The 101,483-nt window shown below is 39.1% G+C and overlaps 2 protein-coding genes and 1 long non-coding RNA gene across 3 annotated transcripts in view; all 3 read left to right on the top strand.

The window, feature by feature from the left end:
* LRIT3 (leucine rich repeat, Ig-like and transmembrane domains 3) overlaps positions 1-8,359 on the top strand; it is a 24,133-nt gene extending 15,774 nt beyond the window's left edge. The window contains exon 5 of the transcript XR_003255699.1: positions 8,334-8,359. The gene's annotated coding sequence lies outside the window, so the exon portion shown is untranslated. The remainder of the gene's footprint in view (positions 1-8,333) is intronic.
* Positions 8,360-8,509: 150 nt separating this feature from the next.
* LOC112972476 lies at positions 8,510-10,280 on the top strand. The gene is made up of 3 exons (XR_003255703.1): positions 8,510-8,567; positions 9,175-9,258; positions 9,976-10,280. It is a non-coding gene; the product is annotated as an uncharacterized LOC112972476 (long non-coding RNA).
* Positions 10,281-13,959: 3,679 nt separating this feature from the next.
* Positions 13,960-76,602, top strand: EGF (epidermal growth factor). Its single transcript, XM_026079058.1, has 25 exons — positions 13,960-14,149; positions 23,532-23,663; positions 26,422-26,621; positions 27,588-27,769; positions 30,728-30,958; positions 32,393-32,595; positions 38,390-38,515; positions 39,576-39,698; positions 42,585-42,707; positions 43,873-43,998; positions 45,602-45,738; positions 47,681-47,829; positions 49,456-49,560; positions 51,268-51,491; positions 54,985-55,152; positions 55,999-56,148; positions 57,199-57,348; positions 57,966-58,082; positions 59,104-59,229; positions 61,678-61,797; positions 63,962-64,112; positions 67,904-68,068; positions 71,551-71,653; positions 73,985-74,087; positions 76,379-76,602. Exons 1-25 carry the CDS (start codon positions 14,029-14,031, stop codon positions 76,600-76,602), a joined length of 3,759 nt encoding a protein of 1,252 aa, XP_025934843.1. The 5' UTR covers positions 13,960-14,028.
* Positions 76,603-101,483: the final 24,881 nt, after the last annotated feature.

Raw genomic sequence — 101,483 nt, 5'->3', positions numbered from 1 at the left:
GCACTCCCAGGTCCTTCTCTTCAGAGCTGCTTTCCAGCAGGTCAACCCCCAACCTGTACTGGTGCATGGGGTTATTCCTCCCCAGGTGCAGGACCTTGCACTTGCCTTTGTTGAATTTCATGAGGTTCCTCTCCACCCACCTCTGCAGCCTGTCCAGATCTCTCTGAATGGCAGCACAGCCCTTTGGTGTATTGATTACATACCTAGAAGAACTGTTTTGATGGGAAACTGGGAATCTTCCCTTTCCTTTAGGAGAACTATTACTTCAAAATTACAGATCAAAGCTTATTTAATTAAAATTGTGGAATTTGTTGGTATCACTAGCGTAGGATTAAATTTTGCCTGCTGGAATGTTGGAGAGCTTGATGAGAAGAAAAACATTTTGTCAAAAAAAAAAACCCCTTAAAAATAAAACCATAGCAAAAAATAAACAAACTCAATTCACCATAGCATCTACATGACAGTGCTCAATGATTGGGGATGGTAGAATGAATATTTGAGACCAGGGAGTTGTGGTAAGGAAGCAGGTGAGAAGTTCAAAAGTATGAAATCCACTTATCTGCCTGTGCTTTTAGTATTAATCGTAGTGTTCCTTTCTGTGTTACTAGTATTTGTGGTCAAAAGGTGATCTTTTTTTCTTCATATTCTTTTTCCATGGGTAATTTTGACTGCAATGAAAATGTTTTTATTCTTCTAAGTGGAATATATTGACCTTGACAATTCTGGGGTTTTTTGGTTTTTTGTTTTTTGTTTTTTCAAATATTGGATTCTTTAGGGAAAAAAGATTGTTCTTGCTTCAAAAAAGTAGTTCATCTGAAAAGTCATCCATGGTAAACTAAGCTTTTAACAGGAGACCTGTAGTGTTGCACTATTTGCCTTCCATTCTCCTTATAGATAGTGTAGCCGGTAGGCATTGCTGAAGGTGTTCCCAATTAAAAACACCACAATTGTCACTGAGAGATTATTTTAACATTTACTTTTAATCCCTAGGGAATGTGTGTCATTTAAAGTTTAAAAGCTTTGCAAGAAACTTAAATGTAATTCTAGAGTTCTCTTCTTCAGAAGTGCTATCACCAGGCTTTTAGGTGGTGCATCAGTATATCAGACTGCGGTGGTATGAAGCTCATTTGTAGAGAGCTCATTTGCTAACCTGAAACCTTTAGGTTTGTCTAATCCTTGTGGAATTAGCACATCCTAAAGTTAGGAATGAATTTCTGTGAACACATATATATTATCAGTATATCAAAAATGGAATGTATCATAAAGGACATGTTCCTTAAAGAAAATGCCACATACATTGTTTTTTCCACAGTTCTTGAGATAACAGAGTTATTTAATCTGGACATGCTTCAGTACATCATGTCAAAACAGCACATTTGCTGTAAAATTTCAATAGGAATTGAATACACACAGGCCAAATCACAAACTAAACCCAGGCACCCTTTACCTTCTCACCCAGGACTGATATAATGGAAGAGCTGAAGAAATACTTGTGGTAACAGAAGCAGTTTTTTAATACTACAAATTGCTAAGATTCATGATAGAATTGTTGAGATATATTTTGTCATCTTTAGTCAATTTGAGTAACATCTTCTGAAATGCAGTACTGAATCAGTCATCATTATGAACAGTGGATGCCTATAATCTGTGCTTGGCTTGTAGGAAGCTTTGGAGAGAATTTTACCAATGGTTATGTGCTGCCTTTCATATATTTTTGCACTTTGTTAGCTCAATTCATCCTGTGCTTCACTGAAAAGATTAGACTTCTTATATACATTACCTGCAAAGGGTGTGTAAAATCTGAATAGTTAATGTAACTGTTAAGTAATGTGAACTGAATTACAAATAGACCCTGTGTTTACTCGAAGTTTTAGTGGGCCTCAGCACTTGTTGTAGTTGACCGTAATCTTGTCCTCAAGGGGCACTTACTAAGCCAAACTTCAGGCATCTGTTTTAGTCGTGGCCTTTGCTCACAGTAAGCATTGTATTCCTTGCACTACTGTAAGATTCTCTTGCTTTTTTCTGAGGGGCAGTAGGGGGATTAGGTTAAGAAACAAAATCCTTTAATATTTATGAGKAAAATGTCTGTAATAGTAAGAAAAAAATTAAAATTGTGCTATATTTAAGAAACTAGACTAAAGACATTTGAAATTCATTACCTTTTTTAAAGAAGTAATTCAACTAGTATAGTGCTTCTAAGTTGTTTTGATGTGAAAATAAAACATGAGCATGTGCTTGCCTGACCCTTTCTTCTTCATTTAGCTTTAGACTATATGCAATAAATGTGATTTTGGGGACAAGAGGAAATCTGAGGAGAAACGAGAAAAAATGCAAAAAGAAGGCTGAGACGTGTTGGGGAGTAATATCATAGGGAATGCTGAGAGTATGTGCCACAAAGTCTTCCTTGCGATTCTGTCACGTACATGGCAAAGATACTGGGGTATCTGCAGATGGGTAGTCGTAAGAGGATGGATGAAGGTACTGCCTGCATATTACAGTGAGTGGAGCTCTGTATGCATCCAATTTGGACAGGGTATGAGGAGCTAAAAAATTGGAGCATAGAACAGGGGCACTGAGGGAATATGAAGAACGTACCTGAAGCTGGTCTTAAAGCCGGCCTGTGTCCCAATGGAAGTTTGTGAGAGCTCTTTGAAGACAATACTTATAAACTGAAAAGGGGAGGGTTCCTAATTTATGCATCTTTTGCAGTGAGAGGAATATGCTTCAATCACAATTCTGGCTAGGGTGTAGATAGACATATAGACTATGATGGACTGTTGGGGTGTACAATTTTCTTTTAAAAACAGCACTTCTGTTAGATGTGTGCCTAGAAGAGGAGCCATCTTGAATTTTCTGCAGGGGCACCAAAGGAAGTTTCAAGGTGAACTTTTTTCTTTTAGTGATTTAACTGGTTGTAGACTGGAAACATGCTCACCTGGATGTCTTCCCTAACAGAATTCATTATATAGTTTGAGGTGTTACAGTCAGCTTCAGAAACTCCAGGCTAGCTTTCCATTGTTGAAAAGGAGAAGTTTTGAACAGATGTGTTCTGTTTTCTTTTAAATCATTGACAAAATTTCCCTCTGAATCCTGGAAGACCAGAATTCACATCAGAATGGAGGTGTGATTAATCTGTCAGTTCTATAAACTATGGTGATCCATAAATCTCAGAGACTCCCTTGCCAAACAGTGGCAAAAGTCAAGCTGAAATGTGAATCTGAAACAGTGTATAGCAAGGAGAGAATTCTCTTTACAGTGGTGCATGCAACACATTATTCATCAGTGTTCGTGCTGGGAATTTTGCCAATCATTATTGCAGAAAGCAACTTTGAACAAAAGGATATTATCTTTCTCAAGACCTAAATAGTAATTATAAAGATGCGCTTTCTCCAAGTTTCCTAAGTCCTAATTTTAGTTATGAAATAACATCCTAACTTTGTGTTTAGAAAAGAATGTGAAATTGCTCCAATTATTGCAGCCAGTTCAGTAGCACCTGTCAGGTATGTGTTTGAAATATATTTGGTCTAATTTAGCATCTGTTGTTTTTGCAAAATAGTTGAATGGCTTAAGAGTGGTATGATTGCAGTTGACAGAACAAATCACTAACTTGAACCTCTCGTAATAGTAGAATACCAATTTCCCCACAATATGTAAAATACCACAYTTTGGAGAAGATGCTCTGACAAGAAAGTAACAAGAAAATACTTTTTTCTAGAAGGYGATGAGTAATAAAAGATTTGGAAAATCTTTTTAAGAGGGATTCAAAGGAATTGGGTGGAGTTTTTTGTGAAGGTGTCTTAAGAGGATTCAGTAAAATACTCCAGGTCAGGAAAAGGCTAAAATGGAATGTATTTTTCTCCTATCTCTTACTATAGGAAGAAGGAACTTTATGTGTGTGTGGATGTAGGGCAGGAATATAGAGTATTACAGTGTTGCCTAATATGGAATTCAGGCACTTTCTTCTGAGGCCTATAGTACTGGCCATTACAAAAAAAATAAATAAAAAACAAAAAACAGAATAAAGTAAATTTATAAACAGATCTCCAAATCATGTTCTTGCTTGACTCCTTCTCACTTAATCCTCCGACTTTAATATTGTTTTGGAAAGCAGGAATAAAGCAATACATACAGTTTGCCTTGTAATAATTCCCAGTCTCTAAACAATTACACCTTTGTTGAAGAAAAAAGAAATTAAGTCCAATACCCGTAAATATTTTTTGTAAGAATCTGATTTAATTAATGATGCTGAAGTCTAATGCCATGGGATGATCGGATCGAATTCTGAGTCATGTGTCTTGAATTTTTATGCTGCTATGATTTAGCCAAACATTTGAGCCTCCAAAAATAACCTGTACCAATTATATTTTTTGTTTCATAGCCCAGTCCCTTGTGTTTAAGATCACGTGGAAGTGTAAATTACAGAGGGAGAAAGAGGACAATATAAGAGTATGGTAAGCAGCCAGCTACACAGCATGGCAAATTAAATTCAGAATAACTACTTCCTACTGAAATTCTTTTAAATTTTATCTTTACTTGACTTTTGATAGAGCCCTTTTCTATGTTAGAGTAATCCTGCAGTGTGCTGCTAGCTTCAGTTTACACATGAATGACATTGTTTATGGGTATTTTTCCAGAGCACCCTCTAAGGTCTTGAGAAACCTGTTCTGGTTTCTTGCTGATTGGTTAAAAAATATTTAAATCAGTATTTCTTGTTTTCTGGCATAAAAGTGACATGGTGGAGTGATTTGCTATCTGCTGAAACATGAATGCAAAAACAGAGGTCATTAACACTCCTGTTCGTTGTGGAACTCGAACTTAATGACTGAAGGTCACTAACACGTCGCTATTGTAGTGGTTGCTGTCTGCATTGCATCAATAGCCACAAAACACTCTGTTCTTAAAGTTAYGTGCTGGTCATTCTAAGTTCATTCTAAGATCTGAGGCTTACTTATTTATTTTTGGAGAAGATTCCTAATATTGAGAAATAGTTTGGGGCAAAGRATCTCCCTAGAATGGTACAGGCATATTTTAGTGCACAAAAGTGCTGTTATGTGTTCCTTAGTTCTTCTTTTGAATATATCTGCACTTAATAGGTTTTTTTTCATCTTTTGGCAAAAGCATTAGTAATAGTTAAATATTTGATCCAATTCAAGAACCTGTGACTTGAAGAGAGTTTTTAATAACTGATCTCTTCTGAAGGTATAATTGCTTTGTTGCATAAGAGTGAACAGGAGGTGGTTTTTGGTAGCAGAGGACAAGAAATTTTGATCTGAATTGCTTGTTAACATGYGCTGCTCAAACCTCTCAGAGACATAAAAGTGAAAAAAGAAATGTCCGTTTGATATGCTCACGCAGTGGCAGCATATGTGTTYGGGGCAGGTGTAAAATTACAGTGAAAATCATATCCCGAAGCCTTAATCAGATTTTACTCTTATTTTGCCTTTACTTTCACTAATATTTTGTAAAAATTTAGTAACATTTACTAATATTTCTCTTATGTTAGAGTATCAGGCTTGAGGTAAATTATAGGCTTTAAAAATACTTAAGTAACCCTTGGAGAACATAAGACTGAAATATTCTCTTACCCAAGAACCTAGTCGCTTTCAGGTTTCTATGGGAGAAAAAGGAAACATGCTTATTTAGAGCTGTGTGGATGATTTAGGTCAAGAATCTGTCCCTTCTATAAGACAGGCCTAGTCCAGAGTTTTTAGTGCACTCAGCAGGAGTTTGATACTGACTTCAGTGGGTGCAGGATCATTTTCTCTTAGTGTCTGGAAGCAAAGAGCTGTCACTCTGGGTATTTAATCCTGGAACGTGATGATGAGCTTGTGATCCGACAGCACTTGTGGAGAGTCCTCGCCCTTGGTCCGCGTGTTTTACAGCAACGAGCGGCTGCGCACATTGAGAATTTATGCACGAATCAGTGTCTTTGACTTCTGTGCCAACATACATGAGGTAGGTCCTCCTGTAAATCTGTCTGGAGATATATAGATATTATTAGTGTTTCACTCTTTGGTCCAGATATTTTAGGTATTTGGGTTTTTTTCTTGTGATGCATTCTGCCTTGCCTGTGAGCCCAGTTCCAAATAAGGCAGTCAAGCTCATTCGCACAAATAGAGAGGTTTCTTTAGCATTGGGAAACACATGCAAACTCTCAGAATAGATTTCCCCTGCCCCTCTCCCCTTACTAGAGTCTTGTTTCATTTTGGAAAACTGGGCACCTATGGCTAATTTTTAAAGCACTGCCCAAGAGGTATGTCTAACTCTCTCCCATGGGCATTACTGAGAAGGATTTGGGTGGGTACTCCCTTCTATAATTTTATGCTAATGCCCAGCTGACCTTATCTGCAGTAGTATTACAGTATTACACAGAATGGCCCCTAAGTACTTCTACTTTTCAGTAAAGGTGTTATAATAGGTTGGGGTAAGTCTTATAAACGGTGATTTTGGTCCAACTACTATGCTCATTATTCTTGTGTTTTTAGTTTGGTAATTTGTGAAATGACTTGAGAGCATTAAGAAATTTTTTATATGGTGTACAAGGCACTGAATCCCATAAATGCTTTCCTAGTACTTTAAGCTAGCTGGCATATTCCTACTGATGTGTTGTGCCAGTTCTAGTAAAATCACAGAGGGCTTCTGTGTTTTTTATTTCATAGCACTAATAGGAATTTTATGTAACAAACTTAGTTTGCTCTTTGAGAAATAAAAGTTTCTATGATACAGTGTGATGATTTCTGGTAGACACAAAGTATAAACATTTACATATCTCATGTGAAGAAAGGTATCTTACTGTGCTTTTCTGTATATAAGTAAACTTACATTGCATGCTGAGAGTGACAATAAAAATGATATCTAAAAGTTTTCAGTGATTTGCAACACCACTTGGGAAGAAGCCTGGTTTTTAGTTCCAGTGCAAATAATGTATAAACCCAAATTAATTTTCTCTTTTTCGTTTTATTTGGTGGCCTAATTTGTTCTCTTTGTGATCTTAGCAGCAGTAATAAATTAATAATTACTTTGCGATTTTGAATAGTATCTTCCATAAAAGTATCTCAAATGCACTTTGTAACCACTAGTAAATTAAACATCCCTCCTTCATGCAAAAGGAAAGCATCAGTTCTTTTTACAATAAAAAAAGAAGCTAGTGAAGTGCAGATATCTTAAGTAGTCTTGCCAAGATCACACAAGGTAGCCTGTGGCAGGGATGTAGATGGAATGAATGAATCTTTTAGTAGCATGCGTATATGGTTGTAGCAGTCACAGAATTGCCTGTGCACCCTGTATATATTTTAGTTTGCAAAGTCTAACTGTGCCGGATTCCACCTTTGCTTTCTCTGGATTGTCAGTTGTCAGCCTAGTCTAAGTCAAAGGCTACTCCAATTGACAGATACTGGTAACTGTAAGGGAGGTAAATATATCTTTCAGGATCTGTTCATTCACATTTCAGTGAGGCAGAAAATGTACATTGGCATGCAGCTGAGGAGACATTTTGTAAGAATGTATGTGACTGTTCATGGGCACTTTGCTTCAGTCTTGTCTGCCAGTTATGCAATCGCTTGTGGGCTGATCTGTTACAGACTGAGATTCCTCAGTCTTTAACGCTTAACCCAGTGCTCATTGCTTGCTTGATCAGTCCCTGAGACTAAGCCTTTGTTAGGTTGATACATTTTCTTTAAGAATGCTATGGGAATATTACTGTTTCTGACTTCTACAGGTAATCTAATGGGATTTCTGTAGGGCAGTAGTGTTTTACAGGACACAGAGGCAAAGGCTATTGCTTAGAATTGCTTCCTCCTTTCCTGAAATCACCACTGTTACTGGCGTCCGAACTGAAGCCTTCATATTCACACTCTCACCAGCAATACAGAATCTGTCTGAAGCTTTCAAGTACACGGAATGAGTATTTGGGAGTTAAATGTATGGTGGACTACTGCTTGTGCTTAGTATCCCTGCCTTCTTTCCCACTGCTCTCCTTGTCTCTATTCAGGAGCAGAATTGACAGCTGTGGCCTTGAGCAGGGTGTGTTTGGTAGCTGCAGGACTTAGATGCCAAGTTCTGGGATATCATTCTCGCAGTGGCATTTGGGTCTGYGATAGACTCTTTGGCATTGCTCTCTCTGCAGCTGTGAGGCTGTTTGTGGGGTGGTGTTGGGTCAGGCTGCCTCTTCTATGGCTGGGCCCCTTGCAGGTCTCTTGCTACTTTCTCTACCAACTTCTTCCTGATATGTTATAGGAAAACCACATGCAGGACTCTTATGGCTGTTGCGGATAGGATCTAACAACCCTTCTTTTTTTTCTTTTTTTTTTTTTCTTTAAAATTATTTCACATAGTAAACACCACCAGATCAAGAACTTGGACTTCCATTGCAAAACTGATTTTCAGCAGGCTGTGGGCAACTTTGTCAGGACATCTGCTGGTCAAATATTTATTAATTAGGAAATATTTGCTTCTGAAGATCTCCTGAATATTTATTAGATGAAGAGAATTCCAGAGGCTGGCAGCCTCCGAGAGCATCTTGCAGTCTATTCACAGGAGTTGAGTACTGGGCACTGACATCATCTCTGGTAATCCCAGTGTCTTGAGTTCATGTGCTTTTGTTGTGGAAAGCTGGCTATAATAATGCCTGTGTCTATTTATTTATAATCCATCTTGTTTGATTCTGTCTTTATTTGTGTCAGTGATATACACATGTAAGCTTATGCATGTGTGTGTTCATGGAAGTATGCCAAACTAGTGTAATAGAAGCACCAACTGACATGAAGTAATCTAACAACGAAAGTGAATTAGATTGGTAAATGCACGGATTCTATTCCACACAGCCAGTGAAGCAGCTGTAAAACAAAACCTTAAAGTAGTCCACGGTGTTCATTTTTCTAAGGAGCAGCATGGTCACAAAGAGAATGAACCATCTGAAAAGGTCTGTAATGTGGAAGACAGAATATGACTGAAATAGGTGTTTTAATTATTCATCCTTCCAGCCAGAACTCATGGGGGGAAAGAGGAGGTCCATAGGAAATAGCAATACCTCTGATAAATGGACTTCACAATAAGAACCCATGGACAGATTTTTAAAATCCTGATCTCTTACTGATATCAATGGAAGTCTTGAATGCTTATCAACTCTGAAAATCAGTGCCAGATTTCAGTCAGTGCCTTTGTTCTGACTTTTAGAGTGTCTGGTTCCAGTACATGTACTAGGAATGATGTCGCTGTCAGTGAAACACAGCTATCTCTGGGATGGAAAGCAACTGTGAGGTAAAACACTATGGGGAGGATATGTTTTTTGACCTTCAATAGTGAAGGAATGTCATACCTGTTACTAAGATCTTTTCTTAAATACTCTTGCATAATAAACTGCACAGACCTTAGTCACGGTAACTAAAGACCTGTTAAAGTTTTAGCTTCACTTCAGAGAGCCAAATACTGTTTCATCATGCTATTTAACTACTCCTTATATCTCCTAACATAGAGGCTTAATGTAGTCATCTAACAATGATAAATGTCACGAGTCAGTAACATGTGGCTTCCCCAGAATGTTTCATTGTTGTTCTGACTGTCTGGATATGAAGCATATTTAACTTTCTGGATCCTTCTGTGGATTGCAGTGTGGTCTGTCTGATGAAATAAATATTCACAATACAGAAACTGGTGAAAGGTACATGTCAAAATGTTAAAAAGCTTAAAGAAGATAATATTGGTTATAATTAGCATTATGATTTCAATTAGGTTTTTTTTTGTGTCTTTTTCTTTTCCTTACAATCAGATTATAATAGGAGAAATTGTAACACTATCAGAAAAAATATGAAATTCAAACTGCCAAGACCAGTTTGGGGGATATTTGTCATCATTATTGCTATGAAATAAACTGAGACAACTGGAAAGAGATTACCTACAAGAGCACTTAGTTTTCATAAAACTTTCATGATTAAAGCCATGCTCTTTAATTAATTTTACTAATAAATTRACTTACAGCATCCTGTCAGCTGAAGATCATCTCCAAATTGTTGAAGAGAACAATAAGTGACATGCCTGAGGCCAAAAAGGAATGACCATCATACTTCAGGAGGAGATTTCAAGCATTCCTGGCTTTTAGATATCACAAGAATATGCTATTCTCTCTCATGCTGTGCCTCTCCCCCCGCCTCTCTGACAAACGCTTTAATATTGAATTATCCGCAAAGTGGATTCAACCTGCTGAAAGGACATTAGCGGTGCTGAATCAAGCACTGTTAGATCAGAAGAAGTATGTTCATCAGAGTTGGCAATCCTGAGATCAGGCCTAGGTGAGTCAGTGTAAGGTATAGTTTACAAAAATGTTGCTTTATTTCTTGTCTGAAATCCCTAGTGTCATTAAACAGTTGTCTGTATCTGTCAGCTACTGCTCTGATCGCAGTACCCTTTCTGACAGAATTACATTTCTGTAAGCACTTTGACCCAAGGCCTAGTAGAATCTCTTGGGCTATTGGGAAGGAACTCAAAGCTGTTTGGTGGAGATTGCGTAGCTCTGAGTATTTCTCGCTGCTCTAGGCTATTCATACTAAAAATAATCAGTATACATTTCCTATGCTATTTCAGGGAACTAAGCTTCTTCATTTCATCATTAACCTGTATTGGCATCAGTTAGGATTGTGGTGCTTATAAAATATAATTTTAACCAGATTAGAATATGCATAAGACTAGGATCAAAATTCCAGAGGCTGACAGAAAAAGAAATTGAAGTGATGACAAGTTAGCATAATGTGTAGTAAGCAAGAATAAAAGCCAATATATGATTTAAACAATGTGCTAATTAATACAATATAGATACTGAAAGCCATGGGAAAGTGAGGGAGAACTCAATTTCCTTCATAGCTTAGAAACAGCCAGAACATTGTGTCCTTGAACTCAGTAATTGCAGCTCTGTGCCAAGGTAGGGGAAAAGACCTTTTCAGTTGGATCACCAGCTGGTCTTTACCAATCAAGGCAAAGAAAGCCCTCCAAAACTAGATGAGAGAGTGGGAAGTCCAAAAGAAGGGAAAAGAAGGATAGATATTTACTGTTAGTTCATCAGTCTCTTGAGACACCAGGTCAAATTAAACTAGATCAGTTTTTAGCATTCAGTGTATCAGGAGAGATAATTTTAAGATCATTTGGATCAATTTGGATTGATTCAGAGGTAAGTCTAGTCTAATTTATTGTATGAATGCTAGCCTAAAGTAAATTACTGGGCTTACTAGCTGTGGGTGTGAACGGTAGCTTGCTTTGTAGAAACATATTTGAAACAGCTCCTTAAATGCTAAATGATTTTAGGTGGGAAAGAATTATTGTATTGGTCTTCTGAACCAATTGGTGAAAAATGCCACATTTGGAAAGTTTAGCTGTGGTACAGCCTGATGAATTTTGTACTTTGCTGAGAACTTTCTGGTTTGGTCTAGGAGAGGATAATTGGTTCTATCTGCTTTCAAGTAATTTATTTACATCCTCAGGCCCAGATCATATCATAGTGGATCTGGCCACTAGTTCTGGTCTGAGGCATAACTGGTTTTTGAGGGGAAAAAAAATCCCACTATTAAAAGAGATTTCTCCTGTTTTTTAAACCCTTTCTATACTTCTGGGACAGTGAAATTAATCACTTTACTAACGAGTCTCTATCTGACTGCAGTGAAGGGATATCTTCTTCCAGAAAAGTTCATTGTGGTATTGACATGCCAAACTTTCTCTCTCCATTTTTATCTTAGAGAGAAAAAAGAAGTTCTGAGACATGCCTTTGACTTGTGTTTTGAGTAAAAGCAAAAAGAGGAAATAGATGGGGGGGAAAAGACTGAAGGACATCTTTGGGAAAGACAGTATGTGTGAAGGAGAGACTAAAAGAATGTGAAGGCCTGTGGAGTAACAAAAATTGCTTCTGGGTTTTAGCAGAGAGCCTAATCATTTTGTCTCTTTCTGCGAGTTTGTCAGCGTTTCCCTGGAAGAGGTCAGAGCTGTACTCAGATGGCCACCCTCACAGTCTAGCAAGCTCTCTGCTGGTGGTTACTCACAGAGAAGTGACACATTCCTTTTGAGCTTTTTAGGTTGTGTGCTCCCAGCTTGAACACAGAGGAAAACTGTGTGAGGAGGAATCGACAGCTACAGAATTAGTAAAACAGATTCATGTGGAACATACCACAGTTCCTGGGCAGGATCCTGTAATCCTAGATGGTATGGCGTTACTACACTTTCACATTGGTTCCCCTTTTGTTTTCCAGGGGACTATTTGGAGGAGCAAGTGCTGTTTGTCATGAGTCTGGCCCTGCATAATTTACGTTACTATTATTGTATTTTATAGCATGCAGAATAAGCACTCAGTTCTGAACAGTATACATAAAAACGTGGCTTCCRTTTGTCAGTCTGGATTTAATTAGTTGCATTAGTTGGAGCAGTGAGGATTGAGCARGCAGAATGTGGCTACATATAGGCACAGAAACATCAAGAAACAGTTGCTTTTGGTGGAGACTGGCCCAGTTTATAATCAGGTTTCATGCTTCTTATTTTCTTTTAGTGCAAATCCGGACTCTTATCAATTCAGACAAATAGAGGGGCGAAGAATTCCCAGGGATGGAACTCACACAGCTGTAAGTTACTGTCTGCTGCTGCTGCTGGTGTTTCCAGCTGTTGTATTAGTATTTATTCTAGCACAATACTGCAGAAATTAAAAAAAAAAAGAAAAAGAAAAAGAAAAAAGCAGCAGAACTAAAATGYGTCACAACAGTTAGAGCAGCAAACCCTGGTGCAGTCAACCACTTAAACAACTGCTTAAATCTCAGCACGTTAAAAATTCAGCAAATCACTTAGGCTTGTGCTCTAGAGCTTTGCTGGTTTGGGCCAAAGGATTAGGGAAAAGGAGATTTTTTCAATACTGGAAGAACAGTGAGCTTGACTCACGTGGAATTTCTCTAGTGTACATGCCTTCATAAAATAAGTGTAAAAGAGCACTGTATCAGAACAGTAGTGTTTTACAGCACCTATTGTGCACATATAAATGACTAGAACATGTGTGAGATACTGCAGACTCAGAACATGTTGCCTTGGATTCTGAGAGTAGGCATTTTCCTAGAACTGTCAGACCTGAGAGAAGGTTGTGACTTCTGTGAAATCAGAATTGCAAACACATACCCTAGGTCTGAATCTGACCCTAAGCCAGTGTGTATTGCCAGCTGAAATAGATTGGAGAAACTGGAGGGAATTTTTTTCCTTCCTTTTTGCATGAACAAAGTTGGACAAAGTTTGTTTCTGGTAGTAAAAAACATGACATGAAAATGAACATGACTAATCATGACTGAACATGCATGGTATAAATCAGGCTACAATCTCTGAGAAATAAAACTTAGCTGGTATGCAGCAGGTACTTCTCAAACATGAGTGGCTGGGTATCTGCATTCTGGCTCAGTTCCCTGTAGTAAGGAACTGACCACATTACTATTTGCAAACACAGGGTTCACTCAAGTGGTACTAAAAAGAGAAGAGGTGGGGCAAGTAGAGCTTTAAAAAGAAAGAGAAGTCTCTCCAAGTTTGTATGTATAGAGCAACTACGTTTTGGAGAAGGACGGTACCTGAAGATCTTGCTCCCTATATTCCACTGAGGGCTGTGGTGAACAGTTTTTCAATTTCTCCGCATTTAAGATTTGAACAGCAGCTTTGCTTGTCGCGAGGAAATCTGCAATGATCCTTGTGAACTTTGCTTTTACGCTGTGTTAAATTTGTGGCAAGAGTGTCAGGCWTTTCATACTTGGCTTCCAAAAAAGAAAGAAAAAAAAAAAGAGAGAGAGAAAACGACATGTGTGGGGAAGAAATCCCCCAGGAATTTCTTCAAGGTTGTAGTCAGACACAGTAAGGACTAAAGTGACAAGAAAAACAAGACAAAGATAAAACTTGGTATTGTGATAAGATGTCTGAGTATAAAGCAGGAGATTGCAGAAACCTTTTGGGATTACACGTGTTCATCTTATCCTGGATATGACTGAATACAAGCTTACTCTTCTCTAGCAACAGTCCAGAAAACTCAAGATTATGTTTCTCTTCCTTGTTGCTTTATTGTCAGTGGTTTTTAAAATTGGTTTTGTCTCAGCTCTGCAGCACTGGAACTGTCCTAATGGATACAGACTACAGACTGAAAACTCCATTTGTGTAGGTAAGTAAGTGACCATTCACAATTATGAAAACAGCATTTGTATTCTCTTAATTGAGCTTTATAGTTTTTAAAGAATTTTTTTTACAGAGTGTTTGTGTGCTGTACTGGCAGAGACAGTAAATCAACTTTTTGATATCACTTGCTTCTCAGAACCAACAGAACTCATTTTGTTTAGTAGTTTGTTATTCAGAAATCAGTCTCTTGTCAGTTTAATTATCAGAAAGTAGGATTAGGGTATATATGATTTTTAAAGAGATCCGAACTGTTCCCTGGTTACCAAAATTCCTTTCCTTTGCTTTAGTGTCTCTGTATCTTCAACACATGTGCATGCACATATTTGTGCTATTATATATGTGTAATTTGTGTATGGATGTATTTTTATATCTCTATATGCATATAGAAAGAGTACTTTTATAGAGAGTTAATACATCTCATACAATACATGAATAACGTGTTGGATACTGTAGTACTAAAATGCGGGTGAAGTGTATGACACTAATATTACTGTAATAATCTCTAGTGATTTGGAACATTTAAAATGCAGATTCTTATTCTTTAAAAAGTGTAAGACAAAGAGTGACAGAACCCTTCTTCCCACCCTGATACCTTGAAGTTCAATTTTTTTAGAAAGGCAGAGCCAGTGAAGTACTGGATTTTGTGTTAAGGAGAAGAGGAAATGCTCTGTAAGGCTTCAAGCAAACAGACCTAATACTTGGAGTTAAGCTTTTGCCATAGTTTGCTTGGGCTTCAGGAGCTCTGACTCAGTTCTTGACATGATTCAGTGACTTAATAACAGGTGCCTCTGTGCATTCTGCCAAGAAATACCAGCTTGTAAGCAGAAAAGAGAAGTATGCATGTTAAATATTCTGGTATTGAGGGAGGAGGAGCTAGGCATTTTTGTGTACAAACGATAAACTTGATTGAAGGTTTATCAGAGATGCAAAGACACCTAGGATATTCCTATGCTGATGCTTGAATTTGAATGAGGAACTCACTTCTGAAGTGAATCTCTGTACTCTCCCCTCTTACTATGCTTCTGTTCACATTGCGGAGCAGTCTCAAGGTGCACAAATGGGATTCCCGATGGGTGAACCTAAACCAGTAGGTGCACCCTAGGAGAGCACCCGTCCTCCCTACTGTTAATGGGCATTCAGTCTGCAGGACCAGACTAGAACTGGTTCTGTGTAACCCCACCCTGAGATGTATGTAGGTCAGATCCTCAGCAGCTGTTGCACTTYACAGATCCTCTCCTGCAGGTCCATGCTATTTGCTAATGTTAACCTAGTTTCTATGGGCTAATTAGGAAGTACATTAGTTACGACTTATACATTACTGTATTGCCCAGATGAGACCTCACTTTTAACAGGACAGTCATGCTGAAATGAAGGCAATTGCTTGGCTATTTTTTGGTGGGTCAAAGTCCGCTCTAAATATCATTGAAGGTTAAAATGCCACGAAAATGCATTCATTCTTCTGTTTCAGTCGACTCAGTTTGCACACTGACATGTGTTGCTCTCCCATTAACGGAGACAGGAGTTGCCCTACATTGTGTCTTTTCTGTTGAAAGCTAGATTTATTCTCTTGTTGTGCCAGTCTTGGGGATACTAGGTAAAGCACCAAAACAGGATTGCTGGTAGCTCAGCAGACTGTGCAAGAAATAGTAATAGAAATAGTGTTTTCTGTAACAGCTAAATTTACTATGATGTACTCTGAGCAAAGATCTTATTTTACCTTGTCTAGCATAGAATAAGCAAAAAATAAAAAGATACCCTTGCACATTTTAATTAAAGACCACTGAATTACAGAGGAGCAAGCACAGGCAGAATTTTGAGATGAAATACAGGACTAAAGGATGCTTTGATGGAATGGATTTCCTCTGTTCTTTTTTGTGTGTGCTGGATATACAAGCTCTGTCATGACCAGAAGCCCGGATGTATGAAATTCTAGTTCATTAATTATGTGAGATAGAGAGTGCAGTGGAAGCAAGTGATAGGAAGCTGGAGGCAGACTTTGAAGGTAATAATGGGCATAAAAGTGGTGAGTGGGAGACATGACTCATACCAGTGAACTGTGAACAATGACAGCAAGCTGAATTGTGCCTTGGCGACCATCCTTGGTGAGCCGTAATAAATATACCAATTGTAAAATGTTCTTTATCGTCTGTGACTGTGGTGGCGTCCTGCCAGCCGTAAGGCCTATCCTGAATTGAGGAGGTGTCGGCTCCTTATTAGAGAGCTGCCACAAAGGACACATACTGGAAAGTGCATAGGCTTTTCTGGATTCGTTTTCCATCCTGCTACTACAGATGAAGATCTAGGTTGTGCTCTTCTTACATGGCTTAATATCTTATTTCTTAATTAGTTCCTTTTATTTCTAGGGATATTCAGTGATCAAAGGCCACCTTGTCATGAGGAAGCGTAATGTAATCTAGCCCTAAATGTTTCACATAATTTTATGCGGTTATTTTAAGAGAGATTATTTGAATCCTGACTTGGTATGCCAAGAGGGGAAAGGTCTTTGAGGCAACTATGTATTCCAGAACAGCACAATGTATAAGAGACAGTATGGGAGAACAGGTCATGAGGTAAAAACAAAGTACTAGTTTGGTGCCTGAACACATCTATTTATTTGCAAGTAATGATACAATTGGAAGCGTTTCTGCACTTCTTGACATTGCCGTCTTGATTTAATCTTTTTTTTAAAGCTGGTGTCAAGACTGGGGACTAAGTTAGCCTTAAAAATTCATCTTTCTTAGGCCCCAGTGAACACACAGAACCCTCTACCTCTAAAGGAAAAATGGTCTTGGCCATGCAGCGCTTGTTGTTGTTCTTCCTAAAAGATAAAAACATGTGAGCAGTGTGTCTTGGGAGAGCTTTGATTTCTAACGTGTTTGACCTCTGTAAGCATACAAGGGACACCAGGGAATGGGCTTTGGCCTTATGGCTATTAGGATCAGTTGGCTGTGCCCTCCCCAAGTACCCCTATAACACCACCATTTTTCATGCTTCTTTGGGGTTTAGATGCTTTTCCCACTAGAAGCCAAGACACTTTCTGTTGTGATACTGTTTATCTCGAGAAGCCTCTACTGTAGTCCCTTGCATAATCAAATTTAAGACTGGACATTAGTGCCTGTTAGTCTTGGACTACCCTAGAGAAATATATTGATGTTCTAGATACTGCATGAATGGAAATGTACCTTGGCTTCAGGGCTGACTTTGAGTATTCACTTTGTAAGTTTTAAAGGTSAAGGAAGATGGTTGTTTAAAAACAGATTCACAGTGTTGAAGAAAAGTTTTTAAGGAAGGCAAAGCAAAACTCCACATTATTAAAGTTATAGTAAATCATAGGGATTCTTAAATTCTGCCACATCACTGCTAATTCTGGCATTGACTAGTCACCCTTTTTCGCTTCTTTAGTACTAGCAAGCTACATGTTCCTCCAAAGCTACAGCTTTCTTGCTCTTGTAATTGAAGATGACAATGGCAATTAGATCAGCTGTTTTGGTCAGATTCTTCTTTTTGTGTCTCAAGCTTTTCCTCTTTCTTTCTTGCTCTTCACCACTCTCCTGTCATGGAACACTGGTGATGTGGAATATTCAAGTTATTCCTGATTGAATTACAATTTTTARAATTCCCCTTAGTTAGCTAAATCCTGGCTCCAGTTTGCTCCATACAGCCTTCTGAAGACACACTGTTGAAATTTTTTATGTTGTATTCTGAGAATTATTAAATACCAATTCACAACTAATTCACAGCTATCCTCTGCAAACATCGTATGAGGTGATGTAAGAGCCAATGAAATGGGGAACTTTGTTGGCTACCCCCATCATAGTGCAATTTTAGGGATAAATCTGTTGGGATCCCACTGTATCCCAGTTTTTTGGAAGAGTGCAGCTGAAGCATATTTGTTTGCTTATTTTCAGTAGCTGTCTTCCAGCTAGCTCACTTCATATTATACTGCCTTGGGACAGATGCTTGAAAATATTGTTGCCGAACAATAGAAGGGAATTCTTCAACATGGGTCTGAGCCACAGGCCAATTCACTGAAAGATTCCCATTGAACTCTCTGGAAATTGGATCCAGCTGGATGTGGACAAATACTGTATTTAACTGTAAAAACTTGGATCAAGATAGGAAGGAGGAGAATCTATCACAAGAMGTGAAAGAAATGGCAGCAGAGATCACATGAAGCTTAACCCTGAAGGAGGCTGAGAAGCAGAGCTGTAGGGCCAGTTAATGATACTATAACACCTTTCCTCATCAATATTTTGCTCAATGGAAATGAGCAGATATTAATCTAATGTTCTGTTTTAAACAAATAGATTGCTAGATACGTTCTATTATCTAACTTGAAACCTGATTTTAAAGGGAGCTGGATGTCAGTAATTACTGCTGCCTTTCAAAAAGTGCCAGAAGATAACATCAAGGACTTCATCTTTGAAAGGCAATCCAGTAACAGTATGTTGAAAATTAGACTGTATTTTCAGGGAAGTAAAGACCAGTTAGAACTGCACCTTTTCTCAGTAGCTTTCATGTGGAATTTGTGGTTACTAATTTATTCTCAGCATTTATTTCTCAAACAAAAACTGAAAGTGATTTTTTTTTCATTCTAGTGACCAAACTCTTGACATCTGAATCCAGAACAGTAGAAGATTAAAGAAGATATCATAGTCCCTTGAGATCTTTTTGCCATTTTTCTTCAAGATGTCTAGAAGTGGTTTCTGAACTTGATTTCAGATCTAAATTTGGTTCTACTTTATGTAGAACATTTTTTTTTGGTTCTACTAAATCATATGGTTGCTTGTGCTGTCACAGCTGTGGTTCTGGACTGGAAAAGTGCAGGAATTGATAACCACCTTATTTACATTGTATTTTTTACCATATTATCTGAGCACTTCACAGCCTCTGTACTCTCAAAAATTCAAAAGATCAGGTTGTACTTTAATGCCCGTTTAAAAACTAGGGAGCTGAGGTAATGATAAACTTGCACTTCTTCACTCCTTCAGTCCCTCAGAGATTTGCCTCAGCTATTTTGTGACTTGTTGATAAATGGGACATTTTTTCCATTTGTGACTATCTTCTGTTCTTTGAGCTGTATGTTTTTAACAAAATAGATAAAATGTATGAGCTATTTTCTTTGTAATCCAGATTAAATTTATTGTTTAACGTCATTGATAAGATTMTGAGGTGACTGGATACAGAAGACTGAATTCATCTGTAGTCCAACTCCACAAGAACCAAATTTGAGTTAGGTTGTATGAGTGTGTATCTGTGTGGATATATTTTATATATAAAATCTATATATTTGGGGCCATAATGAAAGGCACATTCTGGGTTACTGTGGTTTCTCTGTATCCCTGCCAGGCATACTAATGCTCCACCTTCTGCAATCAGAGCATTTCTTAGGACTCTCAATAAAGTGGCATATTTGTATGCAAAGTCATTGAGAGCTGCCAACATCATGATGACATGATTCATCGTTTTTGCTGATTCTCAAGGCATTTTTTGCATAAAGAAGCCATTGTGAACTGAGCAGAATCTCATTCTTCCATTCAGGACTGGCTGTCAGGGCACTGCAGACAGCTTTTGTGTTCACTAAGCCGATCTCTTTCACAGGGTAAAGTTCCCACTGGGGAAAGTGGTTGCCAGGATACATAAAACAGCTACAGCAGGATGCAACTGTGCCTTGCTTAGGCATAAAGAGTGCAGGTGAAGGCACTCTTAGTTACACCTGATGGATCATTTTATGATCAAGTTCTCCTAAGCCTTAAGAAACAGCTTTTGGCGCCTTTTTTTTTTTTTTTTTTTTTTTGACCTTTACAAAAAGGAGGGCTCATGTTAAGCCTAGGACCGTCTTCCATTGTTAGTGCCCTGAACACTGAATGTTCACAGAGCTCCAGCGTATTTAACAATAGCTCAGTGTCTGTTGGCACTTCCTGTTTACAGCTGGAATGGACGGTCTCTGATGGCCAAGCAGCTTGTCATTGTGCCTCTGATTTTGCATTGGGCAATTATTCTTGAACTATATCCTTTCATCAGTTAGGGTGATTGTTCGCTTTTCAGTGGGTGGGGAATTTTCTTTATTATGTGAACTTTAGTAGTGCTGAAGACTGGCACACTGATTACCCCCAAATCCCCTCTYTAAGTTACTAGGGAGGCAGCGTAAAAAGCCTGATCAGTCAGTGTGCTCTCTCCTGGAGAGTCAGGTTTTTGTTGTTGCTTCTTTTTTTAAATATGGTTTAAAGCTGGGAAGGACCATCCTGTAAATCACAGATCATTGTCCAGTTACTGTGGTACATAGCAGTAACCTGTGTTTGGTTAAAGCATGTCTTCCCATTCTCATCTTGATTTGAGAATATCCACTGATGTTTTTCACAACTTCACAGTTTTTTCTTGGTAGCTTGTTCCCTTAGTGAATTGCACTCGCTGTTAAAACATGAGTTTAATTTCTAAATTTGATTTTCTTGGCTTCAGTTCTCAGCCATCAGTCCTTGTTAAATCTTTTCTGAAAGAGATTAAAGTGCCCTTTGGAAAATGGGTACTTTTTCTTTCTGAGGGTTTGTATGTACTGTGATCAAGCCTACTCCCAATCTTTTTGATAAGCTAAACAGACTGAGCTCTTTGGGTGTCTCACTGAAAGGTGCTTATTCTTACCCTCAATTCTTTCTTTTTTTTTTTTTTTTTAATCCTTGTTATATACACTTTCTAATTTTTCAGTACCCTTTAACAGCCTGTATCCGAGAAATACAAAAAATATTCCAATATTGTCTGATCACTGCCATATATGGAAGTAAAATTATCTCCCCACTGTCATTTATTTCTCCTGTATTTTATATGTATTGTGATTTAACTTGTCCAGTAACATGCTGAGAGGTCAGCTGCTTGTCCAGTATGAACTTAAATCCTCTTCAGAGTAAGCACTCTTCCAGATACTGTCTAGGGATCAGGACTGCCTTTCTTCTTTAACATGCACTTTATTGAGATTGAATAATTGTCAGAATGATTTCTGTCTTTTTAAGTTTTACATCTACACAGCTACCTTTATCACCCATACTTACAATTTTGTCAAAGCAATAACGTCGTATTTATTTAACAAGCCACTATTGTCATAAAAATATATTGACTAACATTAATTACATTATAGTCTGTATCAACTGAGCCTGGCATCATCTGCTTTTATACTGGTGACTAAATCAGATTAGCTGTCCAGCTTAGTCAGCCTGCTAGTCCTTTTGAAAACTAGCACATCATGGTGAGATACTAAGGCAATGTTCACGCCAATAGACTTCTTCACATCTCTGTTAACATTGACGGTAGTTGTGAAAATGGACTGAGGTCACCAAAGTCCTCACCAAAGATACAGGCTATCAGAAGCCCTTTAATTTTAAGGATACCCAGGCACTGTTGGCTAGCCTGTCATACCTAGATTTAAACTTGCAACCCAGAGCTCAGGGTTTCTGTAGCCCATTAGCAAACTTCTAAGCCATTCAAACCTTTCTGAAAGGAATTTGCAGGAGTTACTCCTTTAATTCTATGGAGAATGGCATGTACATCTCTCGCATGTCTGTGGGAAAATATGCTTTGGAAAGCTGATTGTTTGAAGAAGAATGCAGTTTAGCATTAAAATGCTTTATGGAATTAAGTTGCTGATAATGCATCTGTTTTACCTTTCTAATCTGTTAAAACAAAAATTAGTTGCACATGCTCTGATTATGTTTCATACATTATCAAAATTAGTTTATTGGCCACRTGGAAAATATTGTGAAACAACTCTGAAAAGAATATGGAAGCATTCCCTAATCTGTATGGTCACATTAAATGGCTGTAAAACATCAACTTTCTTTTTGAATAACTGCTATTTAACACAGAAAAAAACCCCTAAACTCTTCTGCTATATGGAGATTTTAAAGGCATTTAAGGGAGACAGTTCCCTGGACCACATGGGACACCAGAGATCTGCTTGCTTTCACTAACCTGAGATTGCAAACAGGAAAAGTTCCTTTCAAAGTGCTGGAGTGAGTTGATCGAATTACCAGTTTGTTATAGTGAGATGCCATTTCTGGCCTTCTCTGAACTAGGTGGATGTTCACCTAACACTCACAGACCTCCTAAAGCCCTGTGGTAATTTGCACATGATTCAAATGCTGTGTTACCCAAGAAGCTCTTCCTTAGTTCCTCTGAAGTCTTGGTCAGGAATATAAGTATATATAAATATACATACACATAAATATATTAATACATATATATATAGATTTGGTTGTGATTCAGTCTCCTGTACTGGCTTAGTCAAATGTGTCCCTTAAAAAGAACTCATGTTGCTTCTTTTTTTCTTGTATGTGTGAATTCAAACCTACTGTAATGTTAAAACCCAGAAGAAAAGCTGCTGTGTTTTACTAAGGCACGGACATCAAACAGCTTGGGCAGGGTGAATGCTGRTTCTTAGAGCAACCTTCCCTGTTATTATACCAAGAAATATACAAGGACACGATACTGCCAGATGTCATGAACCTCTAGAAGTTACCATTTGATTTCAGTAGGAATTGAAGTGTCTCTGAACTTTCTGGGACAATCCTCCATGGTGATGAATACTGACAAAGAGCTTAATATCTTCCCCCTCAGTGTAAAATATGCTCCTCAGTGGTGACTTTTTTTTTTTTTTTTTGAAGTCCTTTGCTTTCAGAGCTACTACCTCAAGCCCTAATAATGCACCATAAATACCACAATTATCTTTTTAATTAATAAAAGCTCTGGGCTAATCCATCAGTTAAAAGTCAAGTTTCTAATTAATTTGCTTGTTGTCTTGGATGGGTGTTTGGCTTGGGATTGTTGCTCTCAGAATATAGTGTTCTTTAATGTATCATGTATGTTTTTGACACATGACTGAATTGAAAATGTCAGGTTGGGAGTGCTTTGGCAGTCATATGTTTTGCAAAGTCTGGTGATTTATTTGCCAAATTGTTACTGTGGAAAGAGGGATAGTAATAGAAGGAAGCAGCCGCAGGCAGAGGTTGTGAGAGTATCGTAATTGCGTAGCAAAGGATAATGCAAATCACAGAAAAGAGTAGTAGACAAGTCCTTTCCCTGTTTTTGGGCAATCAGGGACCATTTGTGTAGAGTGCCCAGTCACTAGGGGAAGAGGTAATTTTCCTGGTCAGTCTCCTTTAAAAATAAAAATAAATCCCTGAACATGTGGAAAAAAAAACAAATCAACGATTCTGAAACCAATAAGTGAAGCAATATAGCCATCCTCCTCTTTTAATGGTGGGAAACTAAACTTTGTAACTAACCGATTATCAGCTTTCTATGTCCAGGGTCATCTTTCTGTTTGTTCTCTCCTGCTTTTGCTAGCTGAATTACCCTGATCTGTTCAAAACATTTTTCAGATATTGATGAATGCCTCGAAGGTGGTTTGGGAACCTGTGGCCAAAGCTGTATCAATGTTCCAGGGTCCTATATCTGCTCCTGTTTGCCTGGCTACGCCTTGGATATAGACAAATGGTCTTGCTATGTGAATGGTAAGGTCATTTTCTTTTCTAGTGACTGAAAAAGAGCTTTAGAGTTTTAATTAGCAGTTAGCATACTTTTCAAAGTGGATCGTGCCTGTCTGTTCCTTATTCACAATACTGACTTAATTCAGCTACTGGAAAGCAGACCAATGCTTTGGTTTGCTCACTGAAAAACTGCCTCTTCTAGTGTGCAGGTAACTGGCAAGGGGGAAAGCAGATGTCACAGAAGAGTGACAGTGGAAAAAAGGAAAGTATGGTGGTAAGAAGATGAGTGAATATGTGGAAAAAAAACAAAACATAGCTTCCTGTTTAGCAGATCTATTCCCTCTCAGAGGCGTAAACTGTACTGTAACTCTAAACTCTCTCTCTTATCCTGTCCTTACTATTTCCAGGAAAAAATGGCACTACATAAGATTTTGCTCCCTTTGCCCCTTTCAGTCTGTTGGCATTGATACCTGTCCAGTGTATTTAGGTTCTGGGGACAGTGCTGTGAAATGCTGGACAGGAAGTCCTTATTTTTGGTTTGGTCCGTAGATAGTGTTAGTAAACATGAATGCTACTGTGAGTTCTTTCTCTCCCCCTCTGTCCTAAATTGTCAAACTGATTTTTGAACACGTAATTTGTATTTAAGTTTTAAAAGCTTTTAGCCCCTCTGAGAGGAAAATATACACAGTTATGGCCTTGAATAACCTTAATTTTGTCCTCTACTGATACCACTGGGGAAATAAACATATTGCTGTCTAGAATATGAGGTRGATGTGCTCACCTCTCCATCTTGATTTCCTGCATGCCTGGTTTGAGTTCCTGTCTGGGACACACTACAACTCCCTTCTGGTCCAGGAGTTCAAGTTTTCTTTTTGTGACCAGTGTGTACTTGGGGCTCTCCTTAATGTGGAGATGTGATGTGGCAGGGTATGTTTGTGAACCAAGAAGTAGGGGATGTACTCGAGTCCCTCTGGATGTAGCCTTTGGGACCATGAACATAACCAAAAGTATTCTGTGTGGCTCCCAAATCAGCATCAGCAAAATTACCTCAGGTAACTCCTAGAATCATTGACAGCAAAGTGTCACTCACAAAGAGCCAAGCTGGATTTTTGTAGCCCTGCCTATACAGGGCTAGCCCTTTAAAAAAGAAGTGTTATCTTTTTATCAAATGTTTTGTAAACTATTTACTTTTGAACTGAAGAGAAATGAAAATAAACATGTTAACTCACAATGACATTTCTGCTCAGATCTTTCAAAGAACAATCCTACCTTAATACATTATTGGTGGACTTCACACTTTTTCTAAGGATATTACTAACATTTATACCACTAGTAGAAAGTGAGTGACAATTCAGGAGCTACTGTCATGGATTAAGAACGCTATCCTTACGCTAGGTGCAAATCCTTCTGTAACAGGTATACCAAGTGAAATACCCTCATGTTTTAAAGACAGTAAGCTCTTTGAGGCAGCTGTTATTTATCTGTTCATCAAACACCTGATAATATTAAGTCCCAAATCCGACTGGTGCCTCTGCAGTCGAATTCAAAGAAAATCCAAACAAAATGAAATTCTTCAGTCCACATTCCATCTACAACCCTCACTCACAGGACCCTGATGGGAAATTCAGAGCCTGAAAAGGGCAAAACCAAAGTATATATACACTGTTGGTCAAGTAATTGGCAAAATGCAAGCAGTACCACTGCCAAATTCCTCAGATAAATCAACCTTGCTACACTTCAGTGTTCATTTACCATTTACGTAAAACAAGTCTTCATAGTTTAAATATTCTCACATGGTGATGCTCAGTACAAATAATGGCAGAAAAAGGTGTCACTAACATCCTAGAAGCAGCTGTTATAACTTGGTAATACCTTGAAAAGTCCAGATACAAAGCAGTCTATCATTACAGAAATCAGAGTTCTGGTCATCTTTCTTGTGAATAACAGTAAAATACATTTTGGGTGCTTGTCAGAATTTGCTGCCTAACCTGCTGTTCACTGGAGAAATCAAACTTGGTCTCTTTCCTCTAATATAAAGGTCGTTGAATCAAACAGCCTTGCAACCATGATGAACGTGCAGCATCTGACTAAATTTTGTAGGAGTCATGTCTGCTGTTCAAAACCTCAGGTTTCATGTTAATTGTAAAGATAATTAATTAAAATGTGGCAAAGCTTGTCAATAGAACTAGTTTAATTTTTCAAAAGTATATGAGCAAAAACTGATGACAGTGCATCCTTGCTGACATCTATCCCTGATGAATGGAGTGTCTCTTTTGCTTTGCTGGAAGATAAATTCAGCAAGTGATTAGACAGATTTTAAAACCATTATTCAGTTGGCACTTTATTAATAATTGTATTTCAAAATTATTTGATTAGTGCATTTTTTGTATGCTGTGATCTGTTTTTGTCAGGTAACCAAGTTCTAAGTCTTTCTAACCGTGTTTTAAATGTCTTCAGTGCAAGGTATGCATAAAATAGTTCTTTTGACCTCCAACTAGATCATAGGATTTGAGATTAGTGGTAACAATTTTTTCTGCAATTTCTGTTTCATGAGTCAGTTTTCTGATCTAACACATTTTTAGCAGTAAATGTGAAGGGACATCAAGTTTATGTCGTATTAGTTCTCTGGGATATACCTGGGAAGTTATCATTGAAATGTACAAGTATGAGAAAGATAGTTAGATCCTGAATGTTTGCTATGGCTAGTATAATACTGATGAGAATTTAATGTGGCAAAAGTACCATATGTATCTAATTGGTGTCTTTTTTGTCTCCACACCAGACCCTGTACCTTTCTTACTTTTCAGCCGTGGAAATGCTATCTTCAGAATTGATGCTGAAGGGACAAATCATGAAAGACTGGTGGCTGATACTGGTCAGTCAACACTTACAGACTTTCATTATGCAGAAGAGAAAGTGTATTGGGTTGACTCTGAAAGACAGCTTCTGCAAAGAATTCACCTGAATGGCACAAAACGAGAGGTAAGGTTCAGTTCTCKGGAAATTCCCCAGGTTACTGAACATTATACCCTCTACTGAAACAACCCGGTTCATTGGTTGGCACTTTAGAATTTAAATAGTATTTGCTGTCGTAATAGTTCTGGTAAGTACCAGGGAGGCCTGCGTCTACGCTGTTTTACTGACTTTCACAGTACRTTTAGTATTTTCTGGGGATTAAGTGAATGGAGTTAAAGATGAAGGGGAGGAAATTTAGACAAACCAAAGCTTTGAAGACAATAATGTGTCTATCAGTTTTAAATTAATCACTGACATTATGGAAATTTGTCTTCCAGATTACTGTAACTCAAACTGACACAAATGGTATGAGGAGAATGTATTTGAATTCCTRCTCTCTTCTCTCAAACCTTTTATTGGTTTCTGTGGTTGCATAAATGCTTCTTTCAGCACTGCATCTTTGTTCAGAAAAAGCTGTACAGTTCATTGCATCTGGCTGATTAAGAGGGGAAGACAGGCTGTTGTGGCTGAACTTTAATGTTCTGAGAGCCTTCTTTTGTTTGAGAGATATTGCCAGGGTTCCTGTTCCCATGTAGAGATGATGTATTTCACACTGATTTTTAAGGATCAGGGTCCAGCAGCAGTGTGCCAGGTAGTCTTCCATCTGTAACAGTACAGGTCTGGGTACTTCATAGTGTGCCAAATACAGGAAATGTTTCTAGATAAAAGTTCAGTCCAGCATATTTCCTTATTTCCTCTGGAGAACAGTTTCCCCCTCTGAGGTGGTCAGACAGTTCAGAGGGGGTATATGCAAGTACAGAGAAGACCAAATGTAGTGCTTAAAAAATAAGAAAGTGAAGTTCCTGTGGGTCTGAAAGAAAAGGAAGTAAAATGAAATGGGAAGCCACAGTCTGGAACTGTAGTTCATGTAATGCAAGTCAAGTTTGGGGTGTTAAGTGGGATGCTTCTTGTTGTCCATTTTTTTGTTTACAGAGACTATGTTACATAGATAAAGGCATTTCAGGATTTGCTATTGACTGGATACATCAAGATATTCTTTGGGCCAATAAACAGAAAGCAACCATTGAAGCGACAGACATGAATGGGAAAAAACGCCGAGTTCTTCTAAGAGATGCTGGTCATCCCACAAGGATTACCATTGATGCTGAGCAAAGGTAATTTTGACTAGGTTAGTAATTTAATCGAAATGGACTCAGAATATTCTAAGTGTTGTGACTGTGAGTTATAGGCTATAGGGATRATGTATACATATTGTATTATCTATAGTCCAATAATTCCTTGAACTTTGACTGGGTAGGATAAGGGTTAATAACCATATAAGAAATAAATAGAGAAATGCGTGGCTAAAGTCCACAGAAGTCTAATGCAGAAACTTTATCTTTTGGTCATAAGGGAAGATTTTTGCAGATGAGGAGATCTGAGGAGAAAGAGGCATTGCTGGTTCTTTCTCAAAGATGGTGAAGTTTCAGGGCAGCAGGAAAGAGGACTTGAAACAGCAAAGGAGAATGTCCCTGCAAATGGTGTGTCCCTTGTGCTCCAGACCTGGCATGCTTGGAAAATAAATTGGTATATATTCTGAAAAAAGTCTAAACTTAACGTTTTGTTCCTGTTTCCTTTGTCCCTCAGTTGCTCTGCTTATTGGTTCTGAACCTGTTGTTGCTACTCTGTATCACTAGTAATTTGGCCATCATAAAGATGCTTTTTTCAGTTCCAAGCCATTCACACTGAGAACCATGCTCACATCAGAGATTTGGCCTCCTCAAGAGTTATCGATATGGATTGTCACAGTGATCTCCTAATGCTGATTTATCTTGATATGTAAAGCTCTTCCATTCAAGGTTTCAAAAAGTAAAAGCTGAGGAGACTTTGAGATGCTTCTGTTTGGTACAGCAATAACATATTTTTGTTGCCACTTTCAATTTGCAAAAAAGTCGCTCAGAATAGTGTGGAAGTATTTTAATACTAAGGCTTATGTGCCCTCTCCTTGTGTATTTATATATAAACCAACTTCCTGTTGCATTACTAGTGTTCCTTAGAGAGTTGTCATTTGGATAGGTTTTAAAGGCCTGAACAACAGCCTATGGTTTTTTTTTCTCTGATCTGCTTTTGAAAGTCCTATTTACCAATTTTGTAAATTCCCACAAGTCCTCAAGTCTGCTGACCTAATGCAACAGGGAAATATGTTACAAATGACATTATAGGAATATATTTGGTGAACTTGCACTAAACTTTGTGGACAAACTCAAATGCATATATTCACCTAGGTGTGATTCACCAAGCATTAAAGCTGTACACATGTGCTTACAGAAAGGCAAGTTAGCTAGTAATAAACTGTAAAGAATGTAGCCTCCAGGGAGTCTAACGTCATTTTTACATCTTGGTGTCTTTTGTTTGTATGAAAGTTCTGAGAGCTGTATACGCGGAGTGAATTGAGACAAACGTAACACAGCAAACATAAATATACACCAAGTCTGATGCTAACAGTGTCTTCTCTCCAGYGTGTGCAACTCGCACAAGTAACAGAGGTCAATGTGATATCTTAGAAACTGTTTTTCTCAAAAGATGTGTCTGGTTAGTAGTGATAAGATTATTTTAGTAATAGTAACGTAACTATTGCTGTTAGATTGATTTTTCTGAATGGAGTTTAGATATGCTGAAAAATAAGGTTTAAAAATTAAGAGGAGAGCAAATACAGTAAAGGCTATATTCATGTTTGCTCGTATTGTATCCTGCCATCCACTGACTTGCATAACGCTTGCACTGAGACTGTGAATTACCTTTGTTTCTTAGTTTCCCTGTCTGTAAAATGTGAATCCTATATCTATCCAAGCTTCCAGAGCTCTAAAGATTCTTAAATAACAGGCGCTATAGAAATGCAAGCAATTATTAATGAAGTGTTTAAACATGTCAACAGAAAATCTGATGGACCTGCTTGAAACATATTTTCACCTATACATTAAAAACTATGTAACGGACTATGTAGACTATGTAATAGAGTGGAAAAGCCATAAGGCAGGGACTGATTCTTCCTCTGCTAGTACAGCCCTTTGCTAGTGAGATCTAATCTGTTTGGGGGCCTTTAACGTATGATTAACATAAACGTAGTATAGCTGATTTTATGCTACATTGTTTTGTACATTTAGATCTTAAAATTTTGTGAAAACAAGGCAAAATGGTAATGCTTTTTGGAATTTGTGTAAGTGTAAAAAAAGAAAACAAAAAACCCCTCTAAACCCAAACTTTAAAAAAAATAAAACACACATGAATCAGGTATTACTTGCCCTTTTGGAATAACTGTTGCTAATCTTAGTCACATCAGTAAATCTAGGTTCTGATCCATGAATAACTTCACATATAAGGAGTTTGAATGCATTATTGTTTTTGGTATTGGAGCTTTATTTTGACTGTGCCTTAATTTAATGGCAGCATAGTCTGACTTTTATAACCAGTAGGAAGGTAAAAAGGAATGAGAATTATAATAGAAATGGTATTTTAAAGTCAAGTATCACTGAGTGATGTGTGAATTTTTGGAGATAGATTCCTCCCCATAAGTGTAACATAGGCAGAGGGTAATGCAGATCTGCCTCACAAACATGCCATTTCCCAAGTTTGCTGGAGTCCCTGTAGGTTTGAGAGGTTATTCCAGTTTCCTTCTCTGACTGCATGGCCGAACAAAGCAGATACAGAGACAACAGAGCTTCGCAGTTAAGCTGGACTGATTTCTTCTTGGCTTACTTGAGAGAAGTTTCTAGTATCTCACTGCTTCCTGCACTGAGTTGTACTGTCCATAATAGAAACATGTTTTTTAAAATAAGAAACAACTCTAGTAAAATTTTAGCAGTAACATTGCTTCCATTAAACAGACAAAACTTTGTTGTCAGAAATGATTTCTAATCTTAAGAGTTCTGTTAAGGGGAGATATATATGGGGTTTTCCTTAAATAGGTTAGCATGTATTAAGAAAGCCCCTGGCTTTATTATTAGTTTTTATTCTGGAATCACTGTGATAAGAGAGAAAAATTCTGTATACAGGAGCAGCTAAACAAGGAATGTGCAGCAATGACATAATCTTGCAAATATTTGTTTTTCAAAATATGCTTTTCTTGTCTGCAGGTTATTATTTTGGTCTTCAGATGGTACTGTTTCCAACATATACCGAGTATCCCTTGATGGAAGCGATACGAGAAATGTTTTAAGAACCACAGGAAAAATAAATGCCATCTCACTGGATTTGATTGACCTAAGGCTCTACTGGATCCAACATGACCATGAGAAAGAAATTTCCCGTATTGGATCATGTGATTATGATGGTGGGGCTGTTCACTTGTTCAAAAATTCTGTTCGGTGAGTTTTTCTGAGCAAGTCAGAAATAAAACAGTCCTTTTCAGGGGAGAGAATTAAGGTCACCTCCTTCTCCTGTTTATTTTGTCTGTTCATGGCACAGTAATGAGTATAAAGTGTAGCAGAAATGGCCTGTAACAGTATATTTAAAATTACTGATACAAAAATGAAAAGTCAGAACTTCTTTTCTGTGCTGTAGGGATCATACTGCTGTTCAGTACTCTTCATCTTCCAAGCTTTTAGCAAATGGTAACTACTTAATCCTCAGGAATCCCCTGAGTTTTTGTTAGCAGCCTTTTTCTGCCGATAGAGAAGCCAAAAGCAAAGAGATTAAATGATTTGTCAAAGGTCACAGTGGGTGAGCTCAAGAGTCTGAGCTAGATCAGGTCTTTCCTGTCCTCCTCTAAACTTGCTGTCGTCCTTAGCTGCTGGGCGTGGAGGCTTGGATAACCCCCAGGGCTCAGTCTCTCCAGCAAACCTCAGCAGATCTGGTGAAATCTGTCCTACGGAGCAGCCTCATTCCACCCTGCTCCCCAGTGTCTGGTCTAAGCAAGGCTGAGGGCCTGTTAGATCCATGTCCATTGGCCTTCATGCTTTGCAGTGGTACAGATGTTCCAYGCCAGGCACGTTTTCAGAAGAAGGTTACTGTGTGTTACTGCAGCTTCTATCAGATTAATGCAAAGTTGAGGTTTCTCCCTATATTGCCAGTTGCTTCATTGGATTTTTTCCTCTCCTTTCTTCTTTGAGTTGACTGGTGTTTCCTGAGCATCAACACTTTTCCTTTGAGCCTGGATGATATGGATCCTCTTTTTTCCACCTGCAATATGCTTTGGAATATGGAAGCTAAAAACCTTGCTTTTAATACTTTTTCTGCCTCCTCTCTTATCAAAACTGGACCCTTTTATGGTTCTTGCTGGCTGCTATAATTGACCAGAAAATAGGAAATAACTTCATGTGGCAGGAAAAGCTGCAAGGTGGTTTTTAGGTACACTCCCCCTGCCCCCCCAATTTCTTGGTACAGTCAGAAGTTTCAGAAAAGGCACTGGAAATTGGGAAATGAGGGGACGTAACTGGCCTAGATCCTTCAACAAAGCAAGCATCCGTTTTAGTTGCTGGGTTCAACAGAAGCAGGACCATACCTAGGCTTTCTCTGTGAGTTGAGGCAGTCCTGAAAACAGGTCATGTAACCTGTGAGAAATGTTCATAGTTTTGCGGCTGGTTCTTGCAAATCTGCAGGATTCTGGATGCTGTATTGTTTGGGAATACCTATGGCATCTCACCTGACTTGCTCATATATAAGATTATGTAGAATGCAATTTAAAAAAAGGCTATTTACTGTGTGTTTGGTTAAACTAGATGCTTAAAAAAATGCATGAGTGAGTAAATGTATCAGGATCCAGTAGTGTGCCACTTCGTGTTATTTTCTGTTTGTTACAGACATCAATTGCTTGGTATGTCTGTCTTTGCTGAGCACTTGTACTATTCAGAGTCGAAATCTGGTATGATATGGAGAGCCAACAAGTATACTGGAAAGGTTGTAGTCACAATTAGCCTGAAGCCATCATTTTTTCCACCAGTGGAGATAAAAGTGGTACATCCATACAAACAGCCAGGTGCAAGAGAAGATTCTCAGGATTTTGGTAAGTAAACTGTAATGGTATAGTTACATGTGTGAGAATAATAATGTAATATACTCTGATCTTTTTGGATACTATTTTTTTCAGCAAAAATCCAAGATTCAGTGAAGTCAATGACAAAATTTGCTTTTAACTTCAGTGATTCAGGATTCTACTTGGTGTGTGTAACTCCAACTGGAATATCAGGCAGGAAGCATGCTGAGCATGAACTCACTCTGTTAATCTAAAAACACATACACATAAATGTGGTTTTCTCTCTCTCTTCTCTTTTATTTACATATAGATATTTTTATACTTTCCTGTTAAATGCACAAAACTGACAGCTTTTTAATTCTTCATGTAGATTATCTTCATCAAATGACTGTTCCCTTCTGGGTGTTTCACTCTAATACGTATATGAAAACCACTGATTATTTACTGTGGCAGTAAAGGATTTTAAGAAGTGTGTCGTCTGTCCCACAAGTGATAATGTGTATGTCTCAGCTTCATTGTGGAATGACTGGATTAAGAGTTACCCTGTTTAAGACAGACCTGAGTTTGCAATAGGAACTATCAAATGAGAGTCTGTGTTTGTCTAATTAGATCGGTTGTAACCTACAGTATGAAGTGGCCGTGTCACCACATTTCACTGTGGGATCAGAAAATGAAGGTAGGTCACTATGGATAGTTCACTCTGCTGAGGATTCCTGCTGTGACAATAGGAAGTGTAATGCAGAATATACCTGTCCAGGGGAAATAATGCCTTGTTCTCTGCTCTCTGGAAAGCAAAGTATTATTGCTTTAACTCAGTAGCTTTGGGCATCAGTTTTGCTCAGATGTGAACAACTGAGCAAACAGCAGGACAAGTAGTGACTCAGGCACTTGTGAGTCTCTAGCAAGAACTGTGGAACTCCCAATGGAAGATGGTCCGAGGTCTGCAGAGGTCTGGGCGGTGTAAAGACATGCAGAGGAAGCAGTGTTTGTATGAGCAAAAATGAAACTGTAGATATCTCTCTTGAACCCTTCCTAAATATCTACTGTCAAATAGGCTTTCACTCTCTTTGTGCCAGCCAACACCTTTGTACAGTATCATGCTCCCCCTTCCCGAAGCCTGGGCTGAGCAGGGAAATCACAATCTTCAAAGAGACTTTCCCCTTTAAATGCTTCATTTGCAGTGCAAAGAGCTGTTGAGATGCAGAAGAGAAAGTGCTCTTGGAGATAAAGCTTATACTTTTGAACACAGGGAGCCTTCGTTCAGAGACATTCCCTGTTTTGTGCTTCCTTCAAGGAAAACAATCACCTTGGCAAATGAAAGCATTCTCTTTTCAGCTCACACATCTCTTGTACTCACACAGAGGACCTAGGGAAGGATGCATTTGTGATGCAGATGGTGACACGTCCACACGTGGCTCAACGTTGTTGCAATGAGATTTCAAAGACCCTGAGTAATGTCTCATGAAGGCTGCTTAGATATTGTCAGTCACCATGTCTGCATATGCATGAGGATGGAGAAGAAGAAACAGTGACCAAGAAAGATAGTGATGGTGGACTTCTGAACCTCAGGGGCTATGAGTTGTGTTATATGTGTTCACTCCACAGAAGGATTTAGCATAATGCTCATTGACTATGGGTGCTTAGGTTTTATTCTTCTCTCAGAAGATTAACTCCCCTTCTTCCCCCAGAACATGCTACTTTCCAGTGCTTCTCTTTCCACTAGAAACAGTTTTTTCCCCCCCTTTTCCTTGGTAAATAAACTACTAGTGTTTTAAAATGCCTTATAATACTTATTGCTCTATTTCTAACATGCCTTTTAAAAGTATAACAATAAGTGGTTTCAGCAGTAGTGCTTTTTTTATTCCAAATGCTTCTTGTAAAAAGTCTGGAAAGTGATGGAATAGAAAGAAGCTTAACAGGCTGAATCCAGATGAACCTTTTGGACTTTGCATGTACGTTGCTTGGCTTATCCAGTGCAAGAACTGGGATGAAAGGAGGGCTTATGAGCCTGGTGTACAAATGAGATTTATATCAAATCTTACAACAGAGAAACCTGGAGATGAAAGCATACCTAGACTAATTGGATGCTCTGTACAACCTAAGCAAGTGTATGTTGCAATGCAGTGTTAACTGTGAATTATCAGGCCTTATGTAAAGCAGATATCAAGTGAGTTCTTTCAGAAGAAAAAGGGACTAACAAGAAGTGCTCAACTGACGTGATTTGATTTCTTGAACTGAAATTTGCATTATTTGCTTTAGACTTCTTCACGACTACTTAAATTCCTCATATCCCCTAATTCGCGTCCCTTTCAAAAGACTTTCCTGGATTGGTCAGGGTCAGTAAGTGCAGAGAAGAGCATTAATTCAGTTCTGGACTTGCTATAACCCCACACAACAAGTTTGGTAGGRCAAAATCTGAAAGAAGGCCTTGAGTCTTGGATGACTAACCCTAGATTTGATGACACCATATATGTTTATAAATGGCCTGATGGAATGCTATTTTCAGTTTTATTAATGGCTCATAAAATGTCCAAATTACCTTAAAACCTCAAAGACTGCCTCTGAAGTTTTTTTTAAGCATCTTCTCTGATAGGTTAAAAAATTAAGAGGAAATCATGTTCAGAGTACCCAGGATTTTTTGGAAGAGGACTTACCTTGTTATTCCTTTCCTGTGTGAGATACTGGCATCAGACTATTATCTGAGAACACTCATTTTCATTTAAAAGAGGTGACTGGAGGAAAAAAAGGAGAAAAGATGGTTCCTGATGACTGTTCTTCCAGAAAATGTTTAAATTTCCCTTCCAGAAAGATTRTCTTAAAAACTGCAGGATTCATAAGTCAGTAACTATCTGCTCGAAATTTTGAGCCTTTTTTTGACACTGGGCTTTGGCAATATTGAGTTCTAAAAATTATTCAGTTAAAAAAGAGCATTTTCTTGAGGTTGCTCAAATTGCAAAATTTTTGCTTCTATTATTTCTTTTTAATGCCCAACTGTCTTCAGTCTCATTTTGTCACTAATGGTACGAGCACGGGACAAGAGAATAGCACCAGTAGTAATCATAAGATGCAGCCTCGAATATGATCTCTTCTCTGGTTTGTATTGTTTTGAGATTGCATGTATTTGCACAATTTATCATTTTGGACAGTGAGGTGGATTGAGAACTGGCTGAATGGCAGAGCTCAGAGGGTTGTGATCAGTGGTGCAAAGTCTAGTTGGAGACCTGCAGCTAGCGGTGTCCCCCAGGGGTCAGTACTGGGGCCAGTCTTGTTCAGCTTCTTCATCAATGACCTGGATGAAGGSACAGAGTGCACCCTCAGCAAGTTTTGGGCGGAGAAGTAGCGGATACACCAGAGGGCTGTGCTGCCGTTCAGAGGGACCTCAACAGGCTGGAGAGTTGGGCGGAGAGGAACCTCACGAAGTTCAACAAAGGCAAGTGCAGAGTCCTGCACCTGGGAGGAAATAACCCCTGGCATGAGCACAGGCTGGGGGCTGACCTGCTGGAAAGCAGCTCTGCGGAGAAGAACCTGGGAATCCTGGTGGACAACAAGTTGACCTCATGGTCAGCCATGTACCCTTGTGGCCAAGAAGGCCAATGGTATCCTGGGCTGCATTAGGAAGAGCACGGCCAGCTCTTCAAGGGAGTGAGGTGATCCTCCCCCTCTACTCAGCCCTGGTGAAGCCACGCCTGGAGTGCTGCGTCCAGTTCTGGGCTCCCCAATACAAGAGAGACATGGAGCCACTGGAGCGAGTCCAGCAAAGAGCTGCTAAGATGTTTAAGGAACTGGAGTAGCTCTCATATGAGGAAAGACTGAGAGAGCTGGGCCTTTTTAGCCTGGAGAAGAGAAGACTGAGAGGGGATCTTATCAATCTGAAGGGAGGGTGTCAAGAGGATGGGGCCAGACTCTTTTTTAGTGGTGCCCTGCGACAGGTCGCGAGGCAAYGGGCACAAACTGAAACACAGACAGTTCCATCTGAATATGAGGAAATACTTTTTCACTGTGAGGGTGACAGAGCACTGGAACAGGTTGCCCAGGGAGGTTGTGGAGTCTCCATCCTTGGAGATATTCAAAACTCGACTGGAGAGGGTCCTGTGCAACATGCTCTAGGTGACCGTGCTTGAGCAAGGGGTTGGACTAGATGRTCTCCAGAGGTCCCTTCCGACCTCAACCATTCTGTGATTCTGTAATGAGTTGTGTATTTGAAGAGAGACGCTCCACTACTGTATGTGTCTGATTTAGTTGCGTTAGGGACAAAGAATAAGGGTCCAGTGTTCTACAAAACATTCTACAAAAACAGAGGCTGAGCTGAAGCCATGTAAAAATCAAGCCTTTGATAAGCTAACATTTTTAGTAACATAGATAATATCCATCCATTCATCATTCTTCATTTAACAATATGACTTTAGTTAGAGAAGAATTAATCAGTGTGATGCAAATAAGTGCAATCGTGATGCTTTCAGCCAAACTGAAATCTCTGTCCAGGAAATTAATTCGTTTGCTTATACATGTGATGTGTCATTCCCTTAACTGGCCAGCATTTTCATTGTTGTGGGTAGTAGAAGATTGAATGTTGAACTTAAATATTATGCTGCTCTCCATCTCTTGGAACTCCAGAGGGTGAATTGAAAATAGCACAATAATTTGTTCACATACAAATATATTYTCTGTCTGTATGAGCCCATGATTTCTTTTATGTTACACAGGCAGCACAGGACAAAGACAGAGTTGTGTGTGGGTGGCTGCATACCCGCATTCACTAGCAGCAGTTCAGCTATCTTAGCTTGTAAAAGGGGCAAGCAACCCCAGAAAAAGATTAGGAAGATTAAAACCAAAATAATAGTTTGGGAGACCAAAATAAGACTGAGAGTATTGCATATCTACGAAAGCACCAGTTGTAAAAGATAGCTGGGCACAGATATGAAGCTCTGCAAATCTTTCCCATAAAAAAGGTACTTAAATACCTGCTTGCCTTTTTCTGAGAGAAGTCGGAGGACTCATGGAGATACGTTGGGTACTCTTTTCTGCTTCCTTTGAAGAAACTTTGAACATATCTTTTGGGTCATAAGGAATGTTCTGACTTTTTGGGACACAGTGTTATGAACAAAAATTTATAATGCATGCATTTCTAAGTGTCAGAAACCCAGGATCCACTTCAGTAGAAACTCTAGACTGCTAATACTTTTTGTCCAAATGAAATATATTGTAGGGATCTTATGATCTATCTAGTTGTATTGTACTGCTTTGTCTTAGTATTTCCTGTCCTCATACTTTGACTTTTTCTTTTTTTCTCTCTCTTTTTCTTCTTTTCTTTCTCTCTCTCTCTCTCTCTCTCCTTTTCTCTCTTGCGCTCTCCAAGCATTTTACGGAGCCTGGTAACATAGAATGGTGTGCTGGATTGGCTGCATGGTAAGCCTGCTATACAGGAGCTTCCATGTGAACAGATATGTAGAGCAGAGGGTCAGGAAGGCAGGAGAATCCCTGTTAGTTCTAGTCATCCTTTTTCTTGTTTGATGAATCTCCTGAAGATCCTTTCATGGTCACTATAGGTATCCACCTGCCAAAACCAAGGCATCCCCTACTCCAGGTTCTCTCTAGATCTGCCTTGTACTAACAGGGAGCCAGAAATGATCGTTCACACAGACCTTTGCCTACTCCTCTAAGTACCTTCCTTTTTTTATAATGACTTTTGGGCCTGATTTTACCAATAGAAAATGATAGGAGATGTTATTTCTTCAGGTTGAGCAAATACCTGTTGAGAAGGAGAAGACGTGTCACTGAGCATAAAGAACTGTTCAGAATAGTTACATTATATTTGTTCTTCCAGAAAAAGGATCCTGTGATCTGAACAAAGAAAAGTGCAGAAGGAGAATCTGCAGGCCAGACTCAAGGACTCATCGGTGTAAATGTTCTAGTGGCTTTATTTTGAGTCGAAATAGACAGTTTTGTGAAGGTAATGTATGACTCTTCTGTGAGCTTTATTCCATTACATGACAAAGCTTCTTCTATTCTTCTATTACACTCATATTTCGAGTATTGCAGAAAACTCTGAGATCTTAAAAATTCCAGTTGTGCCATTTCATTTTTGTGTCCTTCCAGGTTCTGATATAGTCTAAAAGGAGACCTATCAAAGTGTCACAAGAAGTGCTATTCTTGTGAGAAATTTTGATCTTAGCCTGAGTAGAGGAGCTTTGGTTAAGTAGGCACGCTTATTGGYCCTGAAAAATTAAATAACACTACCAAAGGTGAAATGTTGAAAGATCCTGGAACAAGATGACTGTCTGAAGTCCCACTTTCAAAAGTGACTTGAATTCCTAACTTGCTTCTGAATGTTTCAATCTGGATTTTTTTAATAAAAACAAATTATTATTATTTATAGTTAACATAACACTTTAGAAGCATCTTTTTTTCCACTACAGGACCAGATTTGCAAATTCATAAAGGCATTGAAAGAAGAAAAGCTTATAGTTTTTACAGAATTGCATAAACAGAGCAGCAACACAGTTCTCAGAAAATTACCTGTGATCACTTTCCAAAATGGAAATTCTAAGGCACTTCTTTGTTTTAAGAATTTTACTTGAGTCATGTTGGAGCCAGTTTTTTTTTTTTTAGTAAGAGTTTTTTGTCTGAAGAAAGTATTTAATGTGATTTTTTGGGGGGGAGCATCCACAGGATTTAACTGCCATTGGGATCTGTATGGAAAGGCATACTTTTGAAAGTCCATTAGGTGCTTATGCTGGACACATACAGCCTGAATAGTGAAAATTTCTGAGGCTAAGTTGTATCACTATAATTATAAGCAATTGCCTTTGCTAGAAGTTTTTTAACGTTTTTTTGAATATGCTCTGCAAACTTGCTTTTTATCATTTATTATAATATGACAAAACCAATATGTTTTGCAAAATGAATGGTGGAACAAGAGGTATTTCTTGAAGACTGTTAGCTTGTGTCATTAATCTGATTCCCTGACGCTGGCTGATGACCTTATTCTGACACAGTGCTTCTCTTGGCAGATATCAACGAATGTGGCTTTTGGAATCATGGCTGTACTTTGGGCTGTGTGAACATCCCTGGTTCCTATTACTGCACCTGCCCAAGAGGTTTTGTTCTGCTCCCTGATAGGAAAACATGTCATGGTAAGTAGCAGTAACACATAAACACTTCCAGTATGATATTGGAGAGAGTCCTCACTTAACACTTCAATCACTGGAAGTTTTGTGTGTTGCCTTGCTCTCTTCCAATCTCTTATTATGTAAGTAAGATCAGCTTAAACTGAGTGAACCAAATTCAGAGGTCATGTTTAAGGAAGTGTAAGTTACACGTGAGTAATCAGATGTGAGTCTCCTGGGGAGTAGAACCGAGTCAGGTCTAATGCTTCTGTGTATCTGGTACAAGGTGCCTAGATGCAGCCCTTATGGGTGTAAATTTTATGGAATTTAGTGAGTCACTTGCAAACTGTCAACTTCACCTTGGGGGAACTCCAATTCTGTAAAGGTTTGTCTGTACAGTTACCTGGCTTGTACACTGACCTTTTCTGGCAGCGAAAGCTAGCAACACAGCTTATGCCGATGAAATATTGAAATACAGTAAATGGAGCAAAGAATGCAGACTTCCTCGTTTTGCTTCGTCCTCAGGAGACACTTAGGAATAACTGGACATTGGGCCATTTGGAAATACTGATAATGGATGATAATTCAATTAGTCACAGAGAAGTAATAAAAAAATCTGACTGCAGTATGCATGCATTTGTAAGTAGGTATCTTCTTGATCTTGGACCCCAAACTAGGGAGACCCCTGCACTCAGTTTAGGTTCTGTGGCACATGAAAGGTGGATAAGCCAGTGTATCTTTTTAAACGTGGTCTCTGAATTTGATACACTCTAACTTGCATAACAGTTTGCCTAGTCTCTGGACAAGCAGTTTACAGCATCATCACTTTTCTCTTCAGATCAGAGTTGATGGCATTGCTAATGGGCGTGAAATTAATGAAATTAAATGCATGAGCATCTGTTTGCAATAAATAAGTCACACAAAAGTATCGGTAAAGTTATTTGTTCTGGGTGGCTACTGCAGTTTCGGAGGGTTTTCCTTTTTTTTATCAATTAAGTTGTGTATAAAAAGTATGCCTGAGAAAACATATACATATAACATAGGTACTTAAACAAGGAAACTGTCTGAAGCTGGCCAAATTTGAATAAACTTAATGCACATAGCAGACAACTGGAGGGGAAAAAACAAAGATCTCTGTTTCAGTAAGCTTGGGGAACCATATTTTATAGTAAGAGTCAGAGCTGAAGGTTTTTGCTCTTCCTTTGTGCAGCATTGTGTGTATTCAACCTACAGCTGAATTAAGCCTTTCTAAACTAAGTCTAGAACATTAAATGTGGAATGCATCCAAGTTTTGAGGTCTTGGAGTATTCCCAGTCACTTTGCCGCTTCATAATGAAGTGAAACTTGGGCATACACAAGAATCCCTCGACCTTGTTTCCACAGAAGGAAAACATTAGTATATGCCCCAGACAGAAGTGCCAGTGCACACCACTTGGTTCAGTCCGTGTGATGGCAGGATCAGGACCTAGGGTATATTAAATATCAGTACTAACATGTATATGCAGCCATAGAGTCTCATAGACTCTGCAAGCTGATCTGACTGTCTATTTTAGGCCTCCAAGAGACACTTCCTCCTCTCTATTAAGCGTGAGCTGGAAGCAAGATTCAGTGGCCTAACCATGGGGGTCTAGGGTATGTAAGACAGCTGCACAAGGCAGTCAGATGTGATAGAAGACCTATGGGAGTTCTGGAGCCAGAGGCTGTTGGGAGGTAGGATATCCTTAAAAATCCAGAATGACCCTAGACACTGTGTAGCTCAGTCCCACTCTTGATGATTAGCTTAAACTATATGCCTGCATTTTGGGTGGCTCAAATTAGGTAGAAAATAATGTTTTTTCAACACAGGCTAGGGATGCAGCATGGACATTATAACTCCATAACTACAGCAGCACAGGGCTATATGTCACTATCTATGAAACTTGAGAGACAGGTGCAAGGTGAGAAGCCCACATGCTGACCAGACGTTTTGATGCTCTGTCTTCCAAGTCCTGTATGAAGCTCTTCAGTCTAAAGCCACAAGCTCTGGTCAGAAGTAGATATGAGATCAATTTCTTGACCCTGTTTGTTGTGCTTAAGGGGTTAGAACAATCTAGTCCAGAGTGCAGTTGCCTTGGAGAAGGAATATTTGCAACGGCTATGCGCCATTTAAGCCAGCGTATGCTGCTGATTCAAAGAAGCAGCTGTGGGAAACCTGCATTAGTTCCAGTCTTCCAACAGATGTTGCCATATGGCACTACGGGAGGCATAAAGAGTTGTAGCACTGCAATACAGAAGCTGGAAGGAGGGATATCCTGTGAAATTGCATAAAAGAGAAACAAAATTAAAGAAATATTCGAAGAAGTGTTAGCACTGCAGCAATTATAATAGAAAATAGAGGAAAGATATTGCCAGGTCCTCAGATGGTGTTGCCTTTATAGTTTCAAGATTTACCACTAAAGAATTTAATTTTGTTTCTGGAAGGTTCATCTCCTGTTTCCATTGCTTCCAGCTTGGTTACCCTGGGAGTAGTAGGAAAGTAGTTCTTCCTCATTCTCTCTACATTTTGTACTTATTCGTTAAGTATAACTTCCGTGTAGTTTTTGAAGCCTGATACCTTTTTGGTGAAATGTAAGAAAGAGGGTTTTCTAAATTTCTAAATTATTCCTATTTTGCTAACATTCCTTCATAAAATTTTGGAAAATATAAAACTGATCAGTGTAATGGTTTCAGGACCCTGCAGCAATTTTGGCTTTCTCCTTTGCTACCGTTAGGAGAGAATGATTTGGCAGGAAAGGTTGGGAAACAGAATTATTGTTCTCTCTGCCATCACACTTTTTTTGTTATTTAAGGAAGTGTCAACACATCTTGGGGGGGGTGGTTAATGAAAGATTTTCTTATCATTTAAGAATGTTTTTCCTCTTTAAATTACTGTAGAGCTAATTCCCTGTGTAAATAACATCACTGAATGTAGCCATGGTTGCCTTCAGACATCTAAAGGGCCTGTTTGCTTTTGTCCTGAAGGATCCGTACTCAAAGTGGATGGCAAAACATGCACAGGCAAGTGTTTAACATTTTTCTAGTTTTAGTGACTGTCAGAGTCTGTCTGTTCTTGGCACTGAGAGCCAGAAGTGAAGGATGGCATTTTACACTCATTTTGCACAGCTGTAAATGATTGTACAAGTGAGTGCTGAGATGAACAATATTCATCTTCATATTTAGTAGGTGTTTCTTAGCAGTAACATCCTATATCTGCAAGTGAAATTCTTCTGTTGTCAGTACCGATTGAAGCATCTCCCAGGTGTTTGTTGCAGGAGAGACATCTATAATTTATATTTGACAGGAATCGTAGGACAGATGGTACAAAATTAGGAACTGGAGGAAACCTGGCAATGATTTTATCAACCTCATGCTACCCAGGTTCTGGGTCACTCTAACTTAAGACATTTTCATCTGATTGCCCAGTGATGAAACTTTTGCAGTCAGAATATTTGGAGATATTTGGAGTTGCTATGCCCACTAATCTACCTTTCCCCATGTAAAGAAGCTTTCCAAATTCAGGGGATTTTAGGTCTTCAACTGTATATTTTCAGTCTCAGGGATCAAGATAGCTCCATTAATGACAACCTTGTGCCTTGACAAATACCCTTCCCCTTTTACAACCCTTATGTGCTTTGGACAGCATTATATGTAACATAAATTCAGTGTTACTGTTTTTCTAGTTACACTCCACTGATTAAGCTCAGATTGGCATTGTGGATGTAACCACTGTACAGCCCTAAGAGGAAAGAATGGTTTCTTTCCATAAGAATCAGTGGATTTCATCGGTTCTCTATCCTAGGGAAAGAATGGCAGTTTGCTGTTTCTTTGCATGAAGTGCAATGTCTGATAGAATTTGTTACTCTGTAGTAGGTTGGATGAGATTTCCGTGGGAGAAAGAGTTCTATGAAATAATCAGCACATGGAAGCTCTGTTCATATATCCCACTCCCCCCCCGCCCATCTTGTGTTGTGAATTTTCAGGAAAAGCTCTAGAAGAAGTTGCTGCTAGTTTGCTTTAGTTTGCCAGGCTTTTCTCAACAGGAGTCCTTTCATGATATCTATCGGTAATTAGGATACTTTTCACTGCAGAAATCCTGATAACAGAATGGATTGTTCATGCTTATATTTTTGTTGTATTTTTCCTTAGAATGGCAAAATTAAAATTTTCAAATGCTCTATTTGAGGTTGTACATCTCCAGATAACGGTGGCTGTAGTCAGATATGTTCTTCTTTAAGCCCATCCTCCTGGGAGTGTGCTTGTTTTCCTGGATATAAGCTTCAGCAGGACAGAAAGCACTGCACTGCCACAGGTGAGTATCTTGATATCCACATATTGCTGCCAATAAATATTTTTTGCCAATAAACAAGCAAAAACATTTTAGAGTCTTTTTAAGTGGTTAGCATAACTGGGCTCTGTTTTTGCACTGGTTTTAAGATACTGTTGTGCAGTTTGGGAAGTATTAGTTGTTTGGAAATATATCAGAACCACTGCTATATGATACAGTCTCCATCACAGAAGATTCATTCTGTTATTTAACTTCTGCATTTCACTTTGGGATCCTTTACTCCACTCGTCTGTCAGCAAAATTTGGGTTGCTGTGTCTTCATATAAATGTGGGTGTAGTTTCTGCCCAGCGTTACAGAACTGGGGTTGAGGTGTCTGTATTTGGAGCACAGGGTAGGGAAKAGTCTATTGAAGCACCTTACCTACTAGGATATTTCTCCCCTGCTGACCCCAGAGCCTAGGTATTTGATGTGCATGTCTGGATTTCAGATCCATCTGTTTCTTTTGAGGAAGGGGCAGACTCCAGTGTGAGCAACAAGATATACAGGGGTGCATGAGAGAGAGGATGAAACAGAAGTTTGTGAGATTATTTTAGGCATAAAGGAAAACCTTTATTCATTATAGGACAACATTTTTCTTGCTTTTACTGTGAAAGGCTTTCTATGGGCAATGTGAAAGTCATTCAATGTGAAATGCAGCTGGGCTAGTTACTGCCTTTATCATGAATTTTAACAATGATCTTGGGCAAGTTGTTGATCCTTAAAACCTGCTTGCACATTTATCTTTGATTTCAGATTCAAGACGGATTTAGGACAAGGGCCTGCATTTCTTCTTCTGTTCCCCATATTGTCTGCTACTGTTACCTACTTATAATGTTAGCTCTTTGAGTCAGTTTGGGTCTTATGCTACATTGATAATGGATCTAGCACATTGGGTCCTAAACTAGCTTTTATCTCAGTAGTAAGAGCAGCAAAAGTTTTCTCTTGGGGAATAGTTTTAGACTGCCAAAATAACTTAAATTATATATGAGATTACCTCAGACCTATGTGAGATTTAAGTCCGGGATCTGGAGGTGAAAGGCTGATGCAGTAAAATAAAATACTACCAAATTCCTTCTTTCCTTCTCTGTTATGTCTTTAAAACATTTGTCTAGCATTGGAGGTGGGAAGATGGCTTTCAGTCTAGATTTCATATTCTGTTTTTAGCTCTTCTTTTATTTCGCTTTTTGTTTCTTTGTTTCATAAAAGATATCTTGGTTTGTGTGTCTGTTTGTGGATTCATACTTTCAGTCCTTTCTGAGACAAATCTTCCACTGTTCACTTGGGGTTTGCCTGAGATAATGACTATAATTAAGTGAGAATGAGATAATTTGACCTGAAAAATATACAGGGCTATACAGAATAGAAAAATATGTGCCGAAAAGAAACAGAGAAGAAGCTTTCAGAGTTTTCCTTTTTCACTAACTAAATGTTGCTGATTATATTATTAAAATGGTGAAAAGAACACAGAGAAGCAAAGAAGATATACAGTAGCTGTCATTCTCACGCTGAGCATCTTAGATAGTGATGCAATATAGAGATCACTTTGGACCTAATGGAATTAACGTACGTGCAAATTTTCATCAACAGGACCTAAGCCTTTTTTGTTATTTGCAAATGGCCAAGACATCCGCCGAATCAGTTTTGATGGAACAGATTATGCAAGTTTACTTGACTGGCAGATGGGAATAGTCTTAGCACTGGACTCTGACCCGGTTGAAAATAAGGTAAGGCATTAAAAATGAGAGGATTTTGAAGTATTGCAAGGACAAATGGATTGGGCTTTCCTGCGTCTTAACCTTTCTGATGTCAGCGATCCAGATTACACGTTGTGCTGCTGCTTGTTGCCTGCCCAGGAGCACAGCTGGTACAGGATGCCAAACACTAGTTGAAGAGTTTCATCCTTTGCTTACTGATTTAATGTCCTTCATATGTTGACAAGGCTAATTCACAGAGAATGTGGATTTCTAAACTCACTTTAGGCCTGAATGCAGTTTCAAAGAAGAACTTTTGTGTGATTGCTTGCTTTCTCCCTTGAGATTTCAGTACCATTTTCTGAAAATATAGCTTGCTTTTTTTTTTACTGGGTAGCTGTAAAAGACAGCAGCATCTTTTTTTCTGTACGGCTACATCCCACAACCCATACTAAATGTTGGAGCAATCTTAACAAAAACTACATCCTTATGTCCTGACATTATTGAATTAAACTGCTGAACACTCGGTCGGTTTATTGTTCTTATGAAATGTGTTCCTCATATTACAAGACAGTCCTTTTGGAAATAGGATTCTTCTCTGCATAAAGAGTTGTTTGTATGTGCAGCTTTCTCCTAGTGCCCTACACTTTGCCTGGAGAATATGGAAGAATAGGAGTTCAGCTGTACTTTGCTAAACCTTTTGTGGCAGATAGTTTTTTTTCCCCATGATGAGAATTACTTACTCTGTAAAAATGATACAGAAAGGTACTGGGCAGTACACTGAAAACTGATGAGGAACTCCGTTAAGTTGCTGGAAATGTATCAAGGTCTGGACGGACACAGTTAAACAAGTCAAAACGTTACCAGATCTGCCTTGCAGGAGGATCATTTTGGGCACTGCTGGAACATTGCCACTTCTTGAAATAGGGCCTTGTCATGGAACTAGCAGTTGTTCAGTACTGCAGTACATCTAAATCAATTGCTCTGATGACGCTAGATGTACCTTCGTTCCACTTTTTTAGGGAGCTCTGCATTACAATGAGCTCTGAAGTGCAGTGTAGAGAGATGAGATTGTGCGCAGTGGTCCAACTAGACTGTGGCTGGCTAGACCTGGTGGTCCAGAATTGAGATACACAGTAAATTAGCTCAACATAGCTCTGTGCTCCCATGGTCAGACAACTTCTGGTACTTGAATTAGCTGGTTCAAAGCTAGAGACCTCCCACCTGCTTTGTTTGTCCTCATGAATAGTGTCAAAGCAAAGTTATTTGTTTTGTTGTTACCATTTGCAAATAAAACAGTATTGTTTTGTATGTAGTTCTGCCACACAATGTTTGGTTCCCTCTAGATACCAAATATAAGAGGATATTATTTTCCTCATCCTCAGGAAACAAAAAACAAATTCCCCACCAGTGGAGAGCTTTTATTTTGACCCAAACCTGCAAAGCTTCTCCTGGAAATGTTGGCGCCTTATAGGATCGACACCTGATAAGAAATTAAAATATACATAGGCTGAAAGAGAAAGAACAGAAGCAAATTATATAACTACTCTTCTGTCCCTCTCCCAGCTCCTTAACACACATACACTACTACTCCCTCCCCCATCCCCTTTTTTAAAATGAGCAGCCAGTAAATGATAACGTGCTTCCTTTTGCCTGCTCCTACTTTTGTTTCATCAGCTGTGCTTCATGTGAGGTAGCTGGTCACTGAAATAAAATYATAGGATATTCAGGGGACTGCATATAGGGCAACTAGGATTTACGGCTAAGCACAAGCAGCATGTAGAAGTCATCCTGGCTGAAGGATAAGTGCCTTTTTATCTGATCAGGGATCACGGGTTTTTACCCTTCTGTGACCAAATGATTCAGGGAACTTTCAAAATGAAAAAGTTATTTCAGACTGGACCTATTAGAGCAGGGAAATAGACCAGAAAGTGAAATGGGAAATGCTCACATCTCATCTGTTATTTCTTCACAGGTTTACTTTGCCCACACTGCCTTGAAATGGATTGAACGAGCTAATCTGGATGGCTCAAATCGCGAAAAAGTTATTCATGAAGCTATAGATATACCTGAAGGACTTGCTGTGGACTGGATTAACCGTAAATTGTATTGGACAGACAGAGGGTACATGCTCTACAGTGCATTTATGTCAAAACATGCCATAAAATATTTGGAATAAATGACCAGTGATGTGGGAATAGCTGAAATATTACTTTAAATTCAGTAATGCTTCACATTCTGATTAGATAGCTGTAATCTCCAGTATAAACAGTTGGAAGTGTCTTTAAAACTGAAATGCTGGAAGTTCACTTTGAGTCTGCTGTTGTATTTTTATCTTTGTCTTTCCAAGAAGCAAGGGTTTGGACTCTGTTGCGAGGAATCTAAGACATGTGCTGCATAGACACATGTATATATAGGTGCACATGTTTGTGTGTGTGTATATATGTATGTGTACACTCATTTATACACATACGCTGCATGTATATGTGTATATATATCTGTATCTATATATATCATGAGTATTACTGCACTAAGTAGATCTTAGACAGAAGTCAGCATTACTGATGACTAGAACCATGCCTCCTTAAGCTAATGGACAATCTTTGTCAATTATCCCTAATCAGAGAGGAACAACCACTGGCAGACAGTACGACCTCACGTTTCAGTGGTACCTAACCTTACACACAGAGAGAAGCCTTTGGTAAAAAGGCAGTGTCAGATCAGAACATAGTGATGACTCCTTGAAGGGTAGCAATGATGCTTCAGTATAACCCCCATTTTATTAGTCAATAAAAAGTGATTTTTGAATATCCAGATCAACCTCCTTATCTGTTACGTATGCTGATAGTCTGCTTCCTTACCGATAGATACAATCTTGCCTACACAGTCACTCCTGAATAAATATGCCAGTGTTTCTTGTGCAATGGCAAATTGTGCTGCTTGTCTCTACAACACAGGAGTCAAGGATGGAGCTGTGAATTTGTATCTGCCACTTCCTTCTCACCCACTGGGTTTACCTGTTTGTATTCTATATATATGTATCTATTTCTCTTTCCATCCTTGTGTGGCCTTTCTTTGCAGATTAAGGTGGGTGTGAAAGGCTGTATGTTTTCAGGTAGAGGCTGATATTTGTTTGGCAAAATGAAGTTTGTAAAAGTAAGTGTCTGCAGTTTTCTGGAAAAAAATGGATTGGGAGACAGACAGGGTAGGTTCTATACTTGACTCTGCCATAGATTTTATGAGTGATCATAAGGACCTTTGCTTCGTTCTTTGCTGTAAAACAGACATAATATATAAAATGCTTGGATATTTCTAAATGAAAAATGTATTTAAAAGTACTATTTGAAAACATTCTTTACACATTTGATTATGGCATTCAATTAGGAGCCTGTTTTTCTCCTGACTCCTTTTAAAGCTAACATTCATCTGTTAGTGATTATACTTCCAATTCTCTGTTTGCCCAAAAAAGGAGAACTTAAGGTCTCCTGCACAGCAGCATGTATTTTATCATTATGCCCTAGGCCGGATAATGAGGCTGTAGCATGAATTACTTGTTGATGAAACAACTAGACAGCTGTGTCTAGGTGTGTCTAGGTGACAGGTGTGTCAAACCGAACAAAAACACCAGCAGATTTATTTCCTGTCTTTGCAAAGTTATTTATTACAGTTTTGTGTTAAAGTAATGTAAGAACTTAGTATGTTCTGCTAAAGAAGGTAATTAAAAAGGTAACAGTGCCATGTGTGTTGCAGGAAGGCATGCATCGAAAGGAGCAATATGGATGGAATGCAAAGAAAAATGATCATCTGGGAGGATATCTCCCAGCCCCGAGGGATTGTCATTCACCCATTTGCTAAGTAAGAAGTGATAAATACAGCTAATTGTGGAATAACTGGGGAAGCTTTTTAAAAATGAGCATGCCAGCCTTGCCCTTCTGGCAGACAAAAAATGCATTGACCTCATGTTAGGATAGTGGTTGCTGAGCAGAGTTATGTAAACTGCAGCCTTTTATGGCTGTGTTGCCATTATGAGTCAGGGAAGATTGCAGGACATACTCATTTCCTCATATAGATCTAAAAAATTACCAGAAGCATTAAGGATATTGTATACATTTTAAACTAAGAAAAACACAAGCAACTGAAGTCACCCTGACTGTTGTAAGCACTGTACTACCAAACAGAAAGACCCCTTTCAGGGTTCTATATATATTGGTGTGATGAAGGTGCAGTCACTTTTAACCAGTGGTGCTTACAAAGGACTTTTTTGGTCATGTTTCAGTCTCTGAGGAAACACTGATTTAAACATACCTTGAATCTTCTTATCTAGTGCTGAAACGATCATAGAAATTTTGAACATTTAGAACTACTGATGAAATTCTGGCCATTGTAATTAATGGAAAAGCCCCGAAGATATCAGTCGATGTACCTCTAGTAGGATGCACAACTCTTCTATTGAGTTATCTTAATGCTTGGATACTGCTGTAACTAAGTATTGGCAAGTGAAACCAAATTGGGGAAGGTGTTTTGTTAGCTTCACTGTGAGCATAAAAGGTTTGAAAGTATCTTTCAGTAGAGGTGGAACATGAGAGAGCTGTTTTACAGGAAAACCTTTAAGAATAGCTATGTTCAGGGACATAGTTTATTTGAATTATCAGTAGAGGTAGATAGCTTGTACATCTTGAAGCAAAAGCTGTAAGGGGAGAAGGAGGAGGAAATGTGACTAAAACCTGCCTTATTAGATGGCAGACATTATAGCTATGTCCGTAATAGTAAAGTCAGTACTAAAGAGGAATCTGAGGCACATGCAAGACTATTGAGAATACTGGGCCCTGCATTGACTACAGCAAAACTGTTCATATAAGTGAATCTGTGTGTTATCATATAAGTGAATCTGTGTGTTAACCTGGCAAAGGTAGCTAATGCCCAGAAAGAGTAGAGTCCAAACGTAAAAAATAATTTGTGATTCTGGCTATCTCTGTTTTGAGTTGCTGTCTTGCACTATCTGTTCTTTGAAAAACTCTAAGCATTCAGTGCATAACAGTCAGGGCTCTAAAGTGAGACCCCCCAGAATCATGATTTTATTAAAAAAAAAAAAAAAAAAAAAAAAGATGCTGAGCCTGTTACTGGTTTGTTTTTTTAAAAGACAAAATAGCAGGACTCTGGCTTGCTTTCCGTGGGCGGTGGGTAGTTCTGGTTCCATTTGTGGCTGGCTAATGCACCAAGCCTTCTATTGTCTTGGTTTGCTACACTGCTATCATCAGTTGCATGGAAAATGCAAAAAACAGATACGAAGACTTGGCAAGTAGCAGAAATGGGAGCTGTTTTGCAAAGGTTTTGTGCCARTAAACATAGCAAAGATTCTGTGCAAGTCCCAGTGTAGTGATCTGGGATCTTACAACAAGTTTTAAAGATCAGCAGCCAATATATATTTGCTTGATGTGTGCACTTTCTTATGTGCTTCAGGCCTGTGTTACTCTGATCTAATCTTTCTGCTTTGAAAGAACTCCACAGAGTGGAGGACAAATGTTTACTTGATGACTTCCTCTATCTGTTTTTTTTCCAAAGGAGGTTATTCTGGACCGACATGGGGGTCAACCCCCGGATTGACAGCTCTTCATTAGAAGGTATTGATCGTCAGGTTATAGCCAGCACTGGTCTGGTGTGGCCCAGTGGAATAGCTCTTGACTACTTAGCTGACAAGTTATACTGGTGCGATGCTAAACAGTCGGTTGTTGAGAGCGCAAATCTGGATGGTTCTGACCGTCGAATTCTTGCACAGAATGATGTAGGTGAGGCTTTGGGTTTGGTTGATTACCTACTGCTGCTTGGTGTATATGCATATGTGAATTACGGGCCAGCGGCTATGTGTATATCCCATGCAACTCTGTTGAGGCTAATGGCATCACTTAGTCCTTCATTCTGTCACCCCAGCTGAAGTTTTATTTATTTTAGCAAAACACCTTTTGATACTCTCTACTTTTCTAATCAGCCACTTTGCCTTGCACAGAGAACTTCTCTGCCTTTATCAGAAAAGTGAAAACAAGTTAAAAATTAAAAATGTGTCTTGTTTGTTCCATGTATGGTTGCTTAGTTTAATTCAGATTTTGCTTCATTTATTATGCCAGTGAAGTTATATTGACGCAAGCTGGAAGAGAAACAATCTTGGCTGTTAAGGTCTTTGAGCAAAGAACCTGCAGCTGCACAGTGTTGAACACTTTCTAAATACATAATAGATACTGAATGGAGAATGATTAATGCAAGATGCTGGTAGCTGTTATTGCTGAGATTGCTATTGTTTGACACATAATTGCATTGTTCTGGAGTAAGAGAACAGAAGTGTTAGCAATGAGGARGTGATGCTGTAACACATTTAAAGTAAACTGTGTATTTCAGAATCTCATACGTGGCCAATTAGTTACTGGAGAAGACAATGCCTTTTGTTCATGATACGTCTCTGGGGACCAGATTTATCTTGGAGGCGTGCAGGCAAAGCATGGGCAGAATATGGCTCTTGGCTTGTGTCAGTACCTAAACTGCCATGGGTAGAGACTTCAATGTTACTCTGTTAAGCTGCTGCTGTTCTTCCATGCCAGATGCCCTCCCACTTGTCTGCAGGCTGAGAACTTGGAGGAAGAAGTGCTCTTCAGTCTGTAAGACATTGAAAGCGCAGAGTAGAGTGGCTTGGCAGCATTCCTCTCTTTTCCCCTGCTGCAGATGTTCTGCTATACACTCCACCTTGCAACTGATCTGCAAAGGAGGACCTTGAAGTCTCTTGAAAGTTTCGCTTTGTTTCTTCACAATAGACAGGACAATGTCTTATGAGGAAAAAACACAGAAGGAGAGTTAGGAGCACAGGAGAAACAAAGGGTAGGGGAAAGGAGGGGTGGGCTTGGGACAGTGATACGGATGTTTGAAGATGGGGGAAGAGGAAATAAGGGTATGGAAAGAAGAGAAGGAGATGCAGACCAGTAGGGATGTGAATTTAGAGAGGCAGAGAGCATGGATTCCTAATGTTTTGCTAATACCATTATTGAGACAAGAATTCTGTTTTATCCTGGAGGAAGGGAAGGCTGCATCTGTTCATACTCAAGCTGCTGTAACCTGAATTTTTATTACATTGGCTCCCTCTAGTGGCACTGTACTGAAAGCTCATTCAGCACAGCTGCATGAAAGATGGGTAAGGTTCTCTCCTACACTGCTATTAATCCAATTTTTAGCTGCAAATAAAACAGCCTATAAGCCCCTGCCCAAGTCAGTAACAACGCAGACACTCTTTATGCAATGGGTTGGGTTTGCACTGCTGTGGAAAGGGTTCTGCTTACATGTGATTCAGGATGAACCACTTTTCAACCACTCTCTCCAGTGATCACTTTGCACTTGTATTTTTAATGCTTAATGTATTTATAAGTGAAGAGGTTAGGGAACTGCTGGTGGGGGGGGAAGTCGTATTGTTTGTTGACAGTGCAAGCTATAGATCCTAAAATCATGAATCAATGTTTGGATGGAGACAGTATCTAGATCTTGGACTAGCTGCTCAAATTTCATGGAAAGAAGAGCTAAGAACCAGGCCCAGTGATTAAGCACAGTTCAGTGGAACTAGTGGTATGCTAATAAAATAAAAATATGCTCTTAGACTTAACACTCAGGAACACTTAAATAATGTCTTAGAACTTTTCTTAGGTAGGAGTGTTTTTTCAGTTTAATTGTGGTGTGTATTTAAGATGATATACCAGCACATATTCCTTCTCCAAGGTTATAATTTATCTGTTGCTGTTTTGTTTGCTTGCTTGTTTGACTTTTTTTGCCTTTTTTTTTTTTAACTAATACCTTTTGGGATCTCTCTTTGATAACTATAGTTAAAAATCTCTATCTAAATGAGGCCTACATCCAGTAATAAAAACACATAGCACAAATTGCATGGCTACAAGACATGCCTCTGAAAGGAGCTTAGACTGCAGTGTTGCAAAGTGAGGTGCATATTTGGAGTGTGGGTAAGGACCAGGAAAAAGCAAACCTGCTTCAGCCAGGAAGCACACACTCTGAGACCAGCTATACATCCGTGGAAGAACAGTATGTGTTCTTACCTTCCACTGCAAAAAGCTTGCCCATAGGCTATCTTGGAAGCAGGAGATTTCTAACTGTATAGAAAGAATGCATGTTGCCATTTGGACTATTGACAAATCAACATTTCTACTGTGACAGTGAAATTAAAGAGAGTCAGTCATTCTGCAAAGCTGTTAATATTTATAACTATGCCTACCCTTATATGTGGAAGTGTCCTTGGATTCTGAATTGCTGAGCCTCTCTCTTGAGTCAAACCAGGGATCTGAAATCTTCTAGTGCAGATGGTATTCTGCTACCAAGGAAAAATTGCTGTACTCTGAACATGGGATGGGATTTCTCTCACCTACTGTTAGCCATATGTAATTGTTAGGTGTCTGTTCTAAGCTGGTGTCTAAGTTCCCATTGTCAGTTAAAACAGAGGAAGCTTCCTGGCTGATCCTGGCTGATCCTGATCCAGGATGATCCTGGATGGTTTGTGTCTACTGTTTGCTAGCTGGCTGACAGTTGCTAAGTAGTCACAGCCTACTGCTGGTAGTTGGCTGAAGTGTGGAAAATGAATTCCCTTCTTGAATTTCACACTGTGGTGAATGGGCTAGTGAATGTCTGTGCGCATTTATATGTACATGTGGACCATTGTATTGCACTTGTGTGTACTCCTGCACTTGCGGAGACCGCACACTGGCATTGGGGTCTTGCCGTAAGTCAGTGGCTGCAGGATCTGTAGCTTCCAAGTTGCCCTGTGCCAGCACGTTTGTGCAGGATGAGTCATGCCTTGAGCTCCTCTTCTTTCTGTTATGTGAAGGCTGCAAAAGGAGCCACATACCTCAGCAGCTCTGTGCCGGGCCATTTACTGGCAGAGAAGGGAGGCACTCAACCTCTGAAAGGCCTGTCCCAAAAGCTAATTCAGGAAAAGGTGATGTCCCGAGGTAGAAGCGTTCTGTGGGCCTGATCTGGTTGGAGGTCACCAGCAGCCTGGAGATTGAAATGAGCCTGGCATGTGTCGTAGCCTCCTCTGCTAAGAGCACTAATAACAAGTGCCTGTGCCTGTGGCCCGTCATCCATGGGCACTTACCCATCCCCAAGACATCAAAGTGCAGGAGTGGCTATGTCTATGCCACTATGATAGAAGGACGCATATGCACAGATACTGATTTTGTTTATATGTTTTCTTGTGCCTCCTCTAAAGATTTGAAGATGAGGAGTCTTATTTCTTTGTAGGCCATCCCTTTGATGTAGCGGTGTTTGAGGATCACCTTTGGTTTTCTGACTGGGCGAAGCCATCACTAATGAGGGTGGACAAGAAGACAGGCCAAAACAGGGTACGTCTTCGAGGCAGCATGCTGAGACCCTCATCAATGGTTGTAGTTCACCCTCTGGCGAAACCAGGTATACTGCAAAAATTAAGCAGTCATTCCCTTCCAGCCTCCTCTTGATGTTCGCTGATGTTAATAGAATAGATGTCCTTGGGGAGACATTTTATCTTCTCAGAAACAGGCTCTTTAAAAGGCTTGCATAGTCAGACTGGTGTTCATTGAAAGCACTGGAAGTCTGTTACTCCCTTGTTATTTATGTTTATACTCCGTTGTATTTATGTTAGAAGGTGTCTTCTACTCAGAGTCTGGGCATGTGCATCCCAAGTGTACTAACAGATCTTGCATATTTGTGGTTATGCCCAAGAATAGATGCTGATCAATTGCCACAGGGCTATCATGGTCTTGTAATTCCTATATAACCGAATTTATTATTATCACCCCCTCACACACAAATAGTAACGAATGACATGAAGAAAGATTTTGTAAGATTTATTAGTTTTGGACCAAATCACTTAATTTTTCTGTTGAGAGCAATCTCCCTGTGAGCAGAAAAAAACCCTCAGGAAACTCAATAGACTGTGGCTGAGAGAAGACAATCACAGGTTCCCTATCCTTTGTAATGTTTTCTAAGGGAAAGTTATGACTCCAAATATTACAGGAGAGATAATAAAGGAAATGCAAACAAAATGATACATTAATTTGATAGAGAGTATGCAAATCTGCTTTCCTGCCAGAGGCTAGGCGTTAATATCCATGCTTTACTGTATGCATCTATTGTTAGCAAAAGGGACATTCTAGGTTTTGTCAGTTCTTACTGTTTTCCAACTGGGCCAACTCTGCACAGCCAAGAGGAGACGTTGATTGAAAAAGCTACAAACTTGCAGCTTACTAAGTTGACCCTTTTATCTTTCTACATTAGGGACAAATCCTTGCCTTTATGAGAATGGAGGCTGTGATCAGATCTGTGAAAACAGTTTTGGAGTTGCCAGTTGTTTGTGCCATCAAGGATTTGAAAAAACTCAAGATGGAAAAACCTGTCATGCACTGAATGGTTCTAACACAATAGCAGGTATGATCTTCTAGTTCCAAAAAAGACCCCAAGAAGCCTTAAGGATCCTGACAAATAACTTTGGAAAATATTCACCTTGCTCTACATAATTAATGATAGTTTCTGAGAAGAACGAAAATAATAGGTGTTTTCCTTTATAGGCATTTTCTTATTTTTTTCACACTCCTGCCTACCTTCTCTTTTTCTTTCTCCCAAGGAGGCTGAATCATTTAAACTCTGTGACGTAATTTACCCATGTGTGGATAATGTTACTTCTATATCTTTAATAAGGATATTGTGGTTAGAACAAATTCTGTCTCTTACAAGAAACATCACAAGCTCCACCAGTAAAATATTAAGCTAATTGACATGATATGGTTCAGGTGTATAGTAACTTATGGTTCTGTGTATTTACATATTACAGGAAGAACAACGGAGCATTTTACAAAGTACTGATACCTATGTGAGAGTGGAAAATAGTTTACCATTCCTCTTGAGATGGATCAGAATGAAACCTTCTTTCCATCTCCTTTTGTTCTTATATTTCTGTGTTCTGGCAACACACCCCTAGCTTCACAAACGACAGCACTGCCACTGCTGTCCACCTCCTTCTCCCACCTGTGATCAAACCAGCTGATATGTTGGTTCTTCTCTGAACATGCTACTGCCTTCTGGAGGACTAATGCTTCTAAGAYGGGTTTTCATGAATTCCTTTAGTGTTCACAAAAAGCAAGTAGAACAGATCTCCCAGAAAAACTGGGATATTGTCCTGGGACTGTTGTCTGACCATTGTCTTTTTACCCTTGACATATTAGCYGTAAAAGAGATGTTTGCAATGCTGACAAATACTATGGGCAACAAGTTGCATTCTTTGTCCTTTATATTTGAGAAAAACCACCAGTGAGTGGTTTTAATGGTGGAACAGAAACAGGCCAATCTGGGAGGAAACTGACTTTTATTTTAGAAGGAAAACATTGTGATTGTCAGAAAGTAGAGGTAAGTGATAGAAAGTCAGGAAATCAGTTCAGCAGATTTAAACAGTCTGTGTCACCTTTTCCTTGTCATTTGCAGGCAATGTCTTTGTGCATAAGGAGGCAGTGCCAGTGCCAACACTGGAGACTTTGCTCCAGAGCACACAAAGTAGCGGAATATTCAAGGAAACTGAAAGTGGGGAAAAACAGCAAATCAATATTTTGTTGATGGCTGAAATCATGATATCAGGTAGAGTCTGATGATTTACTGCCTTCCATTTAATGTGAGGATCTGAACTGGTTTATTGAAAAGAAAGAAATCATAGGCTTTGGAGGAAGAAATGCTCGATGTGAAGTCTTGTGGCATTCATGATCTATGCTAAACCTCTTAAAACAAGCTGGGTCTATGTAACTGTGTTAGATAGAACTGATCTCTTGTTTGTCTCCATGTTCCTTTGCTGTGCCAGCAAAACTTGATAATATTATCCAGGCCTAAAGAACAAACATTTGTGACATGGATCAACTTGTGAGAAATCCCTCCCTCCCTTAGATTTGGCAAGTATGTTATGTACCTCTGAACACAATGGCAAGTAAAACTATTGAGTTCTACATATTTTCAATGACACTAGATCAAAAATTGCACTATAGGTTTTTCTTACAATATTCAGAAATTCCAATATTACTTAGTGCTTCAACTCCATCTAGACAAAAATGACAGCCCTAGTGATTATGTTGACTTGTCACCATTAACTATGGAGAGATACGTTTCAAACTTTGACCCTATATTGTTGTTGGTTTTTTTAATACGCTACCTCCTTTGATCAGTTCAAATGCATTTAGTGGTTTCTGGTTTTGTTTATGCTATAGATCAAGATGACTGCACTGCACTAGAATGTGATGTCAATGCACAGTGTGTTTTGCTGGAAGATGGAGCTGTATGCCAATGTTTGAAAGGGTTTACCAGGAAGGCCAAATCATGCTATGGTAATAAAAAACATTAATGCAACCTTCTGGAAAACTGTAGAATTATGGGCAGGAAGAAAATATATCTTTTCTCATATTGGCAGCTGTGCTGCACAAGCTATCACAGAAAGGTCAATGGGATTGCTTGTTTTGAAAAGGATGATGAGCAGAGAGCATGTGAGATGAAATTGCTAATTATCACATGCATTATTTTCCCCTGAGTCATGAGTGTTAATCCTATTAATATTAATAAGCAATAACGGGAATAATAGGAATACAAGCATAACATATTTATTTGTAAAAAATTGTCTAATTATAAAAGCTCAGATATGACATGACAGTTGATGTATGATTTAGAATTATGTACTGAAGAATCTCTTAAAGGTTAATATTCCTAATGTAATGTTTATATAAAAGGCTGTTCTTGTTTCTTTCTGGCACTAGAAAGTGACTAACAATCAGACAACACATTGCTCAGAGTGGTCTTTAAAACCAGTTTTTGGACTTGCATAAAATGTCAATGGAAGCACTTTATTCTCTCACAAAGGCCAAGACAGAAAGGCATTAGAAACGAAATAATTTACCCTTTGGCAAAGCCCGAAGACTCACAGGAGTCTTTGTTGCTATGTAAAGGAAAAAAAAATGGTAGGGAGAGTGGGTGAGCTGTGATACCATTCTCTTTAGCTCGTGTGCTCCTTCTCAACATGCTGTTTCTCTCTGAGTAGGGTTTAAGATCAGGATATAAGGCAAGTTTTGAATACGATCATACCCTGTGAACTGGAGATTTTTTTGAAGCAAGTGATATTTGTGGAACATCAAGGCTTCTGGTTGAAAGTATCCAGTATCTGACTTCTTAAGCTCTTTAGAACATTCTGGTCAAATTTCAGGCCAAAAATAAGGACATAAAGCCCTTCACTTCAGAAGCACAAATGACAAACAACAATGTAGTCTGAGGGAAATTYATGACACAGACATTTCTTTTTAATGGTTTACCTAATGGCTTCATGACCAATGTGTCCCTTCTCCTTGTTTTTTCTTGCAGATGTCGATGAGTGTGCTGTAAATATGGACCGCTGTAATCGAAATGTGTCAAGCTGTATCAATACTGAAGGGGGCTATGTCTGTAAGTGTCTGGAGGGATACACTGGAGATGGACTCCGTTGTTACGGTAAGGGAATGTGTGAAGGTTGCGGAGTGTTTGAGAGGCAGTGACAGAATGAATAAGAGACATGTCTAATGATTTGGGCTACCTCTGCATCAAGCTGCGGAGTTGTCAGATGTCCCTAATGATCTGTTCTGGTTCTTTTTGAAAAATGTGATGGGGCATGCATATTAACAGTGGGCTGGGGGTCTCCCCCCAAACAGTTGGCATATATCATTTTCTCCTTTTTCATTCTTTCCTTCCTGTTTGAAGTGTGGCAACCTCAGCAACTGATCAATATGCAAAGCCTCTAATTGTCAATGGATGCTTCCTCTCATTGTTTGTACTCTTTTTGGTAGCTATAGCAAGAGAGAGAGGAAAAGTGAAGGGGAGGAGGGAAATGGGGGTGAACCAGTACAGGTTTATTGGAAATCATTGCCATGAATATAAACGAAAGTAGGTATTGAGTGTGTCATAATACTCATCAAATAATTCCAGGTTGGTTTAATAGGCATGAGGTTCAGCGTGTTGACACTTGCAACTCAAGTGCATTTAGAGTCGTGTTAATAATCAGACCCACTGATCCTCTCATCCAGCTCTAATGCCAGGTCTTTAGTTCATTCCCTATRTGTCTTAATTTTTTAATCCCTTTTAGTAGTAAATATGAAGGAACAGAAAGCTTTTTTTCTGCAATGTGCAAGTAGCACACAGTTTGTTCAGAGCTTTACGAGAGTCTTGGCTTCTCACTTGTCTTTTTTTTTTTTTCTTTCTCCTTTATAGTCTAATTCAAAACCCATTAAATTTGACCCATTTCTTACATAGTCTTTACTGGAATTTGGTTCTTCAGCACAGAAAAGGAAAACTAAATAATTAGAGTGATATTATTAATATGGGCAGGGTGTGGAAAGTATCGGAGGCAGGGGGTTCGAGAAGGCATTCTGCTTGTATAGGTCAGAGATCCAGAGCTCATGTCCTTGGGGATGTTAGGGAGTATGGGCAGTAGTGGCAACCTTCTCTTGCTGTCCAAGTTCCATCTGAGGTGTATGTCCATGGACAGCTCTGGGCTCTCATGGTCTGTGGTATAGTTGCTCGGCTAGAACAATTATGGTACCTAACACCACTATTGAAAAGCAATCCATTCTCTGTGTGCAGTCTTTAAGCCTAGGATATGGTCGGATACGTTTTCACAGTGTTTTATAAATGATAAGATCTTGTCATAAGCTCAACAAAACTGAAACTAATTTTCAATTAGATGAGTTGAATTGTACTATAAAGAGCCAGAAACAGGTATGTAAGGGATTCTGTGCTTTGGTTTTAGATGCCTGCATGCTTTTAACAGTGTCCAGAAATCTGCCAGTTCGTCTAGAAATAGTGCAATAAGAATCCATGTTGTTTTGTTGAAATCACATTTCTTGGAATATGTCGCAATAGTTCTGTTCTTGTATTTTTACTTTTAAAACTGCTTTGAATTTTATTCACTGTTTTGGGACAGATCCTGTTAATTTTACTGTAGAAAAAGTCCCAATGATTTAAGCAAGAGTTTCACACAAATTGAGATAGTAGATTTGTGTCTGTTTCCCCAGAGTAAATCTGGTGCGTGTATTCTGTTGACAATTCATAAAATAAATCAGAGGCTCCCAAACTGTGGTGCATAAACCATTTTGAAATTCCCAACTCTTACTTTGTTGGGGAGGTGCATAAGTACTTGCCCAAGGCAAGCCACAGTACAAGTGCCAACTCAGAGCGGATGGATGCTGGCCTGGCAGGTGCTGCCTCTGTGGGCTGTGCTGGAGAAGGTGTGGAGGCCAGGTGAGGTCATACAGTACAATGTGAGAGAGAGGTGAAGGAAGCCTACATGCATACCTCCTCTTTGGTATATATGAGCCTAACCTAGACTGAGCAAGGTAGGCCTGAAAACTCTTGTTATATGTAAGTAGGGATTCCTCTTTATAGTGATTCAGAGGATTACTTCATTTAAGTGTTTGCACAAACTAGATAAACCTGTGGGTTTCTGGACCCTTTCCTTCTATCTGGACTTCTTGTCTAGGCTGGACCAGGTGGGTAGTCCTTCTCCTTTCTCAGTGCAAGAATGCCAACTCATAGTACTGTAGTACATGTACAGGAGTGTGAATCGGGACTGGAAACCTCAAGAGAATACATCTAGTGCAAACAAGTCTTCTCTTCAACTCTTCTGTACCCATTATATTTTGTGGGAAAGCTTTTCCTTCCTTTTTCTTGTGGAGCACTTCTTCAGCAGTGTAGCATGTGCTGAGAGGCTGGGGAGGATCTGATTACTTGGCTTAGAAAGCATGCTGGTTGCTTTTCTGTTCCACTGTCTACCAAGGGAAATTTGCAGAGGGATGCTCTGTTACGTTTCTCCCACTGCTAGGAGACCATAATGCTGCTACTGCTGCCCCTTTTAACTGATACTCTGAGGCATTTCATTCTTCTAACTGCAGACTGTTTGGGTGACAGATATTGATGAGTGCAAGATGGGGTCCCATGTCTGTGGAGAGAACATAACCTGCACAAATACAGAAGGAAACTACACCTGCTCTTGCACTGATGATGTTTCTGGAACTGGCATCAGTTCTGGTGAGTAAATGGAGTGAGCAGTTAAAACAAAGTGGCCCTTAACTAAGAACTGTGCTCTCAGATTGTTATACAATAAAATTCAGGAAAAGACTGAGTGGTGACATACTGGACAGCTTGTGAATCCATTTAGCATTGCTTTAGGAGGCTGTTTTGCAGACAGGTGTTTTGAGATGAACTAAGGACACTATATCTGAGTTTACTTTGGAACTGTCTATGTCAGGTTCAACTCTAATTTATACTGTCTGAATGTAATGACATGTCTATCTAATGCCCTTTGCAAACCAGAACAGAAGTAAGTGCTTCTCAGAGATAACATTTAGCCCATTTTTGGAGTTGATTTCAGGCTGTGTCATTTTTTTCAAAATCTCTGTTCCTTTTTTCCTGTCTGCAGAAGGCTAGCACAAGGACTGTGCATAATTTAAGTTCCATTTCATATTTCAGAATAAGTTAGTCTTTCAGATCCAGGAAACTGCTTGAGTAAGTGACTAATTTTTCAGAAGAGCTCTGAAACTCTCCAGAAAATCTGATTACGAGTTTAACAAAAGGAGCTGGTGCAGCTTCAGCACTGGTGAATATCTGACCTTCATTTTAGTGCCTCAGCGCAACAGCCGTGTTCTCTGAAAATGGGGAGCTGAGTGACTCATCATGTGTCTCTGCATCAGCCCTCTTCATAGAGGTGAATTTTATCCCATATCAATTGACTGTCCAATGACAGAAGGATACTTTGTGATTGTCACAGATTTATTACTGCAGAAAACAGAAGGAAGCTAYGGCTTTATAAGTAGAATTCTTATCTAAATTCCCCCCCTGAGCACTGCTTTTTAGATACTTAAGCTCTCAGTAGTCCAGGTGTCACCCTAGAAATGATGATTTTAAATGACACATGACCTATAAACAGTGTTCTGTAATTCCCTCAGCTGTAAAACTGATCATGTGTGTTCATGTGTGTTAACACACTGTTTTAGTTCTTTACCTAATAAGCTCTTTTAGCTACCTGAAATTTTCTTCATGGAATCCAGTCACATCTGGGATTTGCTAAAAACACTTATTCCTTTCCATCTAAGTACTTTTTCATGACAGTTCTCCTGCAAGTGAAATGTTAAAAACCAAATGTCTTTGAAGGTGAAGTTGCAACAAAAATGGCATGAGGCAGAACTGATGACATAAGTGTGTGAGAGCACTTGGGTGTAGCTCTGCTAAGTCGTAATGCTAGAAATTYTTTGCCCTGTTGGGTTGTGACCTATAGATACACTATTGCACCAAAGTAGGCAAAAAAGTGCTCCTTTTTTGTAAGGATATGTCTGCACTGCAGATCATGCTGTGCAGAGGTATCAGAGCTACCTTTAGCTAGTTTGCATGTTTATGTAGGTGACTGTGCAGTTCAGAACAAGCTACAAAACCCTTTCAAGAAATTTGGTCCACAAAGTTCTGTGCTTCCCTAATTATGCTGGTATCTGTACCTGGGCTAGCTTGTTTAAAGCCAGCTCAAAAATGTGACCTGCAGTCATCCACAGATGCAATCAACTGGATGACTGCAGAGTAGAATTAATCTGTATAAGAATGATAAGCTGCATGTGAAAGCTTTTCAGGCTCAGATCCAAGTGCATGAAATGCGATCACCCTTCACCTGCATATCTGACTCTGGTACTGTATTCATGATGGAGATTTATCATAGCATAAAGCTGCATAAGTTGCATAAATCACTTAAAAATAGGTAATTAGACAGCCAATGCAGTTTTAGTTCAAAAATCTGTACTCAGGCATCTAAATAGAATACAGCCAACCTCTATGGGTCTTTTACTGCATATCTAGAATGTTATGTGCATAGCTAGTCATGACCTGTTGTTTTAAGACCTAATATAGATAATAGATAGATAGATAGCATAATAGATAGGAACAAAGCATACTAGATAGTAGATACACAAACCAACAGTGTCCTGCCATAGTAATCAAACATATTTACTATTTTGATCTAAGGGTCCATATGCCTAAAATTGRTAAGTATGTGGCCATACCAAAATAAGCAAATGGGCAAATAATTCATTGGCTGAAATTAGAGATTCTTTCTTACTTTTCTGACTTGAAGTTCTCAAACTCTTTCATATGGTCATATTGCCAATGCAGCCAACATTATAAAATATTCTTGTGAAATCCTGTATTTCAGAATCTACTGTGTCTCCTACTACTGTCAACAATGAAGACTCTACATACACTGTGCAAGGTGATTTTGCAGGATGCCCACCTTCATATGACTCATACTGCCTTCATGGTGGAGTGTGCAATTATGTTTCTGATCTACAAGACTATGCCTGCAAGTAAGTATAGAATTTTGTATTGTCTGTGCTGATGAATGGTATTCTTGAGGTATAGACGAATGCTGACAATGAAGTATTTCTCCATGTATGATCTGTGCATCACCCATACTTGTAATTATCATCAGGCTCTGCTCTTTATGCTCAGTTTCTGTAAGTGATCACTCCATTCACACCTGTTGCAATTAATAGTAGGACTGGATTTGTTCTCTGAGCACCCAGTTATTTGCTTTGGAAATGTGAGATAAGTTGTTAAATGACTGAGTGCTCATGGCTTTATGAAAGAAGTTCTTACTGTCTCTCCTTTATACATCCTGCTGACTTGCATCTCCCTGTTGGCCTTGCTGTTCATTTACTGTGTTCACCTGTTCTAGCACACGTTGGGATGGAAGAGAACACTTCTGTCCTGTCCTCTCTGATTGGGTCCAGGAAGGGGAAAATTGGGTGTCAGCAGCTTCCTTTAGAATTTGAAGAGTTTTTCTCCTTGACAGAAAGTGCATGACATGATGGTCCTCTTAAAAACAAGGAGAATGGCAATGAGGCCTCAAAAATATGTTCTTTCTCCTGTGGCTATTTTGTGAAGCCTAATGCCTAGGTTCCCAAATGTAGTTACTGATAAAAGCAGAGAATGTTATGTTTCCAGAAATCAGTCCTAGGCTGGTCAATGTGACAGCCTAGCCTCATGGGTAATCATTCTAAGCCATGATTGCTGGAATTTAACTGTATAAGCTGATTATATTTGGATCTTTGTTATATGTTTCTTTAAAATCTAGTGGAAAAAATATTTACAGTGGGACAAATTCAGTACCTGCTTCCTTCCCTGGGGTCTCACCTAGAGTGTGAGGACTTGGCAGGGGAAGGATGCTGTTCTGTGATAGTGGTACCTCTGTCTGTGTCTCAGTAACCCTAGTGGCCCTAAGTATAACCCTGGACTGAGGAGAGAAATTTGTGTGTTGAAGAATTTATTTGTCTCACCATTCCTTCTGATCTTCCGTGCACTGCACTGCAGGAATGTCTGTAGTAGGCCGTTCCTGCAAGCACTGTCAAATCCTAAGCTTTCTTTTTTCTCAGTGTGAATGGTTTCTCCTGCCTGAAGACCTCTGTATATGCAGGGATAAGAGGAGAAAGTATCTCTATTTTGTGCTGTGGGCTTCCTACGCTCAGCAGTGCCCTTTGACACAGCCATTATAGGAGATGGAGTGACTCATGTTCRTCTCTGATATTTGGTATGAGTTTTAAATTTTAGAGTCATTGAAAGCTATCCTTTCTCTCCTTATTGAGTTTCTCCTATTGAAACTGAAGAGTCTACAACTGCAGAACTTTCAAATTGAGTCATCATGTCCTTTTTTTTTTTTTTTGTGGTAGATGTTAGTGTCTAGTAAGAATCCAAATGTACATATTCTTCAGTACTGGAAGTAGAAGCCCTTTAACAAATTAAGGACCAACCAGGTTTAGCTACGTTCACACCCATTCTGTGTGGGACRTGCATAACATTCTCATAGGCAAGCTGAGGAAGTATGGGCTAGATGAACAGACAGTGAGGTGGATTGAGAACTGGCTGAATGGCAGAGCTCAGAGGGTTGTGATCAGTGGTGCAAAGTCTAGTTGGAGACCTGCAGCTAGCGGTGTCCCCCAGGGGTCAGTACTGGGGCCAGTCTTGTTCAGCTTCTTCATCAATGACCTGGATGAAGGSACAGAGTGCACCCTCAGCAAGTTTTGGGCGGAGAAGTAGCGGATACACCAGAGGGCTGTGCTGCCGTTCAGAGGGACCTCAACAGGCTGGAGAGTTGGGCGGAGAGGAACCTCACGAAGTTCAACAAAGGCAAGTGCAGAGTCCTGCACCTGGGAGGAAATAACCCCTGGCATGAGCACAGGCTGGGGGCTGACCTGCTGGAAAGCAGCTCTGCGGAGAAGAACCTGGGAATCCTGGTGGACAACAAGTTGACCTCATGGTCAGCCATGTACCCTTGTGGCCAAGAAGGCCAATGGTATCCTGGGCTGCATTAGGAAGAGCACGGCCAGCTCTTCAAGGGAGTGAGGTGATCCTCCCCCTCTACTCAGCCCTGGTGAAGCCACGCCTGGAGTGCTGCGTCCAGTTCTGGGCTCCCCAATACAAGAGAGACATGGAGCCACTGGAGCGAGTCCAGCAAAGAGCTGCTAAGATGTTTAAGGAACTGGAGTAGCTCTCATATGAGGAAAGACTGAGAGAGCTGGGCCTTTTTAGCCTGGAGAAGAGAAGACTGAGAGGGGATCTTATCAATCTGAAGGGAGGGTGTCAAGAGGATGGGGCCAGACTCTTTTTTAGTGGTGCCCTGCGACAGGTCGCGAGGCRACGGGCACAAACTGAAACACAGACAGTTCCATCTGAATATGAGGAAATACTTTTTCACTGTGAGGGTGACAGAGCACTGGAACAGGTTGCCCAGGGAGGTTGTGGAGTCTCCATCCTTGGAGATATTCAAAACTCGACTGGAGAGGGTCCTGTGCAACATGCTCTAGGTGACCGTGCTTGAGCAAGGGGTTGGACTAGATGGTCTCCAGAGGTCCCTTCCGACCTCAACCATTCTGTGATTCAGTGTTGAACTATCTGGTTTTTCACATTGTACACTAGATGGCAACATTCATTCATGTAGGCTGTAATACAGCCTGACAAATAGGTTAAATACCAGAACGAAGTCACGGGAAAATGTTATTTAGCAAAAAAATTCACACACCAGATGTAATTCATGTTTTATTGTTTGGTGTAAGAGCTTTTATTAAATTAGGTCTTCTGGTTTGTTTAGAATTCATTATGATATTACATCAAAAACATGAGCATTTTCAGCTTTTCAGCATATATGTGTTACAATTTGTGATAGAACGAGAGTGCTTGTGCCTGGTTTAATAAGGAATGCTGATATATCATTTTCAAGTCATTAGGCAAAAGCTGCTATAGGTCAAATACTGCTTCTTTTGCTCATTTGACTGGTTCTAGGCTTGAGTAAAACGAGGCCTATAAGTATTGTGGGAAGGATTTGAGCCTACATTATTGCGAGATTTTTAAGAACTGAATGCACTTTTCATTGCTTGTTTATTGTTCACCTTTGGTAAGTGTCTAAACTTGGACAGTAAAACTGGGCCGAGATTCTTTTTGATGTATTTGTCACTTTCTAGTCATTTTAATTTATAGGTTTCATGCCCTAGTAAGATATTTTTGTGTTGGGTTTTACAATGGTAAAAACAAACAAACCAAAAACCCATGGAAGACGCTTGTAATACAACTAAATTATGAAGATATTTCTAACCATATGAGGTTTTCTAGCACCTTCTTTTTTCTTCTTTTATTTTAAAGTAAGGATTCAGAACAGAATTTGGTTCCCTTAAGCAAATCACTCTGAAAAAGCTTGCAAGTCTCATATTGCCTATTTTAAAAAAGGGGAGCTTACTGTTGGAAACTGCTAAATGGAAAATCTTAGGGAAACACTTAATACAAAAAAATTCAGTGGAATTTAAGAGAAAATTATTTTTCTAGATTTGACCCATTGTAATGAGGAAATTATAATCCCACTGTATAATTGTATAGAAAGACTCAATAGCTTTACAGTAAAAAWAWATATATATATTATTGAATTCTATAGATTTCAACAGTCATTCCTTTAATGTCTTTTTGTTTTCATCCCTGCTAAATTGAACAAGGTGCTTCCATAGGGTTGCTGATGATAAATCCATATGAAAGGTGGTTGAAGTGATGACTCCCCCTGCCCCCTCCCTCCACCCCCCATCAGTTACAATGTGTGCTCACTTTCCTTTGGCAGCTGTGTGACAGGCTACGTAGGGGAACGCTGTCAGTTCAGCGATTTGGAGTGGTGGGAAGAGCAGAATGCTGAGCAAGTAAAGATGCGGAACATAACCATTGCAGTTTGTATAGCAGCTCTGCTCTTGCTGCTCCTGCTGGGATCCCTGACTGCCTACTGCTACAGGTAATGCTTCCAAACACACAGTTTGAACACATGGCAGGGGGACAGAGGTGCTGCTGGTGTTCACAGATGGCTAATGGCAAAAAATTTGCACTGTTTCTTAGCTGGTGGAAATCGCCATAACATCCTTTCTGTTGCTGTGTGAGTTTTTTGTTTATTTGTTTCTTTTGCTTTTCAGCAATTGAATCTATGAATAATTCATAAAGTTCTGTCATGTCCCTTGTCCACACTACTCACATTGACATTAATGAGAGYGGCATGTGTCCAGGGAGAAGAAGAATAGGTTTGATCAGGTTTGAAGAGGCGCCATAATTTATGCTGATGAGAGAGTTCGGGGACATGCTRTTTCTTTCTTTCTTGATTTTCCAGAAGAGCTCTAGATGTCTGAAGCAGTCATACTAGGCCTTACCTACCCTGAACAGAACTTACTAGTTCTGTTTTGTTTCTCTTTCAGTGTAGAACTGTACCTGAATCTTCCTTTGCCATTAAGAAAAAGTGTGTTACCCTTCCAGTAGTGGACTTCTGCAGTGATGCCTGCAGCAATTAATATGAAAGCAGTTTTCCTGACAGTAGAAGAGTAAAATTAGGGATGTTGAGTCTAGGGCACATCTCCCTGGCATTTTGCATGGCTATAATGGATTTTGCAGGTTTGGGATTCTCGTCATGGCAAAAAAGATCTCTGTAGTCACTATTTAAGAACCCAGTCTGATGTGAAATTAAATGTTGTTGATGTCCCTTGCACTGGAAAGTATTCAGCATTTAATAAGCTAGTCTTTTGRAAATGACCTTGGCAGGCAACTGTTCTCAGAGGCTGTTGTTTAAATGCATGTTTATCTTTAAAAGCAAACAAATAAAAAGCCAGGCAGCAGGAAAGTTGGCAGAGCCTCCTGCTGCATGCCTACCTGTCTTCCATGTGTTTTGTTTCTGGTTTAGGTTAATTTTAAAATTAGAATCTGCTAGACACAAAAAAAATCACAGAAGTAGTTATCTGTGGAAGTTCATATTTTGCATTTTTATTTAATGATTCCTAGTATATTTAGTCCATACAAATAGGTAAGATGCCACATTTCTTAATTTCTATTAACTGATTATAGAGCTCTGGATTAAAACTAAGTGCAGACTAGTATGTTCTCATGACCTGCAACTGAGAAGCTAATCAGTGGAATGATGCATGCGGAATAGACAAATAGTGGGCTTCTTAGATTTCCCATATATGTCATACAAACTTTCATGAAAAATAGCCAGAATATTGCTGGTGTTAAGGTGTGAAGATACTCTTCACTTCCTCTCTCTTTTGTCATTTCTGCCTGATTTACTTTTTTCTTAGCAAATGCTTTTGATCAATATAACTATTTACCTCAAAACAAGTTTTCAATTACATGCTTGACTAAGTTTATACTGAAGCTATTACTAGCCTAACTAGATCAAAATGAAACCACTGGTCTAAAATCCCTATTTAACTGGAGTCTGGAAACCAATATTTGAATTGAAATTGTTATACTGCTTTTTCTCATAATCTACTGTGTTTTGAAATGCATTGATTAAGTGTCTAACAGTCCTGTTCTTTCCCCTGTAAGATGCAGATTTGTATCTCCTTTTAATTGGAGGAAACAAAATAGGTGATCTGCACTTGCCAATTTGAAAAATGTATGAACTGGAGGCCGAGAATACCAAAGCACTGTGTTGTCCAATGAATATAGCCTGCTGAGCAGAATTGTGATATTCTTAATTTTAGGTTTACATAGTCTGAATGTTCTGTAGCACTCTCCGAGCTTCCTGTCTTCCCTGGGAAGCAGAGAAACATTAATTTATTTTCCATCAAAGAAAAGCTGAATCACAAGTTTGATACTCACAACCCCTCAAAAATTGGCCATGGTCATGCAAAAATCGGCAGTAGGGCTGGGATTAGGATTGAGGAATTCTTGCCTTCCTGCCCATGCTCAGTCAACTAGGTTTCACTGCATCTCCTGCTTGTGCTCAGAGTCGCACATGAAGATTCCCATGCCCGCCAAGTCAATCTGGCATGTGTTACTCTGCATGCTTTAAAGTAAGGTGTAGAATTAAAGTGATCCTCTTGAGCAGGGCATCCCTTTGAGGACAGGGCCTGTGAGTGCTCTGCAATGGATTTGCAAACCATTGAGTACCAGACTCAAGTATGCCAGCATTGTGAGCTGCAATACAGAGTGGGCACATGCAAGTGAGGATTAAAATGTCAACAGTAGCCTTGCCACAGTGTCAGGAAAGTCAGGATGGACTAATTTACCATATTTCTCAGCATTTTGCTCTGTGGACATATCCCCAGATCTGACAGCGCTAAGGGCTGTGTGGTTGATATTTAACTTCATATTAGCAGTCTCACTCTTATTCTCTACTGGGAGCAACTACAATTTTTCTTTGGGGATGAACACACAGCAGCATGTCACAGAGAATCTAGGGGGAAAATCCATGGTGGAGACAGGTCTCTGTCATTTCTAGCAGAAGTCACATCTTACCTGTGTTGAATTTTCATGATAATAATGGCATGATGCACTTTTCCAGTTATGTGAATGCAGTGTGGAAATAAAGGGAAAWTTCTTATTTTCTTTGATACATATCTATTAAATTTCATTCCAAATAGACAAGTAAAAGGAAGTTAGAATAAGCTACCTTCATTACAGCTGACATCTAAGGGAATGAAAATTCTGTGTACTATTCAGTAAGTATGTACTGATTTGGATCTCAAGCAGTATAAATGAGCTCTCTTTCTTATCATGAATATGTTTTCTATGTTGAAGCCTATTTTGGCTTTTAATACTACCCTATAAGTGGTCACTGTTTAACTGCAAAAATAACAATTTTTGAATTTATGGAACCAGCTACTTGGATCTGACTATTCATATCCTTTTTCCAGTTCCAGCTGTATTATTGGCTTTTTTTTCCTTGAGCTAATTCTGTTGGTCATGCTTTTTCCAGAAAATGTCTTAGTTCCAAGATTTTTGAGAAATTCAGTTTAATTATTTCATAGTATTTTCTGAAGCTGTTGTTTTCCTTAAACGATACAGATAAACGTGGAAATGACTTTCAGAATTGTAGTTAATCAAGTGGTGTACAAAAGTACATTCGGGTTTCTTTCAGCTGCATCCACAAGCACCATCCATTTTATGTGCTTGAACCTAAATCTTAATAAGAGGGATGTATTATAAATAAATTAACATAATTTTAACTTCYCCTGTCCATTTGCTTATCAAGCCTATTGCTTGTTCTAGTGTGCCATCTCTAAAGAGTTATTCATTAGAAAAACGTTTGTTCGCTTCTAATGAAGTCTATTTCCAGCAAGCTTAACTGTTTTAACCACTGTGCTGTAACTAACAGTAACACACCCCTTCAAATGAATGAAAGAAAACAAAATATATATCCCTTCTGTAAACAGATATAAAGTGTGAAAGGAAGCAGCATCTGTTCCTCCAGAAGGGAAATAATTTGTTTCAGCTTTTGCTCTGTTGCAGAAGTCAAAACTTTTATAAGAAGAATCTCTATGCAGAAGCGATAAGAGATGGTAGCAGCCATGCTGACAATGAGAACGTGACACCTACTTGCAACAAGCCTCAGGTAACTATATTAATGTGGAGTGGAGAGGGAAGTAGGAAGGATCAAAGAGCGTTAGGGATCCACTTGAGATTATCCATCAAATAATTCACATCTTAAATATATTAAATAACTGCTAGAGTCATCAAGTGCTTTGCTGTGAACCCTAGTTCATCTTACCTCATTGTTATCCCTCAAAGTTCACAGCTGCCTGGATGTATTGCAACTATTAGCCAGTGTTATTGTTAGCTTTGAACACAACAGTTGGGGAACTGTGCTCTAAATTAAGGAAATGGCAATGTGATGACATGGCATATCACAGAGTTATTTTCACAGGAAAGTATGCCCTCCCTATAAAAGGCTTCTTGGAAGCCAAGTGTGTGCACTACATGAGATGTTGAACTTTATTTGGGGGATTGATGCAATTAAATGTCTTTGTATTAGAGGCTACCTTGTAAAGAAAAAGAACTAGAATGTTATCTGGCAGTTTGGGAGGGAGTATACAATATTAATTTTGCACTGGTAAAGGTAGAAGTGCAGTCATGATCTAGTTGCACTGGCCTGTTTCTATTGTTTTTTGTATTGTGAGAATTTGACTCCATAAGATCCATTCTAGAAACCTGATTTTCATCAGGTTATTGCTAAGTCATTGCAACTGGAACTTGAAGTTGGCAAAAATGACATAATTGGYATATGTGGCTATTTCTATGCCCAGTCTGAGCTTCCTATGTCAGAATGGTGCGACGTAGTCCAAGACCTTGTCTGCACACGTGCACACACATACCATACAGCTCTGAATAAGCTGTTGTAATATAGATAGCATTACACTTGTAGGTAGCGTCACATTAGCTAAGCAGCATATGCTCTTTAGAATAAGCACAGTTATGCCAGTGTAAAAGACTGTTGAAGGAGTTTATACCCATACAGCTTTGGAGATAAGCTGTAGTGATGCACGTACCTTTCTACTCAGGTGACTACACAAATATTTTTCTAGTATAGGTTTTACTTTAAGGAAATATAGCCTTATATACCCAGCTGTAGCTGGAAAGGTATAAAAACTGTGTGTAGAGTGGTCATGTTTATAAAAGAATTTGGCTTTATATATTTCCTTTTATGGTAATGGATATATTAGCTTTAAATCTCAATTTTATCCATTCACCCCCAAAGTTTGACTCTTTATGTTACTTCCCCAGATCTTTGAGTCCAGAAGGAGATGAGTTTGTATCTATTGGGGGGTGTGTTTGAGGGGTTGAGTATCATGTAATATCTATATTGCAAATCCGAGAATTTTTAATCATCCCAAAGGATGCCTTGCAAATGGTTTAGATTGTCTGGCTGGTTTTGTGACCCTTAACATTCTGGTAAAGGTCTTTGGGTGCTACTGATGTACGCAGCATTAGGAATACTAATGAAGATGTTGAAATGGGGACTGGTGGTGTGTATGCAGTGACAAGGAGTTCCTGAAATTCACTCCTTTCTTAGTATGCAGACCTACTACTCATCCATGAGGCTGGGAAAGGGGAGTCCAAAGAGTCTTTCTTGCTCCTACGCATCTTGGCTGACATAGAAGGCAAAGGGCTTTTACACTATCACATATATCAAATGCTAGGTATCATGATACTGGAACAACACCTGCAAATTGCCCAAATGTCACTCATCCTTCCCTTTACTTCTATTCTGCCAAGTGAGGCAACATTTAGGCTAGGGTATGCCTGGATATTTTTCACATTCTTGTTAGATATCCATAACTCAGGCTGGGTTTATCCCAGTGGTATGGGAGCCCTGGTAGACTTCTGCACATGCCTAGATTTTGATATGGGAGCCCTGGTAGACTTCTGCACATGCCTAGATTTTGATACTCTTCTGAGACTTGTCATCCAGCAAGTGTTGTTCTGCTTTGTGCAGTCAAAGATATTTTGCAGAACTGTGTGTAGCTGGATCTCCTCTGGGCAGGGGTATTCACACGTGTGTTAACAGCTGTAAGTCTACAGATTTTATGCAAACAAATTCATGCCTAAATATTCACATCTGCTTACATATGCATGACCTATTCACAGATATCCACCAGTTCTCCATCTAGACCACTAAATCTGTCAGTGCTTTTGTTTGAACATCTCTCTTGCAAAGCAAGAGATCGAGTACTTCTTTGATAGCTTGGGACTGCATGCTTTCCAAAGAAAGACTAGCACTGTCACCAGCTCAAAAGTTTAATTATCTGCAGAGGAGAGGTCATCCTGGAAGTCAGGATGACCTTTTACCCCCTGCTCTGTCCCTTTTAGTCTGCCTCTTGGGTTTTAAGAAACTGGTTCATTTTATATTAATTTGGTCTCTCTGTATTTTGTGTGTATTTTGCAGTTTGCAGTTGTCAAGGAGAGTAACAGCTTTCTGGAGACTAAAGTGGTTGATCTAACTGAGTGTCAAACAGCAGRCCTTCATCCTGCTTATTCTTCAGAATATGGTGAGTTGGGATTTCCTTCAGTTTTGGGAAGCAGCTTTGCTCAGCTAATGCAGTAGCTGCAGGTGTAGCGTGTGTTTTGCACCAGTGTTAGACTGATATTAGTAAGGTGAGGGGGGAGGGTGTCATTTATGCCTTCTTACAGGAGGCAGTGTTATAGTTCAGATTCACGAACAGGTTAGGGTGATGAATGTAAACCATTCAGAGATATAAAGCATTCTCACCAGCCTGTTTCTCATTTGTTCTTTTTGAAAGACAGGAGGCTCTTGTTTGCCTGTAAAATTTATCCATCTCTTGGCAGTGGTTTTCAGGGGAGGTGTGAGTGAGAGTCACCAGGCAATATGGCAGCCAGTGCTGCTGGGAAAGCAGTGAGTTGTATTCCTAGAACTCAAACCACTGGCTCTTTAGGGGGCGCCACTGCTATGAAGCCTAGTTTTGCACTGAGAAAACACAATAATCTGAACTCTAAAGTCTGCTCTTTTATTTTGCTAAACCTATATTACTGTTGTGAATTTTTATGTGACGGAATTTCTATCCCTGTCACCTTGTATTTCTCGGTTGGGACCATTGACATTTTCCATCACATTAGAGAATGGAAAACTACATGCAGTGTTTATTACTTAATGCCCATTCACCTTTACTGGACCTGTTTTTCTTCCATATCCRAGAGCAGCCATTCTAAGAAGCTACCTGAGATGTTTTGATCTGGGCCCAGCCAGGTCCTGAAGTCCTATAATCTGAAGAAGAATCAAATGCCATGGTGAATCTATATTCCCTCAATAACCTTAGCAGGCCCCTCAAAACCATCCTTACTGTATCTCTTCTCCCCTTTGTATGAGCAGGAGGAGTAGTTGGTAGAGGAGACACAGAAACAAGAATGATATTCCTGACCTGTGCCCTGCACAGCAGAAGCTGTGTTTATACTGCTGTAAAGAGGCCATTCAGTCCCTGGCTGTGCAGATTACTCATCAGAAATTACGGTACAACAATACTTTCAGGCTCCTAAGGAGACAGAGGCCTCTTGTGATAGTAATAATGTCAAATTTTTACATTTATATAGAACTTTTCAGGTATGCTTCATAGCAAGTGAGTTATGCCCATCATACTGATGGGGAATATATATCTTTGGAAAGCTATACCTTGGCAGTCCTTATTCATTCAGGCAGGATGAGTGGCACTCATAGTGTGAGGAGTCCAGACCTCCCCAGAAACCTTTTGCTGTATAACAGCAACTGCAGGTATGCTCTAAGTGTTAGACAAGGTGATTGACTGCTTGGAGGATGTTTGGTGCTTAAACACAGACAAGATGAATAAAGGAGATATTCCCTGCCATCCCTGGTGCTAAGACAGCAGACAGCACAGAAGCACACAATAGGCTTCCATGGCCCAGAGGCTACCAGCTGGACCAGCCTGAATTTTAGAATATGTTGCCTTATAGATGGCAACTGAATCTACTGATAGCTGAGATGGTGGGAACTGATGGAGAAAGACTGATATCCTTAACCATTTTTCTTATTTACTGTATTTACCTCCTGACTACAGAAGCTACCAGAAAACCCAAAGTTTGCATTGGCTATTTAGAAATTACAAATATTTGAGGATATTTGAGTAGGCAGGCATCTTGTAAGATTTTCAGAATTGCCTGTCCTGTTAGGTACCTTGGATATGTCTTGGGAACACAATTTATTCATCAATAGAAAACATGCCTCAGTTTACACAGTTTGACTAATATAGAGAATGTGTATTGTCCAGTGAAGGATGCCTAATGTTTCCCATTAGAAGACTCTGCTTTTATTTATAGTTTTAGCAGATGTAGCTAATAGAACAGAAATTTCCCATGACAGCTGTCTGACTTTTTTCATATTTGAAAATTTTAGCGAAATCAGTTCAACCATTTTAGAGAGCAAGACTGGTAAATAATATGATGTTTTTTCAAATGTGTTAAAGAAAGGTCTTATACCATGTCAGTGAATAATTCTAAGACTGTGGAGCAGGGGCTCTAATTTTGCCAGGTAGGTGGTCGTCTTGTCACAGACATTCCTTTTCCTGTTCTTATATGTGAAAAACAAAAACTTGAAATTTGCTCACAGGTAGTTTCTTAAAATCTGAAGCAAGTTCTTGACTTTGCCTCTTTTTGTATTCTTTGACATGAATTGTTTTTGTAATTTTTGGTATCTGTTGCTTCTCTTCCTCTCATAGCTTTCCTCTCTCAAAGATGCCATTACCTTTCTTTTTGCTTTGTTGTTGTGAAGATCCTCAAATGGCTTTGAATAATATTTTTCTATTTTGTTCAGTGGAAGAACAGCCTGTAACATATGACAAAGCAGTAGAGACTTTGGCAGAAGAGGAAAAAGAAAAAAGCTGCCGACAAGAGGTTTCTGGTGGTGAGAAATCGCTTCAGCCCAGGGTAGCTGAGAAGAGTCCGCACGAGGCTCCCTGGAGTGTCTGTTCCAACCTCCTGCCAGAAAGGGGACCATGTGAGCTTGTCCCAGCCAGCCTACTGATGCAGCCAGACTAGAAATAGTCTGGGTTGAGTTGAAAAGGAGACAGGATGAAATCAGTASAGAACAGGAACTTGTGAAACACTGAAACAATCCTTATTTTTTCTTTAAACTGTGTATTAGAAAAACCACAAATCAAAACAGAACAAACAAATCCTTGACACTCCTTCCCTGTCATCTCTGCTTGGAAGAATTACTGTGATCAATGTATTAGCAATGAATACTCTATAAATATCACTTTAAGGGTCAACGCTGCTAAGTTCGTTAGCTGGCAGCTAAAGGTCGCTAAGGGAAAACAGACTACTGGGTGATTTGTTAGAGACAAATATTTTCTAAATGAGTGCTGGTCTTTATACATTGTGCACACAGAATTTAGAAAACGGCCTAGAAAATGGGTAACGAGGACAATTGCAGAGAAACTGGAATCAAAGATGATGCAGGAAAATAAGCTAAAATGATTCTTTTTATTAAAATTTTATTCATGGACACTATAAGCCTCTCTCCAGCACTGCTGTCATACTAGTGAAACTTCTTGGACTTCACCAGTCTTATTCTTGTATCTGCTTCTGTAAGAGAGCACCAAGCGTAGTCCTAAATTTCTCAGTTTTGCTGGACTGTAGGATTGTTTGTGAGTGTATGGTATTCATGATGGTCACATCTATAAAGTGAGATGTAGCATCTGAGGGGAAAGGTGATTCTTCCATTAATTTTTCCATGGGATAATCCATGGGATCAATTGGAAAAAAAAACCAGTTTTTCTTGTAGCTGACATTCTAACAGCTGTGTCTCCCTTGTAGTTATTTACCAAGAASAACTAACACATTTATTATAAAGCTCTGTTGTACGGAGAGTTGTAGCTTAGTTGTTTATCATCTCAAGTGATTTCACCACTGGTCTTGAATTCCTGGGGCTGTTTTCAAAATGTTTGGAAGATATCTGTAAATCAGCTGTATTGCAAATATTGTTTTCTTTTTAGAGCATCTGTCAGTCCTCTGTTTTTGAAGTCTACTATTATAACTACTGGACATCTTCTTTAAACTCTGCTACCTTGCCTACCATTTGAAATTCATTAGCTGGATAATAGTGACTGTCATTTGCTTACCAACTCTGTAGGCTGAAGATGGAAGACAGTATTGAAAGGCCCTGATCTCTTGTCCAAACAGTTTTACACACTTGAGTAACTTTGCAGAGTTACTTCTGATTTCTGCTAGTGTAAACAATAGGAGCATTCAGCCCAAAGTGTCTGAATTATGACAATTATAATGCTCTGATGTATAGAAAGTTGTCACTTGTTTGTTTTTCTTCTCAAGTGATTTCTGCTGGTGGTTTTGAATTGCTGAGGCTGTTTTCTAATCACAGTTGTAAAATAGGTATTTCCAAAAGGTTAGCTGAAATTATGAGCAATGAAGATGCGTTTTCTTGTGTGAATGGGAAGAAGAATGCTTCCATTGAAAGTGAAGTGGTTGAGGAATGTTGGCATACTAAATTGTGTTCAGGAGAGGGCAACTGTTGGGTTGAGCCACTAGCATTCAGTAGATTGGATTTTAAGTTCAGTGTAGTTAAATTTCATTAACACTGTTAAAAACCTCTTGATTGGGTTTCCTGATTTTTCGCAGTTTGTCAGTGATCTTGTATAGGTTGATGAAAASAGAGTCCAGCTATGAAGGCCCTGATTCAGTAAAGCATTTGGATTCCATGAGAGTTAGATAGTAAAATTACTTTGATTYCTGCACTTTGATTATCTCTGTTGAAATATGTTTGTGTGCTTAAAATCAAAGTGCTGTGTTGGATGATGGTCAACACTGAAGTTTCCCTGATCAAAGGAAATACAGGTTTGTAATTTTGAATCTTGTTTAAACAAAGATGTTTCAAACAAATTACAGATTAGATTTTCATGTTCTACCCCATGTTTTGGTTGCTTTGCTTTCCTTCAGTTTAAAGATCTAATTTTGAATTTGATTGTTGTCTTTAGAGAATGAGATAGGAAAGTCAAAATGATATGTTTTTATAATTAGGGTATTACAAATTTCAAATGTTTCCTAAACTCAGCTCTAAATTCAAAATAATCTTTAGCGTTAAAACCTTGAAATGATATTTCAACATAAATATAATATATTTGGTTTATTTGTATGTTTATAAAGCTGTTGATTTATAAAATAAAAAAAAATCCCTGGTGTCTCTCTTATTTTGGTAGAAGGGAGTGCAAAATTCTGGTTTCGGTTGAACGATGTCATGTTTGTTGATAGCTCCATTGGTTTCATATAGCTGCAGTGTAATGCGCTGGTGAAGCATTTGCAGATATCATGGGTTCTTCTTGCACCACTTAGAGGATCTGTACTGATGAGGATTATATTCTACAGCTCACAATTAGATCCCAGCTTTAATACAGTAAGTTTTTATTTAAGATTTTAGTTATACAATTCCCATAAACCTGTAGAAGCCCTGTGACTAATTCCCATGTACTACAGTTGATAGGTATTCCATTTTGTGCACATTTAAATGGCTCTRTTTATGAATGTTGCTACTTATATGTCTAGAAATATTATCTATGGTCCCAAGATACATTTTCAAGCTAATCTCCGAGATGTTATTCTCAGGCTTTACRTGCAAATCAGTTGAAGTCAAGTGGTTGAATCCTGAAGGTACCTTATTTTTTTGGTTATACTTTTTTTTTTTTAAGCACATTGAAAATCTTTTAAAATTTTTAGGATCTTGTGTATGTAGCTAGCTTGGTATTGACCTCAAATCCCAGTGTTATCCTCTGATTTTTTTTTTTTTTAATGAATTGAACATGCATCATATCGAGCTGTAAAGGGGAAACTTAGAAACATAGTGGGAAAAAGCTTGACAAGCCCAAAGTGAGAAAACTATTGGAGAATTATGAAGAGCAGGGGAGAAAATGAGTTTGTTTAGTCTAGTAAATCCTGACTTTATTGAAATTGACATTTCAATTCTCTAAAGCCAGATTTTCGTCATAAACAAATGAGGAATGATCTGTTCTCCTTCATAATGAACATAGGCAATGCGATGTTTCCCAGTCATAAGGAATGCATGACACGTCTCATTTTAAGTCCTTATTTGCCATCACTTGCAACTTTGCAGAAGTTTATCTACTCAGGCAAAAAAATTTCCATCCTGGGAGTCTGTTTCAGGATAAAAATGTTCCTAAAAAATCTACAAAAAAAAAAGGTTCAGAATGGGATTAGGGGAAGCCTCTGTCTTGTTAATATATATTGTGGTTTTGTCCTATTGGGAGTCATTTTATCTCATGTTATTTCAGGGTGATGCCTACACTGTTCAGCTAGTCTTCAGTACACACTTGGTGTTATTGCTTCACTGCCTGATAACTTGCCAACTTTATCTCTGTACACGTGAAAAGGAAAGATGTTAGTGGCATTCAAAGCCTCCCCCCAGATCCCCAGGAATGCACCCCAAACACAATCTGGAAGGATGATAGCGTAAGTTGGCTCGCTTTCCTCTGATCTTTTTATTAAGACTGCTGTTTAATGCCAGTTTTGATGTGGACCAGGAACAGCCAACTTCATGAAAACCATTCATCATGGGATTAACTTTTAAGCACTCCTCAGTACTGAAGCGGACTAGATTCAGACCAGTGAAAAGCCTTAGTCTCTTCCAACTAGCCTCAATATCCTACAGTTTCAAGGCTTATGACCTTGACTTTTGAGGTAACTACTGCAGCAATCATCTTAAAGATGCAGTAAGCCCTTTTGCACTGAAACCCTGGCCACTGTCACATCTTCCTCCTCCAGCCCAGAGGTAAAAATCTATATGTAAGCAGGTGTCCTCTCTCTGCCTACTCCCTTTCTAAGGGGGGATGGTTCTAACTCTTTCATTCTACTAGTTACAAGCAGGAGCTCCWCCAAAGCCTGGAAGGAATTTCTGCGCTTCATAGATTGGGACCCTGAAGTCTGGTAGCCACTTGCTTTCSAGGCAAGAAGTTAGAATATGACTCCAGGATGAATTTTAAGAACACCTGAGTACCAGATACTTGTTTTTGCTCACACCCACAGCTGCACACCACGGTGTAATTTTGAAGCACCCAACTTTAAACTGCATACCTCCCCAGAGCTTCAGTTCATAGTTAGTCTTGTCCACATTACCTCTCAATTGCCCTGATTGGTCTGACCTCACCGTGTGCCTGTTGCGGGGTTGGATCCTGTCTGTCAGCCACTTTTCAGTCTGTATAGCAATGTTCACCTTACCCCCACAGCCTTTATCCAAACCGGTTTGGAATGGTTTTAAAAGGAAGTGAAAGACACTGTGTATGGGAATTTCTCACTTTTATATGAACTGCTATGGGAAGCAGAGCAGCTTGGCTCCTGCTCCACTAATAAGTCCCCTAGATAGTAATATAATATAAAAAATTAAAAGAATRCTTAATAATTTGTAAAAGAATTTGCTACTCCTGCCCATATAGAAAGGAGATTTATTTTAAAAAATCAGTTTAATAGCTTTGTAGTTTCATGGCCCAGCAATTTTTGTGCAGCTCTGAGCTTTTTATTGATTAAAAACGTCTTACATGCTATATTTAGCTGACAGAACAATGCATATATTTTAAGGGACATAATCTTTGTGCAATTGTAAATATTGATTGTGCAAAAGTATACTGTAATGCAGAGAATGCACAGTTGATATTTTGTTAGTCTATTAACAGTAGTTACTATATGAAAGTAGTGAGTGTGCTGTATATGAATTTATTGATTTTTTTTCACTTGAGAAAGAAATACGGAGTGAGTTATTATTACTCTGATAGTCTGTATGGAGGTTTACAGGTGCTGCTTAAAAACATAACCCAAAGTACTGTCTTGTTGCAATGCACCTCAAAAAAAATATATAGACTAAGATTTTAACAGCCTTTTTGCTATTTCCTATTTTTCTTCTTGTCTACGAAAGAAAGTTGGGCCCAGTTCTGCATAGCCTTTATGCAGTGTGTGTGCCATATAGTGAGTTAAGAAGAAACCTGTATTTTAAATGGTTCTTAAAAGGCAGCCATTTAAAAAAGGAATCAATAAACTAAATACAGCCAGATGCTGAACATCTCATTGGAGACCGAAACCACTAATAATTCTGGGAGATTCAAGGATCCCTACAGTATTTGTATGAAATAATAATAGAGTTCAACCTTATTTCCACCAAACTTACTGTTGCTCGTTAAAGGTTTTAGCAGAGACCTGGATACAGTCTCATTCAAGCGAGGTGTTTGGAATTAAAATGCAGATAAAAGGAAAAAGGTTAATCCAGGTCAAGGGAACAGACCAAAACTGGGATTGCATAAGATTATAGTATCGTTCCTCATTCCTCCAATGGTCAGCAGCAGTTAGTCTTAAGTAACATTCTTCTCTGCAAAATCTCCTAAATGAGAGCCTAAACATGGTATTAACTGTCCATTCTTTGGCTTTGTCAGTATCCTTAAGGTCAATATATAATGATTTTTGACCTCTAAGAGAATTTTATTTGCCTAAACCCAAAAGCATACTAAACAACACATGTGAGGGACTCAGATATATATGAAGACAGCTCCTACTGCTTAATGTATGGGGTTTTTTTTCCCCTCCTTTGTCATGCCTAATAATGTTTATCAACTGTGGGAAGTGAGAACATCAAAACACAGTGTGAGCCCATTTTTGTAATAGCAAGGGAACCATGGCCCCAGAGCTGAGCACTACCAAATGCTGAGGCAGCTGAAAATGGATCTGATTTATCTTGTGGCTGGACATAGTAATAAACCAAGCCTAAAGTCTTGGTCCAGCCAGTGGTTCCCTGCTCTTCTTCTGCATCCCATACAACACTCCCCCAAAGCACGAATGCAGAGCTTCGTGGCTGAGGATACTGTTACATTAAAGAGCGATAGTGAGCAGTCAAGAACATTTGGTTCTGTTCCTCATGCCACTACTTGTGGTGTGGTGCCAGGCAAATTACTCTGCAGGTCCTTGCTTGATTCCTACCCATTTAAAAAAAGAAAAAAAGAGAGCAAGACAGAAAGACAGAGAATGATGCAAGTATTCTTGATTCTTAGTGAAGTGTGGGGTTATTTTTGATCTTTGAAAGATGTTCCCATAGAAGTGCTATTATTCTTATCATAAAGAAAGCTAGCATTAAAATCAGTGGATTTGGAATCAAGCTGATTCAGATTTACATTTCTTGCTGCTTCAGAACTGGATTGAGGCCTAGTTAAAGTGGACATAGGTTTAGCACAGTTAGTGTTAACTCCTTTTATACCAAATCTGAATCTAAGCCCATTCTCACATTTTTATGTGCACAGAGTGGTTACTGTGTACCTAACTCACTCAATACTTTTTCTAAATGATGTTAACTAATCTTTCTGGGTGAAATTCAGTCCTCTGTCTACAGAAGCCTGTTACCCACGGAAGTCCAACTTAAACCCTAAAACTGTTAAACTGCACTAACTTTTCACATATAGGTGAATTCACTCTCTGTTTATATGTGTAATGATAAGCAGACCCTGTTCTAAGATTTTAGAAATGCTTTACAGAACAGAAATACTGAAGCTCTACATCAGGAGGCTTCAGTAAGCAAAACATAGGTACGTTTGCTGCAGTGTGTATTTTAGGATGAAGAGAGCATTAGAAGCACTCTAATGTATCAGTGCAATGTCTTCTGATCTACGCTAACACAAAGCCTGCAGTGTGAACGTTCAAGAGTCTTTTCAATTAAAAATTTCAGCCAAACCTGTAATATGTAAGCTGGGTTATGCGAATGTGCTGTATACCACCCAGCTTGCGGTGAGCAAAGGAGGTAAAGGTGGCTGGGTTCTTTAACCAGTTAGACCTAACAAATGACACATTTTGAAGTCTTAGGAAAGAATGTGTGTTAGAGTGCACTAATATTGGCAAACAACAGAAGAGAAACAGATACGGCCAAAAGTTGGCAGATCTTGTCTTGGAATGTTAAGGGGAAAAAAAAAAAGAAGCCAAGAATAAAAAGGTTAGGTGTTATTCTTTCCACATGTGTTTATAGAAAAGGGATAGATTTCACATTTCACCTTTTTCCAGTTTAATGTGTATTTTTTCTTCTGGTTTGGTTTTTGCTACTTCTTTCACCATCCATTGTTCTATTACAAGTCACTCAACCTTACGTTTATATGGCTTTGTAATCTAGGTAATATCCCTCTGCCTCCCATTTGCAAAATCAAAAGGTCATATTTAGTACACTATTAAGCATTTGCATTTATCTTCTGTATCCTGCATTCTGTGCATAGGTAACAAGCATCCACAGTCTCTTTCTTCAAAAACGTGGAAGCCAAACAAATGCCCAAAAGGACAGGAAGCATCTTAAATGAGAGTAGGTTTCAAACCTCCTCAACATAGAAATAAGAATGAAACGGGGAGTTTTGTTTATTGTGCGAATGCTCTAAAAGAGAGAGAAGGAATGAAGAAATAGTTGTTAAAGGTAATGATTCAAAAGAACAGGACTTCCCAAAGACAAATCTAAATCACCTCTCATGTGACATAAATTCATGGAAGCTCTTCTTTACAGACCTCTTTCTATCATTTCCATATGTGAAATTACCATGTCTGGTGCAATATTTTGTGGTGCTTTTGAATGTATGTTTATGTGTTTCTGTCTTTACATTAGCATGTACTAAAGTAGTTTAAGGATTTAACAGAACTAATTATGTCCTACTAGTAGCCAGTGAATATCAGAGAACTATCACAAAGTTGAACATGGTGTTCAGAAGAACTAAGCTTTTGCCAAGGATGAAGAGTCTCTGTGGTTGAACGTGGCCCATATACTTCTGTGGGRTCAGTTCGCCTGCGTATGCCAACCTCTGAAGTGTTGTCTGGGCCCTGAGTAAGGACACACTTGGGGAGAGGGATAGGTCTGGGCAGGGCAGTGATAGAGCTACTCTGCAACCTGTATCCGCACTGGATAGCACTCTACACATGTCCCCACTGTTGCACTCAAGCTAGGAGAGAATGTACATCAAATATCGACAGCCTTCTGTGGGTTACTTGTCTGAACTGTATCTACTTGCTGTATGCTATCCGGCTGACTGTGTGACTACCTAGTCCCATTGAAACACACAGATTTATGTAACAAGACCATCTGTCTTCACCACCACTACAGCAAAGAAGCAATATCAATTGACAATTTCTCAAATAGAAACTTCAGATGTTTACAGAAATTTAAAATTTTAACTTAGCATTTTTCATCCTATCAGATGAAAGGGACTTAACATTGAATTGCTTCAATATTTCAGATGTTGGATGAATGAGGTATCCATCTACTCATAATCTGAGCTGCAGGATACATTTTTCTTTAAAACTCTAAAAGGCAAATACAATTGAGTGTATGATTTGTCTTCTGGGCTGCTGAAAAGAGAAGTGATGGTAAGTTTGCAGCAGCATCTCCATATTGCTGAATGGATACAATCAGTACTGCAAAAACTGAGAGGCCTGGTAAATCTATGTAAGATTTCCAGTTACAGCTCCAGTGTGGCAGTGTGTGAGCTTTTGTTTGTTTATTTTTTTCAGATCTATCAATATCTTACAGAACTTTGCAGATCCCAAGGGTCTAGGTAAGCTTCAGAAAGTCACCTGAAGGTATGGTATCTTGGCTGATGAAAGGAATTTTCAAGATTCCCTTTAAATATCTGCTGAACCCTACTGGAGCTTGTGTGTTCACATAGCTCAAATTGKTTTTAGGTTTTAAGAATGTTTGCATTCACTAAAACTTTCTTCCTATTCTTTAAAACCCCATTTACTTCCTTGGGGACGGTTTTGGGGTCTATTTTTTTTTAATCACATTTCTAGCTGAGGGCATGCCTCTGCTGAATGGTAGGAGCAGAGCAAAACCTCAAAAAAAAAAAAAAAGATTGAAAGAATGAGTGAATGTTAGATATATAGCATAACACTCACAAAAAGCCCACAAATGAAAATCCGTTTATTTACTAGCAAAGCTGATCAATTGAAAATTATTAAATGTTATATTTAAAATTGCCCATGCAACATTAATTCAGCCCCCTTGTGCATTATATTCATTTGTTTCCTTTCCCCCTCTGGATTTTTGCTTCACTCATGAACAAAACAATTTTAAATGGATTTACACCAGAATATGAATTTGGTGCTAAATCCCCATTGTATTCTAGCAGCAAAATCTCTATTGCGGTTTTAGAACAAAGAAGTGTAAAGTCATTAAAACTGAATCTTGGCAAGCACTAACCTACTTTCAGATGTAACTTGACTGTCAAGGTCTTGTCTCTAGAAAATGTGCCTGCTTCACAAAACTAACACCATTTTGAAAACTATTAGCAGTGATGGATACTGTTTGTTTGTCTCTTTGTTCTGCTTTACTCCAGCTGTTTAAGTTACTCTGTCAGGAAGCCTCAAAAAAGTGGAATGCCCCCAGAACATCACCAGACTCCAAACCTCTATGCCTGTTGTGCTTAGCCTTCAGTTATGGGCAATGAATTTTTTGCCTTTATAAAGACTGTAGAATCTGTTCACATGTGAGTTGCAGAATTTACACACAATGGGTTTAGGAAAGGATGGAGTTCCAGCTGTAACTGTGAATTTCCTGACTTCTGATTAAAACCAGATGCTTAGTACTGTTATAACACAATTTTATAGGTGAATACAGCAATATTTTATTTCATAAATGTGTGCTTTACAACAAGTCTAATGGGAATTGTAAAGTAGTACCTGACAATATCAATGTTTAAATGTCCCAGTGTAGCATATTAAAACAATAGCAATTCTTTCCTCATGACACAGCAGAGGTGCAAATCCATGTGCTGATACCCTCTGTAAAATGTGTCAGATGCAAGAGAGAAACAGTCTCTCAGGACAACATTTCAGAGCCAAATGCAGTCTCTTATGGGACGTCTTTACAGATTGATTTCTCAGGGCTATGAAAAATAAATGTAAACAGTCTTGCAAAAGCCTGTCAGCATTTATGCCACTGCATTATATATAACTTCTGCCCATTCATGGTAGAAAGAAACGCAACAGTGTGTCATACAGACTTTTCTATGTTACATGCAAAATGTTGCATCACCATGTCAATGGGATTTCAAAGAAAATCTTGTCCAACTCGTCATTTGCTTTCATGGAAAGAAGTAATTGCACATCCAGATCTTTCTCCAATGGGAAAAGGTCATGTAAAGAACTGTTCTTTTGCTTTTGTTTTTGTTTGGTTTGGTTTGTTTTTTTCCTGTCTCCCTGCTCTGGGAAGGTATCCAGCCAGGTAGCAAGAGTAACAGAATAACAAAAAAGTTGAGGGACATACTCCAAGCCAGCACTGGTGGAGCCTGTCTGGCAGCCGTCATTTCAGCTCTCTTCTCCTAGCCTGACCTGCTCATGTCAGTGCCAGATCTAATAGCTCAAATGGGAAGTAGGGATGCTCTGATTGTTTCAGGTCAGCTTGAGCTTGCTACCTCAAGTTTTCATCCTATTTTGCCTTTTACAGCAGGGGGAACTGGCCATCTCTGGGGTAAGCTAGGGCTGAGCCTACTGTACAAGCAGTGGTCAGAGTGCCATGAGGTGTAATTTGTGGCTGAAATAGCTGTGCTGGCAAAAATTCCTTATGTGAGTGCATAAACACAAACAAAACTAACCTTTAATTGAGGCTAGGTTTCAGAACTTCAGTGGTCAAAATTTTGTAGTTTTTCGCCTGTAAAGCTCAAGGCCTAAATTAGGTGTTATGTTTCTATTCCGTTTTACAGCTRAAATAACTGAGAAGGAAGGAGCTGGAATGGGTTAGTGCCTACAAACTGTCTCCTGATTTCTGTGCCAGGAAGTCCATCTTTCTATAGGGAGTGCAAATGAAGGCATTATATGGATGAAGGTCTGGATCATCCTGGGCAAGGTCCATCACTATAACCTTTTGATCTATGGGGAAAAAAATGTCCTCTTAAATTAGATCTATTTGCTGTTTGTGAAGACATATGGAGTGAGAATACTGGAAACCACATGCCTGCATTTATCTGAAGGTTGGGGATTACCTTCCTGACGGGTGAGAAAGAAGTTGTCTCAAATCCTATTCAAATGTTTCCTTTGTTTCAGTAAATGTTGGAAGAGAGACAAATTATAGCAACAATGTAATTTTGACATGAAAAACAGTCCAAAAGGGCCTGAGATGAAACCACAAATTCACTTCAGTTAGGCACAGAGATTAAGTGTGGTTCTCTTGCAAACGATCTACTCTTGCATGTTGAAATTCCAAAGCTTGGTCTCTGTCTGTCTGTCTATCTGTCTCTAATTGGAAAAAAAGGTCATCCCTCCCCCACCTCATTAACTCTGTCAATCTCCAGTGGTATTAAATCTCTGCTCCTAGTAGTTTAAAGCAAGCCTTTTAAATCATTTTAAGCGTATACTGATGTAAACTTGTTGAGGGTTCTGTGTCTAAGTGTCAAGACACTGGTAGTGGTAAGAGTAGGATCTTAAGGAGGAGATTCTCATTTTCTGTCAAACTCTTTTTGACTTTGACCCAACACAGAAAATATGGCCTAAGGGACTGCATGCGCCAATGTAATCCAGAAACTTTCTCTTCTGGTCCGAGGTGAGCCGCTTTACTGTTCTTTTATTTTGGACAATGCAGTGCTTTATCTGTGTCTCTTTCCTCACATTTGTCGGTATCTCTTGGGACAGTGAGTTCTTTGGATGCTTGGGACTTCTGGTATCCTGCTTTTGCACAGTGCTAACTTACACTGTGCACTGCAGTGGCAAGCACAGAAATAGCCAGTTTCACCAGTTCACCGCCAGCTCTAAATGAGCTTGGATCCAGACAAGACAACTCTGTCAGTATGGTAGGCTTGTGCACAGGGCCAGACCATGCCRCTTCTGGGTTGTGAGTGGGCAGGAGAATCTGTGTGGTGCTTCAATATTGTATGGCTTAAAGATGCCGTAGTTGTTCTGGAGAAATTACCCATAAATAATAATAATAAAAAATAATATTTTTAACAACACCACACATAAAATGTATGGTGTTGCTGTACAGTTGCAGCCCTAATGATTATCTAGAAAGTACCAAATGAGTTTTTTATTCATCCTCCACTGAAGCTGACAGAAATGTTCTTAGTAGGAAAAAGGTGTACCACTGAAATAGCTGTGAAAATTACCCATCTAAATGATCATTTGCACCAGCTCATTAGTCCTGTAGTATATTCTAATTCCATAAGAAACATTAATATACTTCAGTGACTGTCAGCTGCCACTGTATTTTTTAGTAGTATTTAGACTGTCACATCATTGCTCTCAACATGAGAAAGTGACAGCACTCTTAAGAATCCCAGAAAGTTGGAGTTATTTCATCATCCTCTCCTTCCCTACTGAAGGTCTCTTTCCTTTGTGTAGTAACATTTGAGTTGGAGAGCAGAGATTTGCTGTGCTGTGGATTTATTTAAAGTTGATTTTGATGCAGTTGGAATCGGTGACAGACTTTCTGTTCACAACAGTAATGCCAGAGCAACTTTGTAACCACTTTATTTGTATGTATGTTCTACTTCTCTGGTATCATCCTTTAAGATGTGCTGGGGAAAAATAAACCAAAACCAACCATAAAGTTCCTATATAAGCAAAATAGGATGTTTGTTAGATTAAACAGTCCGCTGGAGCTGACTGAAAGCTTTGCATTAACAAGCAAGCCTTTTGTTGAATGGGTTGGAAATGGTGAAAGGAGGAATTTTCAAAACAAGGCAGTAGCTCTGTGAGTTCTGTGCAGGCCTCGGGAGGGAGGGAGGGAGGGAGAGAGGGAAGTCGCTCCTCTTTTATTATCTGATGAACATTAGTCCCTTTGGTCAGACTGCTAGGCGCCTCCTGGAGCTTAACCTCAGATTAGCATCTGCTTCATTTCAATGTCTGTCTGATAGTGATATCAATAAACATCATCATCTTACAGTAAAAACTGGTAATTAAATCTATGCCTGATGACTCATTATCTATTGTGCCCTGGGGAATAATTGTGGATGATGAAGATTTAATAGATAAAAATACTTTATATTTGACTGAACAATGAGTATGAAGCTGTTGTCAGCATGATCAGGGGCTCATCACATATAGCTGAGTTTATCTATAGATCATATAAAGTGCAGAAAGAGGCAGACTGAACTTCCTCGTGTTGGTTTAGACCTGCTCTAAACAGGTGAAGTCCCATTGAYTTCAGTAGATTTAGACCTCTTGCATCAAGGCTGTACCTACATGTTTGACCCCCCCACCCTTTCTGCTTTGCAAAGATGAGTGGCATCTGTAAAAGAGTGATTTGAAGGGAAAACACAAGTTAGCATGGTGTCACATTGCACATACATTTATAACTAAGAGCTCTTGCACTGTCTAGTAGGCAAATCTACTGTTAGGCTTTAGCTGGACAGACCCACTTTTGAGTTAAAAAAAAAAAAAAAAAAAAAAAAGATCCTGACTTTCCTCTAAATTTTCCAATGGTGTCTGGTAAATAGTCTCCTGAACTGAGGGGCCTGTACCTCCAATCAGTGATGAGGAGTCAGGAATGTCCTGAAGGAAAGTGTTAGGCACAAAATGCTTTGAGTGAGGAGAGGGCTGACAAGCACTTTCTAGTATTACATGAGAGGCCCTGTGAAGAACGGTGTATTTCAGTGAGAAGCCTTTAGTAGTTTACCTTCAAGCCGGCAGAAATATCTATCTTGCCCTCACTACAGTAGTGTCTGAGYACTGTGCTAAAACCTCCAAAAGGCCCCCAGTAGTGTTGCTGAGTAGCGCTCCTGTCAAGCTCCAGTTGTTATTCACACTGGTTTCTATGGTCGGCACAATAATAACCCAGAGAAGACTATGGACTAGAGAGGACTCAGTCCCCAGCATTGGAAAGATTTATGTAGGTGTTCCACTTTATGCACTGCCAGCAGTTTTGAGGATGGTGCTGCAGGCAAGATCAGTGCCTTTGAGTTGAGAGTTTTTGGTTTGTTTGTTGAGAAGACTGAATGGGGAAAGGAGAAATAAAGGCAAAAAAATAAAGCATTTAATTTTGCTTTTTTAAACAATCAGCCTACATGTTTGCATATCTGGAAAAAGTCACTGTCAAGGAATGAAAATGCAAACAGTGAATCAAAACAATGGTATAGTAATGCAACACTGCCATAAACAAGAGAGAATGAGACTTCTTTTTTGAATTTTGTATCAAATTCAGTTCTGCTGGTTTGGGAGAAACRATGCAGTAGGGACTGTTAAACTGTTTTGCATAAGCACTAATTTTCAAATAAGTAAAAGTGTAAAAGAAAGGCTAAAGTATTTCAATCTCATGCACATGTATCTTCAGTCGATCTGTTAAACAATGGTTTGTGCAACTCATCTAATGTTGTTATTTCTGGAGATGGACCAAGAGACATAATTTGATCCTCCTGTGATTTAGATACCATGTCACTCACCAGCACTAGGATTTGGGCTCACTTCTGGAATGTTATGATGTGTTGGGCATTGGGAGTACTGGCTCCGCGTGGTGTAAGCTGGTACACAGGAAATGTACCTTTTAGTCTGGGATCTGGTCTGCAGCCGAGGTCACCGAGCCGGAGCCATAACTGAAACTCCCCCTGAAATCTTTGAGCGTCTAATTTGAAGGTCTGAATCTGGTGCAGCTTGAATTGTTTATGAGTGAGGACGTTTAAATGCCTTTGCTAGACATTCCTAACTGATTGTGCTGCAGTCAGAGTTTATTTAGGTTTAATTAAAAACAAAACAAAACRCTACTCCCTCCCACAATCCCAGAGTTTTGCACTACCACTGACTGTTGTAAGATTAAAGCAGATATAGGTGAAATATCACAGTGATCTCGTGTGAGAACCCACAAAAGGGGGATTTGGGGACTCATATTTAAGGAATCTTTAGAGATCTGAGATAAAATGTTTCTATTTTAGCTCCTCTCTATTGTTAAAACAAGAGAGTTTATCTTAGGTTAATATATATCATTTTGTGAAATACTAATCCCATTAAAGTCAAAGGCAATTTGACTTTTGATCTTAATGAGCTATCATTTCAGTTATTTAAATAATTTCTATTTTAAAAAATGAATTATTTTTAGCTGTATGTTCAACATGACTGTATATTCAACACAGAGAGTCAACCAGAGATCAATAACATATCGCAAGATTTTACCTAACACTTCAAACTGAGGCCTAGCTGGCAGTGAAATGGAGGTATGAGGAAAGATAATAGGCTACATTAATCAAAGTCTTCATTGACAGGACAAATCTCTTTTGCTGAGGTTTGGGCTAAAAGCTTTGGCTTCACTTTTCCCATGTGGACAATCCCTGTGGTTCAGCCATATGCATTAACCCATTTAGCTGCCCAAACATGTCTGTTGAAAGAATGGAGAAAACCTTCCCTTAACTTTTTCCCCGGAGGAGAGAGCACACTTTGAGCTTTGTTTGACTTAACCTGTTTATAATTGTAATTTTGCATTAGGAAAAGAAACTTTGTTTAGGGATAGGTGGCAAAGCTTTGGGGAGACTGTGTGTGGTCTCACAGGGTCTGAATTTCGATCGTGCTTTGTTGCTGATTGAGTGATCTCCCTTCCCTCAGTGATGTCTTGAGTGACTTGAAGGAAACCAGCAGTTCATCTGCTGCATTGCTTTGAGCATGCAGGGGCACATTTCTGTTTTGGCTCTTGGTGACCAAGTCACATGGACCTCACTGCACGTTTGGTCCTAGATTTCCTGACCTGGAAAGTGGGAATGGGGTACCTTGGAGGAATGCTGCAGGAATTAAGTTCCCATCCTGTCCTACTTGTTGAGTTTGAGACTCAGACAAGAGTTTCTCTTCTTAYGTTCCGCTTCAGCTAGGGCCATGTCCTATTGGCTTGCGATGCAGATGCAGTGCTGAGGCCTATTCCCTGCTCCAGCTGCCATGTACCCAGTGAGGGTAATTAGCAGGTCCTTTAAACTGCCTGGCCTGCAAGGCCACAGCACTGCTTCACAGCCTAGAGAGGGATGACTTCTGGTCAGAGTCTGTGTTTTGAAGAGCTTGCGAGAGATGCAGCCTTTGGCTTGACTGAATACTGTGGGCTCTTCCCCTCGCATGTAACCTGGTGGGCTAGAGGCAGCTGGTCAGCATGCAAAAGGACTTACTGCCCATCTGCCTCTGGCACAGGGGTCCTGGGTCATGTGCCAGGCACAGAGCTGACTGATATAATGAAGCAGAAGAAACTCAAACAGCTTGGATTAATTGGGTAATTTGTGCATGTTGCTTTGAACATATGAAGAGCTATAAAATGCCAATTAATATTACAAGGTGTCTAACAGCCCTCTTTAATTTAGTGTGCTGTTTTCTTTAGCATACATTTGTAAAGAGCTTCTGGCAAAAGGGACTGTTATTGTTAACATTCAGAAAGGAAAATTTTGAGTTACATGTCCTATGTTGTCTTGGAATAATTATCTCTGATAACTTGCCTGATTAATGTGAACAAAAATTAATGAAGCAGGGCTTACATTAATGGAGCAGAGCCAGCTCATAGCCTTTGCTCTCTGAGCCCTTTAGAAATTTCTGGACGCATATAGATTCCCCAGAAACCCTAAATGTATTTTAGCTACATTTCTTAAAGGAATGGTAGTTCAGTGTGCAGTATTATTGGCCTATATTTATAGAGAAAACACTTCCATCCAAACTCTGAAGTGCTTTACTGATGTTAATGAATCCTGGCTGGAGAGAAACGTTATTTGTATTTATGAATAGGGCACCTGAGGCATAGAGAGAGTGAATTATTTTCATGAGTTAATGCATTAAGTCTGTTGCATATCGGCAAACAGGAACCAGAAGGCTGTTGTGAGGAGACCTCGTCTGGCGCTGATACTTCTCTCCCTGGAGCCTCACACAATACATCAATCTCTACTTGGTAGAGGCCCCTTAGGGATCAGGGCCAGCTCACATGGATTAAGGTAAGGGAGCTCTAACTTGCACCTGGATTCAGGGACTAGTATAGTTCTTTCACTTCCACTGTTGCAAGATTTAATTCTCCTAGAACGCTAGCAGAAAGGCACTAATGTTCAGTCTGTGTAAGATGCTCTTCTATGTGTCTACATTGTCTAAAATTGGGTGGGTGGGTTCTAAACTGTGCACGTGGCTGAACAGCACTCCCATTAGTCATATTGACATTAACCCTCTTATGTCTGTCTTTCCTCATCTCCAGCACTCTCACAACTAAAATATAAATGACAATCTCTTTCAAAGATCTTGCTGCTTCTGCCAATTTTAAGGTGTGTTTTCACTGCTTTAGATTGTTTCTGGTTGTGTTGGAGCTTCCACAAACAGGCTTAGAGGAAATGCTCATGATACCAGAATTTGTCTAAACTGGGAGCACTTCCCAGCTCCTAGGTCTTGTGCTCCTCTTGGCCAAAACTTGATGCCATCTCTCGATGAGACCAGCGTGCACACATACTGCTAGCACACTGGCGTCCAAGTGATGAAAACCAAAGTGCACAGGACAGACAGGAGTTGTGGCAGGCCTCAACCAGGTTCCTGTGTGGACATTCAGGACAACATGACCCCAGGCCATGCAAGTAGCACATTTGCCAGATAGTACAAATATAGTTAGAGAGTCCCTCATTAGCAACTTGCTGAAACTGAGTTTGGTCTCCAGGCCTTTGCTTTTTCTTTTCCTCCACTTGAAGCATATTTGAGGAAGTTTATGGGTTTGTTAGGGAACAGAAAGGTGGCAGGATCACAGTCCATGAGTGAGCGCCTAGAAAGTGAAAGGCATAGGTTCTCTTCCAGCAGGTGGTTTTCAGTGAGCAGTAAGAATTTCCTTTCTGAATCAAAGGGGAAATAATTTGTAAATCATTGTTATCAAGAAGGTGTCTTTTTTTTTAATGTCCTGTCCCAGGTTCTTGGATAACTGTTTTAATTTTTGCATCTGGAACACAGCTAGAGAGTAGGAAGGACTGCTCTGAAGCAGCAGCCTGCTCAGTAAAGATAATGACATCTCAGGTAAACTTCCCATTGGCTTTATACTAGAAACTGTTTTCTCTCTTGTTTTCTACTTTGCTTTACCTAAGCAATAAACATTCTCGAGATCTACAACTAGCATGTCAAAATGCACAAATTCAGGTTGCAAACTCAGGGAATTCATTTTTCCTGTGAAGCTGTAAAATAACATACTATTAAAAACCCTATCCTTTATCTAGAGCTACCATGTGGTCGTGTCTGATATATGACAATTCACCAGCTATACTCAAGACTGCGAAACAACCCTGCTGCCTCAGCACACCTTGGAAATGTTAATTGTTTAAAGGACAGCCACAGTACTGCTGCCAGATAGTGCCATTAAACAAAGAGCTGTGAACTGATTCATGTAAGGTAAAAACTATGCAATGTTTCTCCCAAAGTTCACATCAAATCTTTTGGGAAGTGTTAGGAGAACTTGGCAATTTGACATATCTCTGAGAATGTGCATAGCAACAGCTTGACTATGCTAGGGAATTTGTGTGGAATTTTTTCTCTTTTGTGGAGGGAGATATCTATCTGCAGCAATTTTTCTGGGTTGTCTTCACCCCAAATTTCTACTGTGCTGCTAGCTATAGTCACTCTGAAAGGTGTGCAAATTTGGGTGAGAATCTTCACAGGTTTTTCATCATCTCTGGTAGTATATATTCTCTCCAAACTATCGACTGTGAAGGAATTTGATTAAATGTGTACAAAAGGAATAGAAAATAAATGCATTCCTTTAATGTGACAAGTATGAAGGTAAAGAGAGAAAGAAGTGATTTAATTTCTATACCAAAGTGTGTAACTGGTAAAAAGAATGAGGATTTTGGAGGGCTGATTTAGGGGGAAAAAAAATTTCATATAGAAAAAGTTGAAGATTCATGTTCAAAATCAAAGAGAGGCCACAGTTAGTTCTTAATTTTCTGGGCTAGTAGGAAATAAACTGTGTAAAGTGAAAACACAGATAATACTGATGGTATAAATTGGGCTAGCCACAAGTTTTATACGCTCACCTTTGAAAACTCTGTAAAGAGATTTTGGTAGAGATATGGATCTGATAGGCCCTAAACCTCCTTCTGTGAGGTGCAAGTAGCAGGATAGAGACTGATGCAAAGGCTGGGGCTCTRTGTCATGTTGACCTGAGTGGTGGCCAAAGGCTTTCGTGGGAAAGCAAAATCCAGCTGAGCCACAACCTTGGATAATCCATCCATGGATAATCAAGAGTTAACTGTAACTGTAACAAAGCTATCTAAAACTAGTAGCTTAGTTTACCAAGGAGTTCAATGTTTCTTAAGATCTCAGTGCGCATATCTTGCAGAAAGGCCAGGAAACTGGACCCTAAACTCTGTTAGAGAAATGCTATGTTGTTTTCCTTTTCAAGAGATTTTTGTGCTATGGTTTGTTTTTAAGCATTTGTCTTCAGTGCTAAAATTTCCTTTCATTTTATTGACTAAACCCTTTAAAATGAGGTTTTACATAAATTAAATTGTGATAAAACAGCTATTGTTTAGTTTTCCAGTCAAAAATATGTACATTAAAAAACAAAACAAAACAAAACACAAGCAGWAGCATTTAAATAAAGGAGAGAAACAGTATGTATCCAGAGGAGGTGTCATTCCAGATAAGTGTGAAGGCAAGTTCTGTGGAATATTAATAAGGATAGCTGTTTTCTTCGTGTGTTAGTTTTATCCAATATTTGATCTAATTAGGAATCCAGAAGCTGTTTAACTTGAGCCAGTAAAATAAATACACAGTGGAGTATAATGCTGATAGGTGTTTAGGATCTAATGTATATCTGCTACTATATAAGGGAAACGTATGTCTGGACTACTGGGTTAATCTTTTCACCTGGACCAGTCAACAAGCCTTCCTATTCCATCTGAAGGAGGCTGGTAATAACACTGTAATTTAATCATAAAGATTTTGACCTGAGTAATATCAATGAAAGGCTTTGTTGCTTGGCTTAGGGTGTATAGCTGCATGCTAGAAAGCAGGCATAGCAAAAGTACRTTTGCCATGAATTAACACTTGACTAAATTTTGGCAGCTAGTCTTATATTTGGTTTTGTCTGTTTCCATAAGCAAACTTTATAGGGACAAATATTTGAAAAGAGTTAAATTCAAACTCTGATGCAAATGTATTCTGTGAAACAGAAATGTATATTTGCCACACAATTGTTTTTGCTCTCCCAGCCAAGGACTAGAGTAACTCCCAAGCATGACCAATAAGGGCTGAAGAAATTTCACTTTAGAATATTCAAGTATTTATTTACAAGGTGACTCAGTAGATAATTATACATCTGCTTATTGAAATAATTGGTAAATGAAAGAGTTGTGTAGATGTTCACAGGATGGCATTTACAACTAAAGTTTCAGAGACCGAAATAATTCTTTCTACAATGGTAGAACAAGAAATATGTTTGAGGAAATTGTAATTGGTCTCAAATATTCTGTAAACTGAGACTCTCACATCACTGGATGCATTATTTGTTGACAATGAGTTGTTCAGCTCCAGTTGCGGATGAAAGACATACTTAAACTACTCAAAAATTACACAGAGCCATAACTGTAAAGCTTAAAAGTTAACTTAGGTGAAAGCTTACAACTGAAAAGGAGCTATTTCCACATGGCTGAACTGAGATAACAATTTAGAATGAGATTCTTTTGACACAGTCTTGGTCTGAACAAATAGTTGCTTGGAGGGAATGAATGGAACAAATTTGCAGAGTATATATAGGAAGAAGGAAAAGACCAAAGGATAAAGTTAGCTGCACAATTTTGAACTTCAGCAAATGCTTTGGAGATCAAGTAGTTGAGTTGCGGGGGATGCTTTGGTCATATCCTCTTTTACTTGATGTTTCTTTTGTTTCCTATTTCAAGAACTTCTTTTTAAAAAGAACTCGAGATATGACACGTTATCTAATATTTCTGACCAAGACTCATGAGGGTTTTTTGGTCAAAGTAGATGAGATTTAAAAGCACACTCTGAAGTAGATTTTACTTATCAATTTGTTTTCTACCTGAGTTCTGAGATCAGGCTGGCAGACAGAGACTTTGACTAGAACAGCAAATAGAAAATAGTGCATATTCTTTTGTGTAAAAGCTGTAGGATGTTCACTTTTGGTGCAGAAGGCTTGATAAGAATGCCCTATATTCATCTCCTTCCAGATATCACTGTGTCTGAGYGCTCACAGTCTCAAAGTATTTATCCTCAGAATGGTCTTCTAAAGCAACAAAGCACCATTATTCTCATTTTACACATGGGGAAGTTAGGAAGGGAAAGATCAAGTAACTTCTGCCCACTGTCACAGAAGTGTATTTTGAGGCAGAAAATTGATTTCATCTTCCCTCGGTAAGCCCATGCAGCATGCACATACCAGAAATGAAGTCATTTGAGGATTCAGATTTATATATTTATTTGCAATGTGTTTGTTAAAGGAAAAAGACACTATATATCTTCATTGCTTTCCAGGAAAAGGAAGTTTGTTCAGTAATAGTTCACTGTGAAYAGTTTTAACAGCTGTACTGACTGTTCCTTTTCTTACAGAATCTTTCCTTTTGGATATGATTTTCTTCATCTCTCTTTTTGAGTTTCTAATCCCTTAGCMTTCTTTCACAAAACTGCACTCTCTCTTCTACACTGGTCAGTCTCCCTTCATCATCTTCTTGCCTCCCTGCCATTTTTACCTGGGCTGAAATTGTTGGTCAAATTCCTTCATCTACTAACGAGTCCATATGCAAAATTAATTATAGTAGTGAGCCTCTTCCTGAGTATTTTTGTCTCACATTCTTTTCATTTAACTCCCCACAAAATTATGGGGCTCTTTCCTCCCAACTCACACACTTCAGCTGTTTTTTGTTCTTACCCTTTAAAGATTTGGGGTCCTTTCCTCTCAGATTCTTCCCTTTGCTCATTGTGAATGCTTCCCCTTTCCTCTTGTGAGATGCTATCGTGCAATCCCAGCAAGCCATATTTAGGGGAGATTTATTGCGGACTAACCATAGTCCCCATGTTTGTTGAGCTGCTGTCATGTTTAGTCTCTGTCAGGTCAGACTGACTGGCTGCATTACTGGCTCTCACTTACATGCCTGTGTAAAATATCATTTTAATATGTGTTATAAAATATTGCTTGCTGGAGTTAATCCATGTTGTAGTACTGAAACATGAAACCCCTCTTACCAGTCATCAGGAAGAATTTCATATAGGTTGTATGAATGATTTGTTTATGGTCTGGCTAGATGCTGAACTCATAATTTTGTACCATAACTAACTGCTTTTAAGCAGAAGTGCTTGACAGAAAAATTCACATTGACAGTGTATTATAACTTGGTTTACTATGAAGTCAAGTGATAATACCGTCTAGTTTTGTCCAGCAAGCATTCACAGGTCTTTTAACTTCTTGCATGTTAAAAACTACCAYTGCTGCAGAGAGCATTTCATTGCAAAGAGTTTTCTAAATGATGTCCTAATGAGTTATAGAGAGCATGGATTACAGGAGTCCCTGGGGGCAGCTTTGATTCTGGGTGGGGGGTCCCCAGTGTGGAGAAGGGGATATTGTGACGCTTTCCTTTAAGTCAAGATCCTGCTGAAGGAAGACAACCCTTGAGAATGGAGTTTGTCTAAAGAATCAGCTAGCCACTGGGGACCTTGTCAGACTTAACCAGGGAAGCAGTTTGGCTTCAGAGGCTGTTAGGTGAAAGGGACACTGAGCCAAACCAGAATGGTGACGATAGAGCATTATTGATTTATTTTTAGGTCTGTCTCTCTAAACAGAGTAACCAATTCTTTAACCTCACATTTAGGAAAATGACTCATTTTTGCTTTCATTTTAGATCTTTTCTGATGCTGAGTGATTTCAAAGTGTCTGGCAAAACAGCATGGTGATTGCACCAGGACACATTTTTTCCTCCAACTTCCCAACATCTCTCCCTGTTCAGACATTCCTAAGTATTTGGAGGATAATCTCCATGAAGATGGAAGGAGCAGTCTGAGACCGGTAATACAAGTTATTTCTTGGGGAATGCCATCTCCCTGGGTCTGATCAGAACCTCCTTGACATGCAGTGGGGCATTAGAAAATAACCTGAAACTTGAGGATCCTCAGAAAGTTTGAAAAAGGGCCTTCTGCTCCCCTGAGCCTTCTAACAGTCTGGCTAATTTCTGCTCATGGAGATGCTGTCCCCTCTCTGTGCTATGTGTGCAGGTGAAATATCTGCATACAGCTGCATGTGGCAGAGAAGGTACATCTTCACCACAGCATGCTGTGTTTTAGAAAACCTGACCAGTTCTGCTATTTGTATTGCGTCTGTCAGGAAGTGAGCCCCCTGTAGAAGTGGGAGATGAGAGAGAATTTCTTCATCTACTTGTCCCTTTTTTTGGAGAGGGAAAAAAAAGAAAAAAGAATTATCTTGTAATTTTATGTATTGCTTACATCTTGAGCTGGTCCAGCAGAGGGTGCTTTTACACAGAGGAGAGATGTATTATGAATGCAGCTCACGACACCCAGGTACAAGTACTCCTGCACTGGAAAACAACAGTCTGACTAGAATTCATTTAGAGCATTTAGTATGTAAACACAGTGATAGGTTTATTAGATTAAGTTTATGATGCAGGAGACATTTGGCATTTCTTATTTGTGCCTGGAGCAGTCATCTCAACATGACTGATGTAGTATTGTCCGATAACAAAGTGTTCCCCCTTTGTCACTCCACTTTCCCAATGGTAGGATATTTCAGTAAGTAAGTGCTATAAAATAAATATGCTCACATTGAAGTATAGCACCAGGTATATGATCTTGGAGGAAGTAATGATCTCAAATCTGAAAAGGACTCTCTCTATTAAATTTAGTGTAGCTACCCAGCACCTGGAATCAACYCTTCATAACATAGAATAAGCTTTATTTATTGCTCTGAAATGTCTTGTTTGATTTAAGGTAGTTGTCTGCATTTGGAAAATTAAAACTCCATAAAAATGAAAATTGGTCATTTGTGTAAATAGGGCCTTGGTAGTTAAGAAAAGCTTATGACCTTGTTTTTGACTGCTCAAACCCCACTCCTTGCAGCCAGCCCCATTGTAGATGTTCCCTCTTTCAGATTTCATTTATATTTCCTATAACCATGTGTCAGACCTGCAAATAGTCATGCACATGCTTTAAAATTGCTCTGACTCCAATTCCCTGCTCCTCCTCTAGTCAGTCTGTGTACAGAACTATGGGCAAGTTCTCCCTCAAGTGTAACTGGGCATTAGAAATTCTCCCACTAATAAATATAAAAATGTAGCTGTTTTATTTCATGCAAAGGTGGATCTGAGTAATGACAGAAAAGATCTTTTTTCAGGTATTCCTAGCATGAGAGAAGGTATAGTACAGATCATTTTGGATGCACAGTGAGAAATGACAGTTTAACCAGGATGGGTTCCACTATGGGTCCTGACCCTGGTTTTTAAAATCCAGACATAACTTTCACTTACTTTGTATGTCCCTGTTTGATGTATATTTTAATCTGCTGCTGCTTGTTGCAAGCCATTCATCTTCTAAGATTTTTTGTATGCTGCTACTTGTGGCACCACAACTGTAAACATTCTGGGCAAACTCATCATAGCTGTATTTAATTTTTTTTAATTCACTGGTGTTTTGGGTACTTCCTTTTTTTTGTGTGTGCTAAAAATGCATCTTTTTCATTTGACCTGGTTTGCAGCCTGCGTATTTCTTTGTACAACTTCCTCAGATACAGTATTGTCAAATATTATTCAGCAAGATGAACCTGATTTAACAAACAAGTATGAAGAGAAAAGTATTTCAGCAACAAAGCGGGGGGAAGGAAGGAGGAAGATGGAGTCCTTAAAATCTTACAGAAAGCACTGTAGAACAGGAAAATGCAAATCTGTGTTTCAAGAAAACCTCCTCCTCACTTTCAGAGTGGTCAATATTTCTGAACACTTTTGTGCATTTTATTTATTAGTTTGCAAAGAATTTTTTTT

The sequence above is a fragment of the Apteryx rowi genome, unplaced genomic scaffold (assembly GCF_003343035.1).
Source record: "Apteryx rowi isolate R43461 unplaced genomic scaffold, aptRow1 scaffold_491, whole genome shotgun sequence".
Lineage (NCBI taxonomy): Eukaryota > Metazoa > Chordata > Aves > Apterygiformes > Apterygidae > Apteryx > Apteryx rowi.
This window is presented reverse-complemented; position numbering and strand designations above follow the sequence as displayed.